Consider the following 144,179-nt stretch of genomic DNA (forward strand, 5'->3'; position numbering starts at 1 on the left):
TCTTGACATTGGGTGTGAGAGGGTTTTGTCCAGAAGTAACTGTGTTTCAATTTTGTCCTGTGGAGAGAGAGTGAGAGAGTTGCTAAGTAACACCTCAAAAAGCCTTCACTGGGCCTTTTACCACCTCGGAGTTTATTCTTCGGGCTCAGCAAAGTATCTTCACAACATCAGCAGCTTGGCCAAGTTAACTTCAGAAACTCACAGAGTAGCTTCTTTTTGAGATGAAGCTGCCATCCCTTCCCAGGTCTCAAAGCCACATTTATTCCTACTCAGCTGTTTTGCTGTTTATTCAAAATGTATACAGTCTGTCCACTTGGTCCATGTGGTACACACTGCATTCCAATTAGTTAAAAACAACTAATGTTTAAATAAAAGAAAAGATCTTAGACAAAATTGCGCTTTCTTTGTTATCCCCTGCAGTGCCTCTTCCTCTTTTTCTTCTTGATCTCTGTTCATGAACATCTTAGCTGCATCAGACAGCGAAAAAAAGCTGCTTGAGCTTACTTGCCTATTCAAAAGACAGAATAAAGGGGAACGATAATGTCCAACTGCACACACAGAGGAGAGGCGAGAGGCAGCAGAAAATCATAATGAGCGACTGAATATAAATGGCGAGTGTGAGAAAATTTGCAGTTGGTGTAGGGAGAGGCATATAAAAAGTTAGAGGGAAGCAGAGAATATCCAGTGCAAGGGGAGAGAGGAGGATTTAAATTCAGCGGAGCAATAAATGTTCACTGGAAGACAAAATAGAAGAGCCACAGAGAGAGCGGGAGGTGGAGGGGGATGCGGTGACTGCACAAAGATAATGGGTAGAGAGCAATGAGTGACAGTAGTACAGAAGTCACTATGAGCATCGTTTTCCCCCCTTTTTCTCAAAATGTGATAAATACACACACATGCGAGCACACACAACTAAAACAAAACACCACCTTCATGCAAAAGTCAGTCTGCAGGCAGTGATGAAATCAAGAGGGAAATGGTGGGAGCGAAAGCAAAACAATCCTCTGCCTATTAGCAGATTCATAAAATAACAGTAAAATACAAACAAGTGCCCTACTTACCCTGACATGTGATCCCACCCCTCACCATCTACCTCGCTGTACACTGAGCTTACATTTGCTGGATGCACATTGTTCTGATTTACTACTGTCAGTTAAATATTCATTTATTCATACATAATTATTTTATTTCAAGGGTGAACAGGCTAGCCAACATTTATTCAGAAAGCATCATCCGGTCTGAGTTGTATTTTGTGGCCATCTCTCTCTCTCACTCCCGTTTTTTTCCTGTGTTTTGATAGTCACTAACACTTTGTTCATCATTTGATCCTGGGACATCTGGTAATATGGCCCAGGATCAAATGACTGTTCTGTTCTCTCTGAACAGAATTCTATTAACTAAACATCTTTTTTTTTTTTCACCAGCCTTTTATTTTAATTTATTATTTTAATGTCAAGTATGGCGGCCTCACTGAAAAGTTCTCCATTATGGTGACTTTACTTTTTGGGTGAATCATATCATGTATAGCATTTTCAGAATGGCGGAAATCAAGAATGAGAATTGAAAATATAAAAGTTTGGGTCTTGAGTGTTGAAGTGCACCAAGAACACAAGGAAAATGAGCCAAAGTGTTAGCATACAGTACCTTTTAAACAAGTACAAATATGTTTACTGTGATGAATTACCCATTGCAAGCTGTTTTTAATTTTCTCCATAATTCATTGAACTTTCATGAAGACGTAGCTGGAAGCAACAAGCTGCCAGCAAGAGAAAAAAAATCAATCCAGTTTGACTTGGAAAAACACTTGATGGTAAATTCAAGTGCATGGTGTATAATGACTAATCTAACCACACAAAACCACCAGTATGGCCCATTATAGCTCAACAATCACACAAACCCCGTGGGTGTCTGTCGTTTTTTTTAAAATCTTCGCTTGTTTTCTTGTGTTTGCTTGGTCCAAGATGGCATCTCTAATTAGAAGAGGGATTAGATGGTGAGGATAATGTGCCATCGCCAACTTCTGTCTGCCCGTGCTTTTATTAGCTCAGCTCCTCATTTTGGATCATAGAACGCTGGGGAGACAGACAGATAAGTACTGATGGATTAACATGCCGCCCCCGAGAAACCAGGGGGCTTAAGCAGGGTACGGCTAATACCGCCACACAAACTTGGTCATGATGGGAAAGCCATTATGATCTTTAAAATACAGTAACGAGCTCCAGGATCCTCAGCTTGCACTTTCAGCACAGGAAGCCCTGACACCTCGGAGGTCTGTGACATTTGGGTAGGGGGAGGTTTCGGAACACGTGTGAGCAAAGTGTGATGGTCGCTGAATTTGAAAAATTTCTTCCCCGTCGTCGTGTCACAGTAAAATAAATGGCCTGTGAAGAGGAGATGTGAGTCACTGCCGGTACTGTGACTAGCCCCCAACAGCTGTTTTGGCAATGTTTCATGATCCAATGTCTCATGTTCAGTCACAGGTTTCATAGAGAGACTTTAATCCTTATGAAACATTGAATTCCTTGGCCTCACGCCTAAGGGAACACTGAGATATGGGTGTGCGTGCATGTGTGTGCATGTGTGTGCGTGTGTGTGTGTGTGTGTGTGTGTGTGTGTGTGTGTGTGTGTGTGTGTGTGTGTGTGTGTGCGTGGTGTTCTACCTCTCCCTCTTCCTCTCCGTCTTTGTGTATGTTTGTGCCATCGTGCTGCAATCCCGCCATCTGTCCTAGCTGAGAATCAGGTGCTGAATGCTTTGTGACTTGGCTTCCAGCTAATTCCTTGTTCCCCAGCCTCGTTTGCTCTCTGAGGCCAGTTTATGCCTAAATGAGCCCAATTGTAATGACAAGGATACTGGCACTGAGCTGTACAGGTCCAATTTGCATACTGGAACTAAGGAGTGTGTCAGAATGATAATACGCTATCACCACTTAACCATTTCCTGTTCTGTATTTGCTTCCTTTTTCCTTTAGTGAGGTGCATTTTTTTTGTTCATTCTTCCCCTCATCCACAAAAGAAAAACAAACTGTATGAGAAACGAATGCAGGACGGCGCTCAAACAGCTGTTCGTCTATGAAATAATTTACACAATAACATCAGTATTAATCTGTGATCATGAAGCCTGGATGCATGAGCAATCTCAGTGCCTTGCTATTTTTTTTTTTCCCTTTTGTGTCCTAGCCCATCTTGCACTGGACCCTTGCAGTGTTATTGGAGCACAACATAATTAATAATGCATTAACTGAGAGACATATGTGGGCCACAGTGCAAAAGCTATTTTTGTGTCAGAAAAAAACAACAACAAAAAACCCACAGATTTGACTTTTATTTACAGCAAAAATGGCGACCACACAGGCATTACCAGCCTCCAGAATTTAGTTTGCCTGGTGCTGCTGCTGCCTGTTATTACAGGGCTAGACAGACAACACAAACTGCAAACTGCTTTGATAATTTAGATGCAAGCAACAATATGAAGAGTGTCTTGCCTTTTGGAGTTTATCATTCGTGCAGACTTGTAGATATGGACAGGAAATCACGCCCACACACTGTACTGCTCAGTCAGTTTCTGCCACCTACATATTGAGCGAGGCCATGTTTGGGTTTACGGCTCCTGTAGCCACTTGTCATGTTGCACAAGCAGCTCAGCGGTGTGCACTGTTCTCTATAATGAGTGATAACCCACCTCTCTCCACCAATCCGCTGTAATAAATGACATCATACGCCCCGCTCTCGTTCCCTCAAGATCCAATTTCCTTCCTGTGTAACCCCGGGGTATCTGACCACAACTAATTCCTCCAGTCCTGCCGAATCATTTCACTTTCTTCGCCTTCCTATTGACTTTGGCATTAATGTGTGTGCGCCAGCACGCGGCATCAGGCGCCGTGGCCATCATCGAGGAGAAACAGCGAATTAGGAGAGGATGGGAGGAATGAGAAGCGGATGTAAATGAAATGAGTCAACAGCCAACACAGATGGCTGTGAGACATCCAGACATCCTATTTCCACAGTCATGCATGAATTGCAGAACAGTCTTGTTCTGCCAATATTGTTGCCGTGTACTCTTAAGTGCAGAAGTGAATGAATCACCTGTGACCCTCCCTCCTTTATTTCAAGGGTTTTTTCGAGACAGATTGTGTGCAAGCTGTTTAAATGTGCAGGCGTGCACATGAAAACAATATAAAACAGATATGCGGGAGTCTGTCAGACTCAGTTCAAAGATGTACACTGATCAGACATTATGACCACCAAGAGGTGAAGTGAATAACACTGATTATCTCTTCATCACGCCACCTGTTAGTGGGTGGGAACTGTTAGTGTATTAGGGAACAAGTATACATTGTGTTCTGCTGGGAAACCTTGGATCCTGCTATCCATTAGTTCTCATGCAGCTCTTGTGGGTTATTCCTATTTTGCAGCGGTCAGTATCTATCAAAAGTGGTCCAAGGAAGTAAGAATGGTGAACCAACAAAGCTGATGGAAGCAGTCTAATGCTTTGGGCATTGTCCTGCTGCCAAAACTCAGTTCCTGCTATCCAGGTGGATGCTACTTTGACACATACTACCTACCTACCACCAAAGCATTGTTGTAGACCATATATACGCTTTAATGGAACCAGTACTCCCTGATGGCTGTGACCTCCCTCAGCAGGTTTATGCTCAGTGCCGTAACGCAAAAATAGTTCAGGAATGGTTTGAGTAGCACAACAATGAGTTTGAGTTGTTGTAGCTTCCAAATCAAGCACTGTGCTGCCCTGCACAAGAGGTGGAACTCTTTTTTTTTTCAATCTGTATATTGATTATATTTTGCACACTCCCACAAACAGACATACACACATACTTACCTGGCCTGTTTTCCTGTGGATGTGCTGTATCATAAATAATTCATTTTGAATTTTCTATCAGAAATTTCACATTATAAGTGTGCCAATCAGTGAAAATAGTCCTTGAAACCTAACATGGCCTTACAAGCAATGTTGCAATGTAAGTCTTCAAAGGTGCTACTACCTGCCTGCAGACATACAAAATGCAATCCACTTTCTAAATAACTGAACTGATTTTTACACCAGATGTTCTGCAGTTTCTCTCCGATTATTCCAACTCTCACACTCCTTTGAAAGTAAATGCTATGCAGGACACTTTGCTGAGGACAGACCTCGTGATAGACCCCTGTGATGTCTGAAAGCGAGCTGTAAAAATTTCTCATGGTCACGGCCTTCACTCTCACGGCTCAAACTAGGTTTAATTCCATCCTGTCAGCAGCTGTGCCGCAAGAGAAGGGCTGTAGCTACCAGCTACTGCAGGAGATGAGGCTCCCATAATGATCCCCCTTGACTGCTGCAGGGTTTTGCTCACATCAAAGCTAATACCCCCCCTCCGAAGATGGGCGCAAGGTACAGAGTAGGCCTGACAGCTGTGCGTAAGCACGATGCCAGGCTTAATATTCCGACTACTATCCATAACAATTCTCAGGCAGATGGAATCCTGTAGATTGGGATCAGCAAAGTGGAGGGTTGCCACTGTTTTCCAGGCACGTAGGTTAACATTTCATCCCCCAATTTTGCTTCCAAATTGGGCCAGAATATAATTAGCATTCAAAGTGCTTAGGTTTTGGAGTTTTTTTTAGTTTTTTTAGTCCTCCGAGGCTTCGCACCGCATTTCTCTTGTTCTAGAAACTTCCTTTTCTACGTATTATCAATAAACTTACTTCACCTTGTGCAGCTCGCACACGTCGGTGGTTAATGCGCACACTCTCTGAACACTGCATAATTATTAAAGAGGCTGTAGACTCAGGATTGTGTTTTGAAGAAGTTAGTGAGATGTCACACTGAGTTTTGAGCTGTCAGACACATTTCTGGATGAGGCTCTAGCTGCCAACAGCACACCTGTGCTGGCACTCAGACAGGCACGATTGCACCCTTCTCTGAAAAGCGCTTGAATCGAAGAGTTAGCAACAACAACAAATGGTAAGGAGGGTACAGAGGCATGAAGAAGCATCTGGATTTTGGTGACAACCTGCCACTTCATGACAAACGAACGACTCACTGGATTCCTAATTTATTGTTTAGCACTTTAATTAGTTAGGAAAAAGCATATGGTCATGAGATTCATCCCCTTTTGTTTGCTAAAAATACACTTAAATAATTAAAGCAGTGTAGAGAAATAGAGTTAGGATGTTTTTTCCTCTGTCCATATTTGATTTTTGTTTGTTCTAAAAAAAAAATGAGGAGAGAAATGTCTGTTCTTGATTTACTGAATGTATTCACCGAGAGTGAGAATTGTGACTTGTGTGTGTGTGCAAGGGAGTCAGAGAGTTGTAGAGAGCAAGGAGGGAAATAGACTTTCTTTAATTAATAAAACAAGATTAGGGAGCTTGTAGATTCAGGTAAATTTATTGTAAGCGCAGCAAAATGAACTAAAAGAGGAATGAAACAGCAAGAAACCCACGTACTGCGAAAAACTGCATTAATACTGAATTTGTCTGTGCAGAGCTGCTTTTAACTTATTACCAGCTGTGATAGCGTAGCTGTGACTGTTTTCACCTTGTAAACCTGCCCGTGTGAGTGTGTCATTGCGAGTAAAATGAGGCCCTGGAGACGCCCACATGCGGGAATTAACACAAATGTCATTTTGAGTGCTTTTGACAGGTTTTTGCATGTTTGCAGTTTTTGTAAACACGACAATATTACAACTGTGAAAGTGAAGAAATATACTGTCGTGTGGTTGAGAATGGTTATGTTTATTAATTAGATCTGGTAATAAGTAAAAATCAATACATTGACAGCTAGTGTGTTCCATTCATAAGGGGCTCTTTTGTTTTTCTTTAAAGTCATCACATTGATGTCCAAAACACCAGTGCTCTGAATTTAGCCCAGCGAATACACTGAAAAAAATGTTTTTTTGGCCCTGTAATTATTATTTCAATTAGCTATATAAATTTTACAAAAAAAATACAAATTCAGTGCTATTACTTTAAAATAGCAGTTTTTCTTGTAGTGCATTACTTGAGGATTGTTTGTAATTATGTGTCCTCAGTTTTGTATGTAAATTGAATCATTCGATCCAAGTAATATTCACTAAACCAATTCATTGGCTTAATTAGTTGATATTTCCAAGTAAAATGTAATGGAGTGACATCAGTGAATATGGCCACCTTCTCTGCATTCGGAGCATGACGTCAAAGCCCCTCCCCACATTTGAGCGGTCTTTCTTCAGACATACCATGGTTCACATTTCGACGGTTGGCAGACTTGACGGAAATGGGAAGAAGTAGAACCATGAATGTAAGTTTTAAGCGGAACAAACTTTGTACGTTCCTGTTGGCTCACCTACTTAAGTCAGTTTCTCCGCACTGAAAGAAGCTGCGCTAGCAAATAGTGTATTTTCCTGCTAGACTTGCTGACTAACTTTCCTGGCAGGAGGTATGTCCAGAATTTCCCACAGCACTTTACAGCTTAGATGGCCACCTAAACAACACACGCCTGCTGCCTTAACTAACGTCTTTGTGAATAAAACGACCACGGTCCAGTTTAAAATAATTGCTGCACAGCTGCCATGAGGTGTATTTTGAAAAATAACAAAACAAAAAACGATATACGCACTCGATTTCACTCAAGTCTTCATATTGACCTGTTTTAAATTTGCCACCGAACTAACATATGTAAAAAAAAAAAAAAAAATAAAAAAAAAATAATTTATATCAGTGTGCATCCTTGAGTTAGTAGAAATTAGTTGAAAAGCATATAGATAACCTTTTTTCTTTTTTTTCTTTTTTTTTCTTTTTTTTACAGAACATAGGACCTTCTGACTGCTAATTTGAACTCCACAAGGTAAGATCAAATTAGTAACGATTAGGTTTAACTTGTCACATAATTTGTCTGTTTAAGGTGCCACAACATGAGATGGATGTGTAAGATATGTAGCTTTGAGTCAGAGAAGAGGTTGGGATTGTTAAAACACTACAGACTAAAGCATGGAAATGGTGGTCGCAGCCAGTCAGTCCCTTGTCTTCACACTGATTGCCCTTGCTCGTTTAAAACATTTAATGCCCTTAAGACCCATTTGTCTCGACACCATGTGAAGATGGTCACACAAAGTGGACCTCTTTCATTTACTTGTCTACTTTGCTGCTCTGTTTTTTTTAATTCAGAGAAGCAGTATTTTGAGCATCTTAACAACCACTTAAGGAAGTTTGAAGTAGTTGCATGTGTCTTCAAAGACTGCAACTTCAGTACAAATATTTATTCCACCTTTGCTACACATAGACACAGAAAACACCAGTCACACACCCTTGAGGATTTTAAAACTGAAGTATTAAAAAGCAAACCTAATGAACCCATGTTTGCTCAGGATGAGACCTATGTGGAAGAGAGCTTAGAGCTTTGGGATGGGGAACCACAGGAGTTGTCTCAAGATATAAAAGAGAAATTTGGCCATCTATTTTTAAAGTTAGAAAGCATGTTCAATGTCCCAAACAAATGCATTGATGAAATAGTAGATGAGCTTCAGTTTATATCCACCTCTGCATCTGGTCCACTTTTAAGAGATGTGGTGGTGTCCACCTTGAAAAGCCATAACTGTGATCTGGATCCAGCCATTATCTCAGATTTAGTGAAAAATCTTTGTGAGACACACCCTATAAGTACTGCCTTGGGGACAGGTGGCCCTTTCACAACTTATTACAAGAGAAGAGAATTTATGAAGAAGCATTTTTCAGTTGTTGAACCAGAAGAACACATACTTGATAAAAAAAAAAGGGCAAAACCTTCCAGTATGTCCCAATATTGCCCTCCTTGGTGCAGGTCCTAAGTAAGTCTTTTCAAGAAAACACATTTGAAGGTGAAAAAAAAACTGAAAATGACTTTAAGTACCAGACATTTCGTGATGGATCCTGTACATTGATGACTTTGAGGTATGTAATCCTCTTGGGACATCTGGAAAAAAGCACAAAGTCACAGCTGTCTATTGGGTGTTGGGAAACATTCCGGTGCAGTTACGTTCCACATTGACATCAATCTACCTTGCAATTCTGTGTAAGGCTGAAGACACCAAGCAGTTTGGATTCCAGCGAGTTTTAGAGCCACTGTTAACAGATATCCAAAGCTTGGAGAAAGATGGTCTTTTTGTTCCAGCGTTAGGGAAAGCCATTAAAGGGACTGTGGTCAGTGTGGTGGCAGATAATTTGGGGGCGCACTCTGTGGCAGGATTTGTTGACTGGTTAATATTGTGATAGGAGGTACTGATATGTTGCAAAAAATTCATTTGCATGTCCAGTGATGAGGCAGAAAACTTTCCTCACTGGGCAGAGACAGTTTCTGGACCCACAGATTATGACATGCACTGGACTCTTGTCTTAACACACATCGTTGAGAAATTCATGTTAAGTTGTACACTTCACAACGTTAGAATGTAGCTGCAGGCTTACATTCTCCATGGGTAACTTTCTGTTTACATCTGTATGTGCTGTTATGTATGTATGTTACATATGTTATGTTGTGTATTTTCTGCAATAAATTTTCTTTTTGGGTTTAATAGCATCATGTCGATGGCAGAAGGGACATTATCATTCGTTGCTTAGTTGAGTATCTTGGAGAGAGTGGAGAGGAGCTGATCAAAGACCATCAGGTATCTGATGATCATAATGACTGTATTAAAATTGTCTAACCTTATAATCTGGTCTTCACTTGTGATGATATATTGAAGGTCAAAGATTCTCTACACTCGTGATGTTTTTAAAAAAAGACTCAAGATTAATATTTTCAATCAGGCTTTTAACTAATTTCTTAAATCTTTATGCTCTTACCCTTTATTTTTTAAATCATATTTAATCTTTATCTTATCTGCCTTAAACTTTAACTTGCCTTTTGTCTGGTTTTTTTCTGACTATTTAACGATCACTTATTAACTTTATTTTATGAGCAAAAGAGTATTTAATTTGATTATACCTTTATAACCTATTTTAATGATTTAATGGTTCTGGTCTACCAACACGCGTGCCGTCCCATGGACAGCTCCAGGCTGGATGGCCCCCAAAAGGGATTTTCTTTGTCTCAGGGTCAGCCTCTGTGAAGCACGTTCTGTAACTTTACGTATGAAAAGTGCCATATGAATATTGTTTGATTTGAGTATACTAAATTGAGTATACCTCTTTTTTATTTTTACATTTTTTTTCTCTTAACCTTTTCTTTTACTTGGAATCTATTCTAGTTATTTCTAATTGTGGTTTGTTTGTTTTCACAGGAGGACGTCAGCCAAGAAGCATTGAAAGAGGACTGCAGTAATCACATGATGAAGATCATCGTAATCCATCCCAATGTGGCACAGGAAAACCAAGATCCTGTGAACGTGTCGGTCATCATTGAGGGGACAGAAATTCTGGAGGACTGCGGAAGTGTGACAAACGCTTGCCTCCTGCTCATGGGTGTCATCTATGCTGTCAACTTAAGTTACCCACTGAAACTGAAATATACGTTTGAGGTATTTCAGAAGCTGTTTCTTGAGCTTGACATCCTTAAAATGTCACCAAAGGTCCAGTCTCTCCACAAGAAACTTTTAGCGTGAGTGTTCCAGTGTTATTTGTGCTTTTGTCCAGTACAATTAATTTGTTTGCATTTTGTCTGTTTTCTGACAGTAATTTCAAATGTTGCTCAGTTTTATACAAGTTCTTTCTGTCCTGAACGTTCTGAGAATGTCTGCAAAGGTAGTGATTGCAACTGTTAATGGACAGAGTTGATGTATGTGTTCTGAAAGTTGATTAGAAGAAAGGGGACAGTGCACACTGAGTTTTTGAATAGCATGTTTTTTTTTTTTTTTGTATATGTGTATATGCTCTGTTTTGAAATTTGCGATCAAGAAGTTCTATGGCCATGTTTTTTGTGGTTATAATGTTATGTAGATATTTTAAATATATCTATGCCATTTCAACTGTGAAATAAAAGTGTCTCTTAAGCTGCAAATATTTGTTTTGGAAAATATTGATTTATTATTTAATAGAATAATAAGAATATTTATTCAATTCGATTAATATTAACTAGTACATTCATAATAAATATTACTTAATAATTACATAGAATATAACAAAGAAAAGATGAGTAAGAAACACAAAGAAATATCAGCAATGTTCACTTGGGTTTTGTAATTGGATGCAATGGTATTCTGAGTAAAAGTTACAACCTATAGATGAGTATTGCCAGTGCAATTTACTTGTGTATTTCACATAAAAAATAGATGGTTCTAGTAAGTAAATATTACTTAGAAATAGCCCGAGTAAAGATTACAAGCACTTTCTGTGTGGAAAAAGTTGCCTAGCTTTTTTTAAGTAAATGTCACTCCAATTTTTTTTCAGTGTACACGGATCAGGAGAAATTCAACACAATTCAGTTTTATTTATATAGAACAAAATCACAACAGCAGTCACCTTAAGATGTTTCATATTGTAAGGTAGAGACCCAATAGTACAGAAAAAATACTAATAACGAAACAACCCCCTTTTAACAAGCACTTTGTGACAGTGGGAAGGAAAAACTCACTTTTAATTGGAGAAAAACTGATATAATCAGGATCAGCCATCTGGCATGACTAGTTAGGGGTGAGGGAGACATTATGAGAACCAATGAGTGATCTTTTTGTGATGACACCTGTTAGTGGGTCGGATATATTAGGTGAGTGAACATTTTCTTTCTAAAAATTGATCTTAGAAGCAGGCAAAACGTGCAAGCATAAGGATCTGAGTGAGTTTGATATATATTCTTCCTGATGTTGCTGTCATTCGGAACCGCTACATCGATCACTACGGCCGTCTTCTTCTGTTTGTCTACCACCACTATGTCCGGTTGGTTAGCCACCACCATTTTGTCCGTCTGTATCTGGAAGTCCCACAGGATCTTAGCTCGGTCATTCTCCACCACCCTTGGGGGCATCTCCCATTTTGACCTCGGGACTTCCAGGTTATACTCGGCACAGATGTTCCTGTACACTATGCCGGCCACTTGGTTATGGCGTTCCATGTATATATATATATATATATATATATATATATATATATATACATACATACATACATACATACATACATACATATATATATATATATATATATATATATATATATATATATATATATACATATACATATACATATATATATATATATACATATATATATATATATATATATATATATATATGTGTATATATATATACATGGAACGCCATAACCAAGTGGCCGGCATAGTGTACAGGAACATCTGTGCCGAGTATAACCTGGAAGTTTATGCCAGTTTAGTGTTGTACCTGAATATATTCTGAACGCAGTTGTTTCACCCGGACACTGTTCCTCTCAAAAGGAACCAAGTAAATTTGTTTCATGGAAACCTGGTGCTTCTTCAAAAGCCGGGCAATCGTTGGAAGGCTAATTGATGGGACATTGGCAAAGGTGTCATTGCTGTTCTCAATAACCTGTTTGATTTCAGACAGCCGTATGGCATTCCTTGCCCTGACCATTTCCACCACAGCCAACTCCTGCTGGTCAGTCAAAACATGTGGGCGACCACCACCAGGTTGTCTCCTGTTAATTCTGAGGACAATCATATACTGTCAATATTGAAGTATTACAAATTACATTACTGTAAACTGACAATTACATGTTGTTCATCTATACAATAGAGTACTATATTTTAGAAGTGAAGTTGCTATAGCAGACATACCGGTTTTCTTGGCAAAAAGTTCTGATGATAGAGCTGACAGTTGACCTTTGTAAATTAGGCTGTACCAACCTGGCAGCCTCAGCAATGGTAAAGCCTCTGTTAACCACATGGTCAACAATGATGGCCCGGACTTCATTAGAGATCATGGTGCGTTGTCTTCTGCCTACATTTCTCTGAAGACCACCTCTCTGTCGAGGAGCACCACCACCTCTTCGATGAAGGTTTCCTCTCCCTACGAGTCTAACCTGCTCCATATTTGAACAGTGCAAAGTCTCAATTAAATGATAGACAAATGTATTAAACTGAATAATAAGAGATGCAAATCAAAAATTTGATAGTGATAACATTATGAAAGGCAGTAACTGTGAATGAAACATTTATTTAGATGAAACACTTATTTTGTGTAGTGAAAAGGATATTTTGTCATTATGTGTGTTGTACTAACACAATTGCAAATATGCTGAAATGTTTGAAAAAGGTGCACTTATGATGATCTGTTGTGATATAAGTACTAAGAGTTTTGAAAATGTACCAATTGCTTGTGAAAACTGTGCCAAACCAATAAAAAAAACCTGTAACCTGAAGCCATTTGAACAAGCACCTTCACTTCAGGCGGTCTTGTTCATGAAAGTCAGAGAGATCAACAGTTCGACAGGGTGGTGCATCAGCAGTTAAGTAGGTAATGTACTGTACTGCTGTCTGAAAGCAAAATTTCTCTCTACTTTCCAAACCCTCATATGTGGTCATAAACTTCAAGTGCAGACTAAAGGAATGAGAGTTCCGATACAAATGTCAGAACTGAGTTCTCTTTGTAGGATTTCTAGAAACAGCCTTAAAGATTTTAAAGAGAGAACTTTGAGTATAACTGTTGATCTTTCAGTGCAAGTTCAGTTGAGCTGGCTGAGGAATGTAATACAATCTGAAGAACAAAGAACTGAGAAGAATATCTTGGCTACCATGCTTACTTGGCTCCCTGTCTACCTGCATAAATGTAGCAGATGGATGCTTGATAAACAGTAGACATGAATGCAATAGGTAGCTGAACAAGAAACAGAATAAAACGCATGACAATGATAATATATGCACACAGCATTGTGTGTGTACTAGTTTCCAAGCTTATTATATTTATATGTTACTATTCCCTCCTCTGAATGAAAGCATCTACACCCCTTGGGTTTGTTGAAAGCTATTCAGCTGCAGAGAAAAATCACAAAACACAGCAGGAGTCGAAGGTGGCTGACAGAGTGGCTGCACGGTGAAAGTCCCCTTACAGAGGGAGTGTCACAGATTGATGATCACTAACAGTGTAAGAATACTTGAGGGTGGATTATTCCTTAAAAAGTTAATGCTTCCTGATACCTGCCTTGGCGCCATTAAAGATGCATCAAGCACGTGTATTTGATCCAGCTGAGTTATGATGATGAAACATCTTTGTTGTACTTCTAACGTGGTGTGCTCGGCATTTCCTAATCCAGCTGTCATTTCGGGTTTAATGACACCTCGAGCAGACAAATGTCAGCCCTTAAACAGAATCACTTTGACTGATCAGCGTCATGCCGCACACATGAGTAGAGATATTTCTAGGCTGGGGTTGGAGACCAGTGAGAGGCTCTCTAGGTTTGAGGACCATTTACAGCGTGTGTGTTTGCTGCAAAATAGTTCAGGAGGTGATGATCACAGTGAAGGTGAGTGGCAGAAAGAGCAAAAGCTGCTCTAGATGTACAGAAGCTGAGGTGCATCTGCCAGTCTGAACTTTGCTGTGCATACAGTACAGTGTGTCTGTGTGTGTGTGTGTGTGGGCGGGCAGAGAGGCAGCAGTAGGGTGATGTTGCTGCTGGTACCAAGGGAGATGAGTGATGACAGCAGTGAGCTGTGTCAACTTAGATGAATTATTCTCCCCATCAGTCAGTCTGGCTGTGGACACCAAGAAGCACAAGCTTGACAAGCTGCAGTCCAACTGGTCCTCACCAATCATCTGTGTCTCACTGATGTCATTCTGCTACAGGGAGCACAGCAAAACTCAGAGCTTTGCTTTGTTCCCAATTTCCCCATTTCAAGAAATCCTAAAAAAAAAAAAAAAAAAAAAAAATTGTGCTTCCTCAGATTTGGTCACTTCTGTGTCTGTTTGACAAATATCAAGCTACAGCTATCAAATGGTTAGCATAGCTAAAACCTGTATAAGTACCTTTAGACTGTTGTTTGAACATGCTTTACCTTAGTGGTTTCATCACAAAATTGCTCACATTTCCTGAAGTTTGGTTTTTGCTGTTACCTGCCACACCAACAAATCAACCAATCAACATCATTCCTATATGCCATGTTTTTTTTTTCAACAGTGACTTGCAAAAATTTTACTCAGAAAAATTGTATCTCACATGTAAACCTCCTTGGTCATTCTTAGTCTGTGTCTTCTTTCAAAGGAATGTCATGTGACATGAACACAGTCTTGATCATGATTCAGACTGTCTAACCCATATGCAATATTAACTGTTTGCTGCACTTAATCTGAATATTTAATGAGTGTTGTAGACACTAGTTATTAGTCAGCTGATATTAGTTGTTTGCTGATGTATCAGGCTCAGCAGATATGAAAAGTTAAAAAGTAAAGAACGGACGAGAGAAACTGTCACGGTCTGGCTGGCAGACCGTGGGGAGATGGGGAAATAGGACCCAAACGCCGGACTCTTCAGTGCAACAGTGTTTATTTACAAGGTGGTGAAGTAAACAACAATAAATCCCCAGTTTCCCAGACTCCCGTGTAGTGTCTTCTTCCCAAAAGTCCCCGTGTAGTGCTCTCTGCCCCAGTGTCCCTGCACTCCCCGTGCTCACTGCTCCTTCTCGTCCCACACTCCTCCTGAGGGGAAAACAATAGAGGCAGCCGTTACAACTTATCCCAGCAGGCATACACTCACACTTGACTTGCTTGAAGACTGACGTGTAGTCAAACGCAATAATCCAGCGTCAGTGGAAGCTCCATCGCTCATCTAAATAGCTCCCCCGACGAGCCCAGATGAGGAGCAGGGCCCTATTTCAGGAAGCCGGTTTAGAAAACTCAGAGTGAAAAACGATACTCAGGGTTGAGTAACCCTGAACTGTCCAACTCGGAATATTCGGTTTCAGAAAGGCTGATAACAATTAGTTCAATCAACGCGGAGTTGCTTTAACCCCAAGTGAAGCGCGCGGACGAGGATACATAAAGCCCTGATAAGCGGAGCACAGATTAAGCGAGTCACCATGGAGACGGAGGGAAAGAAGGCGCGGTCAATGTATTTCACAGCGCTTGAGGCCGAAATTCTGATGGCAGCATATGCCGATAACATGCAAATTTCTCAGAAAAAAAGTAACACAGCCTCAGCTGCAAAACAAAGGGAGCATGCATGGCAAAACATAGCCGACAGAGTCAATGCGTGAGTGTTAATATAAACATTGATCTAGGGATTTCCACCCATTTAACACGTTATTTTATCATATGTTATTTTATTTGTTATTTTATACATTTTATTTTGTGATGTGATGTGAGCGCTGGTGCAACCCAACAGGCCCCAAACGTTCCTGGCAGCAAGTAAAAATGAAATATAAAAATATAGTCCAAACAGGTGAGGTGTAATTGTATTATGAGCCATAGTGCTTGGTCTGTTTGTCCCATGTAAATCAATTGCAGTTAGAGGCTACATTAATTTTCTTTCTGTAATTATTGAAATTATTGAAATTATTGAAATTATCTGAGCACATTACAAGTACATATTTGCTTACTCTGTATGCTCAAATGTGACCCCGTTATAGCCAACAGAAAAAAAGCGGAGGCCCGAAAAACAGGTGGGGGTCCTCCACCACTCACAGAGGCTGAGCAGTTGGCCCTCAGCCAAAACAGTGGGCGCCCTGTGGCCGAAGGCATCTCTGCGGGGACATCCTCTGAGTCAATAACCCCGCAAGACACAAGTGCCTACATAGGGGGTAAATTCAAAATAATACATGATGTGCATACATCCTTTCTTCACAGTCACCTTTGCAGTGCTGCTCATTCATTTGATAAACTCTTTACCATAATGGATTATTTTGTAGTGAAGTTATTTTCCGACTGATTTTGCCTTCCCTCAGTCTTGGTTGTCTTTGAGAGCATAATGACAATGAAGTGTAAGGTGATTGGTATGTTTGTTAATTGCCATTTGGTCCCTTGTAAGTTATAAGTGACCTGTATAAACCTCATATTCTATCAGTTGATGGTGATGGTGTACTGCATCTGGTGCAGCCTCCTGTTGAGCCAGACCAACATGCAGTTGTGAGTAATACTCCACAGATTATATGAGTTTACAGTAGAACAGCAATGTTGTTAACTTCTTTACTACAGGAAAATAATGAAGAAACATTGACAGCTGTTACAGAGGAGGAAGCAACAGAGACACTTTATGAGGTTTACATCTTTTAATACTTTGTGTACAGGAAACACAGGCGACCAATAAAGCCAGTTGAACAAAAAATCAGTTTATTCTTCTTTCAACATGTTGAGGTGATGGGTCAAAGGAAATGATTGTGACATATGGTGTCTCTGACTGCGCTTCCATCTTGTATGTCCGTGCGAGGGTCAGGATGTTCATGGTTTGGATCACTGCTGATGTTTGGTTCAGAAGGACAGTGTTCTCCTCTAATTGTGGCAATGTTGTGAAGAATCACACATGCCACAATAATGTCACATGCCCTTTCTGGGGTGACCCTGAGTCTTTGCAGGCACTGGAACCGGGCCTTAAGCATTCCGATAGTCATTTCAATTCTGGCTCTTGTCCTGCAATTAGCCAGATTATATCGCTGCTGTGGGCCCGGTTCAGGGTCAGGGTAAGGGGTAAGCAAATAGGGTAAACATGGATACCCCCTATCACCAAGCAAGTAGCCAGTGAACTCTCCTAAGACAGAAGGATACACTTCAGTTCAAATGTCCCTGAAGCAATTGGTCTTTATATATTTTAAAGTATTCTCAACTCACCATGTCCAAATTTTGTGCTCAGTGTACATTCACGGAATATTTGTGAGTCATGGACAGAGCCTGGCCACTTGGCTTCCACATTTGTGATAATGTTGGCAGCATCACATATGATCTTCACAGTGCAGAGAACACAAATTAGCATCCATTACTATAATGAAATAATTTGTTAGTGTGAAATGCTACAGGGAACTATGTACCTGCACATTAATGCTGTGGAAAGACTTCCTGTTCACATAGTCTCCTTCATTTACTGAAGGAGCAATGATTGGAATGTGAGTGCCATCTGTACAGCCAATCACGCCTGGGAACCGTGAAAATAAATGTAAAATTTAAGTAGTAGTCCAAGTATCACCACATCATAAATTAAGTTTTGGTCATCCTGATACCTGCAATTTTGTGGCATCCCTCTTTGATAAATCTTGTGGGTCTATGACCAGGGAACACCACAAACGGGTACAGGAGACGTTTCAGTGCAACTGTAACATTCCTGACTGCCCGACAGACGGTAGCCTTGGAAACGTGCTCAGCGTCACCAATATTATACAGAAAGCTCCCGTTTGCAAAAAACCGAAGTGCAATACAAATAATATGTACAGAACTGAGAGAATGTCCACGATGTGTCACATGCGTAATATATGGCCTGAGGATGTTATCCAAACAACTTATAGATTGTGCTGAGAAACGGTAATGTTCACACAGAAAATCATCAGGAAATGATAAAATGTCCAAACGCGCTCTAATCACTCTCTCCCGGCGGAGAGCTCTGCGGAGAATTTGGGCTTCACGATCTACTGGCTCTTCAAGGAGGGGCACGCCATGTCCGACACTTCCTACTGTCAGGTTTCCGACAAAGGGGCGGAGACAGTCAGGGTTAGTTGTAGTAAACCTGCTAGGGGGCAGGTTAGCTTCACGGAGTGTGTCGTCATAGTGACTCACTGAGGCTTCATCTGAACTCGCTTTGTGAAACCGAAAACCCAGAGTTTTCGTTAACTCAGGGTATACTTACTCAGTTTTTCCACTTAACCGGCTTCCTGAAACAGGGCCCAGGTGTGCGGCCAGGACTTCGGGTGTGGCCAGCCCTCAAGTTAGACCACGCCCCCAGGGCTGAAGGTGCCTGTAACTTGGCCACAGCAGAAAGGCAATACACACACATACCTGCCTACATACAGATGTGCACAGGGGCAGTGCAGACAACACACCAAATAATAATAATAATAATACCAATAACAACAACAACAACAACAACAACAACAACAACAACAACAACAGTCATCGTCCCCACTGCCCACGGACCCCGAGTCCCCAGAGCCGGGTCCGTGACAGAAACACCCTTCATTCATGCTACGAGTGTTGATGGTGCATGGTTTGTCCACCAGGGCCCTGTTTCAGGAAGCCGGTTTAGTGGAAAAAGTGAGTAAGTATACCCTGAGTTAACGAAAACTCTGGGTTTTCGGTTTCACAAAGCGAGTTCAGCTGCAGCCTGAGTGAGTCACTATGACGACACACTCCGTGAAGCTAACCTGCCCCCTAGCAGGTTTACTACAACTAACCCTGACTGACCCCGCCTCTTTGTCGGAAACCTGACAGTAGGAAGTGTCGGACATGGCGTGCCACTTCCTTGAAGAGCCAGTAGATCGTGAAGCCCAAATTCTCCGCAGAGCTCTCCGCCGGGAGAGAGTGATCAGAGCGCGTTTGGACATTTTATCATTTCCTGATGATTTTCTGTGCGAACGTTACCGTTTCTCAGCACAATCTATAATTTATTTGGATAACATCCTCAGGCCATATATTACGCATGTGACACATCGCGGACATGCTCTCAGTTCATTGCATATTATTTGTATTGCACTTCGGTTTCTTGCAAACGGGAGCTTTCTGTATAATATTGGTGACGCTGAGCACGTTTCCAAGGCTACTGTCTGTCGGGCAGTCAGGAATGTTACAGTTGCACTGAAACGTCTCCTGTACTCGTCTGTGGTGTTCCCCGGTCATAGACCCACAAGATTTATCAAAGAGGGATGCCACAAAATTGCAGGTATCAGGATGACCAAAACTTAATGTATGATGTGGTGATACTTGGACTACTACTTAAATTTTACATTTATTCTCACGGTTCCCAGGCGTGATTGGCTGTACAGATGGCACTCACATTCCAATCATTGCTCCTTCAGTAAATGAAGGAGACTATGTGAACAGGAAGTCTTTCCACAGCATTAATGTACAGGTACATAGTTCCCTGTAGCATTTCAAACTAACAAATTATTTCATTATAGTAATGGATGCTAATTTGTGTTCTCTGCACTGTGAAGATCATATGTGATGCTGCCAACATTATCACAAATGTGGAAGCCAAGTGGCCAGGCTCTGTCCATGACTCACAAATATTCCGTGAATGTACACTGAGCACAAAATGTGGACATGGTGAGTTGAGAATACTTTAAAATATATAAAGACCAATTGCTTCAGGGACATTTGAACTGAAGTGTATCCTTCTGTCTTAGGAGAGTTCACTGGCTACTTGCTTGGTGATAGGGGTATCCATGTTTACCCTATTTGCTTACCCCTTACTCTGACCCTGAAGCGGGCCCACAGCAGCGATATAATCTGGCTAATTGCAGGACAAGAGCCAGAATTGAAATGACTATCGGAATGCTTAAGGCCCGGTTCCAGTGCCTGCAAAGACTCAGGGTCACCCCAGAAAGGGCATGTGACATTATTGTGGCATGTGTGATTCTTCACAACATTGCCACAATTAGAGGAGAACACTGTCCTTCTGAACCAAACATCAGCAGTGATCCAAACCATGAACATCCTGACCCTCGCACGGACATACAAGATGGAAGAGCAGTCAGAGACACCATATGTCACAATCATTTCTTTTGACCCATCACCTCAACATGTTGAAAGAAGAATAAACAGATTTTTTGTTCAACTGGCTTTATTGGTCGCCTGTATTTCCTGTACACAAAGTATTAAAAGATGTAAACCTCATAAAGTGTCTCTGTTGCTTCCTCCTCTGTAACAGCTGTCAATGTTTCTTCATTATTTTCCTGTAGTAAAGAAATAAACAACATTGCTGTTCTACTGTAAACTCATATAATCTGTGGAGTATTACTCACAACTGCATGTTGGTCTGGCTCAACAGGAGGCTGCACCAGATGCAGTACACCATCACCATCAACTGATAGAATATGAGGTTTATACAGGTCACTTATAACTTACAAGGGACCAAATGGCAATTAACAAACATACCAAGCACCTTACACTTCATTGTCATTATGCTCTCAAAGACAACCAAGGCTGAGGGAAGGCAAAATCAGTCGGAAAATAACTTCACTACAAAATAATTCATTATGGTAGAGAGTTTATCAAATGAATGTGTCGCAATGCAAAGGTGACTGTGAAGAAAGGATGTATGCACATCATGTATTATTTTGAATTTACCCCTTATGTAGGCACTTGTGTCTTGCGGGGTTATTGACTCAGAGGATGTCCCCGCAGAGATGCCTTCGGCCACAGGGCGCCCACTGTTTTGGCTGAGGGCCAACTGCTCAGCCTCTGTGAGTGGTGGTGGTGGAGGACCCCCACCTGTTTTTCGGGCCTCCGCTTTTTTTCTGTTGGCTATAACGGGCCACATTTGAGCATACAGAGTAAGCAAATATGTACTTGTAATGTGCTCAGATAATTTCAATAAGTGCTTACAGAAAGAAAATTAATGTAGCCTCTAACTGCAATTGATTTACATGGGACAAACAGACCAAGCACTATGGCTCATAATACAATTACACCTCACCTGTTTGGACTATATTTTTATATTTCATTTTTACTTGCTGCCAGGAACGTTTGGGGCCTGTTGGGTTGCACCTGCGCTCACATCACATCACAAAATAAAATGTATAAAATAACAAATAAAATAACATATGATAAAATAACGTGTTAAATGGGTGGAAATCCCTAGATCAATGTTTAAATTAACACTCACGCATTGACTCTGTCGGCTATGTTTTGCCATGCATGCTTTTGCAGCTGTGGCTGTGTTACTTTTTTCCGCGGAATTTGCATGTTATCGGCATATGCTGCCATCAGAATTTCGGCCTCAAGCGCTGTGAAATACATTGACCGCGCCTTCTTTCCCTCCGTCTCCATGGTGACTCGCTTAATCTGTGCTCCGCTTATCAGGGCTTTATGTATCCTCGTCCGCGCGCTTCACTTGGGGTTAAAGCAACTCCGCGTTGACTGAACTAATTGTTATCAGCCTTTCTGAAACGGAATATTCCGAGTTGGACAGTTCGGGGTTACTCAACCGTGAGTGTCGTTTTTCACTCTGAGTTTTCCAAACCGGCTTCCTGAAACAGGGCCCAGAGGGCGATTGGAAACCTACCTGTATTCGGGACACTGTGTAGGCTATGTGAGTGGCTGAAACTGTTACCAGCAATCTACTTTTGGGCAGTGCATGAATTACATATTTGTTTTGGTTGTGTCCCACCCACTTTGTAATACTTCACATCCAATCCAGTAGCTTTGGCTATTTCCATCTGCAAGACTTTATATTGAGGCAATAATTGTTATTCAGTCAAAAGCAGTATCAAAATTAGTGCTGTCAAGAGATTAAAAAAAAATAGAGATTAATTAATTATGATTTTTAATTAATTGATCTAATTAATCTCTTTTTTAATCTCACCTAAAAATAGCTGAGGAAAGCCCTCAACTTATTGTGGCAGACCAAAAGACTGATATAACAAAGAAAGTGACTTTATAAAGTCATTTATTGTTTAACAAACGTTAAACAGATGCAACCATTTACATACTGTTGTATTCTTTTGTAAAATAAGTGGAAAAATAAATACAAATAAAATCAAATAAATTAAGTGCTGCAAGTTAGCACATCAGAGTTGCTCTTTTCTGAGCAATACAGCACTGAAATTCCTCTGCTTCAGATAATGAAAAATAAAACTGACATTGCAGTGCTGCAAGTTAGCACATCAAAGTATTCTTCCATCACAAAAAAAAGTGCTGAACATCAAGCAATCTATTCTAGTAGGCTACAAATGACACAGCAGCTATGCTGACCACATGTGTCTCATTTCTTCTTCCTCAGCCAGTCGCTAAGACACACCAGCCTGGTAACATTTTCTGGAAGCAAGGCTGCCCTTTTCTTTTGCACTATGTGGCCTGCAAGGCTAAAGAGTCTCTCACAGGGTACAGAGGTAGCTGGGAAGGCCAGGTACTTTTGTGCTAGGACTGACAGCTTTTCATAGACTCCTGAGTGAGCATACCACCACTGCAGGGGACAGTCATCAATACTGATGCTGGGTTCTGCTCTGTAGCGCTGCAGCTCTCCAGACTCAATTCCATCTTCTGAGTCAGAGTCAGACCCCAGAAGGAGTTCGCTCCTCCTCTTCTTCTGAGCTGGTCCATCATCCTCTGTGGAGGGCTGGAGACTATCTGCTCTTCTGGGCTCTGCTGCCTGGAGCATATTCTCCAGAATGGTCCACACCTGAATGAATGAATGAATGAATGAATGATTGTGATTAAAACTAAGTGCTTTTTTATTTTATTTTATTTAATCTTGAAAAGAACTTTGTGATAATGAATTGGACTCATTAGTCCAGCTTAACCTTATTGTCCTACCTGTTCCCTCTTTTCTCTTGGAAGACATTTCAAATCCTTAAACCGTGGATCCAATGCTGTGGCCACCTCGAACCATATCTCGTTGCCATTAGCTCGTCGTGCTGCCAGATCCTTCTGGAAGGCATTCTTGAACTTCACCACGTAGGCAGGATCATCATCAGTAATGTCCATGACACGGTACAGATGGCGAAAAGCAGGCAGCACTACAGAGCAAGAGACGTAGGCCTCACCACCCAGCAGCTCTGTCACATACCTGCAGAGGTGGAGAGGTTTGCTAAATAAACCTAGCTGGATTCATTTAAATCAAAGTGTAACTGATTTCCAATTTAATTGTCCTTAAAAGTTCCTTGTTATGTTCATTAATTTTGATTTTACACATGTAACAGTAGTTTATATAATTAAAATGGGAAGGTGTTTATTTGAACTTACTTGCATGGTTCAAGCAGGAGCTCCAGCCTCTGCAGTTTCGCCCACTCAGCTTCGGTTGGCAAGACCAACCTGTGGTTCTGTTGGTCCAACGTAGCCTGGACAGCCTCTCGGTTACATAGGAGGCGTGAGACCATTGCGAGAGTCGAGTTCCACCTGGTGGGTACATCCTGTATAAGTTGATCGCTCTTCTTTCCGAGTGCTACTTGCTGTTGGTTAAGTTCTTTGGTACTCGCAGGGCTTTGTTTAAAATGACCAACAATCTTGCGGCACTTTGCCAGTACACCGACAAAACCACTGCTATCGAGACATACCGTGATGGTCCTCTGGAGAATGTGAGCATTGCAGGCGATGTGCTCATATGGAAGTGCTCTCATAGCAGCCAGCATGTTTGCTGCGCTGTCTGTGCCAATGGTGGATATCTTGTTTTCAATACCCCAGTCATTTGCTACCTTGAGGAACTGTTCGGCGCATTTATCAGCAAAGTGCCTGGTTTCTGTTCTCATGACGGTCAGTGCAAATGAGTTGAGGTTCCACTCACTATCAATAAAGTGTCCAGTCACCCCAAAATAGCTGTGGTTGCCAGCTGAGGTCCAGTGATCTCCGGTTATAGCAACACAGTTGGGAGAATCCTCCGCCAAAATCTCAAGTTTGTTTTTCTTTTCGCCGTCGTACATTTTGCTGATTTTGGTCGTTACTGTAGTCCTGCACGGCGGCTTGTATGACGGGTCATTGGACGCAATTTGCAACACCTCTGTCAATCCTTCGTCCTCTACTATATTTATCGGCCTACAGTTCATCGCTATCCACTTGGCAATAACATTAGTCAGCCTGTCGGTCGCAGACTTGCTCATACGAGGGGTATTCTCTAGTTTTGTTTGGCGAAAAGCTTTGCTCTGGCTTGCTATATTGCTAACGTCTTCACTGCTAGCTGTTGCTGCACTCGCGGCTGGGTGCTTTGCGTTGAGGTGATAGGCCAAACTTGAGCTGCTTCGGTGGTAAGCAAACTCCTTCTTACACTCTAGGCAGACCACTTTACCTTTGTCAATGGTGCCGTCGGGGCGTTTATGAAATACAAATTTCCCGTTCATTGGGCCAACAACTCTCAGATGCGCCTCCATATCCACACTGTAAGCTAATCACCACTTCTCACCTTGACCTCACGACGTGACTCCACCCCCAACAAGTCAAGCACAAGGAGCCCAGCACATAAAAACGGATTTTTTAACATAGCAACTCTCATACAAAATCAATGACGTCAAGAGATTAAAAATTAGATTAACGAGATTAAAAAACATAACGCGCTAAATAGCATTGTAATTAATTAATCGCAATTAACGCGATAATTTGACACCCCTAATCAAAATATGCAAAGGAGGGATCAACAACGCTGAACAGGCAAATCACAATAGTTGTAGGTGGTGGTTGTAGAACCCTCTTTTTTATCAGGTGGAGTCTCTCATTCAAGTAAGGTGTGATTTTTTGAGCATTACTTTATTGAATCACTTCACATTGTAAAATCAGCATTGAGTGAAGGTAAGAATGGCACAAATAAATCATTTATAAAATTTCAGTCTTACTCTTTTTTTAAGGCACTCAGGAAGCCAATGTTAAAATGCTACGAGCGGGATAACCTCATTAGGATTAAACGTTTCTCTTAGGACCGGTTAGTGATCTGTCTTGCTTAGCTGACTGCAAAAGAGTCTCCTGCAGGCCAAAGATGCTTCACTGGTTTTGATTTTGCTTGGCACCGCTGTCTCCTGCTGATGTTTAATCAAAGGTTTGGGAGGGTTTTTTTTTACCTGCTGGGAAGGTGTTGATGTTGAAATGACAGTGATGAATTACCTTTATGCGCTGTGACCTCAGGTGGTACATTTGCACCCATCCTTATTTAATCTTCTCTTCTTTTTTTCGACCAACTTTGTTTTGGCAGGATGCAGTGAAGCTGGATGATTCTGGGTGACTTTAATCAACAGAAAATGACATTTGGGTAAGTTGGCAGAGGCAGTTCTAAGACTTGAAATAAGAAATTGGAACAAAAAAAGTAACATTAAGATGATTTTAGACACTAAAAGTTGCTCTGTCTGTCACACAAGGACGGTATGTAGAAAGGAGATTACAAATCATTGTATTTCTTACAAAGAATATCTCAAAATATGGCACGTTGATATATCACCGTGTCATTTTTACAACAGCGTACATGCACGTCTCTCCATGCTAACGCTTGCATATACCGTGTGTTTTATTGCAACTGAATTTGCATCCGCAAATCACCTAATCCCGATTGTACTTTGTCATTCGGCAAATGATTTAATAGCACGTAAAAGCAGGGCAGAGAAATGTGAGACGGCGTGGCCGATAGCTTCGGCATCATGAAATATTCAGTTGAGTGCACAGACTCTGAAATGATTTTATCAGCTGATTCATTTGAATCTGTTAGACATATGCTGCTAGAGACCTGAAAGATGTGGCCTCCCATCCGAGAAAACAAAGAGGAACTGATGACTGAATCAGACATGTCCTCCGCTAGATCTTCCCTCGCATTGTTTAGAATGGCTAATAAATCTAGTGCGCATGCGCCAACCAGCGTGCAGCCTGTTACAGTCGCTCCTGCTTTTCTCTTAGTTTAGCTCTTTTTTCTTACGTATTCTTTTTTTTTTCTGACTTGTATTTTCCTCCGTTTTCTATCTCTTACTCAATCATGTGGATTGAGAGAGTTTTTGTTCTTCTGGTGGCCGTGGAACTGTTACTTTTATCATGGAACGGGACCGCGGCACATCTCCTACACGCACGGACTGTTTACTCCAGAGATCAGCTGATCGCCCTGATGCCGGCCGGCTCGCTGGCCAGGCCCGCAGAAGTGCCCGCAGAAGTACCAGCTGAAATTTGGAGGAAAACACATCGGGGATGCAGAGGTCAAGGACAGAAGAGAAGAAAAAAGGTGACGGTGAGACAGCGGAGGCTCGAAGCGAGGAGGAGGTTTAAACCGTGTCTGCCGTCTATCGTGATGGGAAATGTGCGATCGTTGGCAAGTAAAATCGACGAGCTCTCAGCACTGGTACGGAGTCAGAGGGAATACCGAGAGTGTAGCCTGATGTGTTTCACCGAATCATGGCTGCACCAGGTCATTCCCGATGAGAATGCTTCCGTGGAAGGCTTCCACACTGTTCGGGCGGACAGGGACAGCATCGCTAGCGGTAAGCGTAAAGAAGGTGGGCTTGCTGTTTTAGTTAACAACCGGTGGTGTAACCCTGCCAACATAACAATCAAAGAAAGGATTTGTTGCCCGGACACTGAACTGTGTGCTGTTGGACTCAGGCCGTATTATTTACCCAGGGAATTCTCTCACGTCATCTTGGTGGCTGTTTATGTTCCCCCCTCTGCTAACCCCACAGCTGCATGTGACACTATCCACTCTGCCATAGCTCGGCTACAGACTCAGCACCCGAGTGCCTTTATTGTGATCTCGGGTGACTTCAACCATGTATCACTGGACAATACACTACCAACATTCAAACAATATGTGGACTGTCCCACCAGGGGAGAGAAAACTTTAGACTTACTGTATGCTAACGTCAAGGATGCATACAGCTCCTCCTCCCTCCCCCCACTTGGTAGGTCAGATCATAACCTGATTCACCTCACCCCCCGCTATGTGCCAATTGTGAGGAGGGAACCTGTGACCACCAGGACTGTTAGGAGGTGGTCAGAGGAGGCAATAGCGGAACTACAGGGCTGTTTTGAGGTGACCGACTGGGAAACACTCTGTGAGCCTCACGCCGAGGACATCAATGGGCTTACTGAGTGTATCACAGACTACATAACTTTCTGCACCGACTCCATTGTTCCAGCTCAGACTGTTCATTGTTACCCAAATAACAAGCCGTGGGTGACTAAGGACATCAAAGCCCTCCTCAACAACAAGAAGAGGGCTTTCAGAGGGGGCAACAAAGAGGAGGTGAGGAAGATCCAGGTGTTACTAAAGGACAAGATCAGAGAGGCTAAGGACAATTACAGGAGGAAGCTGGAGTGGAAACTCCAGCAGAACAGCATGAGAGAGGTGTGGAGGGGCATGAAGACCATCACTGGATTCAGGCCAACCAACAGCAGGGGAGCTGAGGGAGGTGAGAATAGAGCCGACGAGTTGAATCTGTTTTTCAATAGATTCGACACCACAGTGTCTGCTCCCACCCCCACAACCTCACCTGCAGTCAGCCTGGAATCCAGAGCCACACCACTGTGCCAGCCTCTCTCTTCACATGTTGCCTCCTGTGAGATTCCTGACACCCCTCCCCCACCCATCACCTTCACTCAATACCAGGTTGAGATGCAAATGAGGAGACTTCACTCAGGCAAGTCTGCTGGACCAGACGGAGTGAGTCCCCTTGTCCTCAAGGCCTGTGCCCCCCAGCTGTGTGGAGTCTTTCATAAACTGTTTATGCTGAGTCTGAGTCTGCAGAGGGTCCCGGTGATGTGGAAGACATCATGCCTCGTCCCTGTACCAAAGACGCCTCGTCCCAGTGGCCCCCAGGATTACAGGCCCGTGGCACTGACCTCCCACATCATGAAGACCCTGGAAAGGCTCATCCTGGACCAGCTGCGACCCATAGTAAGACCACATCTGGATCCCCTTCAGTTCGCTTATCAGCCTCGTCTCGGAACAGAGGACGCCATCATCTACCTGCTCAATCGTGTCTACACCCATCTGGACCAGCCGGCGAGCACTGTGAGGGTCATGTTTTTTGACTTTTCCAGTGCTTTCAACACCATCAGGCCGACCCTCCTGGGTGATAAGTTAGCAGCGATGCAGGTGGATGCTTCTCTGGTGTCCTGGATTGTTGATTACCTGACAGGAAGACCACAATATGTACGTCTCCCACAGTGTGTGTCTGACAAGGTGATTAGCAACACAGGGGCACCACAGGGGACTGTCCTCTCCCCCTTCCTCTTCACCCTCTACACCACAGACTTCAGCCACTGCACAGAGACCTGCCATCTTCAGAAGTTTTCTGATGACTCTGCGGTGGTTGGATGCATCAGCAGGGATGATGAGACAGAGTACCGGGCTGTGGTCGACTCCTTTGTCACGTGGTGTGAGCAGAATCATCTGCAGCTCAACGTGGCAAAGACCAAGGAACTGATCGTGGACTTCAGGACGACCAGGAAACACTTGACCCCTGTTTCAATCCAGGGGGTCAGTGTTGACATTGTGGAGGACTATAAATACCTTGGAGTACACATTGACAATAAACTGGACTGGGCTAAAAACACCACAGCACTTTACAGGAAGGGCCAGAGTCGTCTCTATTTTTTGAGGCGACTGAGGTCCTTCAACATCTGCCAGAAAATGCTGAGGATTTTCTATGAGTCTGTGGTGGCCAGTGCGATCCTCTATGCTGTTGCATGCTGGGGGAGCAGGCTGAGGGTCGCAGATGCCAACAGACTTAATAAACTGATCCGTAAGGCCAGCAATGTTGTGGGGATGGAGCTGGACTCCCTCAAGGTGGTGTCGGAGAGGCGGATGCTGTCCAAGATAAAGACAATGTTGGATAACACCTCCCACCCACTCCATGACATGTTGGTCAGTCACAGGAGCTCGTTCAGTGAGAGACTGAGATTACCGAAAAGCACCACTGAACGACACAGGAAATCATTCCTGCCTGTGGCCATCTCCCTGTACAACGCATCCACTTAACACACTGTTTGCTGCTACAACTACACATGTTTCTTTTCCAAATATTTATTTATAAGTGACTTATGTATGTATGTATGTATATATATGTATATATTGTACTATTCTTAGTTAGCGTATTGTCTGTCTTGTCTTAATGTTGGTTTAAAATGGAGCACTGTAACAAAAAATAATTTCCCCCAGGGATCAATAAAGTATTCTGATTCTGATTCTGATTCTGAAATGGCGTGCAGTCTCCATAAAGCAAACCGGGGGGTTGTTAAGATCTCGTAATAATGGCTTCATCGTGATGCACATTCCTAATGCGACCCTGCTGCACGCTTGCATGTTAGACAACTGTACAATGATGCCACTGATCCCACCTGTGCTTACCCAGCATGCACCAGCAGAGATGTGGCTCATTTGTTTTTTTTGTTTGTTTTTTTTTGTTTTTTTTTTGTTTTTTTGGCCTGTCCCGTTTGGCTCTTTTGCCATCAGAATTGTTGTCTAAAGGCAAAGAAAGATGCCCAACGGATTTACTTTACCAAACTGACCATCCCAGCCTTGCCGTAATGGTCCATTTGATTCACCTTTTATTGTTTATTTTATTTTCACTTACTGAATACGGGACAGACTTGACTGGGGGAAAGAAGGGGAGAAAGAAAGAGGGAAAGAGAAACAGCTGAGAAGAGGGACGGGGGAGAAGGGCAAAAGACAAAAACCAACAGAACGGGCAGAGAAAAAAAAATGCATATATCAATCACCTGGATCACCTGCTGAGAAAGAAAAAAGAAAGCAAGCAGAAGAGAACAAGAGTAATAGAATAAACAACATCACAATGATATATGGGAATATGACAGTAAATACTAAATGTTAAACATTATTGTGCAGCACATAAGTATTTAGTATTTATTTATTTATTGTCATTGTCAAGAACAATGAAATTGCGTTTGGGGCTTCCATACAACCCAAAAAAAAGAAGAAAATAATAAATACCCCTTAAAACCCAAGTGTACATATTTAACCCAGTGTGACTCCAATGCAATAAGACAATCCTTAGCAATAATGTTCGTAGAAATTCAGACAAAGACCTGAGAAACATGACAAAATACAACAATGCAACCCGTTCAATATTATTGTACTGTGAGATATGATATCAGATATGATAGTTATCTATTTAAGAAAGAGGGGGGGGGGGCAGGAGGGGGAAGAGAATAAAGATATGATGCACCAATGCAGACCAGTTCATTGCTATTAAGAAGTTGGATATGGTTATTGTCCGTGAGAGGGGGGCAGAGAGTTCAGGAGCCTCACAGCCTGTGGATACAGGCTGTTGGCCATTCTGGATGTTCTGGCCTGTATAGACCTGTACCTTCTCCCTGAGGGCAGCAGGTGGAAAAGGTGGCGCGCAGGGTGATGTTGGTCCCGCAGGATACTGTGCACCCTCCTCAGACAGCGAGTGGGGAAGATATTACTGATCTCTGGCAGACTTGTTCCAATAATTCTGCCAGCTTCCTTCACCACCCGCTGGAGTGCTTGCTGATCGGCCTTGGTGCAGCTGGGGAACCACACTAGAAATCCATACGTCAGAACGCTGCTGATGGCACAGTTGTAGAAGTTCAACATCAGAGATCTGGGAATGTGTGCGCTCCGCAGTCTCCTCAGGTAGTAGAGGCGCTGTTGGGCCTTCCGTACAACTGAGGTGATATGGTTGCCCCAGGACAGGTCCTCGGTCACAGTTACCCCCAAGAATTTAAAACTGCTCACCCTCTCCACCGCCTCACTGCCAATGAAGAGAGGCAGATGGTTGTTATGACCCCTCTTCCGGAAATCTACAATGATCTCCTTGGTCTTTTTGGTGTTTAAGACCAAGTTATTGTCGTGGCACCATGACTCTAGTTGTTGCACCTCTGTCCTATAGTTTGTCTCATCATTGTTGGATATAAGTCCGAGCACTGTAGTGTCATCTGCAAACTTAACAATGAGATTGGACGCGCGGGAGGAAATACAGTCATGGGTGAAGAGAGTGTATAGCAGAGGGCTCAGAACACACCCCTGAGGGGCACCGGTGTTGACCACAAGGGTGGAAGAGGTGTTCTTACCCACTCTGACACTCTGTCTACGGTTAGTGAGGAAGTCTACAATCCAGTTGCACAGAGAGGAGTTAAGTCCCAGTTGGTGGAGTTTGGGACGGAGTTTGTATGGCCGGATGGTATTAAAAGCCGAGCTGTAGTCTACAAAGAGGAGCCGTGCATAGGTGTTCCTGTGTTCCAAGTGCTTCAGTAATGTGTGCAGCACTGTGGCGATCGCATCCTCGGTTGACCGGTTCTCCCTGTATGCAAACTGGTGCGAGTCCAGGGATGGTGGAAAAGCAGCTCTGATGTGTTTAATGACCAGTCTCTCCAGGCATTTGGCGTTCAGACATGTGACATTTGACTGTTTTGGGATGGGAACGATGGTTGCTGCTTTGAAACAGGATGGTACCAGTGAACAGGACAACGAGGTGTTATATATAGAGGTGAAGACGTCCGCCAGGTCCGCAGCACAGTCTTTTAGCACCCGGCCCAGCACTCCATCCGGCCCGGCCGCCTTCCTGGTGTTAATGCTCCGGAACACACGCCTCAGCTCATGAGTGCTCAGGACCGGAGCAGGGTCGGTTGAGGGGAGAGGGGACAGGACAGGGTCGGTGTTCTCCCTGTCAAAACGGGCATAAAAGAGATTTAGATCCTCAGCCAGAGTAGAACTGTCGGCTGAGGGTGATGGTGTTCTTCTTTTGTAGTCCGTGATAGCCCTGATGCCCTCCCAGACCTGCCTTGGGTTTGTGTTGTTCTCAAACCTGGCCTCGATACGCCTCCTGTGCTGCTGCTTGGCAGTCTTGATGCCTTTTCTCAGGTTGGCCCTGGCAGCACTGTATGCCTCCTGTTCCCGGATTTGAAAGCGTTGTTCCTTGTTCGAATAAGTTGTTGAACTCCGTGTGTCATCCAGGGTGGATTATTAGGGAACACACGGAAGCGTTTCCAAGTTGTTACATTGTCCACACAGAAACAGATGTAGTCCAAGACAGTGGAGGTGTAACTGTCCAATGCGACACGATTGTCAGTGTCCTGCCCTTGAATACATCCCAGTCTGTGCAGTGGAAACAGTCCTGAAGCATCGGAGTAGCATCCTGCGGCCATGTTCTCACGGTTTTGGTTGTAATCCCAGTGCTCTTGATCTTTTGTGTGTATATTGGGTGTAGCAGAAGGGAGAGATGGTCTGACAGACCCAGGTGGGGATAAGCCTGGGCTCTGTACGCATTCGCCATGTTGGTGTACACCTGGTCCAACGTTCTATCTCCTCTGGTAGCACACTTCACATTACGGTGGAAGTTGTGAAGTACAGATTTCAGGTCCGCGTGGTTAAAATCCCCAGCCGCAATAAAGACACTGTCCGGGTGTGCTACCAGGCTGTTATTGATGCTGCTGCTCAATTGTGCTAACGCTAGCTTAGCATTAGCATCTGGTGGAATGTAAACAGCGCAGATGTAAACGGCAGAAAATTCCCGAGGGAGATAGAATGGACGGCACTTTAACACCAACAGTTCTACCTCTGTACTGCACAGTTTTTCCGTTACCGTGACGTTCGTGCACCAAAGGTTGTTAATATAGATGCACAGCCCCCCGCCAGTCTTCTTACCCGAGTCCGCAGACCTGTCGGCTCGATAGGCGGTGCGGCCTGCTAGATCGATAGCCGCATCGGGAATGGCGCTGTCCAGCCAGGTTTCAGTGAAAATCATGCACGAACAGTTATTAAAAGTCCGTCGAGTGGCGATCTGCAGTCGTATTTCATCCAGTTTGTAACGGATTGAACGGGCGTTGGAGAGGAATATGATCGGGAGTGGTGGTTTAAACGGACTAGTCTTTAGCCGTGCCCACAGGCCTCCCCGCTTGCCTCTCTTCTGCCTCCGCTCGCAACGTCTCCTCCTGCGGCTTGCTGTTGCGGGTAGCCCCGGGGGTTGCTTAACGATCTCCGGGGGGATGAGATACTCGGATGTTAGTTGAAGATCTCCACGGCATCTCTGTTGTATTGAAGTAACCCCAGACTGTGTGAAATAATACACAGTACCACCAAAAGTGCAAAAGTGTAGGAGCTCCGGGCCGCTGCGTCTGTGCGCGCCGCCATCTTCAGATCAACAGAACACAGTGTGCTTTGAGGTAGGAGCCAAAAAGGGTGTAGTTTGTGGGTGTGATCACCCGTGTGTACACCTGTGAGCATGGACGCGCTTGTTTTTTGTTTTTTAAAAGGTTCCTTCATGTAATAATCTGCTAGAGGGTGTGGGGGGGCCACAGCCCCGTCCTCCAGGGCGTGAAGCAGGTGTGGATGAGATCAAAACTCCAGACATCCAGAGGCCCCCAGAACACAAGAGACCAAGGAAGACCAACAGAGGGGCAGCTGCGCCACTGTCCCGGAAAGAGCTGAGGAGAGTCCCAGATGAGGGCTCACTCAGCAGCCGCGGAGCAGAAGCCAGGGGGAGTTGCAGTGACGCGCCCGTGAGCTCCGCCGGCAGCCAGCTGCGCCTGAGTGACCGAGCCCCAGGCCGAGAGGCCGGGGGCACCCCACCTCCGAAGTGGCCCGAGCGAGCCCCAGGCTCCAGGCCCCGATAAGCGGCCGCCAAGGAGTGAGCCGGTGTGTACCTGGACGCCCATCCCCGGACACAAAGAACCACCAACGCACCGATGTCTGAGGGGGTCCGCCACTGGCAGGGGAAGTGGTGGTAGGGGGAGATAGGCCTCCAAACCTTGGAGGGCCTGAGATGTCCCCAGAGAGGTGGCGCCTGACACCCAACCTGACATATAGACACAGACATACAGGCACACACAGATACAAACATCCATTCCCACCCTCATGCTCTCATATGCTCTTACTCCACACTCAACCAACGTGGAGACAGACATAAAGAGACGTTGTACACACGATCACACTCCCCAAGCGTACTCTACAAACCGGGTCTAGGTGCCCCCGCCCCTGGAGGGGGGAACTGCACCCAGACCCAGGTGGTGTTTCCCTTTTCCCTGCGGTGGGGGGAGGCAGACCGCACTCCAGACCGCAGTCGGACGGCCAACTCCTCCTCCTAGTCCTAGCCCCCCTGCTCCAGCAGGTCGCAGAGAATGGGGGTGAGAGAAGACTCCAAACCTCCCTCCACCCGCTCATTGTAATGTTGATGCATGTGTGTTCTAAGGTGCATTTAAAACCCAGGAGGGCTTGGAGCTACCTGCCAGAGAGCAGCAGGTAAGCGCATGGTCCCTCCTGTTAGCCCTCAATGTCTACGTGTATTTAAAATTGAGAGGTGGGCAACGATGCCAGGGGTGGGGTGTACACCCTGATGGTACTTTGAACTCCGTGTATCGTGCCCACCCCCAAGATCCTATATGTATGTGTAATGAGAGTGTGAGTAATGTGAATGTCTAAGTTGTGGGATAAAATTGAGGCAGAGGCAGCCAGAAGGGGACAGAGGGGGGGGGGGGGGGTAGCCTCCTCTGCACCCTGGTGACATACCCCTACTCCAAGGCCCTGCATGTGTGGGTGGTTGTGGTGGAGCGGGAAGAGGGAGGCAGCTGGAGATGGGGAGGGAAGGAAGGGAGGGGCAAGTGACCCCTCCCTGGGGCCAGCTCCCCCGCTGACCCCAGTAGGCACCCCCATACTCCGCGACCCGCCAGGGAAAGGGGGCCCAGGCCCATCCAGACCGGGCCCAGTGCAGCAGCGCCGCCCGGCCCCACAGAATGTGGGGTCTTGCTTAGCTGACTGCAAAAGAGTCTCCTGCAGGCCAAAGATGCTTCACTGGTTTTGATTTTGCTTGGCACCGCTGTCTCCTGCTGATGTTTAATCAAAGGTTTGGGAGGGTTTTTTTTTTACCTGCTGGGAAGGTGTTGATGTTGAAATGACAGTGATGAATTACCTTTATGCGCTGTGACCTCAAGTGGTACATTTGCACCCATCCTTATTTAATCTTCTCTTCTTTTTTTCGACCAACTTTGTTTTGGCAGGATGCAGTGAAGCTGGATGATTCTGGGTGACTTTAATCAACAGAAAATGACATTTGGGTAAGTTGGCAGAGGCAGTTCTAAGACTTGAAATAAGAAATTGGAACAAAAAAAGTAACATTAAGATGATTTTAGACACTAAAAGTTGCTCTGTCTGTCACACAAGGACGGTATGTAGAAAGGAGATTACAAATCATTGTATTTCTTACAAAGAATATCTCAAAATATGGCACGTTGATATATCACCGTGTCATTTTTACAACAGCGTACATGCACGTCTCTCCATGCTAACGCTTGCATATACCGTGTGTTTTATTGCAACTGAATTTGCATCCGCAAATCACCTAATCCCGATTGTACTTTGTCATTCGGCAAATGATTTAATAGCACGTAAAAGCAGGACAGAGAAATGTGAGACGGCGTGGCCGATAGCTTCGGCATCATGAAATATTCAGTTGAGTGCACAGACTCTGAAATGATTTTATCAGCTGATTCATTTGAATCTGTTAGACATATGCTGCTAGAGACCTGAAAGATGTGGCCTCCCATCCGAGAAAACAAAGAGGAACTGATGACTGAATCAGACATGTCCTCCGCTAGATCTTCCCTCGCATTGTTTAGAATGGCTAATAAATGGCGTGCAGTCTCCATAAAGCAAACCGGGGGGTTGTTAAGATCTCGTAATAATGGCTTCATCGTGATGCACATTCCTAATGCGACCCTGCTGCACGCTTGCATGTTAGACAACTGTACAATGATGCCACTGATCCCACCTGTGCTTACCCAGCATGCACCAGCAGAGATGTGGCTCATTTGTGAGAGGAGTAAAGGAAATAGAGTCAAAGAAATATTAGCAGAAGGTGTTTGTTGACAGATACCAGAACCACAAATAAAAGTCTCCCAAGTGAATCTGAGCGCAAACAAAATTGGTTTCTGTGTCATCGCCCCCCACCCCACGCTTCCGTGTATTCGCTATATGATATGCTTTTTTTTTCTCCTTTGTGTCTCAAAATGTCAAGCCATAAGGCATCTCCATCTCCTCCCCTGACTCCAGCGGCAAACCTTTCTCTCTGCACACTGGGCGGTCAGTCTCAGGAAAAACATATGATGAAAACAAAACAAAAAAAGCTGCCTCAAGTGCATTCATTCATTTCCACTGAATTTATTGTCCTGGCTTCTGGCTGGATGAATAAAAAAATGTGTTTGTTCCTGGTCTGTTTTCCTCATATGAGCTATAAACCTTCAAGGTGGGTTTTTTTTTTTTTGTTGTTGTTGTTTTGTGGGTATTTTACATGAGAGATGCCTGCAATTTTGTGCACCCAAAGGAACGGCATTTGAAGTGAAATTTGATGGGACTGTTTGTGCTTTGTTTCCAGCGCTCAGCTCAGTTTTAAGGCAGAAGAGTATACAATACGAAACACAAGAACTCGGTTAAGTGAATTCATTAAGCGATTAATTCACTCTGTCCTTGTTTGTCTTTCTTGAATGACATCAAGGGGAGAAAAAAATCTGCTCGTATTGTGCCTGGGAGAAATAATTAATGCTTTTAATTTGGGCCTGTCCTTGGCTGCTGTTCGGGCCCTGTACCACACACAGGTTTCAATGACCCTGCCTCTCTACAGGGGAGCACCGTAGTGTGGAGGAGAAGCCTGCAGCTTCAAAGCTGATACTCTAAGAGCCTGAAAATAGAACAGTGCTACTGTATGTGAGTGAAGAGCGGGGGGGAAGTGCAGGACCATATGCTCTTCCTTCTGGCTGTGAAACAAGATGATCTAATTAAATCAAGTGCTAAGTTTTACATGAGTGGGACAAAGCTTCTCCTGCTGAGAGAAGGTTCAAAGTCATATTGCTAACTGTTTCCGTTTGGCACCAAATTCAACAAATCACCTCGATACTTTAAGAATTTCTTCCTGAAAGTCGTCTGCACTGACACGCAATATGCCGTTTATGTTTACGTTGCAGGCTTTAATATTTCTTACTTCAAACTTTAAACATTTTTCTTCATTCTTGAGCCATCTCAAGCTTTCTCAGTCCCCTCGAGAAATCTCATTTCTACTAGGAAACTGAATTTAACGACCTCCCAGATGCTGCCTTCCCTCATGACGACAGCTGAGAAGAACAAAGGAGATCCACGGGACAGCAACGCTAATTCATCCCCAGCATGCTAATGATAACCGCTGACAATTATTTGAATATTATTCTAAATCTGATCCAAACTCATGTGTTATTTACCTGCTTTTCTGCAGGGAAAACATCACCGGCTGTGTGCTGTGTATTTACACATCAAACATCTCCCTCGCTTCCCTGTCGCTGCTTTCCCTTTTTTGTCTTCTAGTTCTTTTTTGCAATCCATCTGCTCTTAGCATCGGCTTTGCCTCCTCTCTAATCCTTTTACGTGATGTTTCTCTTTCCATTTTTTATTTTCTTGAAAACTTTGGCTCTCTCCCTCTCTCCCAACACAAAGTACAGCATTGTGATTATTGTCTGGTAATCATCTTAAAATTAGACCATGGTAGAAATAATTAGTTGTGCAACATCTGCTGGAATACATAAAATGAGTTGAAAGCCAAAGTAAAGGAAATAACTGCATGAATGGCACTATGAAGCAATGAACATCCAGCCCTGCTCTGTGACATGCATTAAAATGCTGAGCAGGCTCAGCTTCTTCCATCCTGCAAAGAAGATTAGATCTAAGACAGTTTGAAAGAGGGTTCATTGTTGGGAAATCAAATCATTGTTTACAAGTCGAGACAGAAGTACAGACATGCTGTTTGTCATCTTTATTCACTAAAATGATTGGTTTCAAAAGTATAAAACTGATGTAAATCTTACGCTGTGGCCTTAATGGTCACCAGGTCTCAACCACTGTGGACACGTCCGATAGATTTTGGACCAATGTGTCAGACAGCACTCTGTCTCACCAAAACACCAAATCTTGGAATATCTGTAGGGAGGATGGTGTTTCATTCATCCATTAGAGTTTCAGAGACCTTTCAGAAGCCAAAGAGTGCTGAAGTTTTTAAGGTGACATTTGATAGACCGCCGCATTGCCAACACACTTGTTTTATCCTTCAATTTGTCACCAGTCTTCAGCAGAATTACAGAACACAGATTTCTTGGCAAACCCAGATGCGATTCACAAACTTTGAATGTTTGAAGAATACTTAACACTAATCAGCAGAGCAGTGAAACAAATATATACGATTCTTCAGACTGCAGTGGCTCCTATTCTGCCTCTGCACGCCCACACAGGTGCTGGAGCGCCATGTGGGAGTGTGCAGACTATGTTTGAGTGACATGTTCCAGACTCCCCTGACATTTTTTTCAAGATCCTGTTTTGATTGTTTGGGAATAAAATATGTGGTTTTAAATCCTGGCAGATTTGTGTCATATGTGCGCATAATTTTCAAATCCTCTTCTATCCTAGCATTCAATACAATTCTCATGGCCCCAGTCTGCCGGTAGGCAGCATTGAGTGTTTAGTTTGGGGTGTTTATCTGCTGCTCCGCTAAACTGCTGTTGAGGTTCTATTACAGCTACAATTATTGGCAAGGTGGTGGCAGAAGGAACGCTGGGAAGCAGCAATGGTCTTAAGTTGGAGAAACTATATTTTGCTGCTATTGACAACGGTGGTACTAAAGGTGTTGGAGCATTGGTATTACAGCTAAATTAATTTTGCCACACATTTGACTGTTGTGTTGATTGTGGAATGCAAAGCCGCGGGACGTGACAAAACGTCGGTATACTACGCCCCGGGAGTGAGAACGGGCTGAAAGTACTGTGCAAAAGCCATGTGTCACCACTCATTTCTTGATTCTGCTAGAAAAATGGGGGAAAAGATGCAGCACATGCATGAGGCAAAAACAGGGTTTTTATTCTTCTAACAACCTTGAAAGTCAGTATTTGGTATGACCACCTTTATTCTTCAACACAGCCTGAACTCTCTTAGGCAAACTTTCTTCTAGTTTCTTTAAGTAGTCCTCAGAAATAGTTCCCCAGGCTTCTTGAAGGACATTTAAAGCTCTTTTACACCATGTCAATAATCCCAAACTCACTTCTAACACAGTAAAAACATACCTGGAGAAAAAAAAACGCATGATAATAAAGCCCAGAGCCCAGAGCATGATGGGATTATCTTGACAGAGAACACAACAAATGGCAGTCAACAACCAAAGAAGATCCCCAACACCACTGGCCAAAATGCAGAGCATCTACCATGTTTTACAGAATGTAGACACTCACCGGTTGCCACAGATTTTAAATCCAATTCTTGTATAAATTGGCATACCTGAGCCTTTCCTCCCTGCTTCCCTTTCTGAAGAATAGTTTCATGACAGGAACCATTCCACATGCATGTCTCAGGTCCTGTGTCAGGATTTTGCTGGATTTTTTCCTATTTCTTATTTCAGTTCAATTCAATTCAATTTTATTTATATAGCGCCAAATCACAACAGCAGTCACCTCAAGGCGCTATATATTGTACAGTAGATCGTACAATAATAGATACAGAGAAAAACCCAACAATCACATGACCCCCTATGAGCAAGCACTTTGGCGACAGTGGGAAGGAAAAACTCCTTTTTAACAGGAAGAAACCTCCGGCAGAACCAGGCTCAGGGAGGTTGGGGCGAGAGAAGAAAAACAGGATAAAGACATTCTGTGGAAGAGAGACAGAGGTTAATAACAGATATGATTGAATGCAGAGAGGTCTATTAACACATAGTGAGTGAGAAAGGTGACTGGAAAGGAAAAACTCAATGCATCATGGGAATCCCTGGCAGCCTACGTCTATTGCAGCATAACTAAGGGAGGATTCAGGGTCACCTGGTCCAGCCCTAACTATATGCTTTAGCAAAAAGGAAAGTTTTAAGCCTAATCTTAAAAGTAGAGATAGTGTCTATCTCCTGAATCCAAACTGGAAGCTGGTTCCACAGAAGAGGGGCCTGAAAACTGAAGGATCTCCCTCCCATTCTACTTTTAAATACTCTAGGAACAACAAGTAGGCCTGCAGAGCGAGAGCGAAGTGCTCTAATAGGGTGATATGGTACTACAAGATCATTACGATAAGATGGGGCCTGATTATTTAAGACCTTGTATGTGAGGAGCAGGATTTTGAATTCAATTCTGGATTTAACAGGAAGCCAATGAAGGGAAGCCAAAACAGGAGAAATATGCTCTCTCTTTCTAGTCCCTGTCAGTACTCTTGCTGCAACATTTTGGATTAACTGAAGGCTTTTCAGTGAGTTTTTTGGACATCCTGATAATAATGAATTACAGTAGTCCAGCCTGGAAGTAATAAATACATGAACTAGTTTTTCAGCGTCACTCTGAGACAGGATATTTCTAATTTTAGAGATGTTGTGCAAATGGAAGAAAGCAGTCTTACATATTTGTTTAATATGTGCGTTGAAGGACATGTCCTGGTCAAAAATGACTCACAGGTTCCTCACAGCGTTACTGGAGGCCAAGGTAATGAGTAAGAATCTGGTTAGATACCATATTTCTAAGCTTTTCAGGGCCGAGTACAATAACCTCAATTTTATCTGAATTAAGAAGCAGAAAGTTAGCGGCCATCCAGGTCTTTATGTCTTTAAGACATTCCTGCAATTTAACTAATTGGTGTGTGTTACCTGGCTTCATGGACAGACTTCTTAAGGACATGCCCTTCACTTGTAGAGTTTCTTCAAATCTTTTTAGGAGCACACTGCACACTGTGCTGAGATATGCCAAGTCTTTGGCTTATAGCTCTTTGGGAATAACTGTGTCGGTGCAAAAACATTATTTTATTCTTGTCAACCTGTCTTTAGCATTTTTGTACATTCTATTAAACTAAAGAAATTAGAAGAAATGATGTGTTACTTAATGGGCTTTTTTATGTTTCAGTGAACTATAGGTCTGCGTTTTTAAAAGGTTTAACAAACATTTTTAAAAAAAACAATTATTTCTCTGAAGACAATCAGGGAGGAGGGCTGGATTGAAAATGAGTGACAAAGCCAATGTCCAAAGAAAAACAGAAAGACCTTCAGAAAGCCTGAAGAACTATTGTTTAAGACAACTTTGAGAAAATTCAAAGAAAGTCTGGCTCTGTGGAAGCAAAATAAAAAGATATAAGGGTAGCTCAAACTTTTTGCACGGTACTAGTCATAAGTAAAGCTGAGATAAAGTTGAAATCTATCATGTGTAAGGATTTAATTGAAAAGCAGACCCCAAAATGCTGGCAGGTGTAAAACAGAAGATGATTTTAATAGGACTCGTGGAAAAATGTGACAACAAAAGCCACTGCAAGCTGAACAGGATAAAAACCAAACTAGGGTACAGAGAAAAAATCCAATGAGTACAAAGGGAGATTAATATTAAGGAAAAGTTAAAAATAAAATAAAATAAAAAAATAAAAACACATAGGGCACACAAAGAGACAGGAGGCTGATAACTTGATGAACTGCCAAAGACTAAATGAACGGACTAAATACACAGCAGGGAGAAGGATAATAAGGCACAAGTGAGCTCACAGGAAGACAGAAAGGGAAAAAGTATAACAAGCCAGATGAGGATATAATAAAGAAAAATGGAAATAAGAGAAAGAGTAACATACCACATTCACACAGTTACTAAAAATAGGGGAAGAGAGGTAGAACAAAATATTTGTTGTTTTTTTATTTTCAGATACAGAGACAAAATCTCACATTTTTCCCTCAATGTCTTCCTTAAATCTTTAAGAGAATCTTGATCCCTCTTAAACTGCGACAGGGTACAAACACGGCAGCGACAGCCGAGAACTGCAGCTCTGTGCAATGCTTGGGTGGCCGACGCTAATCACATTACAGCACGCACAACCTGAACTGTATGGCCATTCCTCAATCTCAAAGTCTATTAGAGCAGAGCAGCCTTTTATTAATATTCCAATATGTCAGTGCCAGTGTTGTAACGCTATCTCATTCTAGCTCCTCTATCTGATTCGTATGTAAGTAGGTCAGCAGTGCAGGGTCGGGCGATGAATGGGCTCTGTTAGCTGAAAATCCACAGGCTCAAAGCAATTACACGTGAACACCGGGGTTTGGTCCCAAATTTCGCGTTTAACATCTGGCTTTTGACCCTTTAGCTCTTCCCCAACTTGCAGACCAAACATTTTAACAATGAATAATTAGCCTTTAGAGTGTTACTGGATTTTTTTTTTTTTTTTTGTATATATTAGGATCACTTATAAGAATCTAGAGGAAGTCCTATCCCCAACCTCACTTCATCAGTGCTACACACACACGCACACTCACAAGTTTCTTATTAAGCAAGCTATCAGAACAGAGGAAATGAAACTGGTTGATAAATAACTGCAGCTGGGAACAGTTTGCTAGCAAAACAATGAAACACATTTACAGTGTTCAGATTTAGAGTGGTGTCCTATTCCTGTGGGATGCCTCAGAAATGACCTGCAGCAGTCCCAGACACAGGCGCTCTTTTGTCACTGAGTGAAGCACTAACGTACAGAATGCCAATAAATCCTCAGCGTGCCAGTTATTTATCAGATTCATACAAGACTCTAAATATGTTGTGCTGCATTACCACTATAGAGCATGGGCATCAGGCGTATTTTAAAGATAAAATCTTTGTAATATTACTATTAGTTGCCCATATTTCTCCTAAAGAAAGGCAATATAAAGTATAAGCCTACGTCTCATGAGACAGAGGACAGGTTTTGAAACTAAAAGGCCTGATTTGGCAAAGCAAAAAGATCAATAATGAAAATAAGACAATAGGAATGTATAGTAAAACCAACTAAGAGGATGACATAAAATACACCAGGAATTCAAGAGCAGGATTAGACTATATATACATTTCCACATGTCTGTCTGTCGGTGAGCCTGTGCAAACTGTGCCCGATGTGGACTTCTGCTGCTGTTACCCATCTGCTTCAAGGTTTGATGTGTTGTGCATTCAAAAGATGCTCTTCTGCATTGTGATTGTTTGAGTTACCATTGTCTTGGATATTGTTTTCTGTGTTGGACCATTCTCTGTAAAGCCTAGAGATGGTTGTGCAGGAAAATCCCAGTAGCTCAGGAGTTTCTTAAATATTTAGAACAGTCCATCTGTCGTTAACAACGATTTGGCGTTCAGTCACTTAAATCACCTTTCTTTTCCATCCCGATGCTCACTTTGACAAAAAGTGAAAACAATAAACACAATCACAATAAAAGGAAGAAAAACAACAGATGCTGAAGACTAGCCTAAACTCAATCACAGACAGTGAAGCACAGAAGGCATAAGCACACAAACACAACAGAGGGAAATCAGTTTGGACACAATGGGAAAACAGCAAAACAGAAAGAAGAATAATTTTACAATCAAAATAAGTCCAAAAATACCAAAATAACTGTACTAGAATAATAATTAAGTCAAATATGAATTTAAAACTCAAAAGCCACAGAAAATCCTAGAACTGTGGTATCACTATTTAACAGTGACAAGCTTGTGTCTTGCAACAAGCCAAGAGAAGAAACAATAAAAACTAAAACAGAGTGTAATTGGTTCAAATGTCAGTGAATTGCTTGAAGTTTCAGTAAAGCAGTTGTTCCCAAACTGTGAAGCTGACCCCCCTGGTGGGACAGAGAGCCATTGCAGGGATGGCGCTGACAGTCAGGGTAAATGCGTGGTGGAGCGAAGCAAGCACAAAGTGTGCAGAAGGGCAAAGAGTACGCTGATGGGTCTTTATTTTACTTACATTTCAGCTTTGATCCTTTAAACTACAAAAAAGAAGAAGCTTCCCTCTGAGCTTCTTGGACACAAGCTAACATGGCACAAAAAAGGTGAAATTACCTTTACCATGAAGTAAGTAGTTTTACTTTTAAGTTAGTATAGTTTATATTATTGCTTGAGTATCTTACCTACGTAGAAGACCCAAGTGTCAGAGTATTTCTTAAAATTTCTCTGAGCTGATTGACCTGAGCTGCTTGCATCTTAAACAGCACACCTCGACATTTGGTGTTACATTTCTTTCACTATGCACTTCCTGGTCTGCAGCATTGCTTCAAGCGCATCTGCATGTCCCAAATCCATCCTTGCATCCATTTCAAATCTCACCACATCCTGAATCCACCCCTACAAAGGTTTCACAGGGCCTGTCACCCTCGTGTTGCTGTTGCAGTCTTTGACATTTCACCTATTGCCATAATTGGAGGGATCTAAAGGCCCTATGTGTGGCCCTCTTATCCCCACTATTGTAAAAAGTTGGGAGCTTAAATGAGGAATGAACTTTTCGCTTTGGCTTTGCTGCTTTACTCACCCAGGATGCTGCCTCAGTGGAATCCATGCATTCTGATCGTCCCAAATCCATCCTGTAAACACTGCATTAAATATTGATCACGGGTATCATGCAGAACAACGTTTTATTTATTTATTTATTTATTTTTGCTGCGCTAAGGCTTGTGTGAGGTTTTCTTCCTAATGAGACATTTGAAGTGCTGCGAGTCATCCTCACCACCGCAGATTTGATCAAAGCTTTGGAGATTATTGAAATTAGTGGTGCATGACAGGCTTTATTATAATGATCACCGAGGAAGGCTTACATAAAATACACACAGCGGTTAATGCACATATTCCTCCGCTTGTCCTGAAAAACCTGCAAGGCGAAGTAGAAAAATCTGCTGGAAGTGATAGATGTACACATTTTCGGTCCAAAAAAATCAAACAAACAAAAAAGCCTAGAAAGGAAGTCGGTTCTTTCTTTGAAGCCTCAGCAGGGAATAATCCACGGATGACCGTAGCTGTGATCACCAGCTGTGATCTTGCCTTTTGTGAAGCATCTGTAGAGCTACAACTGTTTACACTATTAAAAACATATTGTACTTTACCTGTTGTGTAGCTTAAACAGACATCCTTAAGGACACAATCTCTCACACACACACAGCCCACAGCTCGGTAAACAAGAAAGCATGGCTGCCTCAATGAATGTGTCAAAATGCTTTGTGCCTGGCTCCATTAAAAAGGTGCTCTCATATTGTGTAAAAATAGATGGCATGTGGAAAATAATAATAACCTTGCACGTAAAGAGGGCGCCTCTTACACTTACACTATGGTATCATTTAACATTTATTTTTTTATTTTAAATAATACAATAAATATACTACAAACGAACATTGGCTTTGGTAGAGTTACAAGTTCATCAGTTTCTCTCCACTTCACAATTGTGGACATGACCTTTTTATTCTTCTTCTTCTTCTTTTTTTTTTTCCATCTGTAGCAATGAAAAAAAAAAAAAAAAAAGCTAACGTATCCTGATGAATAACACATGGACCGGAGATCATGCCACGCTACAAAAAAATCATAACAAGAGAAAAAACTTTACAATTTCATGCATACAGATAGGTTTTAATGCTTCAAAAGACATACAAGAGTGGATGGCCACAGTAAACTTGGATTTATTGACATAAAAACCAATATATCTTCTATCCTCTGATCCTTACACAGGTTTGACAAAACTGTGAAAAACAAACAAACAGAAAATCTACAAAATGAAACAAAGACAAAAAAAAAGAAAAAAAGAAAATAATGGCAGCATCACTGCTGGTTCTGGAAATTTACAAAATAATTGTTTGTTCTTTTTAAAAAAAAAAAAAAATCATTATAATTATTATTGAGAGCGGAGTGTTAAATTTGGATTTACTGCATCAAATGAAAAATAAAGCCAAAGATCTACAAGCATATTGAGTTATCTTAACAGAAAAGGTTCAAGTCACATATTTAAAGATTTTTTTTCTCTTTTTTTAAAAAGGAAGCCAAAAAAAAAAAGAAGAGCTGTAACAATTCTGTGGTAGATACTAGTGGTCATAAGCATAAAGAGTGCATAGTTTGAACAAAGAGCAATATTACAATAAGGGCAAAAAATAAAAAAAGAATTATAGACCGATAGGCAAGTTTTGACGCTGCATGAACAAACCGTTCCATCTGGCTAATCAACAAGTTTCTCGAGTTGTTTTCCCATAACAAAAAAAAGAAAAGAAAAGAAAACCTTTGGTGGAAGGACCTTCTAATTTGCACTGTATCCATTTGGCCCAATTGCAACATGTCCATCTTTTAACCTAGTTTCATGTGGCACACATGATCAAAAAAAAAAAAAAAAAAATGCAGCGTCACAGAGCATTGATACGCAAAGCCAACAGCACCATCTTAGATCCCTCTCGTCATTTCCAACATTTTTTACAGACCCATTTCTTATCTGTGTGGTCCGCTGAAGCAGGAGATAACATGCTGCACTGATCTCAGAGTGGCTATGTATGGGAAACAAACAAAAAAATAACAGCATGCATAAACCACCACTGGATGCTCAAGCGAGTCAAAGGGACTGGTGGCGATGGAGTTACTCTCAGCACAAGTTTTCCATATTTCAAACACAAAACTAGAAAAAATACATAGCACCACAGAAGAGAGAGAAAATAGCACCTAGGTTTCGATTTCTTTGTGTTTTCGTTACAATGTGACATCATCACCATCATCATCTCCCACTGCAGTCAGATTTCAGGAAACGTGAAGAAGGCTTTTATTAAGTTAAGAATATTGCCACCAATGCGGTTTGTTCTGTTCAGAGGACACAAAAAGGAGGAATGTATTTTTTTTTGTTCTTTTCGTTTTCTGTCTGCAAATTAACTGTCACATAATAACAGAGCTTGTTTTCGTCCTTTATTTCCATTTTGTTCTTAAATTACAACAAAGGCGTGCTCCACAGTTGCAACAAGACAGGACTCACCACGGGGTTGGGGTTTGTTTTCTGGATTTTGATTTTACAAGTCGAATTCTCTCACTTTTCTACAATTTTGGATGTCGTCCACGCGCTCCTACCTCACAAATATAGAAAGTCACATGCATGTTTTGAAGCCAGAAGCAATAAAAGATACCCAGAAAAATATACAGAATGTACTTACAAACATAAAAAAAATCATTTATATATATTTATATATATATATATTTATATATATATATATATATGGCCCATCCCAAGAGAATGGGGAGACAATTATGCACAAACAAAGCTCCCGTAGTGAAATGAGCAAACAAACTGAGAAAAAAGCAAAGCCAGGGAGATGAAGGAAAACATGAGATCAAAACTAAAGCAAAGAAAAAAAAGAGCCAAATCAAATGGAGTCCAAGGCACATAGCGCGACCGTCTGGAACGGCTGCGGCTCTCAAGGTCGCCTTCGTTGTTTGGAACAAAAGTGTGGTGACATGGGGCTAGGTTTTTGTGTGTGAGTGAACTGTATAGGAAGGAGGATCTGACATCCAGTTTCAAAACTTGCATGTGATGGAGAAGGCACACTGAGGTTTCAAGGTTTTTTCCTCTGTTTCCTATAAAAAAAATTTCACCGCATTCTCAACTTGATTTCATTTTACTTTATACTTGTTGCTTTTTGGAAAAAAAAGTAACGTTTTTCTTTTACAAATAGAATCGTCTTATTCTTTTTCATCAATTGTTTTTGAGAAAACAAAAATATGCTTTTTTTTTTTCTTTCTCCATTTGCTCAGTTAAAAAGTCTTAGCCGATGAAACAGACGGGCCCCACTTCGAATCCGAACTTCTGCGTGGGGCCGCCAAAATCGTTGAACATGACGTCCACAAATGGCACCTGTTCCACCTTTGGTGTGTTGATCTCAAGTACTGTCTTTTCATAGCCCTTTTTCAGCTGTCAAAGAGAAAAGACACAGTGGGGTTGAAGAATCAGTGTGCGGAAAATATTCTTTTCAAAAAAAGAGAAAGAAACACCACACACACACACACACACACACACATTTGCTGGACTCCTGCTCACGCAACGACTACAAAGATACTCAAAGCATAACTTTCCAACAGTTTCCATCAAAGGAACCCAGCTTACCTCCCAAAAAACACACACCCACACATACGCACACACTTCCCTGACTTACCGCACAGCCATCAACTAAGGCGCGGATGTAGGGGTTGTTGTCATAAGACATCTCCTCATCGTTGGAGCCCAGGAAGCGGATGGCCTTGTCATAGTTGTCCTGCTCCTGGTCGTGCCATGCCACCGATTGGTAGCAGTTGTATGTCATGTTCTGCCTGGCTGCTGCGCTCAACAGCCGCAAGAAAGTCATCTGGACCACACCGATGGGATTGCCCTCGGCATCCACATAGGAAAGCTGCAAAAAGAAGACATTTCCATGTTTACACCATGCAGTTTCCTCTGTCACCTGGAAGCATTTTTTATGTGTTGACTATTGAAAATAGTCAACCAGACAAAAAACTTGATGTGCCATTAATATATAATATGACTCAGCATATAGACCTAGTAGAGCAGTAAGGCTGGCATTCATCAAAATTAGTAATAAAGACCTTAACCAAACAATGCTAATGTCAGTCCAATACTAAAGACTTTTCATTGTTTATTACCTCCACCAAGAAAGTTTTGTTTTTTAGGCGTTCACAAATATGTCGTTCTTTCTGTCTGTAAACGTGATAGCTTGAGAACTTTTGAATGAATTCTCATTAACCTTTGTAGTGGTGTAGAGTGGACTAATGTTAACAGACCATTAATATTTGTCTTGCATCCAGGTTGTCAAGGTCAGCTTCATGATTGATTGGTTGGAAATTGAGGAAATTAACTTGATTTAACTATGTTTCTTTCAAGTTTGGTGTATATTATCAATATGCAGAAAGGACCAAGCTTTAAAATGTCACATCCGACCTCTGACCTTTCCTTCAAGTTCAATAGAGTGATCTGAAGGTCAATGTGATAATTATAATATATAGAGCAGTAAAACTATGTTTCTTACTGCCATTGTTTGTATTGATAACATCTAGGCATATAGGGATTCAAAATATCACAATACTTTGGATATCTAACCTCTTCTTCAAGTTCAAATAAGGTCAAACTTTCATTAAATCCCTTTTATCTTCAAAACTTTGCTAAAAAATTCTATTGCCTTTGTTTTTATTGCCAACATTTAAGAAATTACACTGTCATATGGGAATTATAAATACTCTATTATAGTTTGCATCTCAATATAATGTCACATTTGACCTCTGACCTCACTTTTACATTTCACATCAGCCTTTCTTTGAAGCTGACTCCAAAATGTGGGATAAATTTAAAAAACAACTGTCAAGTTAGTCATAAGTATACTGCAGTATAACATTATATAATGAGCTCAAGTTATAAAAATATCTCCCCAAAATGCTGACTTTAACTAATTTAATTAAATGTAAATTTTCCTTGTAATTTTGTTACATAAGTACAATGCAAATTTAATGAAATCTGGTTCAATGAAATTCACTTGATTGGTACACATTCAGTTTGTACTGAGCACATTTTCCTTAATGATTAATTATTTGAATAATAAATAAAAAAATAAAACTTTGACTTGATATATTTCAGATACATTTTACTCAAAATTACTGCCTCGTGTGTTTCGAGAGTGAAGAAATCTTTTTTTAAACTATTTCAGTTATTTACAAATCATGACCTACTCATACATATTGTTTGTGTAATCAAAGTAAGCATCTATCATGCTACCCTTACCTATTTTGTTACTGCACTACAAATTCATTAAAATATGTTTAAAAAGAACAAAGAAACAAAAAATGTAAAATGTGTAAAAAAAACAAAACAAAAACAGCAACAACATTAAACATGGCGCCTAAAATGGAACCAGTTGAAGAGCCCGTGCAATTAGTTTACTGACAGCGTCCTCTTACAATCAACAGGCTACTTATGTGAGACCTGCGGCACATCTTTCTATGAATAACAGACCTGACCTTAATTTAGATGTTAATTTGGCCCCACCAATGTATGAACGTCGCAAACACAAGTGCGAGAAGAACAATGGAGAACTAATCTGTCTCTCCTGTTCTACGCCTTTTGAAGGCTTGTTTTTTTAAATGCTTTTCAGCAGCACTTGACAAGCTGACTGGGCAATACTCCAGGTGTGACAGAACAACATCAATCATAACAGAAGCAGGAACATACACGGAGCATTTCCTCAAAATAGCAATGCCCTTTCCCATTTTGGAGACGATGAAATATCAAACCAAGACAGGGGGTAATTTAGTTTTTAGTGACCTATTCAGCTGAAATCCCATCTTTGAACAGGTGAAGTGCCTTGACATTACCAAGAGCAACCTTACTACCGAATACCATATGTTTAAATCTTTGCAAAAACAGCCCGCAATACAGAGCTGTCATTTTTACTTTAAGTTCTTAGAGCATCTGTGTTGTGTAGTTTTATAAGAAAAGATCAAAAAGCACATATTCAGCTGCAGTTCAATACACATTTAGTACAATTTTGAGTGTTTATAACAGCATCGCTATCAGGCGTTAAACACACTGTGCTTATTAGTGCTGTAATTCATTGTTGGTTTGGGTCTTTAATGAAATCTGCTGACAACGAATAAAAAATGTAATTACCAGCCTTATCCTTAAGTAACGTACAAATATGTGTAAATTTTTAGAAGAGGAGGATAAGTGCAGAATATTTCCAAGGCCTTATGCCCGGGAGCTGCACTGATGTTCAAGGCTTAATGCGGAACAAATCTACCTTCAAAGTATAAAAAATAAGCATAACTAAAGAGCTCATTTAAATCGTAATTGTGTGATTATGTAAAATATATAAGCGATACGAGCAAATTATGGTAAAATCATGAAAATGTATTGTCGTAATAGGAACTATGTGGCAGTAATGATATGTTAATTGCTTGCTAATTAGCCTATAATTAACCCAGCATCCCTGCTTTTCAGGCTCATGTTACAAGAAGGAAAACAAAAAGTCGCATTAAGCTGATTATAGTAATCCTGACTGACTGACAAGACAGCAGATTTTGGAAACAGTTGTATTTCATTTTAATGTCCGTAAATGACTATTTGCATACCAACCAGCAGGAATCCATTAGATCCACATGGTCACTTTGTCTTTCAGACAAACAGGACTTACTGAAGACTCATGCACATGCGGATCCCTTCCATGCAGCCAGAGCAGCAAACTGTCTGTGTGTCTGTTCGTCTATTACCACTCATTCTTCCACGTAAGCGAAGGTCCATGCACACACACATGCATATAAAGAGCCCAGAGTGCCGACACTTTGACTTGACGCAATCTCCAGCTAATAATGAGGATAAATGATCTAATTTGATTTTTTAATTATGAATATATTTTAAAAAATTAAGACTGTTTCTCTGTAATTTATGTCTGTGAGTGTCGGCACTGTGGCTCAAACTGTGGCTGAGCAGGTCCGTGCTTTTCTCATTTACCCCACCACTCGTCATCCCCTCCCTCCCGCCCTGACCCGTACAGCGTGTGAATCCAGCCTGGCATCATCATAGGCACATTACCTCTTTATCATCACAGTCGCAAGTCAACAGTGACTGAGTACCCAGAGGGCCCCTGGGTTGTGACTGAGTGCCTGACCCATTTGACTCAGAGGTACTCTCCAGCGTTTAAGGGAGAGAATGGGAATGTGAGTGCAAGCTGAGAGAGAATGACACTTGGGTTTTGCCATTTGTGGAGGACAGATGCCCTGCTGAGGCAAGAGCTTGTCGAGATCACAAAAAAACAATAACAAATGTGTAAGCGATGCATTCAGTCTGAGACGTTTTGTCCACACTAATAAATCAACTATCAGTGGATGAACTAACAGAGCCGTGGGATTGTCAAGGCACACAGTCACTCTTTAAAGATGCTCTCTTAATGTAGCAGAGGTATGACAAGAATTTTTACGCACATTGTTTTCCTTTTTTTTAGACTAAATATGTTTCTTCACCAGATTCCATTTCTTGCTTTGAATGGTCCACAAACCTCTCCTCCATTTCCGTGTAAGAGCATCCGACTATGTCGTTGGACTGAAGGTGAGTGCAGCTCATGCTGAATCATGCAACTCAATAACGAAACAACCAGCAAGCGAGGAGCCAGTCGATACATACTTCACAGAACCAGAACCATGCAGAGCCTCAGGCACACGGAGTCCAGACCTGAGCCAGGACTCCGGGACCGCGGGCAGCAACACTTACCAGGGAACCTCTCTTGTAGTGACTATACCATGTGCCTGGCGAGTCTTTGGGCCATTTTGCCATTTTGCTCTGTAAAATATAAGAGGCATTCAGGGAAGGGAAAGGGACTTGAGAAAGTCGGGGGTCTGGCTTACCAGTTTACCACGTTTGAATTCACTGAACCAGGAACCGGGATTCTCCTTTAGCCAGGAAGTGAGCCTAGCCTGGGGGCATGGATCGACAAAGAGGAAGAGGATGGAGGAGGAGGAGGAAAAACAGCAGTGTTATAAGAAAAGGAAACAAGATCCGACAGAAATCCCACATCCCCTCTCAGCTTTGTTCTCTCGCCTTCTGTTTGTCCTCTGAGGAGTCTTCCAAAAACCTGAAACAGTTTCGCAGTGAGACCGACCGACTGGACCAGGGAAGAAGATTTTTGTAAGCCATTATGCTATTTTGTACTGTACACACTGGGGCTGGCAGCTAATTGCTGCTGAAAAATTCATGAGTACACAGTGATTAATTAAGAAATGATCGCAGGCAAGGAGCTCTGATAGTGGGGGCCTCCATCCCTGCTGCTCGGTGTCAGCGCCGTGCAGCCATGGTGCACTAACTTTGTTACGCCATTAAAAGCTGTGAACTGGCCAACGGGGGCACAGCTCTAATGGTCTCAGCCATGACAATGATGAATTTCTCTATAATTAGAGAGCAGGGTCTGATATGGGGCTGTCATCAATGGCTTAATGCGTTAATGAATGATGGGCCGGAGATCGCTTATCGCTGGGAGATGGCACACATTAGACCCACGCTGCATCCAAGGTGACCTTCACTTTTTTTTTGCCACGGTGCACAGAGTGGAGGAGAAAATTCAACCTTGAAGGCAGTACTATCCCTTTGAGGATCTTACAAAGCGTGTGCTCTTGTGACCACTGCGCCCATCTCAAAACGCGCATGGGAGTGTTTGGATGTCTGAAAGCAAAAAGACAGACAACGCGGGCTTTTCTTTCTCACAGCCCTGACACGAATGAGAACAGCCCATCACCAGCGCGCTATAAAAAGTCTGCTTCATTATTCCGAGCTTAGGCAAACTCCCGCTCCTCTGAGGCTTGGTGAGTGGGATCATTAAAATGGCTGTAGCGCGCCGCTATTACACAACCCCCGACTCGTCAAAGACAGTGTTCCCAATGTTTCACCTCTCCGCTGTGCTACACTCCTTCACGCACTCATGCATAATGAAGCAAAAATCTTCTCACCTGCCAAAGGCTTTTATGGGTGATAAAGTCCTTAATGTCATTCTATCTAAAAATGGTTCTGAAACAACAGAGTGAATGTGAGTGCTTGTCTCGCTGCAGGACTAAAAGGAGACTTTTGCACGCTAGCAAAATAACTCGGTCCCTCTCGTGGGATATGCAGGAGGAGTCCTGGTGAATCATCTCCCACATCTTCTTAGAAGCAACACACTGGCTAATCTCGCGGAGGCTAATTATACGGGTAAATACATTTACTGTTGTATATAGTGTTGCTTTGGCATGCTCAGGTTAGTCCCAAATGTGAAGGGTAAAAAATTTTAAAAAGCTTATCGAGAGTGCTCGGCTCACATTACCCTTGCTGTCAATCTTATCACCAAAATAGACGATGAAAATAGCAAAGATTTTGTTTTTTGTTGTTTTTTTAAGGCCCAAACTTTCTGTTTACTGTGTTGTCATCTCATGTTGTGCGATTGCATTGCTTGTATACACACAGCCAGACTTACCCCTCCAGACTTCTTATCTGGGAAGATGCAGCTCTCGCCGCTTGCTGTGAAGTTGCAGTAAACCTTGAAGGAGTCCCGGGAGCAGCCCTGGTTTGGATCAATCCAGTACTCACCTGGACAGATAAAGGAAGGGAGAAGACACACAAAAACACACCCACGCACACACACACGGATGGGAGAGAGAGAGAGAGCACAGAATATATAATTCAATATATATATAGTGTTTCATTGAGGTCAAGGTAAGGCTAGACACTGGGTGTGTCGTGCCTCTGTGTTTACATCTTCAGTTCACATTAGACACATTCTAAACTGTGGGTGTTTTTCTTCTAAATTAGCATTGCTAATAAATGCATAACTCATTATTTAATTTCATTATTTGATCCTATTTTTTAAGGTTTTGGCTTCGTTTTAACAGCTGCCAAAGCAGACAGCGATCAGGAAACTGGAGCAATTAGAGGGAATTGAACCTTGGATGTTGTGGTTATGCGGTATGCACCTCACTCATTAGCACGCCAGACATCCCAGATGGTTTATCAAACATTCATTTTTGAAAAGTAAATCCTGCTGTTTGATAACATCATCACCTAGAGATGGATGATGCACCGAGAAGTGGAAAAGTACTTTGTTTACTAATTAATTAGTAATTAACTAGTCCGTATGTGAGCAATTGCAAGTGTCACGCTCCTGTGACGGATACACTGCAGATATAATACGCCTCTGTATTACAAAACAGAATTAAACAGTGATTTATATTTGGACGTTTGTTTGTGACTAACAATTATTTTCATGATAAATAAATATTAGAAAAACACAGGAATGCGATGGCTTGTTTTGTCCAGTCAACACATTCAAATATGAATACAAAAAGGTTTTTAATCTGCAGGCAGATTAAGAAAAAATTACTTAATTTAATGCATTATTATATTATTAATTTATTTTTGGTTTTTGGTTTGTTTTTAGTTGTAAGCATCTTTCGGATTTATTCATCATGACCCATTATTAAAGGCTGGGTTTAAGTTATGCAGGGCACATGACTCCCTGTATATGTTACAATATAGAAATAAGGGGTGACAAGTATATCCACCCCTGGAGCCCAGATGTGCATGTTGGGGTGGTGGAGGGGTTAAAAGAGCATGTAGTGAAACAGGAAATATTGAGTCAGGCTGTATTCTTCTTTTTTTTGTTTGTTTCACCATTAACATTACATACCCGATTTGTGGCCAGTAACACTGACTTTCTACAAACATTTCTAGCTAGCTGTGTTTGATTTTGTTAAAGTTTAAAAGGCGTAAAGAAAGAGAATTAAACAAAGCACCAATTTGGGCTAAATGTAACACGAACCATCAGGGAAATCAGGGTGGCAGAGCTGCAGGTCCTTGCAGGTACGTGCAGGGTTGCCCTGGGTGCCCAGTGGGTGCTTCATCTGCTCAATCTCCAACTTAAGAGAGTTAAGTGAGCCAAAGATTTCCTCCATGCCATCATCATAGTCTTTATAGTTGGCATCCATAGCTGCATCGTCCACCATCTGGCTGGCATCGATGTTCCTACGTGATCGGCCCTTAATAGGAGCCTGGATGGGGAGTGGGTGGATGACATCACCAGGAGGTCCCTTTTATGGAGAGATGACACGAGAGGAGATAAATGTCGGTTACTGTCAACCAAAATTATAATGACTGATTTCGTCATTTTGAATTTTACTGCTCAAAAAGTAGAGCATCTACTTACAGGAGGGCCAGGAGGTCCAGGTGTACCAGTCTCTCCCTTTGGTCCAGTTTGACCCTGAGCAGGACAAAATGAAACCAGCGGTTAATCTTCGTAAATAAGTGTCATGATAAATGCTTGCGTTTTTTTGCAGCTTTTGGTTAATCACTTACCGATGAGCCTTTAGCTCCTTTAGGACCCGGGGGACCCTAAAAACACAGAGACAATCAAGTGATCAGTACTGGCTCAAACATTACATCATGAGTCTATAGTAAGACACACGTGCTAAGCTTACAGGTAATCCAGGGGGGCCAATGGGACCAAGTGGACCCGCAGGACCAGCAATACCCTGAAAGAAAAGAGAAATTGCAAATCCATAAATGTTGTGTGCCAAGAAAAAAAAACCTTCTTTATTCCTAAGGCAACAGTATTGACTAGTATGAAAGATATTAACACCAGTGGTACCAATTTGCTCTTGCTAAATAAGGAAGATCAAACAAAAGTCTGTCAATAGCTAGCTGACTAATGGCACAAACTGAGCTGCTGTTCAAAAATGTAGGTGCAGTGTTGTTTACTCACATTGTCTCCTTTGGGACCAGCTGATCCAGAAGGACCAGGAAGGCCTCTGTCACCTTTCTCTCCCTGTTCACCTGGTGGTCCAATTAAACCAATAAGACCTGGATGGCCCTGAGCAAACAGAACAACACAAGCACATGTAATCAAAGCAACATTTAATGAGACACGTTCCAATCAGAGGAGTAAGAATTTGATGGTCAGTGGAAAACAAAAAAATAAAAGGAAAAAACAACTCAGCAATCACTAAATTGGTTCCTGAAGTAGCTCACCTTTTCTCCTTTGACACCAGAGTCTCCTTTCAAACCAGGTAAGCCAGGTGGGCCCTGTGAGAAAATGTAAGCTGTCAGATCCAGTCGCACATTATATGAGGCATGGCAATACAAGTTATTTCTACTCACCATAGGTCCGGGAGGTCCATCTGGGCCTGGGGCACCAGGTAGACCTTGTTCTCCCTGCAAAAACATTTGTAGAGTTTTTTTAACCCCACTTCACAAGAAAACCAGTTCCTTTTAATATTCTGGATTTATTTAGCAAATTAGCGAATCATATATGCTGTTTAAACAAAACCACACTACATAAAGGTATGACAGTGATGAATCGCTGCGAGGCTGAGAAATAAGATACTTACGACAGCACCAGGGATTCCCCTGAGACCTTCAGGACCTGGCTTTCCGGGTGATCCTTGAGGACCAACGGGACCTGTTTTTCCAGGGGGACCTTCTAACCCAGGCTCTCCCTTTCACACAGGAAAATGATTCACACGAAAACATTTGATGTTAGCTCATTTGTTAGGTTGTTTTACTTACACAAAATTTTTTTTGTGTTTTTGGATGAATTACCTTGCCTCCCTTCTCTCCTTGTCTTCCCTCGGGTCCTGCAGGTCCAGGAGGCCCCTATTTAAAAAATAAAATAAAATAAATTAAGCAACTTTTTAACATTTTCACAAGGATAGGAGTAAGACAGTGCAGGGCAGCACTTACTCTCTTTCCTGGTGGTCCAGCAGGACCAGATTCTCCAGTTGGTCCAGGTGAACCCTGGTTTAAAAGAAATAATTCAACATTGAAAAGACTATTTACATTTCTCAGTAATGACATGCAGCAGAGTGGAAAAGAAAAAATAACACTCACAGCCTGACCAGCCTCTCCATCATCGCCCTTGTCACCCGGTAAACCGTCTAAGCCCTGTATTGGAATTGAAGAGGGTCTCAGTCATGATGTTTTGCAATAAAAAGTGCATAAAGACTTAAGTTTGGATGGTTTATTCACAGAACAGCTGCCATACGTACAGCTGGACCAGGCTCTCCAGGGGGGCCGGGGTCACCAGGGAAACCACTTGGACCCTGAAAATGAATAAAGTTACATTTTTTGTTTGTTATTTTTTAGACATTTACTTTTAAGTAACTATGATCGTCCTCTGCTTAATGACTTATGTTGCAAAGTGTATTTTAATAAAAAACCTGGAACAGAACTTACTGGGCTGCCTTTTGGACCATCATCTCCTGGGGGTCCCTTAGGGCCTGGAGGTCCAGCAGCACCAGCCGGACCAGCCTCTCCCTTCTCTCCTCGTTCTCCTCTTGAACCCTATAATAATATGCAGCATGTTACCAGTGCAATTACTTGTATAAGCTAGAATTCAGAGTTGCTAGTGTACAACATGAGGAAAATGGCCTGTGGAAGATAAATACAATCTCTTTTTAACATCATGGACATTATAGATAAACTCTTTGTTGTGTTTTTTTTAATAAAAATGAAATGAAATAGACTGAGATAACTCACTGGTGGGCCAACTTCTCCCTGAGGGCCTGGCTCTCCCGTTTCACCGGTATCTCCCTGAAAGAGGTGGGCAACAAGGGGTATTAGTAGGTGAGAGAGAGACATACATTACAAGTAAAGTGATTTGTTGATCTTCTGTGGTTCTAAAAATCCCATAATTTACTGCAGCCCCTCACTGTCCCAGTGTCCTTGTCACCAAAAATGGGAATAGAAAGAGATGGCACAAGAGATTTCAATTCATCAAGTGCAGGCAGACTGGGTGGCAGGAGCAAGGACGGCGCTGACCTCACTGTTCTCCCTGGACCCTGCCCATATATCTTGTCCTCTTCCTTTTGCCTTATTGCCCTGTTGACTCACCTATACGCCAAGCACTATCGTTATTCACTGCCATATGAGACTACTGTCCTCCCTACTGAGGTCTACCACACACGTGTTTAGTGGAAGAATATTAGCCCATGTCATGTTTGGGAAACAAGGATGTCAGTTGATGGCACAGCTCTGCAGAGCCAACGACAAGCTGCACAGTGACTCGTTATGATAAGCATATCCAGATTCCCTCTAGCATGAACAATAGCTCTGTGTTGTGAACATCAACTGATACTCTAAATTAGTGTCTGGCTGTTTTCCAAAATCTGCCTCCATGCTGTAAAGAAATTCCCTCTAAGCAGCTGTTTACAAGCCTCACTGATCCGCCTGTATTAGCGGCGTACGCTGCTGTTTTATGCAATGCTGCGCCTCCGAAGCCCTGCAGAGGCCTTGACTCCATTCTTATGATGACCTTCACTAAGGACTGCTGAGAATAGGAAAACCAGGAAAAGGCAGCTGCTCATCACAGACACAGTGAGGGATGTGTTTACCAAAAAAAGGCCAGGACTCTGTCGCTTGGCAGCTCCCTGGGCTGGATAATAAAATGCCAGCTCAGCTGACGCCCGATTAGCCCAAAGACCGCTGTGTTTGCTTGCACAGAAGCAGGACAGGCTATCCTCGGGGAGATTAGAAAGGAGCAAGAGGTGATTCTATTGACCGAACCAGATAAAGCAAATTATACCATCACCCCGGACAGCAAGCGCTGAAAAACAACAAAAAACTGCCCAGCGCTGCATTCCAGCGGCTGCAAAAACTACCAAAGGAGGCCTCGATGATGAAGCAGCAGCAACAAATGAAAGCTGTAGCCGCCTTTAATAATGCATTTATCTTCTTAGAATTGCAGTAAGATCTTTTTGACAATTTATTTATAATCTCTCCACCCCAGCAGCAGGCTACTGTCGGGAATGACACCCTGTCCATTCGATTTGGCGTGCATCTGTCACTCTCGAGTAGGAAAAAAACATCCCAAATGGTATCATATAAATAGGCATGTGAAATATTAATAGCTGCAAAAGCCTTTCAAGAGGTATCAGTCTTTGTATAAAACACAACCCAAACAAACTGCTTAGCACAATGAATCTGACTTTTTTAAGTTCGCTTCTCCAAGTTAAAACTTTTTCTCTATGACAGGTGAGTCTGAAAATAAACATACCCAGCACCGCAAATATATCTATAACGGAGGAAAAGTTCGATCGTCAGGAGTCTAAACAGCTGATATGAATGTGTCATATCAGAATTTCAACTCATTAAATATTGATTATGTTATCAGCCTCAAAAGTCCCACTACTGACGGGACTAATCAAACTACATTATACACATGAATGGTTGAGTTTCTGGCTAAAATCATTCCATCCAAAAAAAAAGAAAAAGAAAAAGAGTTTTACCTTTTCTCCAACAGCACCAGGGTTTCCAATACCACCGGGAGGTCCCTGAGAACCGTCGGCTCCCGGGGGTCCTGAGGGACCTCTGGGACCAGGGGGACCTGGTGGACCCTGTAGGCAACAAGCAGAGCCACCTCAGTTTAAGAAATGGAATTCATCTTCATGCTCCTTGTAGTGTAAAGGTGCTCAATGATAACACAGTCAGAATGCGCACAAACTAAGCTCTTACCATTTGACCAACATCTCCAGTTTCACCTTTCTCGCCAGGTGGACCAGGTAAGCCCTGAAAGGTTAAAAAATTATTTAATCAGATCTTTCTAAATAAAACCATGGTTGAAGTTTGCTTAATACTCTAGTTCGCACCTGCAGACCAACTGGGCCTGGAGGTCCGGGGAATCCTCTGGATCCTTCATCTCCTTTCTGGCCAAACATACCCTGCTGACCTCTGGGACCAGGCTCACCATCTGCACCCTGCACAGCAGAAGAGATAATGAGATAATGAGAGTCAGTCTGCTAACACATAGATAAGGCACTGAATAATGTGAACACATAGCTCAAAATGGACACTTACAGCAGGACCCGGTGCTCCAACAGGTCCTTGAGGGCCAGTAGGACCGGGTGGACCCTGCAGTTGGGGACATGAAAAAGCGTAATTTTGTCTGTCACTCAGTATTTAAAATTCATGTATCAGCCTCAGAATTCTAGAAAGCAAAACAATGAATAAATGATGTGTTTTCTACAGACAAACTTACATGTTCTCCTTTGTCACCCTTACTTCCTTTCTGGCCCGGCTCTCCAATCTCTCCCTGTGAAGAGAGCATCAAAGCGTGAAACAAAAAAATAGCCAGTGGTATGCACATAAAAGGAAAATAAAACTTTGACAATGAATATTCTTAACAATCTCTAATTCGCCTGAACTGTCCTTCCTTTCAAAAAACATTGTTTTGTACCTTTAGATCTGCCTATAGATATCTCAATTACATCACTCCTTCCCTAAAAAATATACTTCTGAAGGGGGCTTATCGTGATGGCTGACTCAGTGACAGAACAAGCAGCCAAAACAGAATATATTATGACTCCCATCAGAACCTGTTTAAACCAGAATATACCAACTGAAGAACCTTGTACTTTGTTCCCCCCAAATGCCTGTGTGGGTGTTAAAAATAATGCTAATAACCACCAAAAACCAAAGGCATTTACTTTGGTGTTTGAATCAGAAAAAGCTCTTTCTGTGGTGGCTTTAGTCTCCTAAATAAAGGCCTTGGACTTATCCATTCCCTGTGAGCTGGGCTTATAATGAGAAAGTGTCTGAATGTATGTAAACATTATCTGGCAAGATCGTTTTTTATCTGCATGGCAAATACCCTCTGTATTCTCTTTGTCCGTTTACACCACGGGGAATGTTGTAAGGCCAGTTAAGAACTGAGGCATTCTTCAAAGGATGAGAGATTATCCTCTGAGTATTTCCGCAGCTGATCTTCCTGCAAATGTTTTAGAAGGGATGAGCAGTTGCTTGGATCTGAATACTAAAGGGTCACTTTCACCCATCCTGTCGTTGCCTCTCTCTCTGTGTCTGTTTGTAAAGACGGGTACAAAGCAGCAACAAGGCCAGTTCTCCTTTTAAGGATCTGTTAATCGATGCAAACCCTGTCAGACAAATTCCCCTCACAGCGTTTTAAGGTCACAGAGAAAGAGACAAGAGGGTCTGGCTGGGAGCCCAATTGCAAAGTTTAGTGTAGTTTAGGCCTGTGCGTACACAGAGAGACACAGATTGTGAAACAACAACTGCTCAAAAACCAAAAAAAGAAATTTAAGTGCAGCTTTATTAAATTGCATTATATTTTTCTTCACGTGGATACAAATAAACCAAAAATACTATTGTACCTTGTCTCCGTCCTCTCCAGGTGGGCCAGGAGGTCCTCCAGGTCCTGGCAGACCAACAGGTCCCTGAATACCATCTCTTCCAGCTGGACCTTGAGGTCCTTTCTCTCCCTAAAATAATGATTGTTGACATAGAGCAACATTGTGTTTGTCAGTGAGACAAAAATGTGCAGTGTAGCCATGCTATTCCTACAATGTGGTGCTCTTACCGGTCCACCTTTCTCTCCAGCAGGGCCTGGAGGTCCCTGGGGGCCAGAGCGTCCTGGGAGACCTGTAGGTCCTGCTGACCCTGCAGGACCACGCTCACCAGGAGAACCCTACAGCAGTACCACACACTGTGTTATTAGCTAGCTGGTAGCTAGTTATCGAAATAAGACACCATTAATATCAAAGCCATCCAACACAGGAAACTAAAGCATAATATCAGGCACATCAAATAGGTCAGACCTCCCTTATGTAAGTAGCAAACAGTGCATATCATTATATTATATAAGGGTCTGGAATAGCTGAGGGTAGGAACTTTACTATGAAGATATCAGAGATGCAGAGAGAGTACAGAAGGTGAGAGTGACAAAGTGGGGATACGGATGCGGTAAATTGTACTCACAGCAGGGCCAGGTGGGCCAGGAGGACCCTCATTCCCTTTCAGGCCATGAGCTCCCTGCAGATGAGAGTGAAATAAAGGCCTCAGAAAACAAACACATCTGTTGGGGAAGCACACATTCTACCTTACACTGCACTCCTTATCTGCAAAGAGGCTCAGCATGAGATGGAAAGCCTCCTATAGACTCCAAAGTGAAGGTTGAGAGTTGAAGGGGAAAACAGTTTGGCAAAACTGCAGCAAACACCCAAAGGAGCTAGTGCATCACATAAAGTCTGAATCCTAAGGTTAATGAAAAGGCTTTGTAATAAAATGGCATGAAGAAAACAATATAAGTTGCGTAACTACCAGGACACGACTTTGTCAAGTTAGAATTATTTGAAAAAGATAGAAAAATCAGCCAAGCTGTTCCTTTACTGACGAGTGGATCTGATATCATCTCCATTTCTTGAGGTTTACCGCATTCTTACAGAAATTTAATAGTCCAGAACTATTATGCAATAACCAAGCTGTGAGTGATATTGATTTTGTCACGAGGCTTTAAACAAAGCAGAAGGCAATACTAACCACAGGACCAGGCAGACCTCTCTCTCCAGGGAAACCTCTTTGCCCAGGTGGGCCATCTTTACCAGACAGGCCAGCAGGGCCAGGATCACCCTGTAAGTGAAATGGGAAACAAATATGAGCTTTGTAGTTACATACATGTATTTTAATTAGCTGACAATGTTAAAAAAAAAAAGTTCACTAATAAATAGAACTTCAAGTTTCACCTTGGCTCCTTCTTTTCCTGCAGCTCCAGGCAGACCTTGCTCACCAGGTGGTCCCGGGGGTCCAGGGTGTCCACGTTCTCCCGTTTGTCCAGTCTCACCTGTTGGTCCCTAGAATTGAAAATAAATAAATATATCCCATTCAACACTAAAGTATAAAACCAAGTTACAGAGGAAGTGTGAAAAGAGGGACAAAGCAGAGAGCAAAATCAGCAAATTAACACAAAAATGATATAACAATTTTTCCATTTATTAGAAACGTGGCGAGGAAAAGCTGAACATTTGCTGTGTGGGAGGCTTACTAGTCATTAAAGCCACATACAGCTTCATTATTATGAATGTCCTCAGCCGGCATTAGCAGAACGGCTGGGAGGAAAAGTCTGTTAAACATTTATGCATAATGGATGAAGAGCCCATTGCAAATATGAAAGAGGATAAACAACACTTAAGTCGTGGCTCTTGAGATATAGGTAAGAGGAGCTAAATCGATTTTCATTCACCGAGCAAAATGCTAAGAAAGCATTCCTAATGACAACTTATAGGTTTCTATTGTGCTTCTGTGTGTGAAAGGTTTGCAATTCTGCAAGAGCCTAATTTTTCGAAAAACAATGCAAATGCATATTTAATTATTTTTTGTAGGAAATTGATAGCTATTTGTTTGCGCACAAAGGAATACAGTGAACAAAAAGCTGTGCGTCAATGAAGCAACTAAGAGAAACACTCAATGGCTGTCACTCACCTGAGGTCCAACCACTCCTGGAGGACCAGGAGGGCCTGTTTTGCCTTGGAATCCCTGTGTATTATAAAAAAGGAAATAAAAGTCATAAAGTTGCCTCAGTGGATGTAGATATAAGATAAAGAGTTGAATAACCAAAGCACAGCACACTCACAGTTTCTCCTCTCTGTCCAGGATGTCCTGGCAATCCGTCTTTCCCTGCAGGTCCCTGAGAAGTTCAAACAAATTAAAGAATTTATATTAAAGGTCACACAGAATGGAAAGACAAAGGGCAAAGGTCATATTTCAGTAGAGTGTCTGGACTTACAGGGGGGCCCTTTGGTCCTGGGAAACCTGTTGGTCCCTGAGGCCCAGGCAATCCCTATAAAAATTTAAAAAGCACATAATTGAGTTAAGAATCGCGTGTCTGATCGAAACCTCTGCACGTCCCGAGAATAAAATGACTCCTGGTGATGCTGTTACGGTACGTACCCTCTCACCGGGAGGTCCCGGTGGGCCGTCATTCCCTGAGTTACCCTGGACACAAAAAATAAGGAATCAAATGTGAACATGTATAATGATATATTTCAGAAAGTGGCATTAAAATAAATACTAATACTCACCTTTGGACCAGCTTTTCCTGTCTGTCCTCTTGGTCCTCTCTCTCCTCGAGGCCCCTTAAGAAAGAAAAAAAAAAGCTTTTTAACAAAAAAAAAGTTTGTAAAGGATGCATGTGATCTGAAAAGCTTGGTTATTGTCTCAGTGTGGATTCCCCTTCGAGCACGTTCAGGTCGAACGGCCACTTTTACTCAGGTGCCAAGTTCGCCATCTGCATGGAAGCACGAGTCTGCTGAGTAAGACTAACCGTTGGTCCTCTCTGTCCGCGTGGGCCCGGCTTTCCTGCTGTTCCCTGTGGACACGAAGAACACACACAACGATCAAAGGAATGCCACTCACATTATTAAGATCCTGCATCCTCTGGAAGAATGACTCTAATGCCAGGAGACAATTGAGCCATTTATGAGCTCAGAAATAGTCTTTTTATAATAAAATAGGATTTACTGTAAAAAAAAAAAAAGACCATTAACATTTATCTTCACTTACATGTGAAGTCATTGCCACCTTGGAAAATGATATTTTAATAATCAATTATGCATGATATAGCAATTTTGCAGCAGTGTTACAATGACACTGGCTACATACAAATTTAATGAGGAAAACTATTAAATCTTTTATGTAGCTTTTTAAGTTTCAAACAAGTGTTGTGAAACTATCTTAATAGCTCTATTATCCCTTTCTGTCTCGGAGCTGGGTCTCATAAACTTTACAAATGTTTTGTGAAGATGACAAAGCTTAATGCGCCTTGCTCCACTCGTGTTGACAAACCATTACTCTTGCAGGCGAGCTAATGACCCATCCCTTCGACAAAAGAAAATGAAGCATTGCTCAAGAGCCACAAAGTGATAAACAAAGCTTTTGGGGTATCCAAATGAATTGTGCAAGTGGTAATGAAAAGCAATTGCAATGGTGAGCAATTGTGTCTCTGTTGCTTTGTGTTAGAGCCATGCAACTTCCACTAGGTTGATAAATCTGGAGCTGGGACGGGAGCCTGTCTCTGGCGGTACGCCTGTATCCAACCCTTGAGGGAATGAGACGAATATCAAGAAGTCTATCTACATACATACCCGAGTTCCTTTCTCTCCATTGGCACCAGGGAAACCTTGGAAACCCTGGGATCCCTGTGTGTGAGCAAGAGAGCAATTAATCATTTGAGAAGCAAACACAGTCACTATATTCCTTGTTTATACCCTTGGCTTAATACATTTAACAGAAGACTGCATGCACACAAGTAACAGCATTCCTTTATTGCTATTGTATCAGCAACTGAAGGCTGACACCAAATAGCATATTCAAATCCCCAGCTCTTTGATCAGGAAGCTTCAAGCATGTCCGCTTGTCAGACTGCAGCTTTGCCTCAGAGAGGCTAAACGATGAGCCATCAAAAAGTTCAGCAAAAGCAGCCTGCACATGCACGTGTGTGTATTTTTTATTTTCCTCGTTCTCTTTCAAATACACACAGAAAAGCACGTTTTGGTCAGGTTAACTGTGTCTCTGTGAGTTCTAACATTAGCTTAAATTAAATTGTCAAGTAAGTTTAATAACAAGCAATGTTGGCCAAAGCAAGGAAATAAGACATAATTTAAATTATTACACTGAATTAAAAGAAAGATAAAGTCACATTAAAGCACAATTTAAAAAAAACTGTTAAAAAAAAAAAAGAAAGGCAATTATTTGAGAATAATTTGGGATTATTAACACCATACACTAAACAATTTACACGTAAGTAGACATAACCTGAAAAGGCTTATGAATGGAGGTATATTTTCAGCCACGAAAAAACTATTGGAGAGCTAGATGATCAGCAATTAAACCAACCTGACAGGCTCTGCAAATATGGAACTTAATAAAATAGTAAAAAGCAGCAGTCGACTGACCCTAACAAGTGTCACGCAAGTTCATGTGTCCATGAACACAGAAAGCTCTAACAGATAACACAGAGCTAACCCAGGGACTGGTGGTGAAATACTGTATGTTCATCTAGCGGCATCATTGGTTTCATTGGTGCCTCGCCCAAATTAACATACAGTAATTACTGTAACCGAGCATGGATATGGTAAAATCAGTAAATTAATAACAATGCTCTTTAGCAGTATAAATGCAATTACCTTTGGTCCTTGTCTTCCTGGGTATCCTGGCAATCCAGGAACTCCGAGTTTACCCTGTAAAAGAGAAAGATTAGTAAGTATACTGTTATATACGGTCCTGACAGGAACTTATAAAAGTTTATCAAAAAGTATTTACAAAAATTAATTTACTACTTTTAACAAAAAAAACGACAAGGTTGAGCTCCATGAAACGATTCATCAAATTAAGAGACATAATAAGGTTCCTGCTCTATGTAAAAATGTAAAAACTGAACATTTAACGCAGCATTTACTTAATCCACTGATCTTCTCCTGCCTCAAACCAAACTCCTTATTAGAGCCGTACCAAATTATTCCTCTTAATCCGTGACACCTGATAACCAGTGATAACCTCTTCTCATATTAAAAAGACAAGATGTTTCAGACTTTGAGAGAAATGTGTGCTTTTGGCATCTGCCAAATGCATGGCGATGATGGGATTATTTCAAATAAAATCCTGTAAAAAAAATGTAAATAAATGTTTTTAATTAAACATTCTCAAGCCAACAGAGGATTTCAATTGGCATCAAATTAAAACTTATAATTACAACGTCTAGTAAGAGTCTGTTGATTTATAATTTAATATTAACACTGTCTTTGCTATAGTACCTATAATCTACACATACATTATACTGTATATGAACCTTCTCTGTACCCAGCTGAACTACTACACTCATCTGAAGGGCAGCAGGACACTACAGCCATTACACAGAGGCTGCCAACTGTGTTTACTGTGATTAGCCAGGTTGCTAAAGAGTAGCCGCAAACAGCTCTATATACATGAAGCACTCTGCTTATAAATCTCATCAATCCCGAATTCCACAGCCTCTATTTCAGCTATGTCTGTAGCAAAAGCAGTGTCTTAATTTTTTTTGATTCTTGCAATGCAAGAAGTATTTATAATGTTGAACACAAGATGTTTTCATGAACTACATAAACCAAAATAGCAGCACTTGTGAAGATGCCCACACAGTCTAAATAGGGTTTACGAGTTATCTACAGACTTTCTTTACCTCGCTGATCTCCTAATTCCATGTACATTCCTAACTTAATGCAAGTAAAGAAGGCTGGCTCTCTCCCACAGTATGCTGTAAGCTCTTTGCATCTGTGAGTTTAAGTAATAAAAACTCTGTTATTCTAGCGAGTAACATCTCCATTAAAACGTGCAGAAACACTACAGCGGTATTTTTAGAACCGGATCAGTGTGTGGGGAAAAGCTGGTGTGAAGGCTATAATTAGGCATGAAAGAGACTGCTGTTAGCTAATGTGTGACCAAGATTCGGATGGATATCGGCTTTTTAAATTACACTGTGAATAACAAACACAAGTTTCGCCTGTCCTCACTGGATAAGGATTGGACCAGTCAAGCAATTACTCTGCCTCTGTTTAAGTCAGTTTTTTTAAGAATCTCACCTTCTCACCACTTGGGCCAAGAGGACCAGCATCTCCTGGAAGCCCGGAACGACCCTTTGGCCCCTCGGGGCCATCTTCACCTCTGGGTCCTGCTGGTCCAAGTTCTCCCTGGAAAGCACAAGATGTAAAAAATACAAATGCCATTAGCCTGTATGGTAAACAAACAAACAAACAAAAACAAGGTACTTGAGCACATCTCTCCCCTCAGGTTTTGCAAAGATTATTCTATTGACTGTGCATTCACAAATTATTAGCATCAGTGGGAATATTTTTCCACTCATATAGCTTTCTAAGGTGATTACAATGAATCTGGGTACTATAAGAGAGATCTGAAACAAGTATTTTGTTATGACTGGTATAAAAAAACAGTTTTGCTCTCTATAGTCTATAGCTTGTTACCTTAATAAGCAAGATGCTTGCCTTTAAAGTGTTTTACTTCCTCTGAGGGAGTATATCAACTTGTATGTTTACTCATAGTTGCCATAGTTTATCTCATTTACATAATGTTTAGTAGGCTATTCAATCACTTGAGCGAAATGTCCTACAAGACTGGTAAGCGGTCACGTGCCTGCAAAACATCTATTAGCACTAATTAGCTGGTTGCTAACCAAGCTAGCTTGCACTTTTGACAACTTAGACCTCCATCCTCTTGCACAAATATGGTCACTTTTTGCTCTATAACTTAAGAATGCTTTGCTTTTATTATTCATCGAAAAAGGGGCTTAAGGATGCTAATTTCTGTTGCTTCATCATTAAAGAAATTAGCTATTTTAATATTGCTTCTCTTTTTAAGTGTGCTTTCCTTCAAGCGGGACACATATTAAGTGACAGACTACAAACTCACTCTGACAGCCAGTCACTGTTGCATGAGACCTGGTGGTGTGTAAAAAGATATCTAGCTAAAGGCTTGCGCAGAGTTGAAGGCAAAGCCAGTGTGCTCGCACACCAGCACTTAAAACGGCATCAGACAAACTGTACTTGACTCACACTTGCAAGCTCATCAAACAGAACACTTTAAATTGAGCACACTCACACACTTTTCATAGGCACGCTTCAAAATGAGTCATTTACATTCCGGTCTATGTGCATCTCCAAAGCAGAGGGCCTCCTCAAATCTTTGCTTTCATCTGGATCTGCTGCATCTCCAGAGGAAAATAAGCCGGAGCCCCATGTCTCTCTCCCGGGTTTAAAGGGGTTTAAAGTGCCATTGATTTCTACTTCCTTTCTATGCTCAGCTAGAGACAGCCTGGTCAGGGATTGGAGGGTTGATGTTTGAAGTATTGGCTTGTGCAAGTTATGTTTCTTACTGTAGAAAGCATTTTTTTCTTAAGACTTGACAGTGTAAATCCCTGAAGCACTTTGGAGAAAGAGGCTGTAGTCAGGAAAACCTGTCAAAGTCGCGCTTTTCTCCTAAAGTTGTCGAGGTTAGGAGTGACTGGAAAGAGGCAATGGGGATGGAAAAAAAATTGGAAACTGCTCACATTAAAACAAACGCACGCACACAAACCACTTGTCAACTGGAACAACACCTTATGTTTGCTCATTAGCCACAATTCTGCGGTAGTCACAGAGGCTTAGGCAATGAAAGTGGATAAAGTGACAGGAGTGGTTGCTCCTTTCACTTACTGTGGATAAAGGTCACCCTCACCCCCCCCCCCAATAAAACAAAGGTAGTTCTGAGTGCAGCACTTAAGAGTTGTTTCATTAATGTGATCATTTGAGTGATTCATCCAGCAGTCAAGTTTAAACAAACAAGCCTTACCCTGTCGCCTTTGATACCCATATCTCCCTTGAAGCCGGGGAAGCCGTCTTCTCCCTAGCAGAAGGATAAAGAAAACGATGTTGAAACCATTTGATTGGTATGCATGCAGAGATGATCAAATAAGTCCACACAACTTTCTTAGACGTTTTTTAGCCGGCTGTTTGAATCCCTTTACCTTTTCACCCTTGTGTCCTTTAAGGCCACGCACACCGTCAGCTCCCTGTGATACAAGAACAGGCAGAAATTACAAACCAGTGGGGAGGATAACGGACGGCTACACTTTTTTTAAAACTTAGAAGTAAATTGTGCAAAAGAGGATACTCTTTAGGATGGATTCATTTTCATTGTTTTGGTGTATAAATTAGCATACAAAGTTTCTTCCTTCTTGACCAATCTTTTCATCTTCCCTGAGAGCAGACTTCAGCCATGTAACAGGGGGACTATTAGCTACGAGTCGAGCCACTTGTGTGATCCCCCTAGCTCAGTAGCAGCTTTAATGATTGGATCAGTCACACTTTCTTTCCAAGAATTATTTGATGGGAATTCTTTTGTCTCGGTTTCATCAGATACTAATGGCACAGAGGAAGGAGAGGGCTGTGCACCTTGAACTGTTATCAGCCCCTTTGCCATTTCAGTCTTTCTGACAAACACAGACAGAAGCCTATACAAAACATTTTTAAGGGGATTTTTATTTATTTATTTGCAAAATCACACTAGTCTGGTTGGCCAAACACCAAAAAACAACAACAACAACAACACTCAAATGAGATATTGGGGAACTATTAACACATTAAATGCAAAGTACAAAAAAATACATAAAATTAATTTCTTAGTGGTTGATAATCAACTCACCTTCACGCCTCGAGGCCCAGGATAACCAATAGGTCCTTGAGGGCCAGGAGGACCCTAGAGAGACAAATATTTAATAAGAGTTTGCAGCACGTAGTTTTTAACAATCCAAGCATGCACACACACACACACGCACACATTTTGCTAATCTTATCTTCGTGAATGCAAACACATTTTATGCAAATGTTTCTGAACAAGGACAACAGGAGGGGAAACGAAAAAGTGAGAAAAGCGTAAATAAAGGAAGGAAGAAATGAAAGCTAGCTCATGGGAAGCAAATGTAATAAAACTCACCATGTGGCCTTTCTCTCCAGAAGGCCCCTCTTTTCCAGGGTGACCCTGTGAATTATTAAGAGCAATATTATGGCATTTCATTTGAGGATAATTACTACCATAAATGCCACAAGGCCCCTTAAACAGAGAAATTAGGTTATTAAAACTGTTGGAGGGACGTATCAAAGTGGAAAACTGCAAAAAAAAAAAAAAAAAAAAAATAGAGCCATTGCAGTCTAATTGCATTTGAGATTTGTATTAAAGAGGCCCTACTAGCTATCACTGAGCTCAAAAAGCACAGACTGTCATTTTCTTAATTTTGTACAAGCAATATAGCAAACAGCATCGTGCATGTATGACACAAAACTCCACCTCATCAAAAAACGCACACATCCACACACATGCATGGATGCTCATCTGAAAGGACTAAGAGGAAAATGATTGCATTCTCATTAACAAAAGGAGCTGTGCAAACCCTCTGATGGGCTATTAGTGATATGAGGATGGAGAGAGAAACAGATACATGAGAAGAGGCAGAAAGGGAGCACTAAGGTTGGGAATATTGTGCTTGCTTTATATGCAACAAAACAGATTTAACAGGAACAGCCTGGCTGTGTAACTCAGGGAGAACTACCCTCAAAAGAAATTATTAAAAGGCTGAGAGATATTGTGTGTCGTGGGGCTCTACTTTATCTCCTTTTTCTGTTTTGCTTTTTTTTTTTAAATCTTTTTCTTGCCCTGTAGTTATTCAAATCTTGGCCCTATCTCTCTTAGGTGCCACCTGGTACCTTCCAAGAAACATCTGCCATTATAGCAGGTGTACTGTCTGTGCAGGGATGTCAGAGGGACTGTTTGCCTATATAAAGTGCGTCTGTTGTGATGTGTTTTATCCTGTGAAGCAAAAGGCTGTATAAAATAAAATTTGAGATATGGCTTTAAAAATGTGAGTTCTCACAGCTACCTATAAAAAACTCTTTATAAACAGACAGAGGGGAGGAAAAAGATAAAATACGGCTCTTTGGAAACGTGGCCTAAAAACTCACCGGAGGGCCATCAGCTCCTGGCATTCCTGGCAAGCCTGGCTTTCCGGTCGGGCCCTGGGTAGATGATAGAAGGTCAGAGTAAACATGACAAGATAACAAGAGCACACGGAGCCATCACAGGATATAGATGTCTATCGGTATAACAACAACGTGAGGTTTAGCTGATATAACACTGACTATTGTTACATAATCCATTCAAATGCTGGCGAGACATATCCCAGAAGCCCACACATGACACCAGAACCCAGGGGATCACAAAATCCTGTAGGTGTCATCCTTTGGTGATGATGAGTGTGCGTAAAATTTCATTTATTGTCATTATAATTCATTTGAACCTCAGTGGCCAAAAGACAAACAGTAGGATTCTTAGACAAGCAAAGGTACAGACACATAAAATGAATCATGATGATAATAGGATGCAGATTTCTTTTCTCTTTGTTATGCTCATTAGCTCTAGTCCCAAAAATTATTTACATGGTGTTTTGGGGTGGCAAAGTCTTGCATATGTATTGAATGTGTTGTATTAAATTCAAAGATCTACGATTTAAGTCTACTGTTTCGCTTTATTACACTTAGCAAATATCATGATGGCTTTAATGTCTTTTAAAATCAGGGCACACGCAGTACCTACATTACCAAATCCCAAATGCTCAATAATAAAGTGAGTGTGCTCCATATAAGTTAGCCAATGTAATTTAGCTGAAATGAAATTAAAATGTATCAGGATTCAAATCTGTCTGTACCATCTACAAGGCAACATTTAGTCCTGCATTGGGGATGAGGAGGCATTTGCATAATTGTGTGATAAGCATTTCTGAATAAGATAGCAACTTGGCTTTCCGCTCATGAAAATGAATGTGACCAGCTATTTTATACATTCTGATTCTTTTTGTTTTTAAAGCATCTTAGAGTTTTTTTTAGTGGAGTTACAGGATTTTAGAGCCACGTGGTATGTTACCTTCTCTCCTGGAGGTCCAATGGGTCCTTGAGGCCCTGCAAGTCCCTGTGGGGAGGATACAGAAATGATCAGCAAGCTTTCATTTCACACTTCCGAGAAAGAAAGATCTAAATTCACACTACATTTTCATCACTCACCTGGGCTCCTGGGTTGCCTTGCTGTCCGGGAGGTCCTGGCTCTCCTTGGGGTCCCTGAAAAAGAAAAATTGTCTTAGAAATCTCCCCATGTAGAAAAGACTGAATAATTTATTGATTTTCAACCAGGCTGTGTGAATGCAAAACTGATTTGGTGACCAGCATTGTCCAGCAAAGGGGAAAATTTCCTCTGAAAAAATATAAATGAGAAGCAGTAGCACACTTCTGCATGATTACCTCATAACAACACAATAAGCCACAACTTTTGGACTGATTGAGTAGCATCTTTCCACGGCTCGAGGTAAGAGACACACACACACGTACACAGTGCACATTACCGCAACTACTTTCCTAATGAAAGAAACTGCTGAGGCACAAACACAACAACACCTTTCCCAATGAGATAACTGGCAATCAATTATATTTCCTCAGGCCAAGAGTCGGGGAACGCTCCTGGTCTTTCATCTCTACCTCGTTGGATCGTTCCCAACAGAACAAAGGAGCTGCTTCAGTTAGGCATTCTCTCATTACAGCCGGGCGCTGCCTGAAATTGAGCTGGAATGGTACAAGCGGCCGAGGTGGACTGCTCAAATAGACCTAAACACAGGCAGCCTATTCTTCATTATGTCTTAATGTCTGATTGAACTGGTGTGTGTGTGCTTGTGTGTGTTTGCCCATGAGTGCATATCATGGGCTTTTTTGAGGGTGAAATTAAGCAAACGTTGATTGAAATTGAAATTGTGCGTGTTGGTTTATCTGAGAGTTTGCACATATAGGCAATTTAGTTCATTCCAGCTTCACTTACTATGTTTCCCTTGGGTCCAGGGTGGCCATCCATTCCAGTAACGCCCTACAGCAGGTGACAAAAGAACATTAAGAACAAAAAATGAAAAGGGAAAGGCAGCAAATCTATAAAAGACTAAAATGGACAGAATCAACTGTGTGAATGAATTTTAAAGTCTGATGTATTTGAATCGCTAACTCCTACAGAGAGATATCAGTTTCAAAAATGTGCAGTGTCCACGTTAAATTAAATCCGCTGGAACAAATTAGATTGAAGCCTCGCTGCACTGTAGACATCTATCAGAGAAGCTGAAGTTAAACTCAATAACATATGCTACTCTTTTGTATATTGTGTCTGAGAGATATTGAGTTTTGTATTTCCCCGTGGTTGTTGTTTGTCCTTCCCTTTTCTCTCGCTGCTTATGAGATGCTAAAAAATTGATTCCGCTCTCTAAACTGTAAATCTATTGCTGGATATGAAAAGTTGAGAAGTTGAAGGAGAGGTGAGAGGGTTGGGTGGGGGGTGGGCACTCACAGGTGGTCCAGGAGGTCCCTGAGGTCCTTTTGGGCCCAGCAAACCCCGAGGCCCCTGTGGTAAAAATGAAGGGAAATGAGATTGAGAGTGATATCACACCTGTGAAAAAGGACTGATGCATTATTAAACACGTTCAGCTAAATCAAGTTTCAAAATTATACTGCTGGAAATAACCTCACTTTCCAAATGTCCTTGAGGATTTTCTACAGAGTGAGATGTGAGGGAAAGCTGAAGCCCGCTCTCCTTTTTTTTCCTTCTTTCTTTCTTTCTCTCTCTCTTTTTTTACTACTCTTGCATTTCCCTCAGCCGTACCCATGAAACAGTGCTGTGATTTTCTTTCTGTGTGCCATGCCTCACAGCTACAGTTACCCAAGTAGATGGATTGTCCTGACTGTGTGAATTCAAACCAATGTAGCGCACCCTGGTGGATAAAAAAGATCATAACATGCAATATCAAGGGCTTTCTGATGGTTTCTCCTTTTCCTGTCTTTTCCACCCTCCGCAGGGAGTATCCTGCATGGGTGAGGCGGGGTGTGGGAGGCTATTAAAAGAAGCTTGATGTGTTCTGCTTGCTTTTCTCACCACTAGAGATTCCCCTGTACACATGAGTTCTGATCAACATTCACTTTGCACCACAATAGCACTAAAAAATAAAAAATTCCAAGTCTATATGACTATGAACATGTGATATATGATACCAGCCGACAGTATGATTGTTCAGTAACACAATAACATGATGACAGCAGGCCTGCAGCTCTTATACATTTCCCTGAGTGTAAGACTGAATGGTAATATATGTGATCACTCACTGGTTCACCAGGAAGTCCCCTGGGTCCGATCTCTCCATCATCTCCCTGGGAAAGAAAAGAGCAGGTCAGGCTGTGGAACAGACAGTGAATTATAATGGAGGAGAAAGTGAGGATGTGCAAGTGTGTGTGTGTGTGTGTGTAATGTGAAAACATAATGAAGAAACAGAGGAAGTGGGGGATCAAGTTGCATCAGTTGTGTTTAATGGAGAAGGTGAGGGAAATTGGGAAAAGGTATTTTTGCAAAGAGAAAAAACTGAACGTATTATAAGGAACGAAATCGACGAGAAGGAGAAAGTAGGAAGAGAAAGTGGAAGTTCAATTCAAATGATGACAAAACGGTGCGTTTGGGAAGAATCCTGCAAAGAAGTCATTTGTGCAAGAGCAGAACAAATTCAGATAGTGCGACTTCGTGTGCACAGCACTTGAGGTTGATAAGAAAATGAAGGGGCAGGAGTGAAATTCTTTTCTTTTTTTTGTTTTACCCTCTCTCCATCCTCTCCAGGACCACCCGGAGGTCCATGGGGGCCGGGTTCACCCTGTGAAAACAAATATGAACATGTTTAACTGTTGTCCAAATTCCAACAGGCACACACCTCTCAGGTTAAAGGTTAAAATGCTTACTCTGTGTCCTTTTTCACCAGGAAGTCCAGCCAGACCATCAAATCCTCTGTCTCCCTTAAAAGCGGGGAAAAAAGAACATTTAATGATATAGATCACCACCTCAGCTTAAAAATTAACTTCAAAAAATCTTTTTGTCAAAAGTGGCACATTTAAGTGCATCGTGAATGGAAAAGACGACATACCTTTGGTCCAGTCTGTCCTGGCATGCCCCTGGCACCATCAGCTCCAGAGCGACCCTGTAAAAGCAACAGCACATGTTCTACCTCCAGATCAAGACAATCACAGAGCATTTACTATTTGCAATCGCAAACAAACACTGTGAAGTGCATAAAAACTATCATGCTTAGTCTTAATATTACTTCTTTGCTGCTGAATAGCTTGGTTGACAACTTACTCGTCTACCAGGCTTTCCAGGAGGTCCAGGGGTTCCCAAAGGTCCACGTGGTCCCTAAAACAAAAGTGCTGTAAATCACTGAGCCATCTTTTTCATTTCCAATCTATCCACCTAAATTAGGCTTTTTAGCTGATTTGCTAGTAACGGAATATTACAAAGGCTCAGCATTAGTGAACACATTTCCACATTTGCTTAGACTGATATGATCAGAAACTGATCCTGAAAACAGAATGTAGCATGGTGATTTCTAGTACCTGAAGTCCTGCCTCTCCAGACTCCCCCTTCAGTCCTGGTACACCAGGAGGACCCTTAAAAAGAAAAATACTGACTAAAAATTCATATAACAATTGAGCAAGACCATCCTGTGTGCAACAGAATCTGCAGATCAGAGTATTTGTGCTTCAGTGTTTTTGCTGGGAGGTGATTTGCCATACATACCAGCGGTCCAGGTCTGCCAGTCAAACCCATTGGCCCTGTAGGACCGCGCATAGCCAGCTGACCAAAGAAAGGAGAAATAACATAAAAATGAAATCAAATGAAACATATGGAAAAGAAGGAAAGAGGACAATTTAGCTCATGTGTGAATAGAACTGCAGCAGATTTAGCAATTCATATTTGTCTCTGCTGTATACTGTGTCTATACTTGTGCTCTGCATGTTAATGTTAAACTTAATTCACAAAATGCAGCATCTATTAATAATAAATGAGGAAGAACATTGTAGGAAATGTGCCACAAATACAGTAAAAGTCATGTGATAAGCAGTAACAAAATGTTAAAAACTAAACAAAAATAAAAAAAATATGACATTTGAGGAGAAGTGAGGGAAAAAAGTTAAAAGTATAGAATGAAATGATCTGAAATAAGATATTTTCCACATGAGAATCTTATAGTTCGCAGAGTTTAGCAACAAAGAGCAGTAAAAATAGCAGAAATGTGAAGGTGTAAACTGTTACCCTAGCCTGCTGCATGATGGCTTGCATCTGGGCCTCCTGTGCTGATACAGCAGGTCCCTTCTGCCCAGAGTCACCTCCGGCGCTGAGTCTGAACTATGGAAGGAATGATAGCTTGGTGAGACTTCAGTCCCATAAAAAGGAATACACAAGAAACAAAAAAATGAGAGCCAAGAGAAGCATGTGTAAGGACTAAAGTGCTGGCCTGTGGCAAAATTAATCTTTTAAGTTTAAACAGCCACACACTGTTACCAACAATAGCTCTAATATTTCTTTAATACAGTCTGTCCATTTAAGAAAAACAACAACAAAAAAAACAACAACAACTATGCTACAGCCTCCAGCTGTCAAATCAGCTCCATCCATGGCTGCTTGCAGGCCATAATGTTCACATTCGACTGCCATCTGGTGGTGATAAGCCAGCATTACACCCTAACATGAATATTCATGCCTATGGTGCAACTCTTGACTTTGTTTGGGCCAGACATCTTGGTTTGGATTACACGGCACAGTCCTCAGGAGACTGACTGTCAGTTGTGCTGCAGATGCAGAGGCAACACAGCAGTGAAATGCTGTGCAGGATTTCAAAGTCACAGAGAGGGTTGTTGCCACGAAGCAAAATACAAACCGTTGATCTAGAACATCAGGGATGAGTCAGATGTACTGCAGCTGAATAAAAACAATATTTTTTCATATTTTCCCACAAATCCTCAGTTTTTCTTCGTCCACTTGATTCTATCTCTGCCATGCAAACGAGATGTTCTGATTTATCAAGAAATGGCTAAAAAAAAAGAGAAGCTGCTTCACCAGTGTCTAGATTTGCCACCTAACCCTGCCGTGCTGCTCATGTTGACTCCATCATTTCAAGACAGAACGTCTTGAAATGATGAGAAGGCGTGTTTCTCATTAGACTTGGAGCTCAAGGATCGCCGGCTTTCTGCCAGCAGATACACCAGAACACCTTGTCCAGACAGAGTTTGCGACATGACTCCGCCAGACAGTTTTTGAGGAATCCTGAAACCACAACTCTGTATCTGCACAACTAATCAGTTACAACCGCAGCAGCAGCATTTTCCCAGCACCTAATAAAGAAAGCGGAGGAGGTAGACATCACAGGAAGCTATTAGGATGTCTGAGCAACTGTTGCGGTCAAGTCTGACATAGAAAAAAAAAAGATGCTCGGTAGCATTAACTTTGCTGACTTGGCTAGGATTTGTGCAGCTTAAAGCAGCTGACATTACAGCTGTTATTTAAGAATCTCACTCAACATGTTGAAGCACATATTTATGCAACAAAACGCTCGTTAGTAGGGCTGAGTATCGTCACTGATTTCTAGAATCGATTCGATTCCGATTCACAAGGTCCCGAAACGATTCGATCCACGATTCGATTCAATTCGATTTGTATCTGGGAAATTTTGCCTCAGACAGTCAGAAATATTCTAATTCAGATCAGTACATTTACATATATTTGTATCTATAAAAAGGAAGCTGACACTCGCAAGACTTTATCAAAGGTGTGAGCATCACAGCAGATGCTTCTGTGTCAAAGTAGCTGAAGATAAAACACAGAAAAACATGAAGGTGATTTTTCCTGGCCTGGGATTTTATAAAAGTATTCTGCAGTACATCAAAAACGAAAGAAGAACATTAATCAACATATGAACATTACCTCTGAAGTTACAGCGGTTTTATTAGAGACACAGCGTTTTGCATTTTGCATAATTTTAAAAAGTTTCAATTTGTTCAGAAGCCCATTGAACAACAGAAATGAGGTTTTCTTTTCGGAAGTAAGTGAAAGGAAAAAAACAGCGGCCAACAGCGCTGTAAACAACGGTAGACTTGTGGGTAACAAGCAAGCAAATAATGCAGAAAACAGATTTTTAGACGGGAAACTGTTCTTGAAGTACAGAGAGAGAGAGAGAGAGAGAGAGCTGTGCATGAAGTGTGGTGGAAGCAAAACAGCAAAAGTCAGAGGGAATTCATGACGATGTTTATGTGAAGCGTAGTTTGGATCTTCTTTTGCTGCTGGTTCGGTCAATATTGTTTGGAGAGAGATAAAACTAACAGCTTTAGAATCAGCGCAAAAAGGGCGTAAACACAAAGCGCGGTCAAAAACATCAGAATCAGCGAGCTGTCGGCTTTCAGCCCCGACCGTGTCCGTGCCGTCGGGTGAGAAAGGCGACATCTCACTGATTCTTGTCCGTGGGTCTGCGCTTTGTGTTTACATTTATGTGCAGAATCCGTGTTCCTGCTCTCATTTACTGTTTTAGCTGTTTGGTGGTTGTTGAAATTTTGTGAGGTTTCACCTGAGATTCTGGCATTTTGGGCAAAATAAATTTATATTAAAAAATCGATTCAGGATTTTAATGAATCGATTTTACGTTATCCAAGCCAGAATCGATTTTAATCGATAAATCGATTATCAAAACCCACCCCTACTCGTAAGGGTTAGGCTCATCATAAATGGCTTGATGGGAAACCCCCTTTATTCCACTTCATTGTATAAGTTATCGCTAAAACACGGTGTCAATAATAACAATTGGTCTTAAAGGAGGTTAAACAAGGATTAAAGCACTAAGTTAGAATTTCTGACTTTGGAAGAAGAAGAAGAAGAATTGTATTTTACTTACAGGCAGCATCAGGACAGTTCCAGGAGGTCCTGGCAGGCCATCAGCACCAGGAAGACCAGAACGACCTGGAAGACCCTTAGATGGGAAATTACAAACACAAGTGAGTGTTTTATTATTTGTATTTGTAAACCTCTGGTGATGTTTAGGACATTAAAAAAAACAAAAAACAACCTTACCCTCTCTCCAGAATCTCCAGGACTGCCTGGTGGGCCGGAAGCACCTGGGGGTCCAGGGAGACCCTATTTTAAACAGAAGACCTCATTTAACTTCTATATATACACACAATACAACACAAGGTTTTGCCTTCATCTTGCAAAATGGTCACATACAGCAGAACGGAATGTGCATGTGGCAATATTTTATAAGAGAGGCTGTGAAGCTGTAAATCTTTGTGGGGTATTCTTATTTGTTTATATTGTAGTGCAACGCTTCAGTGGCTGGACTCCATCTGCAGGGTGTCAAAGCAAATCTGTATTAAAGGAATCTTCCTAAATAAATGACGACGTTCCTTCGACATCTAATCAAGTCCAAAAACCGCTTTGGGGGAACTGCTCGGGCCACTCCTTTTTGCATCGGGAGCCAGCAAAGCATTAAAACTCGAATTTTCTGGTAGTGCAGACAAACAATGAATGCGTGAAAGGAAGCTCTATTGGCTTTTCTTTACCAAGCGGCTGCCAAGAAAAACGGCAGCGATTACGATGCGGGGGGGAGGAAAACACAGGAAGTTAAGAGACAGGAAGATTGACTTACTGTTGGCCCTTCAGGCCCAGCCGGACCTTCCACTAACATTCCCTGAAACACACAAGCACAAATCATTAGGCCTCATTCATAAGCACATGGCTGCAAACAACACTGTCACACTTGAGTACAATACACAGGAAAACGTTCACTTGTAAACTTGTCCCTTCATCATGTTCCCATCTTTGCTGACTCATGTGCATGCATGCCTGTCACTGCAGCTGTGTTTGCAGTCGATCCACAGAGAACGAGAGAGTGGCTGCAAACAACAGGCAAAGCCATCCTGAGGTGCTTCCCCTACCCGGACAAGTTCAGTTAAGGGCTAATCAGATCAGTGGGGATGTTAAACTTATTCACACATGCAAACGGAAACATAAAGCCAGTTTAGCCATGCCTATGAACATTTTGGAATTAGTTCAGTCTAAGTGTAGGGTTAGTGTTTGAGTTAGGGCCTGATCAGTAACACTGTAAAGGCAATAATAGCAGTTCATCTCATTTCAATGTCTCAAAGACTCAAGGATCTGACTTAACAGATGCATCAGTGCAGCTCTACAGCTACATAAATACCACATTGTTTGCTCTTGTGGTAGCAATTTGGCTTTTTGTTTTCTGAGATTAAAATTCTGCCCACTCTCCAAAGTTCAAGCTGCCTTCAGAGCATTTTTATTTTAAACACTTCCTTCAGACTTGTTGTTTTTTTTTTTTTCTTCAATCCCTGCAGTTATTCCTGTGTGTCACCTGCATTGTGGCTACTGATTGAGGGGCTGGGTCTGTACGTGTATTTATTTTTCATTGAAGTTAGCACTTCATAATACAGCCCACACTTGTACTTGTAGCATAATTTCTGTCAAAATTCCTGCAAAATATCCAGACGTTGTGCTACTTAAAATTACTTACTGACCAAATAAATGTATTTACAGAAGCGTCTTTCCTGTAAAAATCTGACTTGTTAGGTCCTTATTTTAGTGTACCTATCATTAAGTATTTGTAGGTAAATTTTATTGCATACTTTAAAAAAAAAAAAAATACATAGAAAGTCCACTCAGTTACAGGGGAATTACACCCTCAGTCAAGGGCTGTATTATAACATGTTGCCCTTTTGTAATTTTTTAGCTTTCTTAGTTTTCTACCTCACAGCTTTTTGCATGTTGCAAAGGGACAAAAGCACACTGGGAGGTTGCGTATGTGTGTTCCAGCATGCTTATACGTGTGCATACACAAAAGCTCATTAAGGAAGTGGACTCAAAAAACATGAACTCCTTCTGTAAACACTGAAGGCACTCAGTCACAGAGGCAGGTATGCCTGGTGGAGCTCCATGACTTCTGTTTGAAGTAAAACAGCTGGTGCTATATTAGATACATGCAAACCTTTTGTGGCATATATATCCATATAGGAAGAGATTTTCACAGTGTTACCTGCATATATATATGAGTGTCTGTTTTAGGTTTTTTAATTGAACAATTCCTTTCATACTTCCTATTGTTCTTCCTGGTTTTACTTCCCTTGTGATTACACGCTCCCTACACCGTGTGTAGAGCTTATTAACAATTGCCGCATGGCTCTACAACAAATGTTTATGGTTTAGCCACGATGAACAGCCAGGAGCAAGGCCTCGTCCGAGGATGCTAACAGATGACTGTGGTGAGCTTGTGTGGCTTATGGAGCCTTATTCAGGAAGTAAGGGATAGTTTGTGTTTAGATGTGGATTACACATATGTCCTCCCCATGAGCCCAAACGGAGCCTTCGTCTGCTGCTTGTGTATGTTGTTCAAACAGTCATACTCACAGGCTCAATAACAGCAGGCTCTCCCTTCTGTCCTTTCTCACCATGAGCTCCGTAACCCTACACAGCACAGACACAAAAACAAAGTCAGCCCACCCTCACTTATCTTCATCACCTTTATGATTTATTTTTATTCTGCAGTGTATCCTGTTTAATTTCACCTGCCCATAATCCTGAGTGTTAGCGGGCAGCCCTATGTTAGGCAGCTCTGTGCCGTAATCGTAGGTTTCATCTAGCTCTCCGTCATAGTTTTTCAGGTCCTCCTGATTGAACCCTTCCGTGTAATCATAGGCATCCACATCCAGGCCAGTGCCGGTGGCGATGGACCCTCGGTTTCCGGTGCCTGCGCTGGCTGAGCCGCCTCCCACTGACACGGAACTTCCTCCACCCCCGAGAGTGATGGTGGAACTGCTGCTGCTGCTACCACCACCTCCACCACTGACGTGCACAGTAGTGCTACTGCTGCTGCTGCTGCCTCCACCTCCAATGTTCAGAGTACTGCTGCTGCTGCTGCCACCACCTCCACCACTGACGTGCACAGTAGTGCTTCTGCTGCTGCCTCCACCTCCAATGTTCAGAGTACTGCTGCTGCTGCTGCCTCCACCTCCAATGTTTATTGTACTGCTGCTGCCATCTCCATCAATGGTGTGGGTCCTGTCAAAGTCATAGTCGTCATATCCGTAGGATCCGTAGTCATCGTGGGAGGCTCCTGCCTGTTGGAACAATTAACAGGACAGAATAATTGAGGATAACTGGCAATGTGGCCTTTTGAATACCATTCCATCCATAAACATGATAGCTCGAAAAGTTTTGAATGAATTCTGATCAAATTTTGCAGGGGTGTAGAGTGGGGTGGTGTTAACAATCCATTAACATTGGGCCTACATCCACCAACATTTTCAAGATAAACGTATTGATTTGACAATCTAATTATAATTGACTTACCATTGTGGTGTGTCAGCGTATAAAAGTATCGGATAGAGATTTAAAATATCATGACAAGTTTGACCTCTGACCTATCCTTCAAGGTCAATAGATTTAATGCTGATAATAATGCTACATAGAGCTATTTAAAACCATGTTTCTTACTGCTATTGTTTACACACATAAATATCACTTAACTTTGAATCTCAAGTCAAGGTCAAATAAGGTCAAACTTTCATGAAACATCTTTTATCTTTAAAACTATGCTTTAAATTCTACTGCCTTCATTTGTATTGGCAGCATGTAGGAAATGATACTGGTACATGGAGATTCTAAACATCACACTATAGTTTGCATCCAATCTATGCTTCATTTTTACTTTTCCTTGTTTTTAATCACTGTTGCACATGTACATTTTCTCAGACCCTTACTAGGCACCTGTGCACTTTTACATTAACTTTTTTGTTTATTTATTGTAGACTTTACTATCTATCTAGTCACATTTGACCTCTGACCTTATTTTTACATTCTTTACATTTCTTTCAAGAAGGCCCCAAAAAGGTTTTATGTCAACTGAATGAGAATGAGCCGCCTAGTTAGTTAGAAATAAACTGTAATATAATATTACATAATAAGCCCAATTTATATTTATGTCCCATTATTCACAAATCAGTAGTTATTATCTATGACCTATTCCTACATACATGTTTGTGTATTCTGTCACCCTACCTTTGTCTGACTTTGCCTGTGCTACAAACTTCTTAAAGTTTTTTTAAAAGAACAAAGAAAATAAAATGAATATATACAAAGTACAATACCATTCATAAAGGTGTGCAGTAATACTGGCAACAATTAACTCCCATGATTAATGTCCACCTACTGATGTTTTGTTGCTGGAGATTGTGACTGTAGTCCTTTCACCAGTGGTGATGACCCTCGTTCCAGTCCCGGCATTCAAATCAACCCTTCCCCCTGCTCCCAGGTCCAGCTCGCCCCCAGTGCCGATGCCGGTGATGGTGACACTTCGAGAGGTATCAACGCCACCAGGTGAAGACGTGGAGTCATAGTAGTCGTCATAGCCCTCATAGGTGCCGTACGTGACCCCCAATGCGTAATCATCTTCTCCTCCTCCAGTATCAGTACTTGAAGAGCTGCTGGATGAGCGAGAGGATGAGCCGGTGGAGATGGAGGTCCAGTCGGTGCCAGTCGAACTGCCTTTCAAAATCTCACCCCCTGTGATCAGACTGTCCCCTTCTGTCTCCTGTAAAGATATTTGGAGGGGGATGTTGGCATTGGATGCTTTACTGTAGTAACATAGAAACAATACAGTTATGTATAAGATGCGGGCATTTAGAGCAAACATGAAATGGTACCTCTTTTGTGGTTGTCTCAGAATCAAGAGTTGAGTCATAAGGCTTTTCCAAATCATCGTAGTAAGGGTATTCATAATAGTAGCTGTCCTCCGCTTTCTTCTAAAGGGAGAAAAACATTCCACCAGCATTAAGAGAGTGTATGACTGAGAGAGAAAGATTGGCAATCAATTATTAGCAACATGATTTTTAAATATGTTGCACTGCGCTATTGCCTCTGGCTGGCTGATGTTTGTACAACCGGTCGACCATCGATCAGAAGCACACAGGAGTTCCTCCTCCTTGTGGAAAGCTCACACTGTATCTGCCTGTTGTAAACTGCTATGACTGAATGACACATTGCTCTTACATAGTTTTCCTAATGACTCCAGCACCTATCTTTAGAAAAAAGGAAAACAGAGGGGCAAGATTTTGTGTAACAAACAGGGCCCTGGGCAAATCAAAAAGTCAAAAGGAAGAGCTTCCTGTTCATCCTGTAACACTTCTTTGACATCCCGTTAATTAGCACACACTGAGTATATTGGTATTCAGTGGGAAAAATGACACAGTGCATGAATGCAAGCTTAGGCAGGCACCACATCATTCCTAAACATGATTAAGTAAATCCATAGACTGATAACTTGGTTCTTCCCAGTCAGCACTTTTCCTCTGGCACATTGCAGGTTTCTTACACAATGCCAAGAGGCTCTTTTCAGCACAGGATCCAGCAAAGATCTGATTTGAGTATTAGAGACAATTATGGTTTAATCATTTCCATGAGTAAGACCAGCAAGAAAATACTAAGTGGTTCTTTTGTTGGATTCTATAATGTGTAGTTTCATTCTGTATGTAAAGAATCTACAAAAACTGCTTCTAGTAAGCGGTAGCCTACAAAGCTGCACTTACACTTATGCACTGGTTAACAAGTAAAAAAAAAAAAACTTGGACGAAACCTGTGATTTTTTTTTGTCATTTATGTATAATTAGATGCATAGCTTTTTGTACACTAACATCTTCATGGGAAACACAGCGTTTGTTGACATCCAGCAGTTCTAGACTTTCGCACATTTTGATTACTGGCTTTAAAATACATTCTGGGATTGTACAGAGGCAAAATTACAAAAACCACATCATTGTTATCTCTGGCTCTGCATTACATTTCTTTCTTTCTCATGGACGAGCATTTTCTCTTCTAACACTGCTTCGTTAAGCTGTGGGGTTCCACAAGGTTCAGTACTGGGTACATTATTATTTTTTTACTATTTTTTTCTACATCCTTTCTTTTGCTATCACAATTCAAGCACCATTCAAGCTTTTTCTATGACAATGATGCTCACCTATATATGTCTTTTAAGCCTCACCAGCTGTGCAGGCTGCTCACCTTAGTCCATGGTTTATTGGTTGGCTCTTTAATAATTACCTTATTTTAAATGTCAACAAGACTAAGACATGATTATATCTCCTTGTGATATATATTCTCAAATCAGTCGGGCTCTTACTTCATTTTGTTCACATCAGTCAGTGCTACAAACCTTGGTGTAATATTTGAATCCTCTCTAGGTTTCAACTCACATGTAAAATTCATGTCTTGTTCCTGCTATTCTCATTTAAGGAACATTTCTAAATTGCAACTTATGGTCTCTTTTGGAACTGGAGAAAATTATTCATGCATTTTTTTCATCGTCCTTAGATTATTGTAATGCTTTGCTTACTGGCTTAGATAAATGATCTCTTTCACGTCTTCAAGCAATAAAGAATGCTGCGGCCAGATTATTAACGGGTTCCCACAATCGAGCAAGCATCACTCCCATTTTATATTCTTTACACTGGCTTCCAGTAGGTTTTAGAATTTGTTTTAAAATTCTCGTTTTCACATACTGAGCTCTAAACACACTGTTTATCCCAGCTCCTTACAAAGCACACTGCTGCTCATAGGCTTGGATCACAGGATCAGAATCTGCTGGTTGTTCTTCCAGCCAACCATAAAAAAATAATTTAGAGGAGTGCCAGAATAAAACATGGAGCCAGAGATGATTTGAAAAGCAGAAAAGTAATGTTACTCACAGCGTTGTCTGTGCCGGGGTCCTGGTTCTGTGGCTGGTCAGGGGATGGCACTTCACAATCGGGGCTGTAGTGCTCACAGTAGTCATAGGCAGCACGATGGTCTGCTACAATCATTAGCTGCTGGATGTCTCCCTAGAAACCCAAACATACATGCATGCTAATAAGTAAACAAATGAAAATGACAGAAGCAATGCATGACACTGTGTGACCTGTGAGGTGAAAAAGGGAAAGCATCTACACTGCAAATGTGACATTGCTGCAGAACAGGCAGTCAAGAAACTAGGTCAAGCCAGGGGAATCTCAGGGTGACTAAATGATGAAGAACGTTGTCAAGGGTCCAAGAATGCCATTTTGCATCAGAGTTAAGAGTGTCAGGCGAACAGAGTTACAGCAACACAATAAACAAGATCAAATGTTTGGAGCACAACATGTAAGCCTGACCTCAGTCTGTGTGAATTGTAAGTGATTTTACCTTCAAACTGATTGTGTAAGGCATGTGCATGAGCAGACCTGCAGCTAGGACTAGATCAGAAGAGATAAGAGCTCTGTGTATATCTATGTATACACTGAGTGGACATGCAGTTGTGGAACAGAAGAAGAGGAAGAGAGATTTAAGACAGAGAGAAGTTAAAAAAGAGAGAACAGAGACGGCTGCTAGAAAATTACTGAGAGAGAACAAGGGAGAGAAAGGCTCAGAAGGATCCCCAGGCTACATAGGGAGCTGGGTGTGCTTCCCACATGTTTCTGAAAAGAATTCATATGGCACCAAAACCTTGTATTGCATTTATCCAAACATGTCCTGGTCGCAATTCCAAATTCAGTGATGTCATTCCACATCAATCAAACACGATGTCAGCGTAGCTGACACAAATATATTTCCAGGAGGCAGGAGGATCGTGAAGCGACGCAGCTATGGGAACGGACCGCCACGGAGGATGAAGTGTTTTTAATTATGTTCAATTGCCAAAAGTTGAAAAAGAAAAAACCCTCAACATGTCTTTCCAGCTGAAATGAGCTTTCTTTACTGACATGCATAAATGGATTGCATTTGTGGTCTAACCAGTGAGAGTTCAATGAAGTGCACCAATCCCACTGCTTTGCTTGAACATACCACTCAGTACCCCTTGCCTCAGATCCTTTAATAACCCTTGCAAAACACTTCACTAGAAGTTGTTTCCTGCTCCATCCTTGGTTTATGTTATAGCTGGACTTTATAGTGGATGCAGGGAAATCAGTCTCTTCCTCCAAAACAGAAGGACTAGAGGAGCCATTACACAGCACTCCCAGCTATGGACTTTGAAGCTTTCAAATGGCCACCTCTGAAGCCACAATCTACAGGAGGGTAGACTTGGTATCACTGTAGCGCAATGCCCCCTCTTATTTCAGCGGAGCAGTGTGCCGCAGCTGCGCTGACAGGGGACGATGGGAATTCAGTGTTTGAAATGAGGTCACACTCAATAAGAAATAAACCCACTCTACAGCAAAATAGCCCCCTCCATTTGGAGCATTGCACCGCTTTCCTATTCACATGCCATTCTTGCACTTCTCTGTTTTCTTTTTTCCCCCCTCCATCTCCCACAGCAGCCAAAGGAATGTCAGGGTACATTATGGCCACAAGTGGTATTGCATGAACCTAAGTTTTCCAAGACGAGACTATTAATCATACACCAAAGCTTTAATTAGCACATCCTCGCAGCACGTAGAGCACCATGGCAGAAGGCGCTTAATGATCTGTGACATGTACACAGAAAGAAGAAAGAAAGAGGTCCTTGCTTGCCTAGGTAGAAAAGTATACTGTTGCACAGGCCCTGCTGGGGATAGAAGTAAAAAAAAAGGCTGACATCCATCAACCTCCACTAGAGTTTATAATGAGGCTCTCACTATGACTTCAGCTGTTTTATGAGTTGCATATCTGTATAAGACCTCCTTTAACTTTTAGCCTCAATTGCCAGGCATGTGATAATAGTAAGTCCACCGCTTTCTTGTGTGTTTTGTTTTCTACACCGACATTGAAAGCTGCACACCTTCACAGTAAAACTACTGTCGAAGTCTCGAGGCGGCATGGCAACCACTAAAGCTGGTTCTGATTTCCTGTCTTTGAGCCTCTTTTCACCACAAGTCACTCCACGGATTCTGAAGCCAAATGTTGCATAAGCTACTATTTTACAGTTAGAGGGGAGGAGCTAAATGTTCCCTATACTATACCGCAGACGTATGCTGATGCTTAAATTTCTCATTTTGAATTCTGGCCCTGAATGCCCAGCTTAGTCCAGCAACCCATTAGAGCATGAGGAATTTACTCCATTAGTGCAAATGGGTTGGGCTGTGTCACCATAATTTTGACGAGGGGAAACGGCAGTGCAACTGCAGAGTCAGACATTCAGCGTGTAATAAGGCTGATTGGTTAACAGGACATTATAGATTATTCTTCACCTCACGAGTCACATCACAAGGAGCCGATATGTGACCCCGAGAAATGAGGTGATTGACATCTGAGACAAAGGGTTAAAAAAAACAACCAAAAAACCCTGGTATTATTGCATAACACCCAAACGCTGGGTGAAACCATAGAACACATGCAATCAGCTTTCCTGTTAGAGGAGGGACAGTGATATTTTTCACTCTGGAGCATCATGTGGCACATCAGAGCAGTGCTTAAGGCAGAGTTCTCAGACAATAACAGGGCTGCAGTTGTCAGCATCTCCCCAGACTCCGCTGAAATACGACTCTGCTCCTCGCCAGAGCTCGCCTGATGTCGAGCTCTGGTGTTAAAGCCATCGCCTGTGGCTGTGAGCGACAGCCAGCCTCACTTGGACACGATTCACGCTGAAAGACACCTGCACGCACATAACATGTTAAGAGCGCAAGGCCACAGCTCGCAGCAAGAATGCGGAATGGGAGCAAATCCGTACAGATCAATGCCACTGAAAAATTCATCTTTTCAGAGTTTTCCTAAATAAAATATCACACAGTCTTTTAAGCTTTTATTCCCCAGCTCACCCTATTTTCTTTTTTTTTCTTTTTTCCCGAAACACAACACTGCTAGATTTTTCTGCTTATGTCCAGATGGGGGCAGGAGAGTGCTCTGGTGATCACAATGCCAAACATCTGTCTCCATTTGTATCTGACCCACAATCATGCAGGGTGGACCAAGTTCATTGTGTTCCGTCTTCTGAATTACAAAATGCGATGGATAGAACGAAAATCAATATTGGTGACATTTCAAAATCATCACATCGCATAATGAACAGGAGTAAACGTGGCTATGTTTGGAGGTTAAAAGTGGACAGTTACCAATGCACACATATTCTTCTTCCGTCTTTTTCATTTTACTTGCACACACAGAGACATACTTAAAGCATTAGGTGAGCATAGACCAAAAGAGGTGCATTTTGATTAGAGGAAGGGCCTAAGGCAACTCCCCCCGCCCTGCTGGTGGAGGGGCAGGCACTGTGTCCCATGAAATCTGCACCTTCTCAAGCTTAGAGTAGCGTACCACGAAATACACAGCACAAACCAACGCTCATTATGTTCACATATCCACGGGGACATCTGATAATGGTTCTTTTTACCTTCTAAACCTCACAGGAGACAAAGGCAGCAGTCAAAAGAAGAAAAACTCTAGGTGAGTTTTCATCATTTTTATGATCAGATGTCAGCATAGGAAAATGAGTAGGTGGCCCCCAAAGAGCAGAATGTAACTCTTGGAGGTCTTGCTGCAGTTTAAGGAGCGCTACTTTCCCAACATATTTCCACAGTCACCCCCGAGCTCCGAGCCAAGCGTTGGTGTCACTGCCAGCCCACACCGGCGCACTCACATGCAGCCCCAGCGTCTGGGCATTGTCCAACCTGACCACAAAAACCAAACAACAAGCTGCAGAGGTCAGCTCGCTGCATAGGGGAAATAAATCAGAAAGGACACATGCATAGAAAGTCACATAACCACGCACATGTAGGTATAGAAGTATATGTGTAGACACACGCACGTGCAGAAAACTAAAGCAAAATGCATAAATGTAAACCGTCGTCAGACATCAATTGAATTTTCATCCACTTTCCCCTCCAGACTCTAGTCCAATCTCAGTCCTCAGAGCTGCTGCCAACAGCAACATGTCTGTCTGCCGGCCCCACTTATCCACAACACAGCCCCCTACAGTAACCATTCCCCCACCTCATTGTCGCTGCCCAGTTTTTTGATTCCCTCTGGATGTCCCGTGTCACTCTAACCCTTAGTTTCCCAGCCCCTGCGACACTCACTGCACATAAGACTTTAATCCCACATCTCTATGGACTGCGGGAAGGCATATTCCCATTTCCTGTTCTTTTGGGAAAGCTGAAACCGCTTCACTCACCTAGGAGGGCGTTTGGCTTGGGCATTTGCTGAAATCTACATTAAAAAGTGCTGAGGGCACACTTCACGGTTTGCTGACACAGTAAAGGAATAACACGGAGAAAAAAAGGGAGTGAAATATCAACTTTTGACATGAGTTAAGGAAAATCTTAATTATCCGTGGAAATTCCATCTATCCCAAGGATAGTGATGTCTGGCCTAGAATGTACAGAGTAGTGTGCTTTTTCAGTGAAGCAGGATGTATACCTTGGACAAGATAATGCAAAGAAGCACGTGAAGACATAAGTATGTGGAGCAAGTGGCTACTAGGATCCAGGTCCATATACTTGGGGTTTAAAGTTATATCACTAACCACAACCCTTTTCCACAGTAAAGGCAAAGACAGCTTTGCTTAAGGAGTACAGTTGTCTACTAATTAGAAGGTTGGTGGTTCAATCCACAGTTGCCATCATAGTGTAATGTTAGGTATATAAGTACTTGTGTGATTGGGTAAATTAAACTTTCAGTAAGGACTTTCAGCATCATACACTGAGTTCTTTATTAGCTAAAGCTTTCTGCTGGAACTTTTTTCAAGTGCTGATTAAACTTTATCATATATTTAGGGGCTGGGTTTTGTGCATTGCATTGCATTTCACTGGAGTTTGCATGATATATGTGCCCTCTCCATTTATGTCCACCCCTCACCCAAACTGGTTGCATCTGCCGCAACTGGTTGCATCTGGGAAAGTTTAAACAAAAAGAGGTTTTGCTGGAGGTTTCTTCCTGTTAAAAGGGAGTTTCTCCTTCCCACTGTCACCAAGTGTGCGCTCATAGGGGGTCATCTGATTGTTGGGGATTTCTCTGTATTATTCCAGGGTCTTTACTTACAGTATAAAGTACCTTGCAGTGACTTTAGGTGTGATTTGGCGCTATATAAATAAAATTTAATCTAATTGAACTGAAATGCCATTACAAAGATGTAAATGTAAAAAAAAAAAGACTGACAGCGCCACTAGCTTCTGACTTGTAAATGATCATGATGATCAGTCAGCATCTCATAGAAATAGTTTCAATATAAACTGAACATCATGGCGTCTTTGGATTAAGGATTTATACTGTGGCAGAATGCATTTGAATTCAGAAAGCAGAGTGTAAGATGAGTGAATTGGATTTAGGAATGTAGTTACAGAACTTTCTCTGAGCTATATGTTGATCAGCCATGTTTGTGGCCTTCTCAGTGTCTGCGCTCAAGGGCTAATTTGCCATCACACTTCTGAACAGGGGATTTGAGGGCTCTCTACATTGCAATTCAGGGTTATTTGAGACCTTGAGATCATTTGAGATGATCTATCCAGAAACACTGGTCCCTGGCTCACATGGTGAGATACGCCGTACAATCCCTCATCCCTCATTTGGAGTTCTGTAGAGCAAAGACAGTCCCGGGCGAAACTCTGCATTAAATTCTGACTGTGTTACAGTCAACCTAACAGAAAAAATGACCCAGCACACACTATACTAGTGAATTATATTGAGTAGGGGGGAAAATGCATACACACATAAGATTGGGGCTACTTTTTTTTTTAAAGTTTCTATAACATTAGGAAGTCCTGTGTAATATATGAGCAGTGTAAATGAGAGACACACTTTTGTAATGCTTTGATTAATTACTATGTGTACCACTTTTATTGTCCACTTGAAGCCGGATCTCCTTTTCCCCCCTTTCTTTTCTTTGTGGAAGAACCTAAATTTCCACTTATAATTTTTTTTATACAAAGCAGTCTTGGAGACCCAAGCAGGGCATCAAATTTCTTGGCCTCCTCTAATGGGGCAAAAGAAGAGAGGCCATTATCCACGCATTAGAAAAACTGAACAAACTGCTACTGCTTTCTGACACCCAATGGAAATCTGAGGTCACGTACATTTTTAACAGTAGAGCCACAAACTGAAATGCTTTTACTAAAGCTACTGAAACTATTAACTGAGAAAAAAATTAATAACACAGGAGCCAAGCCAAGGTCTGGCAAAGTCACTCAAACTGACCAATGAGAACTGAGTGACAAAGGGTTCAAAGTGTATTGGGAGATTGCAAAGTCTGCTGCAAATATCACTCATTCTGTCAAATCTTTACCTTAGATGACTGAAACATGTGAACAATAAAGATGTTGGCGGGAAAAAATGGAGGAAAGTCCTGAGGTGAAGATGGGAAAACAGGATGTGTAAAAACCCATCAGGCCATGACAATATTAAAGCTCATTATGAGCATCAAGCTCATGTGTTGCATTTTTTTATTAGTTTTTCCTGGCTCTATCTGCTCTACAGGGGCCCCGCAACTTGCTTCTTTCCACTCCGACTGAAGGCTTCCAGACCCATTCCCCTGCTCCCTTAGTCTTACCCTATTACTTTTAACCCTCCCTATTCATTTCATCATTAATCCTTTATTTCTGTATATCTAAAGCGTAATCATCTTCTGTTTTGTTACCTATCCTACCAAACTTAACACTCACCCTCCCATTCGCTCTTGGGACAGCCTATCAGCGGATACCAAGGAAACCTCTGGATGATGTCATGTGGTGCGGCTCCTGTTCCAAGACTGACATCAGCTGGGGAGAGAACTCCTCATTCTTTCCAGCGAATGACCCAACATTTTTGGCTTCTGTACCCACACCTCCTGTTCTGACCTCCCCCTCTCCTCCAGCCCTTCTCATTTCGGAACATTATTTTGTTTTCTGTACACTCAAAACTTCCCTCTGATGTCTTCCCCTATAACAGGCCGAATATATCTTTCTGTGATAAAGACTCCACCATATCATTGTCCACATTCATGGAAGTTGCTGTCTGTGCTTTTGGCCAGACAAGAAGTGCTGTGTTTGCACATCTCCACCTCAGTTGCTTCAATTCAACCGCTTTCCCCTGTGGATTAACTCTGAGTGGGGCCAAGTGGTTCATCTGTCCCACTTAGGTTACCTCAGACCAACCACAGGTCGCCATTTCACTGAATGCTACTTACAACTAAGGGATGGGTATTAAATTATCTCTGATTGTTCTTGGCTAACTCAGTTTGAAACAACATTGAACAAGGAAATCAGGGGTACATTTAGAATCTGGAGTCTTTCATGCAGAGATAAAGAGACACTAGAAATACATCCAAACAGAGAAACAATAATATCTAATCTGTACCCACAGGTATATCTGTCAGAGAAGTACCCTTTAAGGTGATTTAGCTACTCTTTATATTGCAATTTTGTTATGCTAATGTTAATTTGATAGTTTTCAAAACACCTTAATCTAATGTTGGTTGATGACACGCTTATTCTCTTAGAATGACCAGTCTACCACTTTTGTGTAGATTTTGCAAAGACCAGCAGGGGTCAGCATTCCAGGTTGCATTCCCAAACATAAAACGGCACCTTGCTTTAACTCTTGTGTGAATATTTTCCGGAGCTAAACATATAACAGAAAATAAGTGAAGGTTTAATCGAAATTTAAAAATATGAGGAAGAGAATGTAAGGGTATGAGAGTAAACAACTTTCTAAAAGACCTCATGTTAGCTAGCTATGTCAACCAAGCTAAATGCTACACAGGCTACACTCTCATTTGCTGTTTCAGGGAGTTTGTTCATTGAATCAAAGAACTGTTAATCCTAATGAGAAGACCATAGCTGTGGAAAGCACTCTTAAGCAGATTTAAACCACAAAATGATGATCTCAGGGGTGACACTGGTCAGCGTAACCAATATTTCAACAATCAAGGCGATCTTTGACTTGCTTTCAAATTAATGGATAAAATGAGTGTAGTCATTTTTATTACATTCATTTTACATTAAATCTGCTTTAAACACACACAAAACTTTATGCTTGCACTTCCGCATTTCAGTGTATGAGGAGTAGCTCTACTGATCCATGGTCATCATCTCAAAACAAGTGAAAACTTCAAGAAGATATTTCACACATGGCCGGCCCTCCCTGAGCCTGGTTCTCCAGGAGGTTTCTTCCTGTTAAAAGAGAGTTTTTCCTTCTCACTGTTGCCAAGTGCTTGCTCATAGGAGGGTCATGTGATTGTTAGGGTTTTCCCATTAATATTGTAGGGTCTTTAACCTATGATATAAAGCAGCTTATACTGAATAATGGCGGCAATTGATAGCATTCAAACAACAATCATAGAGAAAAAGGGAAAAAACAAAAGATTACAATTAGTTTGCAACAGCACCGATTACTGTACCTGGTTCCAAAAAAAGTTTGCTTACTTGCACACCTAAAAATCTTTTTAATTCCCTTCACACTTTTTATTGGCACAAGCGCAAACACTATGGAAGCCCGTTTCCGCCACTAAAAAAAAAAGGATCCATAACTCAAAATTTCGAGTTATTTTCTCGAAATTCCGAGTTACTTTCTCGAAATTTCGACATATTAACTCAAAATTTCGATTTATTAACTCAAAATTTTGAGAAAAGCAACTCGCAATTTCGAGTTAGCGCTGCCAATCCGTAATCTACATGAATGACGTCATTTCCTCGTTACCCGGAAGCTGAGGCCCTCAGCTACAAATGCTACAGCTAAGCTACCGGTATTACATCCAGTCGTGAATGCACAGATTGCTGAGTGTTCTCAGCCTGGCTTCACAAATTATGAAATCCCTGTGTTATTAGCTGAATCACATGGTGTTACTATCAGCAAACATACTCGCGAAAGCGCCAATTTGTTGGGATCCGTTTTTGAGTGCGCGTTCCTCTGCGCCATATGCTTCCAGGTGTATATTTTTGATTGGCAAAGCTAACTCGAAATTTAACTCGAAATTTCGAGTTAATAAGTTGAAATTTCGAGAAAATAACTCGAAATTTCGAGTTATGGATACTAGCTTTTTTTTTTTTATTTAGTGGCGGAAACGGGCTTCCATACACACATAGCACCCTTAACCAAGCAACTAAAATAGAGTGGTGCAAGAGGACAGACAGGCTCTTTGTGACCACAAAAACCTTGTCAGAAACCAAACCACAAACCACCTAAGCATATAAGTACTGCTTTTCTTCTTACTACTGTATGCAAAGGAAAGGCTCCATTAAAAAAAGAAGTATAGCACCAATCACCAATCACTCTGATTTAACAGTGTGATAAATCCTAATCTTTTCACTTCATGTTTTTCTCTCCAAAACAAGTGAAATGGATTAAGAGGCAATACAGGCAAGAAGGAAAATATGTAAATGTGATTCGGGGTTGTACTTTCCCTTTAGGACCCATTAAGTATGTCATTTTTAAAATCTCTTATAAATCAGCAATTACCAGCAATTATGTTTTCTTTTTAAGTATCGTGCAAAAAATAAAAATAAAGGTTTGCAGTTTTCTGAAGAAATTGACCTGGAAATCCCCAGACTCTAATGTAAAGGTCCGACAGTGAAATCACATATGTTATTTTGTGTTTTCACACTTACCAGCTCTCGGGGGTAACCAGCTCTGGCAAAAGTCAACACGGGATCAGACTAAACTACAAAGAGAGTAATGAGAGGAAAAGGAGTGCAACCTGAGCATAATTTGGAAACTATGTGGCATAATTTCCATTTTCTGCAGCACTGGAGCCTGTCCTGTCTCCTAACTGGCAGACGCACAGCAGGGGGGGCTTTAAACATCTCCCACAAAATATCTGTCCGTTCCCACGGTAACTACTGAACTGTTACCGCCGCTAAAATTGCTGGCTAAGATTTAATTGTTCCACTATCACCCCGATCTCCTGATTTGTATGCTAGGGGCAAATAATAGAAGTAGAGCAGAGTTACAAACGGATAAATGCCGTCATCTTTTTGGCAGCTGTGAGCTAATAGGCTGAAGAGGGGAAATAATGGCTGTAACACAGAATGCAGACATATAAACAGATGACACGATATCTTTATTTGTGCTCCAGTAAAATTGGCATCCTTCCCTTTTTCCCTCATGAACCACATTTTCCCCACAACATTGGATAAAAAGCTTCATATGTAGAGTTCATTTTGCAGATAAGTCTCTTACTTAGAAACTCGATTTTGTTTACAAGGCTATAATTTTGTCCATGTCTTTCAGGGAAACTTTAGCGACAGTGGCTAGGGAAGTGATGTCATATTTCTTTCTCTTCATCTGATACGGCTGAGTAACAGTAAGGTTAAAGGTCAGCTGGCTAAGGATCAGTCACATCAGTCAGCCTCTGTTACTAATTATTATTGAGGGCTTTGGCCTCGCAGACTAATCCCCTCTTTTAAACAAGCACAACTCCAAAGGGACAAAGGCAACACTATTCTTTGTGCCTCTCAGAATATTTTGGTGTGTCTGTGTGTGTGTCTGTGTTCCTCACAAACACAGGGGTCAGGTTTAAGAGACACACATATTCAGACAAAAACTTGTTACAGGAACCCAACAAAAGCTCTCTTACAGGAACTGTCCAAATGAATTCATAGTGCACAAACACTTTTTGAGCCATATCAGGGACTTGCAGGTATTATAAAGCACAAAAAGCTTCTTCTCACCAGTCAGATTATCATACATCTTTTGACTCCCTATCTTTATTAAGCATAAACGGAAGAGAAGGGGTGGAAGGAATAAAGCTCTTATTCTAATAACTGAAACAAGTAGCTGCCTGTGGAAAAACCTCTGTAAAGCGAAGTGTCATAGCCCTTTTAAACAAAGAATCCAGACGTGAAGCCGCAAAGAGAACTATAACAGCTTGATTATAGATTTAGCTACAATAAGGCAACACTTTGAAACAGCAAAAGAGGATGAACTGAGCAGCAAGCAAATCTAGCACAGCTGGCAGCAGAAGGGAACTGCAGGACACCAAGTTCTTTTGCGGACGATGTGGGATATGTGGTACCTTAAATTAAGTCTGATTTACGATTGTGTGCGTGTGAAAGAGTGGGTGGCAGGAGGATCAGATGCTGGTGGACTAGGGCAAGCCAAATATCTCTATAGAGGATGCGGCCTCTCCCGCAGTCCCCAATTTCAAGCAGTATTTCAAAAGAATTGGGGACTGGGGATGACCACCATTGGCACCACAGCCACATGTGTCTGTGCTGTAATTAAAAAGGACGAGTCTGATTATATAGAAATGGGCCTAAATCATCTGTTTAAAGGCACTGTTTGTTTGTTTTGTTTTTTCATTTTCATACAGCCTTTCAACATGAAAACAGCAAAAGCTGAAGCTAATTTGAACCTGGAATAAATGGCAAGCCAGCAGTCCATGAAGCAAACAGTCCCAAATGACCCATCAAATTTGCCAAATTATACTATATACAAAGCTCGGATTAAAAGTTTGAGTTTAACGCCTACCTCAAAGACTTCTTCATCAAGTATTCTTGTTCCAAACACTATAATTCCTTTGGTATCAATGACTGGTTGGGGACTTCGGAGTAACTTCTGTGTGGTCTTCTTTTTACAGTCCAGAATGAGGGTGATGGTCTGCTTGTGCACGCTGATGGCCACTCGATGCCACCTGGAATGGGAGGTACAATCAATTCACACACTTACTGGATTACAGGCCTCTTTTTGTGTTTGTCCATTTGAATTCGAATCTATCCATCTCTGTCTTCCAAAGTGAAATACAATCTCAAATCCTAGTTGTTAGTAGCGTAGTGAGGTTACGCAGTCAATGACACTTAAGGTTGAGAGTGACAAAAAGTTGCTTCCAAACTTCTAAATTTAAACAAAACTGCTGTCAAAGCCTACCATCATCGTGAGGGTCCACTCTAATAGAATGATTTAAAATTGTTTTAAAAGTAGAGCCTGACACGCTTTTTAAGCGTTTTGTACAAGTGAGGTGAAAGACTGCACTTACTTTCCGTCGGCTAGGTTGACTCCTCTGAAGAGGGGGTAGTCCTCGGGGCTGGGTCTGCCTGTGTGGTCCTCATACAGGAAGACTGGAGAGCGGCCCACTTCTAGACCAAGCTGCTGGATGCCCTGTTCATTGTACAGAGACAACAGGAAGGACTGGCTGCCCTTCTTAGGCTTCACTGTGGCCATGATGGAAAAGTCCTCAGGGAAGACATCACCTGGCAGGACAAATGGTGGGTTTGATAGAAAGAGAAAAACATTTATTTTTTTTGGAGACTTATAAGCAGCCGTAACCATTCATCATCGTAAGAGGAATGAAGTATGAGGTTTGCTTTTGCAAGGTTGTAGTCGTTGTGTTATTTTAGGAGACTGACTGCGTTCTTTGATGTCTAAAGGGAGTGTGGTTATTTTTTACTGATGCTTCTAATGGAAATCGAACAAAAACTAACAAATATCATTTATATTGGTGGAATCAAAGATTTGGTTTTGCGCACCAAACGGAAACACCAGAAATTTTTGAGTGCCCAAAATATAACCGGATAGGATTCATCTGAACGGGTTGGCCGGTAAAATGAAAGTTAGCGGGAGGAAAAAAAGTGGATCGATTCCAGCGCAGCGCAGAGTGAAAAGCATTAATGACAAAAGCATGTGATCCCCAGAGACTTCGTCAAACTATCCTTCAAACTCCTCCTCTCCGCTTCTCTCCTCTGCCACAGCTGATGGGTCTAGCAGACGCCGAGACACCAATGAAGGGCTGGAGAGGAGCAACACATTTTTACAGCAGAAATAATGAAAGACACATTGCCTGGAAATGGAAATACCAGCAGTATAGTGGTATTTAAACGCAGAAAAATATATAAAGAGGATGTGTTGGCCTCCGTCTGCTCGGCTCCTTTGAGAAGCCTCACAAGTTCCTGCATTTTGCTTCAGTGTGGAAAACATCTGCCAGACAAATTCCTGTAGTGGGGTGTTCTTAGGACCTCCAAAAAGGAGGAAGCTTGCCAACTGTCTGTGCAGACTGTTGCTTCCCAGATAGTGCTAAGGTCTGACTACATTTGGGAACACAGATGACCTTTCAGAACAGGAGGCAACCAGAGTGTATTAAAGCCACCACTGTTATCTGGATTATACTGAACATAAGCAAAGAAACCACTTGAATTCCAGTTGTAATCTCCAGTCTTTAGCATGTGTGGAGCAGAGATTTCCAGACAACCGGAAAAGAAAGGCAGGGTTTGTGGCTACAGTGGCTACGCTGGTAAAGCCCCTTACCCAGCCACCATATTCAGAATATGAAGACACTGCTAAACTAAACTGGGGAAACTTTGGTAATACTAGCCAATCAGACAATGTGGAGGAAAAAAAGAGGACCTCAGTCGGGTTAGAGAAGAGAAGAGACGAGAAGAGAAGACAATTTTTTAGTCTAACCTTCAACTGCAAAGCAGTTTTCATGGGTTTTAAGAAGTCGCTGTTTACACAGGCGACCTCTGGTGGTCACATGAGCGCACAGCAAACACGAAAATGAATAGCTTATTTAAGGACGAAGCAGTCTGCCTTGTAGTGTCCTTCAGATCCACACCGCCACCTTAGCTCAGAATATTTGTTTCAGCAAATACTCGTATACGTATGTCATTTCTACTTGGTAGTCAACCGATTCTGAATTTTGCTACCGCCACTCGTTCGCTTTCTTCTTTTTTTTCCCATCGGCCTTCAGCCTTGTCAGCATCTGGACGTCTGTTTGCCTTCCTGTCTTGTCTTCCTGCCTTTTTCTATCATTCCTTCATTAAACGCTAGGCATCAGATCGCATCATGCGGAGAGCACATGCCTTGGCAGTGAGCTCCCTCAGGAATTCTGCTTGGCATCATATGAAAAACATTGCTTTAATTGACAGATGCTTCAGTGGGACGGTGTAAAGCAGAGAAAAAGGAGAGACAGAACACAGACAAGCAAGGCAGCTCTTCAAAAAAAAGCTCCTGAGATGTTAGCGTTTTGTAAGGAAGACAGATCCACAAATCTTTGGCTGATTGCATAGTGAACATGAAATTAAAGCACTATGATATAAACAATGTAAGTGGGAAATACCAGAACAAAGAAACACAATTAAGGAAATTTAGTGCTGCATCTGTCTTGCACAATAGCCACGTCAGACACTCAGGCAGTGATTCAGCAGTGGTTTGGTGAAGGCTGTTTGTTCAGAAGTGAAGGGTCAGCTAAGGGGTGAAAGGGAAACCAGAGCACACGGGAAAATGAGTGGGTGTTCTGTGGAGTGTAAGCAGCAAATTGCAAAGCATCGTCCTACTGTATCTGCCCTGCTGGGACTATAACGACCCAAACCCAGCATGAGAAAATCTAACCCCCCCACCAGAATGTGTTTCTCAACCTGCTGCTCCAGGCCACCAGATGAGAGATACCTCATACCTCGTGTGTGTTCGTGTTGTCAGTGTGCGTCTGTGCCAACATGGTAGGAATGGAAAGGCTGGGGTGCCAACAGTCCCGAGAGTTTACTCTGGCATCTCAGCCACCAGTGTCAGGCCAAAAAAGGTCACGGGAAACTCAAAGACGCCTCCAGCTAGCCAGACTAAATCCAGCATTTTACTCCAGATTTTGCTGAAGAGTTTGTATCTATCTTTTATTCGTCACGTAGGAAAGGGCAGAGGGAATGTCTTGTCCTGTGATATCATGCTACAGGTATGTGATGTGTACGCCTGAGTATTCTTCCTCAACAAAACTTACAGAGCCTCAGAGAATGCACAAAACGTCAGCATGGGACCCGGTTATGGCGGCACTTTCTCGGATGATGTCTGCCATCTGTTAGAGTGCATACACGCAGGTAATGGGGTAGAAAGCTTTGTGTCCTGTAATTGGTCATTCAGTCATCACTGTGTCCAACTCTCTTCTTCTGTATGAGACAAGCTGCATTCCTGTGGGACTGCATATTGCTGCAGAGACAACAACTGCCTTGCAGAGCTGTCTGTTTGCAAAGGAGTGCACCTAGCAATAGGACGAAACAGTGAAGTGACTTAACATAACAGTAAGTGGCTCTAATGTAAACAGCTCCCACTGTACAACTTAAGAAAACACTAATAATAAAAAAACATTTTAGCTGTGATATGACATGTTATTACTGTCTTACTCTGGAGTCATTGAGCTTGCCCTCAAAGATCATGTTGTACATCTAAGTCTGAGATAGGCAATTTTCCCATGGGCCCACATGAGAAACTATGACTGTTGTGGACGGCCACACCAATGAGCTTGGAGTTATTCTATAAACTCTTTATAGGCTTATTTGTGCAGCTCTCCACAGCAGACTCCCTGTTTCTCATGGAGAATTAATTGTCCATCCATGAATTCTACAAAATCTTCCAAATAAATAGTAGTAAACACGATTACAACCTAGTTTTGCTTGAAATTAAATGCCACTATATATGTAGCATGTGGCACTGAATGCAACATATCACTCTTGAGGGATGCTGGCACACAACAGAACCGTGATTGCTTTTACAGCTTGTGAGTTAAGCTGTAGCAGAAGCCCCTGGCCATCTGTGGTCGGTGCCGTCTAGCTAAAGCAGTTGTGACCACAGGTTTGCAGGCTAAGTTACAGCTAACCCCATTCAGAGAACCTAGGATTTGCTGAGTCTTTCTTCCTTTGGTGTTTGATGGCTATTGTTTATGATGGCGCACAACATACGCAGAAGGTAAAGAAAAAAATGTTCCAAATGGACAAAATTAAAATGCCCAGATTGGGATTTACTGCAATTTCCATTGCAATGAATTCTCAGATGCTTATTTGTTCTTGATGGGTTGTAGTTTAAGAGAGAGGCAGTTTTATTGCCCAGTTTCTTCCCAGCTCCTTCACTTAATAAAGGTAAGAAAGGTCTCTTCTGTTCAGGGTGCCTCAGAAGTTTCAAATGAATCATCTCTTCCACATGTTTGCCTAATGAGTGCATGTCTGCACTTGCTCTTTTCCAACACATCATCACAAGCTGTCTGTGGCTATGGGGTCACAAGGCGGTGTGATCTTAGCCGGTGCTAGTGTGCTTTTGTTTCAATACCATTATTGTAAAGCAAAACAATTGTATTTGTATGCCTTTATTTTCTATGTGTGACTTTTTTGTACCTTTTCAATAATTAAAGCAAACTGTACCTCCAGACTGAAGTCATAACTCAAACTGTACCTCCAGACTAAAGTAGCAAACTTAGTTAAAGAGGGGAAAAAGAACCGGATAAAATGACCTCAACTGCCTTCTGGAATATATTAGCTCTATGTTCTTGTACCATAAAGGCAAGAGATGGCCACATCACAAACACTGCGAGTGAATTTTAAAGCCTTCAAGCCAAAGACAGCTAGTTAGTCTGTTTGCACCTTAAGACTGTGCGGTGCCTGTTGTGAATTCCTCCAGTTGGTTTGTTTTATATAGACTGTTATTTTGGATGATCCAGCGTAGCATGTGTGTAATTACAGCATGTGTGTCTAAACAGAGACTCATATGGGGACATGCTGTCATAAAGCATCAAAGTGAACAGTATTTGTTTGATTGGAGGGCATGTAAGGGCATGCAGCCCACAGGAGCCTTGCAGCTCTACATTAAGCCCCTAGGAAGAGTTATGCCACGGATCAAAGATCCACCAAGGCCAATGTAGCATCTTAGAAGACCACGAATGGAGTTGCCATCCAATCTAAACTTTGTGGAAGCTTAGCGCACAGGAAGGGATATTATTTCTCTCTTGTTGCTATATCTAGACCTCACCGGCTTTTTATATCTGTAAGCCAAAGGAAAGGCAACAATCACAATCATTTTCAGAAATTGGTTGTCTGGGTCATGAAACTGTGGGTTTTTTAATTTATGTTTTATGGGGAAAAAAAAAATATACAGCAAAGACAAAGGAAGAAAACACTGCAAGGCAGAAGCAGTCTAGGAGAAATGATAGAGGGAGAAGCGATGACGCTTGAGGGAAAAAATGAGAGAAGGAGGGAGAAGAGCAAGGAAAGAGCGCTGGAGAGGGAGGGGAGAAAGGAAAGAAGCACTGCAGCACAGTATATAGCAGTAACTCAAAGCCACGTCAGCATGATAGAACACAGAAAAGTGGAACCCCAGGCTTCCCTCCCATCCACCAACCATATTTTCGCTGCTTTTTCATCACCCAGCTCCTCCTGCTGCGACATTAAATATTACAGGGCAATGCATCTGATGTGCACTTTCATTATCGTTCTTTTACCAACATTTGCTAAAAGTGTCCACACGTGGTAGGCAATTTGTTTCAGTAAAAAATACAGACGCACTTGGACATGCATTAGCAAGATGTCAACATGTTTGCAGGGGACTTAAAGATTAAACAGCAGGCACAGCCATTTTAAAACCTAGAAGTTAAAGGTAGAGTCGAGATAAATTATCAGCTTATGCTAATGGACAAAACTGCGAATCTGGAGGGGGAGAAAGGAACAGGCTAGACGGGAGCAAATGCAAAATGCTATCCAGCCAAGTTAAGACGTTATATTTGGAGTTTAATGTGAAGTAGGATTAAAGGTCACGAAAGCCAAACAGATGGTAAGACTTTAACTTTAAAACCTGGGAAAATGTCTTTAAGCAGAAAAAGGTTTATTCCCGCTAAAAAGGAGTTTTTCCTTCTCACTGTCACCGAGTGTTTGCTCATAGGGGGTTGTCTGATTGTAGGGGTTTTCTCTCTATAATTGTACGGTGTTTGCGTTACGATATAGAGCACCTTGAGGTGATTGCTGATGTGATTTGGCGTTATTGTAGTGTTATGTGTTTCATGTTTGAAAGAGGAGAAATTCTTCATTGCAAGTTCTTAAATTACTTCTTAGTTGAACATGTGCAGCATGAAAAGTTCCTTGAGTCATATACTCACCTGGGTACAGCTGTTTGGTGGGGGCACTGAGCTGGGCATCTTTGGATACTCTGTAAGCCACATCGGGTCCTTGTGATGACCTTCTATGTGAGCACAATCCCGTTGTTTTCGTAACACCTTCGGGTAAACTGTGAAAATCTAAAATCTTCAAGAGGTCTGCTGGTTCCACTGCAGAGAAGAGAGAGAGAAACACACAAAAAGGACATTAGATTCATATTCAACAAACTTAACTTCGGAGCATTTGGCTAGTCTCTATGAAGGCCAGCGCATTGCTAAAACAATGCCACTGCAGAGTTTGTGCAACTCCAAACTTCTGCATATTAAGCAAGCCTTAATTATGGCACACTCAATCTATTTTCTGTCCTTTGCTGACTTAGAAGCACTAGTTACTCAGCAGGAGACTCCACTGTTGTGGTTCAGTGAAGATTTCTGTTATCCATTTAGGCGCTAAACAGAGACATGCCCATTTATAGATCACCCATGATCACTGGTTTCAGCTGCACCAAAACCCATCCTTCCATCTCTTTCCCTGCTATGTTAAATCTACCGCTGCCTCCCTTAGACCACAACCATGCAATTAGCACACTCTCAAGCCGGTCGTCCAAGCTGTAACCAGGCCACCACAGAAGTACACTAGGTCAGAACAATGTGACACGAGGTTTGACCCTGGACCGCACTGTCACATGCCAAAACCACCCAGGACAAACAGCTGTTCCTGCAGCCAGATGCACAGATAGCAAGCTACCCAATGACACACATTAGTACCAAGCATTGCCCAAGAAAGGTTCTGGACAATAGCACACAGGGTCACGACTATAGGGACGGTCACATAATGACTGAGGATCAAAGGCTGTCCTCATTTTTGAAAGGACAATCTAAAAAAAGGACAACAGAGGGGGTTATGGCAGTAGAGTTAGGAAAGAAAAAAAGAAAGCATTTTTGTATTGTTATGTGAATACCAAGGGCCAACCCACTAGACAAGATTAAAAACACGCCCACACACAGGTAAAGCTGTGTCTTTTTCGGTCTACACAGACCACACACGTTGTTTAAAAAAATGTTCAATGGTCCCATCCATCTAAGAGTGAAAGGGCTGCTAAGAAAGGTGAACAGGCATCTCTAAATAGTCTTTGAGTGCATTCTCCATTGCCCTGCAGCAACCTCCAGCTGGATGTCATTACACATGACTCACGTTCAGAGCAGATCAATTAAAAAGAAAAAAAGGGGGGGAGGGGGGCGTCCTAAACAGAGGTTTTCAGTTAAGAGTACTTTGGATGCACGTGTTCCTCTGCAGCTGTGCAGGCTTCGTAAAAGAAAAACTTCCTCCTCATCCTCGAAGGTTTGATTGCATGTTTCCGACATTACAAAGAACTAGCTAAAGAGGGCTGCTGATGTCTAAGGCTACAATTAGTAAAATAAAAATCATACTGTTTTTATTTGTTTGCTTGTTTTACTAAAACATCAGGTTGGCAATGAACACAAAGCAAGAATGCTGAAGCATCTGTTTCCAGTTCAGATATTACTTTGTAAAGGCAAGAAAGTTGTACGATTCGAGTCGTGTCCGAGTTACACTGTGTTGTTGTGCCGGGGTCATATTAGGCAAAAGTGGTTAAGGGATTTGTGATAGCAGCTCTTTTACACCCACTGCACCCATCTGTTTAAAACCCCAACAAGTCAAGCCTGTGAGTATGTCAAAAAGATAACTACTCTTATATTCCTGTCAGTCCAAACCCACAGGATGACAGAGCCTCTGCGCGGGTGAAGGGTCTAAACACAAAGAGCTTCGTCTGTCATCAGCTCACAATGAAGCAGCAGCTCACGCAGCAGCCAGAAAATGTCTATCATTCAGTCATGATGACAGAGGTTCACCTAATGAGGCTTACTTTCAGAGCTCAGCAGCAGAGTAATGATATATCACATGTGCTTCTTGTACAAATTTCCTCATTGATAGATTACTAATCCGCATTCGTGTTCTACATCATTATTGCTTCATGAACAAAAGGTCAGAAGAGCCTATTCCTACTGAAGGAGTCACGCGGCACAAGGCGAACAAAGCCTGTGAAAACTTGGTCCACCTATCATCATATAGACTGATTTTTAAGGCCAATATGTTTCAAAATATCCACTGATTTTATTTTTTCAAACACGTGAACAGATTTCCATAAAATTCATTATGTGTAGATATTGATTTACCCTTTGTGTTACTCGACTCTGTTCAGGTTAGCTGCTTGTTGTGTTTGTGGCAGAGTTTTGCGATACAAACAGGGAGGGTGCAGTGCCCTCTGGTGGACAAACTATGCAACGCTAACACTCATAACATGGTTGAAGGGTGTTTCTCCTCTCTCTTGATTTCATTTTCATTTTTCATTTAGCAACTGTTATAAAAACAAATACCAACAGACTGGCAATTAGATAATATCAGCCTGCTGATATATTGGTCACCCTCCAGAGTTGAAAAAGTTTAGAATACTTTAACTCATTTAAAGTATGCATTTGCTTTCAATATCTGTGTCATTCCTCAATTGATAATGTGAGAAATATTTGGCCGAAAAAACAACTTACCCTGTATCTTCACACTTCTTAAATGGCATTAGCAAGCACAATCTATTCATCAAAATATCCATCTGAAGCCTCTATAATCCATTATTAACCACACAGGAAGATTATTTATAAGGCTGATGCATTAAGCATAGAATCACAGAAACATTTTTGTTATTTGCTACAATTTTTGAGAGGGACCACAAAATGCAAATATCTCTGCTGTTCCCCAGCAGACTTCTTTGCCCCAACAGTCATTCCCTTTAACCTGCCAACATCTAACAGCGCTCACTGGGAGACAGATCAATTGATAACTGCACAGAGGCAGTCCATACAAGGGATGGAAATAACTATCTCACAGCTGACACAGTGACCACTGTCTAAATGATGCAGCTTAGTAGTGTGGTCATAAAGTCAGTACACAGTGTTGCAATCCAATAGTAATGCTCAGGTGGTGGCGTACTGTGGTGTCTTTGATTCTCAGACTGTTTCAACCAGCAAGCCACAACCTCCCTTTTCCATCTCACCTCCTCATACATCTTCATGTAATCTCCTTCTATCACACACTGTCCCCGTGTCCTTATTTGGACACAACCTTGCTATTCCCCACTGCTGCAGACTCTGGTGGTGACAGGTAAAAACACCAAGTTCAACTTTAACTCACTGATAAAAAAAAAAGCCTGATTTTTTAGCCTGTGCTTCTAGACCGTAGGGGTAATTTAACACAACCCCTTTTTATCATTTTGTATGAAGTATGAACACAAACAGATACACTACCTCCACTTATGAGATGTTTCCAACAAGCCATTTTATTAAGTCACAGACAAATACTGACAAGTTAGATCAAATATTTTTGTGCTACAGCCACTTAAACTCAGATTAATACTCAATAACAAGTTAGTAATAACATCCAGGTCAGTACTAAGGGGAGAAAAAAAGGAGGATGTTTGTAAGGAGCACCCAGCGACCCTTTCCAAGGAGTGTTGCTTTTGCTAATCCACACTGACATGATCAAATGTCAGCGTGGATTAGCAAATTGGAAGGGAGCATCAGGACAGCATTCTTTCATATCCAGTTCAGAGCATCCATAAGTCAATTTCTTATATTATTCTTTTATTCTCATATAAAATCCTTTTGGTTTCAGGTGAGGTTATGGATGCGCCTGGTCCTTAAAGCAACCTCAGGGATCGGTCACCTGGAGGTGAACCAAGGTGGAGCCTGCCAATAGGATTAAAAGAGAAGGGGGTAGACTAAAGGAAAGCATAATATAACAGCTATAAAATAAAAGCCCTATTGAAAAACCCATTTGAGAATCAGCCAAAAGCGCGTCCCTTTCAATAAAGCAATCTTTTTGGGCACTTCAGAGCACAAACACCAACATTATCGCCTATGTTTCCATCATCCGTTAACACATACGCACTTTCATTTACAGATTTCTGTCACAGGCAGTCGACCTTTTTGACCACATCCTAAACCACAGGTATGGCTCTCAATCCCACCTTGTTAACCTGAGATGTTTACCCACTTAGCATGGCAGATCCCTCAAGAGACCAACACCTGAGGTGCTGGATGCTAAAAATAATTTTCTCCCAGACCACAGCCCCTCACATCCAAGACGCTGGCTCTCCATACATACACAGAAAACTGTTTACATGACACGGTCTTGTGTACATTTGCTCACCCAATGGATCTGCTGTAGCACTCTTGCTGTTGTTTTTACTGCTTTCATGCAAGTGGATGTGACACAAATATGGTAAATGGCATTCCTTAAGCTTTAGTACTCTACAGGAACTCCTTCAGTGTAAATAAAAACATTATACTTCTCATGTTACCTGCGCATGCTTCCACTAAATACTGAAGCACCATTCAAGATGTGAAATAAGCAATGCCACATGAATCCTGCATGAAAAGTAAACCTGCACTGCAACCACTCAGAACAACGGGTGGTATTAGCAAGACTGTGAAATTAATGGATCTTTTCTCAGTAATGAAAACTACGACCTGAACACAAAATTTTTCTTTCTATGAAACTTTCTGTTGGTTTTTGAGAGTGGCTGTAATCCTACAGTTAGTGCGTCCCCATCCATGTACAAAGAAAAAACCCTGTACATTGGATACATATATTAGCCACCAAATTACTTTGATCTTTGATGTGACATGCTAAAAAAAGCCGTTTATGGTTTTGTTTGTCAAGCACAGGTCGTCACAGTGGAATAAAGTGTAATGAATTCATAAAGTCTGAGTTAATTTGAAAGGTGTGGTGAAACATTACATTGCAACAAACTGTTATACAAAGAAGTTGGCAGAAAGCTCTTTTATAAATCTTCCCCTCCCTACCTAACTACACCTTTTTTATTTCAGATTTTCTCTCTTTATGTGAACAGTAGCTCGAGTGCCACATTCTTAATCCACATTCGGCTCCGTGCCAGGACTGTGGTGGATCCCATTCCCCTAAACATCCATCTACCATCTACTTCCACTAACGCACACATACGTGTACACACACAGAGTCTCTGTGACAACACTCAGCGACTCCAGACAGCAGCATTTCATTTGACAGGAGGAGGGGTGCCGGACCACTGAATTAGGACTTTTTCATGGTGGTGGGGTGGATTAACATTCTTCCCTCTTTCACTGCCTCCTCCTCCAGCCCTTCCTGAAGTGAGGCCTAACTCTCCAGGCACATGCTTGACCTGGCGCTGAGGACAAGGAGTAATTAGCACTCATAAAGAGGACCCTGGCTCCTCTTGGAAATCAGCACAGTCAAAAACAAGAATGCCCAAAGAGAGACTTCCCCCTCCTAGTGCGCATCACAGATGGGGAGGGTCTGGGAGTCTTTTTTTATTTCACCTGATTCTGTTATAAAACTTGAAGCCAAGTGTTATGAAGCTGGAGCCACACTGTGAGTACAGCAGGTTACAATTAGGGTCCTGGCTTTAATTACTTAAAGCAAGACTATGTAACTTTAAAAATAGGGCGATGTAAGGCATTCCTACAGTTCAAAATTGAAAGCAGAATTCATAACCAACAAAACACACAACCAAGTAGCCTCAGGGGTTTTACACATAAGATATATTTGGACCGGCATGACTCATGCGGGTGGATATTATCTAGTTCACCAACTTACTTTTGTAACTTACCCTTCTGCAACACCTCATTTGAACATTTATTGTTATTATTCCATATTTGTCCTTCAGCAAAACACTTTGCTTTACAATCTGAAGCGGAAAGATTTATCTTAAAACTGGCTTAGATCCTGACAGAAAATGCCTAATCAGTACAAATTATTTGAGATTTTTTGCCATCCTTTTTCTTTCCCCGTTAATGGTTCACATTTAATCCCATAAAAGTAACAAACCTTTTATTAAGTTTGCAGATGTTGTCTTAAGATGTGAACTCCTGCAAATGTACAGCATATTAGATCCAGAGCATGAAGGAAAAAAATGAACACACCTCCATCAGCGCTGACCTTAAGTTGTTGCTTCTGGGTTTCATGTGACCAGACATGAGAATCATACTGTAGGCATTATGCTCATGCTAGACTGAGCACATTATACACACTGCACGGGCACATGTTACTGCAGATGCATGTGTAAACTAATGCAAGCACATACTGGGATGCCAGTACCCAAGATGGTAATCATCTCCACAACTTTAATTAACTCGTAAACTATAACTAGACTGGTTTCTTGCCAATCACACTTCTCTGCATGCGCTGCAGTGAGGCTCAGACAACGTTTTAAGTTGTGGCAAAGCATTGAAATCACCTTAAAAAAACACCTACACTGAATACCAAGTGAATGTGAAAGTTCCTGTTAGCGTAAACTATATAAAGAGAATCACAGGGCCACAACACATTACACCGACAGGAACTTTTCAGCCATACAAACTCACGTCATGAAGCTCCCAGCATACAGTATTGTTGATGAAGTTAATGCCAGAGGTCTCGGACTTTGCAAGTACTGAGTCAGCGGAGTGTTGGTGACTATTATACACCATGTGGGTCAGCACTACGTGACCCAACTTTATATGGTCTGCCACTTTGTGGTTGAACTACTGTGGTTTCTAAACACTTCCACTTTGCAATAATACCACTTAAGTTGTTCATCGAATATCAAGGAGGTAAGAAATCTCACAAACGGACAGTGTCATAAAAAATGTCACCCATTTGTGACATTTTGGTCTCAAGTTTCTGGTAATTGCTAGAGTAAAAGTGACAACAAAGAGGTATTTGGTGCTGCACCAAAAACCTCTATGCTTTGATTGTTAGCAGGTTGCTGCAGTTGCCAACTGATTACATGGAAGACAGTGACTTTTCTGCAAACACTGGCAAACTACTCAGCAACTGGTCATGAAACTGTAAGAAGAGTGAAACAAACTGGAAACCTATACCATTTTCCTTGGAAAAACCTATACCATGGTAAAAGTAAACACTTTACCATTTGAAATGTGTCTGCTGCAATTCAGCTCAAGTTACAAGTCTAGATGCCTTTGCTACTGTTAGCATTAGCAATAGCAACCATCATGTCCTCAGCAGGGTTGTACTTTACAAAGATCCAAGTAGGGATGAACCAAAGTATGAACCCAATATTGGCATCAACTGATATTTGCGCTGCTGACAAAAAAAAAGAAAAGAAAAGAAAAAGAAAGATGGAATTTATTCATGTCATTGGTGGAAGTTTATTTGTTGTATTGCATTACCTTTGCACAAACTAAATGAGCTGGAAAAACTTTAAAACATGTCCAGAGAGAGAGAGAATAAATGAGCACAAAAACAAAAGCTTGAGAAAAGAAAAAAAATTAATTGGTTTCAGGTATCACCCACATTGCTCGTTTAAACACTGGCATTGGTATTGAATTTAACAATCAGTGCAACCCAAGTAGCAATACACAGTACATCTAGTTAATGACTAGATCATAAGAAAATGTTTTCTTAGGCAACAACTTCCAAAGGCAACAAAGGCCAGTGTTTAGTCTGTAAATGACTTCACATGCCAGTATCAGTTTCATTTTATCCGCCAGCTTCAGTCCCAGACATTTCAGGACACTGACCCAGTGACCAGCTGAAAAAGCTGCACAAGGATAAAGCAGCAGGGAAGATAGGAGGAGAGGAGGACATGAGAAGCCCGGGATCGTTTTGTTTACATATCCACTGCATTTGTTCCTGTGGTTTTGATCAAATAAATCTGACATTCATTTAAAATATGAAACATTAGCTCAAGCCTAGTTGCAAAATGACAAGACACTAAAAAAATGACAAGCAGGTAGGATTCACACACAGACACACACCTGAAAGATGATCCAGACAACAGAGTTTTCCTGACCTGAGCTTCCTCAATGCAGTCTGATGCTCTGTACTTTAGCTGCACTCTTATTGCTTTAACAGTGTAAATGCCATATGGTTTACTTCACTGTCTCCACGCTGCAGCTCACAGCGCTGAAGATAAATCATTGTCTGCCGTCCACCACAGAGTCAAGATTCCACTGTGCACCTCTCATTTTACAGCAAAAACTACAGAATTGGTTCTTTTGAAGCGCATATGCGATCCATGTTATCTCTCACTTATTAAGTCTTTTCTCATTCCGCCCACTGTGGTTTTGTCTTTTTCGGCAGCTTCTGTTTTATTTTTTAATCTCTCTGTGCAACCTTCTTCCACACACAGACTGCCTGTTTTATCTTTTTCCTTTTTTCTGCACTGAAGCCTTCCCCTCATTCTGCCTCTCCCACAAGCAGATATGGTTTTAATAGCTGACTGCTGAGAAATTCATGATAAAGGAGAGCCTTGCAGCACTGACATTACGGAACCATTTCCTCTCGGAAAGCCTCACAAAGAACAGCTCCAGCACCAACACACTGGGACAGCGCAATGAAACAGAATAATAAATACAAAATCCTGCACAATAATGATGCTTTTGTCTTCGTTGAGGACTATCCAGCACTGCCTATCAAACCTATTTGCCTCGACGGAGCTGCTGTGCCTCACAGCTAATGATGGGAATCAAATGTGCAATGTTTTCTCACCAAGAAGGTGTTTCATCATCTTTAGTGAACTCATTGACCCATAATGAAATAGTCCCACTCAGCCCACATAATCAATAATATAGTGGTTAAACATATGTGTGGTGGAACATGGGTTATATTTTGTGTGTGCAAAAAAAAATCCAATTATATTTCTAAATTGGGAATGTTTACATTCATAGGCATGGCTAAGGAGAAGTAAATGAAAGCATAATTTCAAGGCGCACATCAAGCTTGTCAGTGATGAGAATGGAAATCACAGAGAAAAGAATGAGGAAAGTTTTTTCTTTCTTTTAAAAGCAAGCCAATGAAGTGTGAAAAGGCATGAAAACAACAGGAATATATAAACTATCAGTCATATTTCTCATTATACAGTCTTTATATGAAACTTGCAGAAAAACAAAACCTTGCCATCTCATCACGGTGCCAGATAACATGCAACGAGCTGCACTGACAGCCAAGTCAACCATCAATTCATCTCCTGCTGACACTTTAACCAGTGTCACAGTTGAGCAACATCAAGCCTGTGGGTGAACAGAAGTTAAAGCATGAGTAAATCTCAGGAATGACAGACAGCTGCAGTATAAGTGATCAAAATCAGCTGCTAACTATGATAAGATGCACAGTCTTGAAGTCTTGAAGAAATGATCCTTCAGGTTAATTTCATTGAGGAAGATCTGTTCCCTGACAGTTTGCTTTTGTTCCTCTATGTGTCAGAGTGATGCTGTAGTCCCGTTCTGTTGCTCTATTTTTCATCATTTTTGCTTTCCCACTTTGTCAAACTCACTCCTTTAACAATTTTGACATAACTGTGTTCTGAAAACCAGTCACTTCCTGTTCTTGAAGTAGCCTTTACTTTTTAAGAATTCTGCCTTCCACGTAAAATGCAGCCCTCCGTTCCCTACCCATCACGGCCTCGTCCTCCTGGGTTTCCTTTTACTAACTCTACATTATCACCACTAGCATCTTGACTCTGGAGGTCCTGCACTAGCTCCGAACTTCATTTAGAGCATCACTGTATGACATTGCTTCTTATCATGAGTCTGTTCACAAAACTGTAACTCAAAACTCTAAATTACACAATTTTTGTTGTTTTTTTACTTTCATTGGAAACATTTTCTGGGTTTTTCATGCAAACAGAGTAAATGACATCAATGCCACAGGCCATAGTTTGTATTCTGAGTACAACTTGTGGTTGAGTTTGCATAACAAAAAAGAGTTTTGGCCTAGGATAGGGAAAGATTGCGGTTTTGGTTAGCATATCAGTGCAACCAAAAAACTTTTTGTCTCAGTTTTTAGCTTTATAATGTGTAGCTTTTCAATATCTAATGCGAGCAATAGTATTCACTAAACCGCGTACTGTACGTGTAAAAGTTTTATTGTGTTTTAAATTATGCTATTTTGTTGCAAGATGTTTTGACAGTGAACATTTTCCTCTTATATTGTCACCATTTTGCAACTGGGAAGATAATAAGAAACAGGGTTTCCTTTCCGGGACCTTTAGCCTTCATTGAGCTTGCTTTGGCAAATTAGTGAAACTCAAGCTTGTTCCTTTGTTGCTCCCTTGTAAGTTCATTGAGGCTGGTTTCATGACAAAACACTGCTAAATAAGCAAAACCTTACTTTTTACTGTGTTATTATTTCAACTCCTTCTAAATTTGTCAGCCAATAAATTAAAGAGTACATGGGGCTACAGTAAAGTTTTTAGAGTGACCAAAAAGCCATTGTATTTCCCCCTAGTAGGAAAAAAAATGCTTACACTCAGTATTTCTGCTGCCCAGGCTGTGGCTTAGCTCGGGCTGGGGAAGGGGGAATGGGGTTGGAAAGGATGAGTCATACATTGCTTTCCATGCTCAATGATTATAATACCCCATTACAGAGAGAAGCACTGTTTCCCAGCTAAAGTGAATACTCGGCTTGTGAGCCTGGACCAGAATTCACTTTTCACTCTGCCATGCACTACACGCTGCAACAAAGCATACGGTTGAAATCAAAAACAGGCGTGGGGGGTTGCATCATTAGGTAGAGCATCCAACTTTTACATCACTCGTAGGGTCATGTTGACATTTCCAACACCACTGTCTCCATTCTGAGAATGTAAGGAACACATCGTCCCCGTTTGCTTGTAGTTTGGAGCTATCTATCCATCTATGTCGGTGTGCTTTTAGCAATAAGCTAATTTGGAGAAAAATCTACCACTGGCTTCAAATCAAGCACACTGTGTCATGAGTACAGAGGACCATTGAGCGGTTCAACACAATTATTTGAACCTTAATTAGTCTGGAAAGGACTAGACGATATACTTTCCAAGATATGGCAAATAACGAACTATTTGTGCAGCACAAAGGATCTCCTTAACTCTGACACGGGGTCAAAAACTTGTCCTGCATATTTTGCTTTATCTTCCATGCTATTATCAGGCATTAGGGCTGATTTACAGAGTCGTTTCCACAAAGCCTGTATTTACAGGGCTGAAGTGGCACATGCAGTTGCAGGGTCACTGCTTCTCCCCACAGAACAGCTAACTCGGATTCCTTCCTCAGCGCCATGGCAATAGGCACACACAAGAAGCCACTTTTTCTCATCGCCATTTATCTGATTGAGTTTGACGTGACCTCAGGATTGCCACTTCAAGGTAAGTAAGAAAAGCCCTTCAGAAATTACAGTTACATTCTCACTGGAAGATTGAAGCTAAGGCAGATTGGTGATGGTAACATAAATCTGAATATCCCTCTTAAGGTTAAAACCCAATGTTGTAAATGAAACATTGGCATTGTTGCCTTTAATTTATATAAACTGATATGCAATTACCAATCAGGAAGTAATGTCATTGGTTAAAATCTCTCTGGTCACAGTATCTTTTATGATTTTTTTCTTACTGGGCTCATGAAAAACGGTATATGGAAAAAAAAAAGTCAAAATCAGAGTAAGCCACATAAATTCCTTTTGAAAACGAGTTTTCCAGATATGAGACTATAAATAAAAAACAGCTGTGGACCAGCTGTAGTCGACCTTTAACCCTGCCATAAACCTGGCATGCTTAAACAGAAAGAACCTTTTAACAGCCCTCAATGTGTATGTGCAAACCTTGCTGAAATGCAAGGCGTAGCATCATTATTTTTATAAAATCTGCTCTAAGACTGCAGATGTTATTTGATTAGAAATCTTCTCTAAAACTAGCACAGAATGTATTTTCACTTGAAAAAAAATGCAGCAGTATTTTTTTTTCATGGTCCCCTGTTCCACATAGAATGGGAAGAAAACATCTGGAAGCCATTTTTTCTGGCTTTTTGAAGGGCTTAGCAGACAGCACAATGGAACTTATCAAGTCCAGATGGGAAGGAGCTCAGAGAAACAGCGAGGCCTTCTTCTCTATATTTCTTTAAAACTTATGTAGAGAATCAACATATATCAGTTCTTACTGTATAGGGTATTTCTCAAGTCGTTACCATATTTTGTGATCTATTAGCCTGTCAGCCTTTTCTTCCAATATTTTCAATGCCCTTGGTGACTTTGGCCAAAACCCATTAATGTTTTCATTTGCACAAGGTATTCAAAGAATGTTATTTCAGCATTTTCGATGACTAAAATACACTCGACAAGTACGATCTGAACTGGTTTAAATGTCTGGTATTAACAAGGGTGATCCAAAAAAAAACTTTTACTAATTAAACAACAACAAACCAAAGAAAAAAGAGTCAAAGCAGATTATCTAATACTTGTGAAAAGAGTCCATTGATTGAGGAGGCCAGATTAAAAAATGCAAGTCAGCAGAAACACAAAGGAAACCATTTGTAAAATAAGCTAGATTTATTCTATAGCAGTTATACTGTGTCCCACAGACATGTGAAAACATCAGTAAGCTAAAAAGTCGAGACTACACATATCAATCAATCCTAATTTGAATTCTGCATTTCAGGGTTTATATTGGCTTCAAACTGTTGCAAAGGTTCTTTGAAAAGCTCACATCTTACCCTGCTGCCTCCAAGACACAGAGAAGAATTATGGGAAGCAAAGATGAGAGGAGCTACACTATAAAGAATGCCTCTCTTCAGGCAGTGAAACTGTAAACCTGACAGCAGTCCTGACCTTCACTTTTGAACTCTGACCCCTCTTCAAATTCTTGTCCAGGGCCTTCTGTTATTACCACTTTTCACATAGCTTAAACTGAGTTTTTCCTCTCTAATACCAAGACAAGGTCTTTCTAAACGTAAGTCTACTGAAAGACAAACTGACCGCAAAATATTAAAATATATACACTGTGATACAAGTATATAACTTAATCACAGTATAAATTCAATGCATATTTCTGTATTTGTCTTTATAAAATAATGAGTAAGGAGCTTATTCCACATAATTCAATTCTGGTCAGCATCAAATAAGCTAAGCTACATTTAACAGCAGACACACAGCATTAAGACTGTCTTTTATACTTTAAGAGAGACTGTAATAAAGCTGCAACAAATTAGCTTAGCTCTACATAGCAGGCTATTTTAACATCGTTTTCCCAACTGCGTTAGTTTATAGAATGTGGCGTTTTAGTATTTGTTTATTAACTCATTTCTGTGTTTCAAAATGTATCACATGCCAACAGTTCACAGTGAAAAAGGCTCTGAATCAAATGTAGTGAAAATGTAGTTATGCTTCATGGGTAAGTAACCCGTTGTGTAAAGAATATGCTAACTGCTAATAGGTTAGGCCTTGCTGTATTGTTTGCTTGTCTTTTTATTGAGCTCTATACGCATTTTAGTTATAGGAAATACATTAATTATAGATTTATGAACACATTATATATCATTTGATAAGAAATTTGTTGGGCTATGATCTTGACTGGGTATTGTATTCAAAACAAAAACCATTGTGGAATTAGCATCATACTACCTAAACAGCTGGTGATAAAACATGAATACAACATTAATTCTTTAGTAAATGGTATTTTCTCAACTGTCCTTTTTTGATTTCAGTGTTAAACAAAAACAAAACAAAAAAGCATACTTAAAATTTTGGTTTTTAATTTAACCATAGCTGACAAGCCCTAAACAATTAGTATTGTATGCCTGGGCAGGTCTCTACTAGTCTTCAGCTTGATGCATTTTGGTCCTCCCTCAGGCTAAGAGGTGATGAGGCTTAGGTCAGCAATAAGCTTTCACTTGTGATAAACTTGCTAGCTGTCAGTAATTATTTGTAGACTATTTGTCTTATCTGATTGTAAGAGGTCTAGAAAAGCCATTTAGCAAAAAAAAAGAAAAGTTTTTATTAATAGCTAAACTGGATTTCATTTTTGCATTGCACAGTGTTTAACTGAAAGCAGCTAATTTTAAAAAATGAATGTAAAAATCTAAAAGATATTTGATGGACAGAATAATTAGTTCACAAAAAAAAAGCTTTCATGGAGTTGGCATGTTTCTTGCAATCAGTCATGAAGTGCTTCCTGTCTGGCGTGTGTCAAGTTTCAGAAAATATACCAGAACCCTTAGGGATTTCTTACAAAACTCTCGTTCCTCTCTGTCAGTTTCAAGAGATGATTAAATCCAGCCACCACCATCAAAATGACCTCAGGCCCACACTCTTTAATGTCCCACCAAAAATTCAACTCCTCCTCAGTCATCACAAATGACCCAGATTTGAGTCCAGCCAGCATACAGTGACCAAGGTTTTGTCCAGTTAATAACCAGTGTTTATAGGAAACATGAAAATAAACACTTTGCAGTAATTTTCTTAGTGTATATTCAACGACATGAACCTATAAAACCACTTCAACTTTATATGTTATCATGGCTTTCTAAACCGGAGTGCATTTTGAACTCCATAATGGGCTGTAATCAGGCATCACAACAAATTTACACCATCAGCACAATCATGGAAGCTTTTTAACTTCCCCGAGCAGACAGAAGAAGCTATCTGTTCATCTCAATGTCCTGTGTCAGACCTTCACAGCACACAGCAGCCCGCCACCCATGCCAGGCAGTCTTAAGGCGCTAATAATACATATAGGCCAAGCATAAACCCAACTGCATGCCCTCTCACCACTGAGACAAAGAGGTGGTCACTTCTCCAATTAAAATAAGCGGGCCTCTAACTGGCATACCAAACTATTATTTGTTCATGTTTTTGGACTAGACTCATATAACTGTCAGTGAGAAACATCGGGAGAATTTATAGAATGCATTTAGTGAAAGATGTGTTTGCTTGAGCCTCAGTGCAGGGCCCCAGTGCTGTCCCCTGATGTGGAGTCCTTAAGGCGGCTCCACCCTACCACTTCAGAGGAGCTTCAGCCCCTCCTTCTTATGAAAATTATACTCATCCTTCTCATCTGCTGAAAAAGGAGCACTGGTAAAAGAGTATTTAGACTTTAAGATGCACCACAGCAATTACTCCTACATAATAAGTATGCCAGAGAAAAACTAGTTACTTATGATGGTTACTAATTAATGCATATATTTCCTATTTTTTATGCATTGAAATAAATAAATGCACTTCAGCTATACTGCTTTGGCAAACAAAGAAACAAAAAAAAACTTAAGCACAACTTGCAGATGAAACCTCCAAAAGCAGTCTTTTAATTCTTTTTGACAAGTTCCCATAGTTTCGGGGCACACCACCAAGATGAATACATTAAAGAGGAGGGGCAGACATCTGTGGTCCACTATGAGCGAAAAGGCAAAAAACTTTTCAGTGCAACGCTCCTCCAAAGTGCATCCACAAAAAAAGAAAGAAAAAAGCCCCACACAGCTGCATCTCACCTGAGCTCGCTTGCGACGTGATAAAAAGGAGAATCACGGATAAAGTGATTTGGACGTCCCTTATCCTCCGTTTAACTTTCCATCTTATATGGGTATCCATGACCGCCAGAGACGTCCACGGCAAAGTGGGTTCACTTTTTCAACAGCTAATTAGACTTGCAAAAACTTCTGGTCAGGACAATAAAAAAAAAAAACTAAAAGCCAAAAAAGTCCCAGAGAAAAAAAGGGGGGAGGGGGGGTATATCGTTATTTCTCAAGCAGCCATAAGGGTTTGTTAGTGTGTGTTTTCCCCCAGCTGGTTGACGGACGGCCACCGTCTCTCCCGTACTCCTCTCTGCGCTTCTGAACTGTCCTGCACCGCTGCGCCTCCGATCTGAAGTGCTGGCCCCTCTCTTTCAGTCACGTAGAGCCCCTTCAACTCAACAGGGCAACACACACACGCACAGAAGAGGAAGAAGTCTTCCCCCCCAGCCTGTCACTCACTTTGCGGACAGGAGACTCGGGCAAATCAGAGGAGCCCGTATATTAGGGCCAGCCCTGTTATTGGCCGAGGGTGGGAGGAAAAGTTGAGGTGAAAGTTTCACGCCTCCAGCTCTTGCGCTCGGAATTCTTTTACATGGAGTCCGCTATTTCCAGAGAAGTGGTTCAGAGCGGGAAAAGCAAAACTGCTTTTTTATAGATGGAAAGGCGAGGTGTTTTATCTGCAAGAGCTGATTTATCTGGAGCTGATTGTCATGGGACTGCGAGAAAAATCGTGCTGTGCAATCCACAGGTGGACCCCCAGTGCTAGTTGATATAACAGTATACTGAGCCTAGATGATCAGATACATCTATTTATGACTTTTTGTAATGTTCTGCCTTTTAAATGAATCAGATATTTACTCTAAGGAATAATCCACTCAAAGCTCATATCTTTTTCATGTTAATCGGTGATCTACGGGCTTTAAACCTGTTGAATGTATGATGAAATAATGTGCTTGCAGATTTTATTACCCTCGGAAGTTTTTTCATTAGTACCACAACACTTTAATGTTTAAGAGTTAATAAAAGTAAATATGTAAAAGAATTTCCACCTTTTATGTGGTTTCTTTATCTAGAGCAGAGACGTGAATTCATTTAATATCATTCCCACATACAGCCCACTTTGATCTTATGCAGGCCAGACCAGTGAAACTACCCTTTATGTCAGTGTAGAGAAATTTAACTACACATTTAATCAATGCAAGATCTCAATATGAGAAAAAGAAGCTCAAATTCAACAGTATGTCTCACTCTCTCTACATGGCAAAGTAATGCCTCTGTAGTAAATTAAAGAAATCTCTCAGCATGACTCATTGGGCTTGAATTGTAAGAAGTAAATGTGTAAAACACAGAAATCTATTGCTTAATTGCTTTGGTGTTGTATGAACGGCCATAGGGGAAGTCTTTATCAGTAGGAAAAGCTGTAAAGCTTGTGAAAATACAGTTAAAAATGCCCAATTTCCTAAATTTCCAAAGCCATCCAATGGGCTCGAATGGAGTTTTTGCTTATGTTTGACAACCCAAATCTAGAGGAGCAGAGGTGGGTGGTGATCGATGATAAGAATTTATATGGCAGTGAAAGGGAAAAAAAATAACAGCTGAGGGTTAAAAAGAGAAACATCTCCAGGAGGACCAGGAGGGTGGCCATGTGCCGCAAAGCTGGTTTGAAGGGGGGGGGGAAACAGGAAATGGAAAAGATGAGGATAGAGAGGCAACAAACAATGCAACACACAAGAAAACAACACTTAGTGCCATATAGTCACCAAATAACACTTTTTTTAGAGCTGAATGTAGCATGAGATTCAAACTTTCTGTTGTTTCAAGAACTGCCAAAAATGGCAGCTGTCTTTTATAAGCTGTCACATGCCTCCTCCAGTGGGGGGCAGACTTCTATTAATTGCCCAGTAAAAGTTGGTTCTACGCAAAGTAAACAAGCAGCAACATTGGAAACCGTGCCATGATGTCACATTGTGAAGTGGGATAGGATAGGAAAGGATGAGTCTGAACATGGTCCCTCTAACTTCAGACCTCTAAATTCAGACTAAGAGGTGTTGTATGTTACACGCTGTAGGATTTTTAAGAGCAACAGCTTTACTTGAAGGCTGTTAAGCTTGTTAGATTAGTTCAGCACCTTTGAAAGATCTCTCAGATGGCCTCTCTCAGATCCTCAGGTGACCTCTTTGACCACATGGAAAAACTCCTTGGTTTTAAAGACATTCATTTTTTCCCCTCTGTTGTTTGAAACGAAAAGCTTGTTCTAAAAAGCGGGGTAAAAATTTACATTAAGTATAAAGTAGTATTTCTAAACTGACCACTTAGCCATATACTGTAACCGTTATGTGGTAACATGGGTCAAATTATGGCCCGAGCCCTATATTTAGGGTGGGTTCATGCCTACACCACACTTGCCCACACTGTGTTAATCTCAGAGACTCCAAACTACTCCTGAACAAGGCCGTCACGAGCTTACTTAATTTGCCTTCTAACAAAAAGGATGTTGATACGCTAATGCTGGCACACTGCTGGTTAACTTTCATTTTAATTTTGACTTTCATCATTTGCTAAAAAACAGTTCCTGTGAGACGTAAGATAGGATATAGTGTCTAAAACAGGAAATTATGATTTACTCCTCAAGTTTTCCTATCCGTTTCTCCACGCTTTGTTTTCCACACACGCACCAAATGTCAGGCAAGCTATTACTATTACAGGGAGTGCAGAATTATTAGGCAAGTTGTATTTTTGAGGAATAATTTTATTATTGAACAACAACCATGTTCTCAATGAACCCAAAAAACTCATTAATATCAAAGCTGAATGTTTTTGGAAGTAGTTTTTAGTTTGAGCTATTTTAGGGGGATATCTGTGTGTGCAGGTGACTATTACTGTGCATAATTATTAGGCAACTTAACAAAAAACAAATATATACCCATTTCAATTATTTATTTTTACCAGTGAAACCAATATAACATCTCCACATTCACAAATATACATTTCTGACATTCAAAAACAAAACAAAAACAAATCAGCGACCAATATAGCCACCTTTCTTTGCAAGGACACTCAAAAGCCTGCCATCCATGGATTCTGTCAGTGTTTTGATCTGTTCACCATCAACATTGCGTGCAGCAGCAACCACAGCCTCCCAGACACTGTTCAGAGAGGTGTACTGTTTTCCCTCCTTGTAAATCTCACATTTGATGATGGACCACAGGTTCTCAATGGGGTTCAGATCAGGTGAACAAGGTGGCCATGTCATTAGTTTTTCTTCTTTTATACCCTTTCTTGCCAGCCACGCTGTGGAGTACTTGGACGCGTGTGATGGAGCATTGTCCTGCATGAAAATCATGTTTTTCTTGAAGGATGCAGACTTCTTCCTGTACCACTGCTTGAAGACTGCTTCCAGAAACTGGCAGTAGGACTGGGAGTTGAGCTTGACTCCATCCTCAACCCGAAAAGGCCCCACAAGCTCATCTTTGATGATACCAGCCCAAACCAGTACTCCACCTCCACATTGCTGGCGTCTGGGTCGGACTGGAGCTCTCTGCCCTTTACCAATCCAGCCACGGGCCCATCCATCTGGCCCATCAAGACTCACTCTCATTTCATCAGTCCATAAAACCTTAGAAAAATCAGTCTTGAGATATTTCTTGGCCCAGTCTTGACGTTTCAGCTTGTGTGTCTTGTTCAGTGGTGGTCGTCTTTCAGCCTTTCTTACCTTGGCCATGTCTCTGAGTATTGCACACCTTGTGCTTTTGGGCACTCCAGTGATGTTGCAGCTCAGAAATATGGCCAAACTGGTGGCAAGTGGCATCTTGGCAGCTGCACGCTTGACTTTTCTCAGTTCATGGGCAGTTATTTTGCGCCTTGGTTTTTCCACACGCTTCTTGCGACCCTGTTGACTATTTTGAATGAAACGCTTGATTGTTCGATGATCACGCTTCAGAAGCTTTGCAATTTTGAGACTGCTGCATCCCTCTGCAAGATATCTCACTATTTTTGACTTTTCTGAGCCTGTCAAGTCCTTCTTTTGACCCATTTTGCCAAAGGAAAGGACGTTGCCTAATAATTATGCACACCTGATATAGGGTGTTGATGTCATTAGACCACACCCCTTCTCATTACAGAGATGCACATCACCTAATATGCTTAATTGGTAGTAGGCTTTCGAACCTACACAGCTTGGAGTAAGACAACATGCATGAAGAGGATGATGTGGACAAAATACTCATTTGCCTAATAATTCTGCACTCCCTGTAATATTATTATTACTATTATTATCCAGCTTTTGCTCTCTTTTTTAATTCTTGTCTGCTGCTAGTGACACCTAAGGATGATGAGATTGTGGCTGAAAAAAAGAAAAGTAGCTGAGAAATTCCACATCCTTGCTTGACAGTTTCCTCAGTAAACATATACTATGAGCAGAGTGGACCAGCTGTTCGCAGGCTCAAGCTTAGCCAAGTTATAATATTAGCAAAGTAAAGATTTATATAGCACTAAATCAAAGCATGCAGCACTGCATAATCTGCAGTCACATGTTGAGATTAGTTACAGTACCTGCCAGGTGGGCCCATAAATATATATTTGACTGGCACACATTGATTTGACCTTTAATTAAATATTATTTAAAAAAAAAAATTAGTTTGGAGGTTGAAAGGATTACTTAGGTCAGAGCTAAGCATTTAAAACTGCGTATGACACACGAACATGAGCTTTTAAACTGTTAACACCTGATTGCAGCAAATTGCATGTAATTTGTGCTTTTTCTCAGCGGGTTGGCGTTGATTGTATTATGGCTCCAAGACGGGAAAACATTAGAATACACTAGTCACAAAAGTAGAATGGAGGGAAATAAAGTCTGATTCCAGACTTTTGTCTTCAGTGCCCCTAACCAGTCACGTTTTATGGTGCCCAACCTGACCGCAACCTTAACCCTGAGCAGTAATCTTCATCTAAGGTGTGCTGGAATGATATGTTTACATTTCTATTACAGCTAAGTACATTTGAAACAGAAAATATTTTTGAATTTTAGAATACACCCATAAATCTCCTTCACAGTTTTACAGTGATAATTATCAGTGCAGCTGAAATACGTATAGCATGATGCCTCAACTAATGGCAAATCAACTCTTTGGGGAAAAATAGCACTGCCAATTCTGAAATTGGTAGTGCTATTGGTGGCCAAAGTGACTTTCTTTCTTTTCTTTTTGTCTTTTCATGACGTGTCGCTACGAAATATAGGAGCAAAATTGTTCTTTGAAATTGCATATTAGTTTTAATAAAGCAATATAACCTAAGTCTCGTTCCCATTTATCTAATAGAAAATCTGTGAGTACGCAACCTTGAACTGGATAAGGAGAATTGGATGAATGGATGGAAAAAAAGCCCAATTGCAACTTAGAAATTTGAGTGCATAAATTTGACTTCCCCATTGTCAAACATGGAAATCAAGTGTTACACCTCTGAAATGGATCCAGCAGTTGAAATTAGGAGGTAAAATAGTAGTTTTGTCAGAAATGATGCCTAACTTGAAAAAAAAAAGGTGGCCATTTTGAAACCCCAAGTGGCTAGTGGGATGTTTAAGATTACTGAATATGAAGGGACAATTACAAGGTTTGATGTTTTTGTTGACATTACAGTTACAGTGGGGCAAAAAAGTATTTAGTCAGCCACCGATTGTGCAAGTTCCCCCACTTAAAATGATGACAGAGGTCAGTAATTTGCACCAGAGGTACACTTCAACTGTGAGAGACAGAATGTGAAAAAAAAATCCATGAATCCACATGGTAGGATTTGTAAAGAATTTATTCGTAAATCAGGGTGGAAAATAAGTATTTGGTCAATAACAAAAATACAACTCAATACTTTGTAACATAACCTTTGTTGGCAATAACAGAGGTCAAACGTTTACTATAGGTCTTTACCAGGTTTGCACACACAGTAGCTGGTATTTTGGCCCATTCCTCCATGCAGATCTTCTCGAGAGCAGTGATGTTTTGGGGCTGTCGCCGAGCAACACGGACTTTCAACTCCCGCCACAGATTTTCTATGGGGTTGAGGTCTGGAGACTGGCTAGGCCACTCCAGGACTTTCAAATGCTTCTTACGGAGCCACTCCTTTGTTGCCCGGGCGGTGTGTTTTGGATCATTGTCATGTTGGAAGACCCAGCCTCGTTTCATCTTCAAAGTTCTCACTGATGGAAGGAGGTTTTGGCTCAAAATCTCACCATACATGGCCCCATTCATTCTGTCCTTAACACGGATCAGTCGTCCTGTCCCCTTGGCAGAAAAACAGCCCCATAGCATGATGTTTCCACCCCCATGCTTCACAGTAGGTATGGTGTTCTTGGGATGCAACTCAGTATTCTTCTTCCTCCAAACACGACGAGTTGAGTTTATACCAAAAAGTTCTACTTTGGTTTCATCTGACCACATGACATTCTCCCAATCCTCTGCTGTATCATCCATGTGCTCTCTGGCAAACTTCAGACGGGCCTGGACATGCACTGGCTTCAGCAGCGGAACACGTCTGGCACTGCGGGATTTGATTCCCTGCCGTTGTAGTGTGTTACTGATGGTGACCTTTGTTACTTTGGTCCCAGCTCTCTGCAGGTCATTCACCAGGTCCCCCCGTGTGGTTCTGGGATCTTTGCTCACCGTTCTCATGATCATTTTGACCCCACGGGATGAGATCTTGCGTGGAGCCCCAGATCGAGGGAGATTATCAGTGGTCTTGTATGTCTTCCATTTTCTGATGATTGCTCCCACAGTTGATTTTTTCACACCAAGCTGCTTGCCTATTGTAGATTCACTCTTCCCAGTCTGGTGCAGGTCTACAATACTTTTCCTGGTGTCCTTCGAAAGCTCTTTGGTCTTGGCCATGGCGGAGTTTGGAGTCTGACTGTTTGCGGCTGTGGACAGGTGTCTTTTATACAGATGATGAGTTCAAACAGGTGCCATTCATACAGGTAACGAGTGGGGGACAGAAAAGCTTCTTACAGAAGACGTTACAGGTCTGTGAGAGCCAGAGATTTTCCTTGTTTGAGGTGACCAAATACTTATTTTCCACCCTAATTTACGAATAAATTCTTTACAAATCCTACCATGTGAATTCATGGATTTTTTTTTCACATTCTGTCTCTCACAGTTGAAGTGTACCTCTGGTGCAAATTACTGACCTCTGTCATCATTTTAGGTGGGGGAACTTGCACAATCGGTGGCTGACTAAATACTTTTTTGCCCCACTGTATGTGCATCACTAAAACATGCGTCTCGATCGCTTGGAAAGGAAGGAAAGTATAGAAAGCCACTTCTAAATATGGAAGATATAATAATAATAATGTAGGCAGAGGGAAAGTACTCTCTGCATTTAGCCCATTCAATGTAACGAAGCAGTAGGCAGCCAATGTAGTGCATGGGAAGCAGTGTGTAGGGACGGTACCTTGCTCAGGGGTACCTCAGGATAGCCGTTCAGTGGATTCGAACCCCCGACCTTCCAATCATGGGGTGACCACTCGACCTACTGAGCTATCCCTGCCCCTTGCCCCCTTGATATAATAAAGATATTTTTGAGATATTTAGATATATCGATATTTTTAAGGTTAAGTTTGTTTAAAAAAATCAGCTCTATGTTAGCTAGCTCCTCAGGTTCCCCATAAACAAACACATTTAATTAATCAAGAACTTGTAAACTTTGTGCAAGCTGACTCACATATACATCAAACCTGCATCCCGGAGCTTTCAAGTAAAGGCAATAATTTTTCACAGACCCTCCATCAAAACATTGCCCTTCGGCACTGTGACCTAGAGACAAATCACAGAATGGAGCCCATGCTGTGGTTACACTTTAATCATAGTTTCTTTAGGAGGTAGAAGCAGGAAAGTCATATACAGAACGCCAAAAGACCAGATAAATTGTAGATCCTGTCACCGAGTTCTTCATAGCTCCAAACACAGAAAGGATTTTTACACAATATTGGATGCTGCACTCCAGATCAAGGATGTGGAAATAACAAAAAGATCAGAGGTACGACATAAGTGCTTGTCTGCTTGCATGTTTTGCTCTCTGATCTGTGAGCTCAATGGCCCATCAGCCTCCTTCAGGTGCACAAGCAGCAAGAGGGGGGTAGGAGAACAAAGAAAGAGAGGAAAAGCCTAAAAAAAAAAGGTACATCTATCATCCCAAACACAACAGGTATCTCTGGGTCAAATCACAATTTTTTAAATCAAGACTCCACAAAACAAGCTGGTAGCATTTTTTTAAATATATATTTAAATTATATTTGATCTTTTTTTTAATCTATGTATAAAATGAACCAAGTGCCTTCTCTTTCAGTTGCAGGCTGTTTTTGTTATGCTTTGTTAAAGCCTGTTTGGCACGATGCACTACAGCGGCACACCATATTTTCCATTCCACAATGTGTGACTCCTTCCGTGCCAGATTTTATCATGGCAAATCTCCCCGTGCACACTGTGGGGAAATTTTGCAGAAGTCTAGAGAGAAAGAAGGCTTATACTTACACACCCATAAAGACAAAACGACATCTGTCATCAGAGAGGAAAAGCACTGGTGTTCAATGAGTCAGTCTTACCTATCTGCTCGCTTCCTTCAATATGCTGTATTGGAAAACATTTTGGAAGCACAGATTTTTCTCTTGCAAAAGAAGTAGGCCAAACATATTGTTGTCAACCATGAATCAGTCAGCGGCATTAACTATAATAACTACAATAAGAAACAGACGCGTGGGTGTATTATAACTTGCAATTACATGCCAAAGAGTGTGAAACAGGTAGGCTCAAAGGACAATGTATTGTTGGCACTGTGATCACAGACGAGATGTGGATTTCTTTAGTTTATCAGCCGTGACAGAGATGTTGTGGAGCACAAGAGTTCCCTGTGGTCCTTGGGTTCAACGGAGCTGCAACCTTCCTGTTTTAACAATACTGAACTTGATCCAGCTTGTGCTATTCAAGAAATGCAAGACATCTGCTTACACTCTTCGAAAGTGTGTGCTCATAAATGCTGTTGTCAGCTTATTTATCAATTCAATTCTATTTAGTTTGATCTATATAGCAACAACAATCACCTCAAGATGCTATAGATTGTATGGTAAGGACTCTACTATATTAGAGAAACCTAAAAAAAAATCTGAGGAGTCCCTGTGAGCAAGCACTCGGCAAACGTGGGACAGAAAAACTCCCCTTTAACAGGAAGAAACCTCCAGCAGAAAAACACAGGGTCAGGGAACGGTTGAGACATTTGGGGAGAGAAGAGAAAACAGAACATAGAGAGACATGCCTTATCCTTGTTAATGTGGTGCGTAGTAGAGTTCATTACAATTTGGGGGTGGGTGGGGGGTCTGTGTGGTAATGGGCAAATTAGACTTGCACTTGCTTTAACGTAAATACAAGTTGAAGTTGCTTGTCATCATAAACATACTGCTGTGAGGTGCATTAGGTCTTGGCTCACTAAATTATAGTTGTTACGACTATGTAATAAGCGCAATTTCAGCTATAATTTGCAAAATTAACCAAATTACAGAAGAACATTTTTAAGGTGAAGCAATTTTTCTTTTTGTAAACTATCATATTCAACATGTCTTTGGATTTCAGTGCTCTGAGTGAAGAGATCTAACACCGCCTTAAATAAAACCTTTCGGCCAGAGCAGCAAAAATTAAAGTGCCAAAGTCGTCGCCTGTCGTCTAAGAAATTAACTACCCGTGTCTCCTTCCCCAACCCTACGAGCCCATCTCCGCCCTGTCGGCTGTTTGTAGTGGTCACTGTAATTATGAAAGGCAGCTCATAACTATGTGTTTTAACGAGACCCATTTGTTATGTTCTTCTCTCCCTGCTGAAGGCGGCTTGTCACATAATTGCAAGGATCTGAGGAGAGACATGGTGCAGGCAAGTTACTAGTCTGTCCAACAGAAGGAGGACTTAAATACTGATACAGTATTATGGTAAATCCCTTAATGCTTTGTGATCTAATCTTTGGGTCAAACAGTTTTCTCACGAAGATGCTCAAATTATCTTGTCTTCAAATAAGCTTCGTTAGCATAGCCTTCCTTGAATGTGTAATTATTTGGCATGACATTTTGACATAGTTATGACAAAAGTTATTGTTAATGTCAGGCTCTCTTGCACAGTGTGTCTTTTGTTCTGCCTTCCTTCCCTCACCCCTCGCAACTGCTTGCAGCAGATGGCTGTGCCTCCCTCAGCCTAGTCTAATGGAAGTTTCTTCCTCTTAAAAGGGAGTTTTTCCTTCCCACTATTCCCTTGCTCACAGGGGGTCGCCTGATTGCTCGGGTTCTCATTCTATTATTGCAGGTTTTTTTTACCTTTCAATAAAAAGCGCTCTGAGGATACTGTTGTTGGCCATTACATAAATAAAACTGAACTGAACTGATTTGAATATAGGGAAACTTTTTTAGGTAAGTCCTCTATAACCTGACTCTCTCTGGGCAAACTGCAAGATTCTCCAAGCTGAAACCGAGTACCCACATTTTTAAAGTGGAAATAAGCATATTTCTGTTTTAAGAGCCAAAGTCAACCCAGGAGAATCTTAAAAATGCAGACCTGTTTATATTTCACTTGCTTCTTCACACCATTTTCCAATTTATTGAACTCAAAAGGGGGGAGGCCTGGCAGCTGATTGGTGACTCACTGTAGTCTTGCATCAGTGTTTAGTACTGCCATTACTAATAAATGATAAAAAAAGCAATGATTTATGACATCTCATTGCTGTGGTTAAGCTTTAATTGGTTTTAGAAAAAAAGACTATAATGTGTCAACCTGTCAAACTTACGGACCTTCCACCATAAAGACACATTCTCAAATTCAACCAGAAACAGCTCCACAAGTCTACAATAAATAGCCTTGGACCATGTGAATAAAAGGCATTTCTTTTAATTTAACCAGGTAAAAAGTCTCATTTGGTTTGAAAATCTCTTTTTCTGCACATTTGTACAATGCCCCTTCATCCCAGCTAACCACAATGGACTCTAAATAGTCTGTCACAGACTCCACCATGATGCAGGACTATGTGTCTTCGCGCTACTTTCTGCTTATTCTCCAGAATAAAGTTTCCAAACACTCACTGTGTTGTCTGTGGTTATGTCAGGACCCACCTTCTGTCAGTCATAGCCGACAGACAAACCAAACCTCTTCTTCATGTTTCTACATAATTAGGCACCCTTTACTGAGTTTCAATAACATTTACTTTTTCACGCAAATATGGGAAGAGGGAAATAGCAAGTGCCAACGCAGGAATTTGGCCGAATCTGTCTAGTTTGTGTTTCTAAGCAGGCACTTTTGCTGGATGCTTGAAGGCACCTACGCAGACAAAAAAAATAAACTCACGTGGTGCACCCCCGTCTTTTGCTGTTTGTTTTGATCACGATGATGTGAACGCCCAAAATGCCCAAAACACAGAGAGTTTCCACTGGCCTTTGGTTGGAACCGAGCTCATATAAATATTATCATGAGTGCATAATACTTGTGCACCTGTTAATGTGTTTTGCAGCTGCCCGCAGGAGAGCAATACATCAGATTAAACTAGAAAAGCATGAATGCACACAGACACACACACACACTCGCATACTTTTAACAAACACTAATACATCTTTCCTCCAGATTTACACAACTGACACGTTGTCATGAACTCACCAAATGCATGTTATCAACTGAGTGCAAATCCCTTCCTGGCAGTGTACAACGGCCTGCATGGTTGTGCTCTAGAGAAATGCCTTTCCCCTGAGTATGAAGGGTAATCCCCCAAGGAAGACCTTTCAGGGTATTCAGTTTTTGTAGAATGAAATCAGAAGGATAAAATGTTGCTTAATTGTGAAATACTGTTTGTGTGTCTACCTCAGTATGCTAAGTACACACACTGAGTTTAAAATCACAAGGTGCGTGTGCATGTTTTGTTTTACCTGGACCCTACAGAGGTTGCACAGGTGGTCCAGCTCCTCCAGGATGGGACATCAATACGTGCCATTGTGAGAAAATTTGCTGTGTCTCCCAGGACAGTCTCAAGAGCATGGAGGAGATTCCAGGAGACAGGCAGTTACTCTAAGGGAGTTGGACAGGGCCATAGAAGGTCATTATCCCATCAGCAGGACCACTGTCTGCTCCCTCTTTCAAGGAGGAACAGGATAGCAACATCATCTAGTGGACCCTATGCTCACTGTGGAGCCCGATTATGATTTGCCAGAGAATACCAGAGTTGGCACGTCCACCAGTGGTGCCCTGTGCTTTTCACAGATGACAGCAGGCTCACCTTGACATGTGACAGACACGAAAGGGTCTGGAAAAGCCATGGAGCATTTTATGCTGCCTGTAACATTGTTTACATGTCCAATTTGGTGGTGGGACAGTGATGGTCTGAGGAGCTATATCCAAGGTTTGCATGATCCCCCAGTACGCTGGGTACATTATTGTACTCAGAGAAGTACTCAGTGCAACTTTGAGTTGCTGAAATAAATGTATTTTGTTACCCAGTCCATACCATTATAGATATTCAGCATGATTTTTATTCCCATTGAGATCTACATTCCTTTAGTTTCTTTGAGCAGTGTATTTATAATAATAATAGATTGGATTTATATAGTGCTTTTCAAGGCACCCAAAGCGCTTTACAATACCACTATTCATTCACTCTCGCATTCACACACTGGTGGAAGCAGCTACAGTTGTAGCCACAGCTGCCCTGGGGCAGACTGACAGAAGCGAGGCTGCCATATCGTGCCATCGGCCCCTCTGGCCAACACCAGTAGGGTAAAGTGTCTTGACCAGGGACACAACGACCAGGACAGAGAGCCCAGGGATCAAACCGGCGACCTTCCGGTTACAGATGCGATTCCCAACCCCCTGAGCCACGGTCGCCCACACCAAACATCCATGTAAAAATATCAGATGCGGTTGGAGAGGGAGGCAGCGAATCGAGCAGAAAGGGGATCAAACTGAAGATGGCCCCTTGCTACAAATTTATGCTCCGCTTGTTTACAAAGGTGTTTCAGAAATTGTCTCCTTTTATTGGTGGGTTTTGTTGCACTAAGGGATCGAGCACTGAATCCTTTGACTTGATACCTAAAAAGTCTGTTTCATTATCTCTGCAGAGTTTTTACAAGCTCAGCCTCATTCTTGTGTAAACAGGCAGCAAGTCAGAGAGCAGAGGCAAGAATCGCCTCAGAAGGGAGTTGTAGGTGGCGTCCTTAGTCAACAGCATGCTAAGCATTATCTGATGCAATTGGGAGATGTTTATGTGGAAATAAATATCATGCTTTTCTGACAGTGATCATTTATGCACTCCCAGTTAAGTTTATTACATGAAGGCAGAGTACACCAATCACTGGGGCACCGCAGTTTCCCACCTGGTAGCTTGTTTGTAGATTGACTCATTATTTCAGCAAGCTGGCTTTGATTCAGTGCCGGCTCTTTGCTGCATGCATGTAATGTGTATAGCTCTCTTCCACTCTCTTTCCAGTACTGGTAAAAAAAAATACTTATATTTTAATGAAATGCTTTTCTTCTGATGAGATTCTTGAGGCATGAGGTTTGAGACAGCCGTACAAATATATATATGCATATATATATATAAAAGGAAATGATCTCGTTAATGATTACAAGTTTAGGTTAAATCAGATGAAAGTTTTTCCATCTATTCTATATAACTTGAATGACTCCAGTGACTCTGTCAGCAGCTGAGGAACACTTTGGATCGCTCCTTGCCCCAGGCTGGCTGTATACTCTGCAGGCAAGCAAGCACTCAGATGCACTACCTTAGTCTCCCATATGGCATGCAGCCCCTCTTGGCTCACACTGGTCCTGCTGTTCTCTGTCACACTCTGTTTTGATTTTTAATTTTTTTTTGTTCTCTTTGGAGAATTGATGTCATAAATTAAACATCACATACATGCTGTAATAATTAAGAGCCAGCAGGATATGCTAATCAGAGACGCTACACTCTGCGCTAGAAGGGGAGTTTGAGAGATAAAACGCACGCCAGCTGCAGTCCGGGTGGCTGTGCCTCACTTGAGAAAAAAATGTCCACATTGAATAAGTTGAAGTGGTGTGGTTGAATCATTAGTGATGTCACTGAAGGGGTAAGAAGGGGTAGTCCCGAAATCTGGATCAAATCTTCTTTTTTGTAAATCGTGTCTCATTTTATGTTGCTTTGTTTGCCAGATTATAAAGCAGAGGCAGTCCCAGAGTGCAAAGTTGGAAGGAAAAAAGCTTGTGGTAAAGCTCATTTTCCTTTTATTGACAAAAGCTTTTAACCCTTTGGCAACATCACAAACACCAAATACTCTAACTTCCACATTTAAATGAACTGTATGTATATAATATAAAGGGATATTACTAGATATGTGTTCTGTATTTGCTTTCTATTCCCATTCATCACAATCTGGTTTTATGCCAAAGAACGTATATATATATATTTTTTTTTGCAGTTTTTGGTCCACTGAGCATTAATTCTTCAGACTTTACATCTAGTGAAATGTCCTGGCAGCTACTGGATGACGTGCTTTAAATTTTGGTGCATGGTCCTGAAGGATGTCTACTAGTAATTCTAGTAATCCTCTGTCTTGTTGTCTCTTCACAGCTGGCACTTTCTGTATTGGGTCATATTGACTCTGATCATCCATTTTTTCACTGGTGCCTTCATTAGATTAATTACATTTATGATCTTGAGTAAAATCTCTACAAAACTATTGGATTTACTGTCATTTTCTTTGCTACATATTCCAAGGATACATCAGGATTAGTAAAAATTTATTCTATTAAGATCACAGACAGTATAATTGATGAATGTAGCCACCCTGAAGGCTTGTCTTGTGTAAATGGTTAGCCATTTACCCAGTGAAGCACTCTGATTTTCTTCTTCTTCCTTCCATCTCTATCTTCTTTATGAATGCACATGTGTGTGTGTTGTTTGGCCCCAATCTGCCAATGACACATATGGTTTCCCCAGTGTATTGTGATTCATTATTGTGTTCTTATTGGTTTGTTTGTGGATGTTTGTCAGTGATGCAGACACGCTGTAAGGACCCAACCCTGACATTGTCCTAATTTTGTGGAAAACTAGCTTCAGTCGCTGAACTTCAAACTGCCCACACTGAAAAAAAGGGACTGGCCATCTCTTGGATTTATGTAAGCATCTTGCATGTATTTAACACAATTGCCTCATGTTTTAAAGTTAAATGTAACTATATAGTGTAAAAACTACATGATATGCAGAAAGGGTGTATTAAATTGTTCATATCATGTTCAGGTGAAGTAAGTTAATAAGATAGCAACGTTAAATCTCGTGAAACCACGCGTGATTTCATCTCGCGGGCTTTGGATCGTGGTTTAAAAAAGGCATCCATCTCAGTCAAGTCGAGCAGCCAACTCTACGTTTTTGGTATGTCTTGATTTTTTGAATTAATTTTTACCATATTTCAGCCAAATGTAGTTAAACGTCTAGAGTGTCGCCATGTAACATGCTAAAAAAGAGCCGTTAGCTTATTTGCTGTTTTATCTGTTGTCAAAGAATTGGCGCTTTTTCATTTGAATTTGTCTTTGGCACAAGAGCCGTAATATCACATTAAACCTAATTACGAGGCACTCATAACATAATTTGGTTTTCTGTGTGAATAGATTTGTCAACTGACTCTTCAGTTACATTGTGTATTTACTGCACCGTGGTGTTAGTGAGATTTTGGACATTGAACAGCTTTAGCTAATATCATCAGTGGCATTATGCTAGCTTACATCCCTACCCCTCCTGCCCTCACCTGCTGTCCTTTTGTTTTTGTTTTTGTTTTTTTGCTGCACATTGAGAGATGACCTCTATTCTGCATTTCACCAGGAGTCAGCTGATGGATTGTGGGTTCAAGGTGTTATGGTAAGAAAGTATATTCTATTTTCGTTTCTGTAACTTAATTATAATAGGTTTTTTATAATTATTAGGTGCATGCATACTCACCCTATTAATACAACTGAGAAATCCAAAATCTGCCATAGGTTTATCTTATACCTGTATGTATTGCCAGAAAGGTGATTACTGGACTCACATTAATGCACACTTGAACTGAAATGAGGTTGTAACTTGTGGGTTGTTGGGTTGCAAATCAGAAACAAACATCTTTGGATTTTTTTAATCCCATAAGATCTGGAAACACAGTTTTTATTCAACAAAACATTACTGATTAACCAAGCACAGTGCCTGCTGTTATTTCAAAATAATTTTATGTTATTTCAGATAAAATGCAGCATTCCAGTGCATCCCAACCATGCATACAGTCAAGGTTTCTGACGGAGCTGAGTTTCTCTCTGACAGTCTGCTGAAAGTGTTTGCAAAGTGATCGGGGGAACAGTGCACAAAGCTAAAGGATGTAGCTGCCATGATGACAGTAAGAACTTTAAAATTCTTGAACTACAAAGTGTATATGTATTGCATTAGGTCAGTAAAAGATTTTTATGCTACATCCATTGAAACAGTCAACTATTACCTGTGAGTACCGATTCCACTAAAAGGATGCCATAATTTTCGTTATGCATTTACTGGCCCACTGAGAAAAAATTATCTTTTTTTAAAAATAAATGTTCTGGAAACTATATATCCATAAAGTTGATGTCAAACAGGAACTTTTGATATTGCTTTGTAGATGCTGGTGTTGCATGTTGACTGGTTTAAAAAGTCAAGAGTTTTTGTCTGGGATCATTTTCTTCTGTGCTACTGAAAAGTTCACAAATCTCTGTTTTCTTTGTTATAATACTCAAGGATGACATTAATGCTCGGAGTCCCTCATCAAAGTGCTCCGCATCTGTGTGAAAGACAATTGCAACATCTTGGTGCAGGAGTTCATGGTGAGTGTTTTATGAGTAGATTGTGGATTTGCAACATTTAAAAATGTATTTAGTTATCCACTTGATCCTCATTGGACTGGTTAGGACCAGTAGTCCTCTTTAATAATTTGAAGTTCACATGAGGCCTGGTAGTGAACTCGGCCGCCGGCCCTTGAGGCCCCACCCCTGTATTAGGGGTCACATCAGTGTGAAAAAACTTTAAATTTGTCATTCTAGTGAACAAAGGAAAATCCCACCAATATTTACATTAGCTTTTGTTTGAAAAAATGACCAACTGACCAACAGCTAACCAAATTGTGGGGCTGAAAGTCTAAATTCTAACATCTTCTGAGTGACATAACCTGGATTTCTGATGGGCCGGTGTCTTTCTAACAAAAACTAATGTAAAGCATTTGAAATTATTATGTTTTTCACTCTCTCTTAGAAACTCTGTTAGACCATGAATGGCAGCATGGCAGGCCACTCTTTGGCTATAGCTATTTACTATGGTTTAAATTACTCTAACATTAGAACTGGTAGATTCAAAAGAGATGAGTTTAAAAAGGAATCTTAAAGAAATGTTTTGTGTTTAACCAGGACTTGACTGAGGCCACTGCACAGATTGAGAAAACCACAATGAACATCTGTCTCCAGAGATGCGCCAGGCAATGACTTTTCTGATGTTGTTCTTCAAGATCTGGATAACGTGACCTTTGCAGTAGCCATGCTGTTTGGACCTTTTTTATTCCTTCAACATGAGTTACCCATCACAACTCTGCTACACTTTTGAGGTGATTCAAAGGGTGGTAATGGAGTTGGATGCAACTCAGCTCTCAAGGAAAGCTCACAACTAAGACAAAACTGCTCCTGCAACGAAGCTCACTGTTATGCATGTGAGGTGACCAGCTCTAGGTGAGAGGACATTTAAATCTCACACTTGTTCTGCTGCATTTTTGAAGCTCAATTCCAGAAACGGATCGCAGGGTTCATTTTTATATACTCTGCAACTGCCATGAGGACAAGCCGTTTTTTTTGTTGTTTGTTTTTCCTTTTGCTCTGTACAAGTTCTCTGTTTGGCAGCATTTTTAAATTTGTCTTTGTATTTTTTCTTTCTTTTACTAGTGAAGAGATGTAGCGTGAACAGTTATACAGTCTAAATATCCCATATGGGTCGTGTGAAATGGTATTTTCAATTTCATTCAGTTGAAGTAAAGAACGTTGAATATTTCTAAGTGTGCTGTTTTGAACCAAGATGTCACAGTATGATCAGTGCTGTAATTTTTGACAGTCACTGTATCAATGTTATTTTTGCGTCTCTTGAATAAAGGTTTTGACCTGCAAGTGCTAATTTCTTTAGTTATTGGGGTAAAATGGGTAATGTTAATAGGAAGGTGTTTGCCAATTCAGTAACCTAATTTAATGTTAATGGAAACTAACATTACCTCAAATTGTTTAGTTATAATTGTTGTTTAACTGAATCTTGATGTCAGAGGCCTTAAATAGAATGTTTTGATTTGTTCTTTCCCAACATTTTTCAAAAGAAACAGTCTAATTTCTTTACTGTGATTGATTCCAGAGAACACGGAAGAACTGACATTATTTAACTGTTGATTTATATAGATTCAGTGGAGGAGTAATGTCAGTTTAATTCTTTACCTACTGTCAATGCAGTGAAATTAGACATTTTGTTTTGAAAGGTTACTAGTGGATGCCAGCAACCATCTTGGAAGAGAACAATACAATCTGTTATAAGGCCTCCATTTGAAAATTGTGTATTTGATACTAGAATATAATAGCAAAATGTAATTTGAAGATAACATGTAGTATTTAAGTGACCAAGTAGTATTGGGTAAAAGTTATTGAATCGTGTTGGGATAACGTGAGAAAATTGTGAAGGATTAAAATATTCCAAGAGATCAAATTACTTCATCAAAACATGTTTAAGTCACATTTTATCAACACAAATTGCACAGGTTTATTGAACATGAATAAATTGTGTTAATTTAACTCAATTGTTTAAGTTGCTGCCGAAGCAAAACATCTGTGTGCAACAAATGTCCACCATTGAATTAAGTAAATCCAACAACATATTTTTTTCAGTGCATGGTAAATGGACTAGCTCTTAAATAGTGCTTTTCATCTCGAGAACTCACTTTAAACAACATGTCTCCTATTTCACCTATTCACACAAACACTTTTTTTCCCTAAATTTAAGTGCTTTCTATCTAACATTCACACACTGACAATCTGATCACATGAGAAGCAATTTGGGAGTCAGTATCTTGCCCAAGGCTACAGCCAGGGACCCACGAACCTTTAGTTTAGTAGATGGTGATTCTATGTTACCTAATTTTGCCAGCCCACTCATATTGTTTGTACTTATTTTAGGGAGGTATTAGACTTTGAATATGGCTTTGTAAAGAAATGAGAAGAGATGCACCCAAGTTTAATGAGATTCAGTTAGCCATAGTGAACGGTGATGTAAGATGTCCCATTTTGTTTAGATACATTGTTTTGGTGGTGAGTTGATTGTTGAGGACCCAAAGAGCCAAACAAAGAAGGAATAGAATTCCAACTGAAACCAAGAAATCTAAATGTTCATTAGAAATGTAAAAGGTAGACCACAATCCAAACGTTACAGGGCACAAGGGAAAAGAGAAGAACCAGAAACATTACCAGCATATTAACAGACAAAATAAAAAAGACTAGGAAAGGACTATTTATACACTGTTGGATGTGTATAAATAGTACTAAAAATAGAATGAGAGGTAACTCATGACAGGAGGGGAACAAGAGCTAGCTGAACACAATTAACTCATGTGTCAACAATTAGGGAAGTAAAAATACCACAGAGTACAACTGATAACTAACCTTTAAAGTAAAACAGGAATTAGCCAAAAGACTAATCATAAACAGAGACAAGAAAACTCACATTAAAGCTGAAAAAAGACAGGACAATGGCGCAACCACAGAAGAATGAAATGGGGAGAAACAGGAAACACTGAGGGAACTAAACACAAAGGCATCCAAAAGTCTATAAATACTAAATGGAACTTAAATAATACAATAAACACTGAGGCCCAGCATTAGTAGACTAAAAAGATAACAAAACTCAACCTACAAAAAAAAAAATAATCAGAACTTCAAACACTAAAATGACAGAATATATTAAAAAAGGATTCATAATTCAGAGACATCAAGTGGCCTGCAACTCATTAATGCTTTAGGCTGCTTGTTTACATATAAATATTATTTTAACCAGTCTTTTACCAATCATTTCCTGCCTTAGGATATACAATATATGCTGCTGTTGATGCAGTTTTGGTTTTCATAGTGCCTTTATTCTAAAATCCTTTTCACACATCGTCTCCCTGCTTTCAGATGTGATCCAATCATTGTCTGAAGTTGCACTTTCTCACATGCAGCACATAACTGTAGTTTGTCCACATCACACATGCTCTCACTTCTGTTAGTGCTCTGTTTGGTTCAGTCACCGGGTGGGACTTGCTCACTGAAAATTCTCCAGGACATTTACCTGCTCTTGGTTTCATTAGACATTTCTAAGACATGCAAGTTGTTTACAGTACAATTATTATATATATATGAAAACAGATTAACTAATTTGGACTGGTGCAAGTGAATGTTCTGAACTTTACACAAAAAACATCCAAGTACTACGTGTCCCTCCTAAACTAACAGTGTTCTTGTTTCTCGTTCCAAACGTTTCTTAAAATTCTTCTTTTTACTGAGCTACATAAGACCTTTTGTGTATGAAGCATTGCAAGATGTTCAGGAAATGCTGGAAACAGTGAGATGTGCTGAGTCAAGCAGCCTGTGGTCATCTTTTTTTCCCTTTATTGCTCATGATGCCATTGGCTCCAGTGGCTCGCTGACTAAATGCAATTTGAGGGTTTGGATTCCAACTCATATTAACCTTTTAGAGAAGAGGCACTTTGTGTCTTTGTCATATTTCTTGATGGTGAAAGTCTTGGCCATATGACTGACTCCAGAATGGAGGAAACTTTACAGTTAATATAATGTTAAACTAGTAAAGAGGAAAATAAGTCCATTGATGTATATAGTTTACAAAAGTAAGGACTGAAAACTGCCTGACAGTCCCTAGACTATTCTCCATCGCACTTCCATTCTCATATCTGCCCAGCAGATGTTCTTACACATAGTCAGATCTACACAAAAAGCAGTACCAAATGTAATACGGTTATGTCCTGGTGCATTAAATAGGCCTCTCTGAATTCCAGGAGCACCCATCTCAGATATTCGAACTATTTCCCTGTTGTGTTTTATGCCTAAGGGAGCAATCCTTCTCACCTCTGTCCTTTATGCCACTTAAGAAAATACCATGTTTATTCTATGCATGAAGAGAAGTATTAAAAGCCAGGTGGAAGCATACTTATACAAGCACTCGTGCAGCATGAACACGGATATACAATCCATACATGCGCATGTCTTTTCCATCACTCGTCTTTTTACTGCTCCTGTTTGATACACTTTCCATCTAAAATGATTCATCAAAACATTTAATTGAGGTTTGGCAGCACTCCTATGGAAAATCTTAACTTTTCAGCTTGTGCCCAACGGCTATTGGTCTTGATAAACACAATGTCTGGAAACGAGACTCGCAGCATAGTAGTGGGAACTTCTTGTGAACTTACTCCTTCAGTATATTTAAAAATCAACTGGTTTTTTTTTTAATCAAAGCGTACATGAAAGAAACATAAGGGCACAATTTACCCATTCATAACATGCTGTAATACCACTCCTTGGATGTCTGTTGTTTTATGGCTGCTACTTGCCACTTCTCTTGCTAAGATCATAAAAGCTGAAGCTGTTACCATGTAATGGTTTGCACTGGAAATCCAGATGTCTTCTGGTGAAAGCACGGTTGGGGGAAAAAAAAGAGAATAGGAGGAGGGTCGTTTCAGTGGAAAGAGGAGGGCGGGAACAGAGGACATGAGAGTTGAAGAGTGTGGGGTTACTAGGAGATGCACGTGATGAAGATGGACTGGGTTCAGTGGGAAAACCTGAGAGGTTTAAACGTTTCTGTGTCTTTGTTAAAAGACATATGGCCACAAGTGATGCCTAAAATATGTAGACAGCCACAGGACATGGCAGTCTGGTTGTGAAAGGCTGGTAGCAAGGAAGAGGGGGCAACATGTCAGAAATTGTGGTCTGTTGGTTGCTTCATGTGGTTGATGACGCACTCACATGAATACACCACAAATCTCTGAATGAGTAAAAAACATTTGTGAAAATTTTCCTCTCATATAAGTCCAGACTACAACAGTGTGGCTCAGACTTAGGTAATGTACTCCATAGACTGGGCATAAAATGTAAATGGTGAAATATTGATGGAGCTATAACTGGGACAAAATCATCCAGAATTAGGACGGTGGGTGTTAGTGGAATATTCCACTAGACCAAGGAGCTGGTGGTGGACTTCAGAAGGGGTCAGCACAGAGACTACAAGCCCATTATCATCAATGGAGCTCCAGTGGAGAGGGTGCAGTCCTTCAAGTATCTTGGTGTCCACATCTCCTCAGACCTGACATGGGCTGCCCACATTCAGGTCCAGACCAAAAAGGCTAGGCAGCGCCTGTATCACCTACGACAACTGAGGAAGCTCAGGGTCTCTCCAAAGATCCTCAGGATTTTCTATACAGGCGCTGTGGAGAGCATCCTCACACAGAACATGACATCGTGGTTCGGGAACAGCTGTGTGAAGGACCAAAAAGCTCTCCAGAGAGTGATCCGTACAGCAGAACGCTGCTGCAGGATTGCTCTCCCCCCGCTTCAGGACACCTACACCAGGAGATGCCAGACTAGAGCAGCGCAGATACTGAAGGACCTGTCCCATCCAGGCAACAAACTGTTCCAACTTCTGCAATCTGGTAGAAGGTTCCGCATCTTCCGGGCAAGGACAGAGAGACTCAAGAGGAGCTTCTATCCCCAAGCCATCCGTGCCCTAAACACACACACCCGCCCTCTCACATCATCTATAATTGACTGAGACAGGACTCTCTTCCAGACACTAAACCAAGGCACAATGTACATTTCAATTCCTTTAATTTTAAATATGTTTATATTGTCTATCCTGTAAAATAGTCAGATGTCTATTCATATTAATGTACAGAATTCACCTGCTTGCTGCTACTACTGCACATTCACCCAATGTATATACTATATGTGTGTGTATATATATATATATATATATATATATATATATAATGTTTTTCCTCTACACCCCCCCCCCCATTTTTGCACATGTCGAGGAGCGTGTCAGGCTACATTTCACTGTGTGTTATACTTGTATAACTATGCATGTGACAAATAATAAAGAACCTAGAACCTAGAACCTAGTTAAACGCCATCATTTCGTTCAGTCCAGTTCAGTCACAATCAGACCAAGACTGGAACTACTGGTGAGGGAGGAAGAGAAGAACACGGGAATTTTTCTGCTACTCCCTGGGAGCGACTCATTCACTCTGTGTAGGTTTCACTCCCTATTCCTTGCTTAGCCTTTTTCCGTTTCTCATTATAGCACCATGTATAATGTTTGATTCTGCTTTAAAATCCTTTCAGCAGTATGGGTTTATGTGATCAGCAATCCAACACTTGGGTCCAGATCGGTTCTGATCTGAGTTCATACACAGTACACACAGTCATTGGTCCTTGAGGGTGACTCCGCCCAGTAATGGTGTTGGCTTTCACATTTGATTTTTGGCAGTAATATGTGACAACAAATTTTTGTAGATTATCCTTAGATTTGGTTTGTGCCTGTGTCCTGTCCCCCCTTGCCTGCTTGGCCTTTTATCTCATTCTTCATCTACATTTTTATAAAAGATATAAAACACTATACCTGTTCCTGCTTAGGTGTTAGCATTTAGCAGAAAAGCCTCACAAAACTGCTAATGTGGCTAAAAAGCAGCTATTATTTCTCCACCAGTTTATTTGCATGATCTCAAAAAGACCATGAATGAAAAACAGTCACTGTTGCCAAAAAAAGCAACATCCAGAGGGAGACACCTTGATGGAAAAAACAACAACACAAAAAACACAGAACTTGAAGTGGAGAGAGGCCAAAATGAACAGAGGGGTATTGGATGGTGTGATGGGAAGAGCGTGTCTAGACTGTTCCTGGCCTGCCTGAGCTCTGCCCTTTGAAGTGCGCGTTCATGATGCGTGCTGAACTCTTAAGGCATTTGTGCAGGGCTCTGATGAGGCTTACACCAGATCTTCTGATTTTAGACCGTCATCTCCGGGTTTATAGTCCCTGGGCACCATCATACTGCTCACTGTCTACTTTCCCACTTCCATTCATATTTTTTCCACTGATCTCTTTCCCTTTCATGCACCC

The 144,179-nt window shown here is 41.3% G+C and overlaps 2 protein-coding genes and 2 long non-coding RNA genes across 7 annotated transcripts; 2 read left to right on the forward strand and 2 right to left on the reverse strand.

The window, feature by feature from the left end:
• Positions 1-6,984: 6,984 nt before the first annotated feature.
• Positions 6,985-11,202, forward strand: LOC147326205 (uncharacterized). Its single transcript, XR_015130422.1, has 4 exons — positions 6,985-7,276; positions 7,784-7,822; positions 9,528-9,617; positions 10,233-11,202. It is a non-coding gene; the product is annotated as an uncharacterized LOC147326205 (long non-coding RNA).
• Positions 11,203-22,423: 11,221 nt separating this feature from the next.
• LOC147326206 (E3 SUMO-protein ligase ZBED1-like) lies at positions 22,424-24,947 on the reverse strand. The gene is made up of 3 exons (XM_086301252.1): positions 23,736-24,947; positions 23,307-23,559; positions 22,424-23,172 (listed from the first exon to the last, which is right to left on the reverse strand). The coding sequence occupies exons 1-3, from the start codon at positions 24,851-24,853 to the stop codon at positions 22,756-22,758; spliced, it is 1,788 nt and encodes a 595-aa protein (XP_086157378.1). The 5' UTR covers positions 24,854-24,947; the 3' UTR covers positions 22,424-22,755.
• A 20,807-nt stretch (positions 24,948-45,754) lies between these two features.
• On the reverse strand, positions 45,755-120,386 carry col5a1 (procollagen, type V, alpha 1). 3 transcript variants are annotated; one of them, XM_086301256.1, is made up of 66 exons: positions 119,957-120,386; positions 104,657-104,824; positions 98,795-99,008; positions 98,290-98,452; positions 86,673-86,804; positions 84,633-84,728; positions 84,140-84,520; positions 82,497-83,048; positions 82,339-82,395; positions 80,564-80,605; positions 79,990-80,052; positions 79,814-79,888; positions 77,185-77,277; positions 76,669-76,725; positions 76,485-76,538; positions 76,231-76,284; positions 76,019-76,072; positions 75,837-75,890; positions 75,698-75,751; positions 75,216-75,260; positions 74,407-74,460; positions 73,894-73,938; positions 73,092-73,145; positions 72,955-72,999; positions 71,997-72,050; positions 70,975-71,019; positions 70,684-70,737; positions 70,007-70,051; positions 69,832-69,885; positions 68,070-68,177; positions 66,639-66,692; positions 65,598-65,651; positions 64,778-64,822; positions 64,536-64,589; positions 64,405-64,449; positions 64,241-64,294; positions 64,088-64,141; positions 63,937-63,990; positions 63,201-63,308; positions 62,998-63,087; positions 62,437-62,490; positions 62,039-62,146; positions 61,833-61,940; positions 60,701-60,754; positions 60,520-60,573; positions 60,312-60,419; positions 60,178-60,231; positions 59,952-60,059; positions 58,204-58,257; positions 57,901-58,008; positions 57,714-57,767; positions 57,556-57,609; positions 57,409-57,462; positions 57,268-57,321; positions 57,057-57,164; positions 56,827-56,880; positions 56,698-56,751; positions 56,432-56,539; positions 56,148-56,201; positions 56,026-56,061; positions 55,877-55,930; positions 55,493-55,760; positions 54,152-54,264; positions 52,557-52,625; positions 48,329-48,562; positions 45,755-48,087 (listed from the first exon to the last, which is right to left on the reverse strand). In XM_086301256.1, exons 1-66 carry the CDS (start codon positions 120,054-120,056, stop codon positions 47,941-47,943), a joined length of 6,003 nt encoding a protein of 2,000 aa, XP_086157382.1. In that variant the 5' UTR covers positions 120,057-120,386; the 3' UTR covers positions 45,755-47,940. The 3 variants fall into 3 exon arrangements, with proteins under 3 accessions (XP_086157382.1, XP_086157381.1, XP_086157380.1); XM_086301255.1 differs by lacking the exon at positions 52,557-52,625 and adding an exon at positions 52,423-52,491 and having other exon boundaries at positions 84,633-84,731; XM_086301254.1 differs by having other exon boundaries at positions 84,633-84,731; positions 119,957-120,385.
• Positions 120,387-135,092: 14,706 nt separating this feature from the next.
• Positions 135,093-138,145, forward strand: LOC147326208 (uncharacterized). Of its 2 annotated transcripts, none has more exons than XR_015130424.1 (5): positions 135,093-135,377; positions 135,797-135,860; positions 136,218-136,368; positions 136,740-136,825; positions 137,402-138,145. It is a non-coding gene; the product is annotated as an uncharacterized LOC147326208 (long non-coding RNA). The 2 variants fall into 2 exon arrangements; XR_015130423.1 differs by having other exon boundaries at positions 135,825-135,860.
• The last annotated feature ends 6,034 nt before the right edge of the window (positions 138,146-144,179 follow it).

Source organism: Aulonocara sp. 'chitande type north' Nkhata Bay, linkage group LG7 (genome assembly GCF_057382095.1).
Source record: "Aulonocara sp. 'chitande type north' Nkhata Bay isolate Kocher_YH1m ecotype deep benthic linkage group LG7, A_spYH_male_GT1.1, whole genome shotgun sequence".
In the NCBI taxonomy this organism is placed as follows: domain Eukaryota; kingdom Metazoa; phylum Chordata; class Actinopteri; order Cichliformes; family Cichlidae; genus Aulonocara; species Aulonocara sp. 'chitande type north' Nkhata Bay.

Bases quoted from the DNA above. Each gene is read 5' to 3' on its own strand.
- col5a1 (XM_086301255.1), bottom strand. From the start codon at position 120,056: ATGGATACCCATATAAGATGGAAAGTTAAACGGAGGATAAGGGACGTC. The intron at 75,891-76,018 runs GTATGTCGTCTT...CCCGCTTTTAAG, and splicing joins CAGGACAGACTGGACCAAAG to GGAGACAGAGGATTTGATGG. The intron at 73,146-73,893 runs GTAAGTGAAGCT...TTTCTTTTTCAG, and splicing joins CTGGACCCAAGGGAAACATA to GGACCCCAAGGAGAGCCAGG.
- LOC147326206 (XM_086301252.1), bottom strand. From the start codon at position 24,853: ATGGAGGCGCATCTGAGAGTTGTTGGCCCAATGAACGGGAAATTTGTA. The intron at 23,560-23,735 runs GTAAGTTCAAAT...CCACCTCTGCAG, and splicing joins CTCCTGCTTGAACCATGCAA to GTATGTGACAGAGCTGCTGG. The intron at 23,173-23,306 runs GTAGGACAATAA...TCATTCATTCAG, and splicing joins CAAGAGAAAAGAGGGAACAG to GTGTGGACCATTCTGGAGAA.